Consider the following 144,179-nt stretch of genomic DNA (forward strand, 5'->3'; position numbering starts at 1 on the left):
TCGGTTGAGAAATCCTTACAAAATATGAAGCCATTGTAACATTATTTGTCATTCTTATATCATGAAGCTCATTTCTCAAACTCATGACTTGGCTAATATTATTGACAGTATATACTTCATTTAGGGCTTCATAAATCTTATTTGAGGTGTTAAGCTTTGAGATATATGGAATAAGACGATCCTTGATGAAGTCCATAATAATGCTCATGGCGGTGATGTCATATTCCTTGTACTTCTTCTTTCATGTTTCATTTGTAGGTTCAATCACCTTGCCTTGCACAATTTCCAAAAGATCTTCCTTTACGAGAATTAGGTCAACTCTTGTCTTCCAAGCCCTAAAGTTTGTATCCCCTTCTAACTTGTTCTTTGATTCCATAGTAGAAGCCATGGATGTAACTTGATTATAAATCTGGTATTTCTTCAACTTGGTCTCAAAGTAGGGTTTCTTGAAGATTGATATTTGTGCTCTTTCCTTTACCAAAGCTCTAATACCATGTTAATTTTTACCAGTACAATAGATCCAAGTACTTATTTCTGAAAACTGATAATTACTTATGATGATGTAGATGATTATTTTTTCTTTCAAAATATCATTAAGAAATTATACATTCATAAATTCAACCATAGAAATACTAGAGCAATAGATATCACAATGCACAAAGAGACAAGAAGATATTACCTTGGGAAAACCCAGCAAACATTTTCCTTAGAGAATCAATGCAACAAGAGATACATCAAAGTCAATTAACCAACAAGATGACCATCGACCAAGGACCAAGTCAACACTCCATAATTATGTTCATAGAATCTCTGCAACAAGGTCTCCAAGACGGCCAAAAATGTCCTCCAACTTTGCCTCAAAATGCGTAATATGCCACAGAAAACAAGGTCTCAAGAGGGTCAAAACGTGTCCTCTATCTCAGTCTCAAATTCAGATGATGCCATAGAATTTTGTACCTCATAACTTCGTACTAAGCCACAAATAATTCGCAATATGCCATAGAAATTTATGCCTTATAAATTCGTCCTAAACTGAACCCCCTTTGATTTCTAGAGTGAGCAAGTATCTGCCTTTTGATATTTGTCCTTGTGCTCCTTGTCTTCTTCACGCAAAACAAAGATATATGAGGTGATTCAAAGTGTGTCCTTGGAGGTAGACGAGTAGGCTTATTTATAGTTTTCTAACCATGCAAAAGGGTGTCTCTCATGGGCAGGTCGACTTGTCCCTTGGAGACCGACTTGGTCACTTTTGGAGGAAAATACAAAAATTCAAATTTTCATTTTTCCCACTTTGATAAGGTCATGAAGAACAAGCCTCATTACATTTCTTTTGAATATAAAAATAAATAAATTTTATTTTTCTCACAAGCATGAAGAGCATGCTTCATAATATTCTTTCTTTTATAAATATAATTTATATCTTCATCATTACAAGTACAAAATAATACTATGAAGACCAACCATAGCTACAAAATTCAATACCAGGGAACAAAGGTGAGATAGATTTATGGGAATAAATTAATCTCAACAAGCCAACCTTGTCTACCTTTCCTAATCTTCAGCCTCTAATAAACTGGTGTGTAGACAAAGGTATCTCTCATTTGGATCAAATTCCCTCTTAGGAGCAAAACAGATTAGCCTGGAAGGCCTAGAAACCTCTGCCTCTCCCAGTCATAATATCTAATATTTAGAGTTTACTTATAGAAAATTTAAAAGGTGTTTCCCCAACTCTAAACACCTAGAAGGATGGTTTCAAATGGAACCTATCAGGGAAAGGCTACATAGTTAAAATTGGATACAAAGTGTTTCAAGAAGAGAAATTCCAACAACCTATTTGGCCATACTGGAAAATCATGTGGAAATCTGAAAGCCTACCTAAGATCAAATTCTTCACTTGGACACTTATTAGGGGGGAGATCTTAATAACAAAATACTTAAGGAAGCAAAATATTTAGGGACCTTCTAGATGCCCCCTCTACATGAATTCAGAAGAGACAATCCAACATTTGTTCCTCTTATGTCCCTTTTTCTCAAGCATGTTGGAAATCCTTGCTCCATCCCCTCTTAACCAAACTTAATTTTAACCTAACTCTCATTGAATTATTTTCTCAATGGAACAAAAATTACCCCTACCCCCTCAAAAAGAAAAATATGATCAGGCGCTTTTGGCTTAGTCTCCCAACATCTCTTTACTAGAAAATATGGCTAACAAGGAACAAGAGTACATTTGAATAAAAAAAGCCAAAGAGAAGGAAGATCGTGTACAAAGTTTGGGGCTTAACAACTAAAGTTATTTTATCAAAAGGGAATAACAAGCTAGATCCTAAAATTTTGCAAGAAGCAGAGTCAGAATGGTTGCATTTTTTGCTCACAAAAATTGATCAAAATGTCCACAACCCTCTAAAGGAACTTTCCTACTTTGCAAAATTGGAAAATAAGGATGAAAGAACAAGACTTACTGGCTTGGATAAAAGAACAAAGCATATCTTGTCTAATTTATGAAGCTTCCAAAAATAACCCAAGGAAGGTTGGACCTCGGGGGTCAACATCACTCTTAGAGGAGAAGAAGGAACCACTTTTGAATGGGACCAGAGAAATGAATCCAACAACCAAGCAAAAGCTTATGCCCTTATTTTGGGTGTTACAATCCTCTAAGAGCTATAGATAGAACTTTCCATAATTGTGGGTGATTCAGCTCTACTCATAAGCCAGTTAGTTAAAGGCTCAAGCCCCAACAATACAAAGATAATGCAAATCCTAACTTTCATTCGAAATCATCTAACACACCTGGAAGGGGTCTCCTTTTATCATATCTTAAGGGGAAACAACAAGGAAGTTGATGTAAAATCAAATGGAGCTTTCCAAAGACCCCAAGGCGAAGCAAGGATCAACACTGAAACATGGAACATCCTTATTCCATGAATGTGGAAGGAAACTTAAGCATTCCTTTGGAAACTTAAGTTCCAAGTCTGTAGTCACCCCCAATTTTGGCAATAGCAAAGATCACGCTCATGAAAGGATGCATTGGAATTCAAAATCCCCCCTCTTAAAAGATTCCCAACCTCTTAAAGGACTATCTGCTTTGTCCAAATCCTCTACAATATCCATCTCTTTGTCTGGCATCAATCTACAAAAGGATATTATTCTCTCACGATCCCCGCATCATAAGCACAAACAAGCTTGCCTATATTACAAATCCCACCTTCCTTGTTCGTCTTCCCTCACTTATCTTTTGCCTTGGCATCTTCCCCCTATTCCCCTCAACTCCCTTCTACTTGTATCCTTCCTATAGTGTATCCCTCAATATGTTTTGAATCTCCCTGCAAATGCTCTGAAAGCCTCCACACAAAACTCACTTTCTCTAGCATCAACGGAACTAACAGCGTGAACGAGTCATCAACTCTAAGATCAGAAGTATGCAAGCAGAGATACCATCACTGAGGGTGGCACTTAACTGAGAAAATTAGCATTGCAAACATCTTGAAAAGGCACTCACCTCTCTACAGGAAATCATCACCATTCAACATTGTCGAATCTCCTCCATGGAATAAAGAATCTCTTTGTTGGAACAAAAATCTTCAGAAGCATCTTATTCAAACAATTGAGACCAATATCGAGACATGGGAGAAGACAAGTCCATAAACCATTCCAAGCAGGGATGAACAAACAGAAGCTAAGAAGATGCATCATCAATACTTAAAACATTTTTTGTATCTAAATATAAAGTGCAAATATGTATTCCTCCAATCTCAATTCGTACATTACTATAAAAGCAGTACAGTAGAAATAGGTGATAATTCACTAGTCAATAGCATAATCAAAGTGGAAACACTCTCTTGGGGACCTCTTCCCTCTTTTTCATCTACATACTTAGGCATCCATGTCAAGATCTTCTTTTTTTCTTCAAAATTAATACAATATAATTGTTCTTGTTAAAAAAACTATTTTAAAAGCATTTCAAAACAAATAAAAAAATCACATAAGTATATAAGACGGGTTTACATATTTCAACAATATAAATCCATCTATAGAATTTCCCGTAGATTCACAAGCTCATGCAATTTACTAAAGCACAAGACAACAATCTACTTCTACTTTAAACTTGCGAAATCCAATAGATCGATGAAAAAAATATGAACAAGAAGAAGACAAATCAATGGCACATAACACAATAAGTTTTCCTGGGGAAAGCCACAGCTGAAAACCCCACCTATTTGTATTGCATTAAATCATAAATATTACTGAAGATACAAAGCGTGTTCTCACAAGAACAATTCCGCACAAGTATGCTCAACTCTTTGCCTCACAAGCCTGCTCTTAGCCAACACTTAGCCAATTTACACTACATTCCAAGCCCCTATTTTCTTGCGCAATTCCTAGCATGAATAGCCCGTATTTAAAGGGAATTCAAGCTTCCAAAACTGCACAATCCTAAATTGGGTACCTTTCCTAATTACATGCATGATATTTACAACTCAGTAAATCAATCCCTGCACTCTAGTCTCAAGTGGGTCTTTCTCTAAACTGACATGCATGAGTTTCTGATGAGAGAATATTCAGTTAACTGGAGTAACACTTGTGGATGCACCAATGCACCAACTGACTATTAATCCTCTATTATTTCCACAAATAGTTAGAACTAATTTAACTGGCCATAACTCTGTAAACTAAGTTATTCTAATTACAACTCAAATAAACTCATCCTGGACCCCTAAAATTTAGGGAGAACATATACATGACTACGTAAAGACGTCCAACTCGAAATTCCTAAGATAATTAAGTTAATTAACTATTTACAAGTTGTTGTGAGAATAGAATTCGATTTTAATTCTCAATTTAATTCAAGGACAAATTAAACTAGAATTTTTTGTTGCCATTTCTCAACACTCTGTCTCAACAAGAAATGGATTATCAGTTACCCTGATCCTGTCTATGTGAAACTCGAATTTACATATTGACAATACCTTTGTCAAAATGTCAGCATCTTGCTCCTACATGGGAATGTATTCCAACAACATAATCCGCCTCAATACACAATCTCTAAGATGATGATATCAGATATCAATATGCTTGGACTGATCATGAAAAAGTGGATTTTCAAAGAGTTTGATACAACTCTGATTATCGCAGTAAATCACAGTTGGATCCATCTGCTGGCCAAATAAACCAACCAGGATCTTCCTCATCCAAATGGCCTCACATGTTGCCTGACTCACAACCATGTACTCTACCTCTATCGAACTGAGTACAACTGATCTTTGTTTCCTATTCTACCAAGAAATTGTTGTTGACCCAATACTGAAGATCCCTCCCGATGTGCTCTTCCTGTTGGATGGACTCCCTTCCCAATCTGCATCGGTGGAGCCTTTAAGCTTCACTCCATCTATTCATCTGTACCATAATCCATACTAAGAAGTTCCCCTGAGGTATCTCAACACATGCTTTGCCACCTTACAATACATCTTGGTAGGCCTAACCATCACTTGACTAAGCTGGTTAATTGCATAGCACATATCTGTTCATGGATTAACCAAGTACATGAGTGAACCTATAAGTTTCCTGTAAACAATAACTTCCACTACTTCCCCTGAAGTAGCATCCTCCTTCCTCCAGTTACCTGCTAGAGGAGTCTCCATAGGCTTACATCTCTCCATGCGGAACCTCCTGAGTATCTCGTTGGCATACTTTCCTTGAGACACAAACTACTCCCCATCACCTTGCCATACTTCCATGCTTAGAGAGTAATGCATGAGCCCCAAGTCCTTCATCTCAAACTCTCTTGCAAGGTCCTCCTTGCAAGACTTGATCAGTTGATCATCAACATAAAGTACAATGATCAACAATTTACCTTCCACCACTATGTGGTACAGGTTCACATCCGCTTCACTCTTCATGAATCCCAACCTGGTGAAGTAGATGTATGTCCTGATGTACCAAGCATGGGGTGCTTGCTTCAGGCCATACAATGCTCTATTGAGCTAGCACACATGTGACTCACGGTCAAAGGTCTCAAAACCTTTAGGTTGTTGTATGTACACCTCTTCCTCAATCATGCCATTAAGGAAGGTTGCCTTTACATCCATCTGATGTATCTTCCAACCCATCTGTGTTAATAGTGCCAATATAGATCTGATTGATGAGTACCTTGCAACAGGAGCAAAGGTCTCGTCATAGTCAATCCCCTCTACCTGTGAAAAGCTGTGGGCCACAAATCTGGCCTTATGCTTCTCCACACTACCATCTGCATCTTTCTTTACCTTGTAAAGCCATCGGGAGCTCACCATTGACTTGTCCTTTGGTCTCAGGACCACATCCCAAACACTATTACGAACTATGGATTTATACTCCTCCACCATGGAATCAACCCAAATTGACTACTGCACTGCTTCCTCAAAGGAAGATGGTTCTGTAACAACACATCCGCTCATAAGAGCCATGTATCAGGTGTACCTCTCATGTGAACTCCTTTATCTGCACTGTGATGTCAGTGCTACCACATTCTCTCTAGCTTCCAACAACAATTTGTCAGCCTCTCTGGTGCGCTTTCTCCCATATTTGGTAGACTCTACCTGAGTGGATGTCTCCACTCCCGAATCCTCTGCATGTGGATGCTCCACATCAATCTGAGGCTCCTCAACCTTAGGAATGAAAAGTTCCTCAACCGCATGTATCTCAAACTCCCACTCAAGGAAAATTCGCATGGCCTTCTGCTCATTGAATCTAACATCCCTGCAAACCACTGTCATCCTACTGGTTGGCAAGTACACCCAATAGTTGTGAGGTGTATCAATGTACCCCACAAATATCCCCACTTCTAATGTTGGATCAAGCTTCTTCTGTGCATCTTTGGTCACATGGAAATATACCGATGACCCAAAAATCCTGAAGTGACCAACATCTAGCCTCTTACAGGAATAAGCCTCCTCTAGTGTCATCATCCCAAGTATCTGATGCGAGATACAGTTCTAAACATAAACCAATGTGTTCCATGCCTCAACCCACAAGTGTAGTGGGAGGCCCTGATCATGCAACATCACCCTCGTTTCCCCTACAATACTTATGTTCTTCCTCTCAGCCACACCATTCTACTGTGGGTTATGGAGTGTCGTCAACTCCTATTTAATCCCTACTGCTGCACAAAAGTTCTTAAACTCATTTGAGACATACTCACCACCATTATCACTCCTCAAAGCTTTAACCTTCTTTCCCAACTCTTTCTCAACCAATGCTTTAAATTCACAAAACTTTGTGAAAGTTTGATCCTTCTTCTGCATGAAAAATATCCAACATTTACGAGAAAATTCATCAACAAATATAACATAGTACTTGTGTTTGGTCGTGGATGTTGTCGAGAATGGTCCTCACACATTTGAATGGACTCTCTCTAGAATAGCCTCTACTTGACTATCTATGTCGTGAAAGGAAGCCTTGGTGTATTTTCCCAAAGTACACCCCTTGCATGTATCAACTTTCTCAAGTGTACCTTTGGGAAGCCCAGTAGAGATCTGCTGCATGATCTTCAAATCCCCATGATGCAAGTGCCCCAATCGCTTATGCCATAACTCCCCAACGTCTCAGCTCTGCACCATCTCTGCTTTTGTGCTCAAAGCAGCACAATCCTCTACCTCCAACTTATAGATATTCTTCAACTGAATCCCTATCTTCTTTACTTGACCCATGGCTATGTGTCAAAGGAACGCCTTTCCTTTTGATAAAATCACATCATAGCCTCTATCCTCAAGCATGGCAATGGATACTAAGTTCTTCTTCAACCCGGGCACATACATAACATCCTTCAAGGTGAGAGGAGCCCCATGCTCCTTCTGAAAAGTAACTGTGTCCAATTCAGTAGCACTATACCTCCCGTCGTCACCCATCTCCATATGCATCTAGAGATATTTCTCCTCCAAGTCACTAAATAACTCCTTGTCGTCAGTCATGTGGAATGAAGCTCCACTGTCTAAGTAATATACACTTCCCATCATTGACGATAACATGCATGTAATGAGGGAAAAGTCCAATTAGAATTGAGAGACCAAAGCCTCACCTGCCACTCCTCCTGAGGACTTCTTCTTGGACTTTTTGAGTGGACAATTTGTAGAAAAACGACCCATCTCATGACAATGAAAGCACTTAACTTTCATCATGTCTTTCTTCTTACCTCCATGGCAAGAAACTAATTTGGAATGGGAAGCTTTCTGTTTCCTTTCCCTGTGTTCCTCCTAATCTCCTCCTGCATCAAATTCGACCATAGTCATTCCCAATCTGGTAGCTTAAACTGACCATTGACATAGTCCTCATAACTATGCCAACTCTTTTCGAGTCCAAGAAGAGCAAGACTAGCCATATCATACTCAGCAACCGTGATTCCAACACTTCCAAGTTCATCGCAACATTGAGTGAACTTGGTCAAGTATTTGGAAGAGTCTCACATTTCTCCATTTTGATTTTTCACAGTTTGTCCTTCAGTGCCAATTTCCTTTGGTCACTGTTGTTCTGATACAGGTCTGTAAATTCTTTCCACATAGCATACAGAGTTTCCTTCCCATGGAGACTTGAGACAATCTGGTCTTGAACTCCCTCAAGGATTATCCACCTCGCCTTTGCCACACACTTCTTCCATTTAGTCAGATTATGTGCATCCGATGTTGTTGGCTTAGGAATGTCTTGATCAATGAATTCCTTAAAGCCATTATCCTCCAGCACAACTTCCATTCTGTCCCTCCAGGCTATATAACTCGAGATGCCTTCCAAGGCATACTCGATCCACAAACTGTAGAATGCCATTTGAAGTATGTATTGCAAATTTGAATTTCACCTGTAACCCAAAACTCAAAGCTTCGAAATCTCCTCTAGTATGTTGAATTTAGCTCTAATACCATGTAGAATTTCCTGTAGATTCACAAGCTCATGCAATTTACTAAAGGAGAGGACAAGAATATACTTATACTTTCAACCAATGGAAGCCAATAGATCGATGAAATCAATATGAACAAGAAGAAGACAAATAAATGGCACATAACACAATAAGTTTTCTTGGGGAAATCCATAGCTGAAAACCCTTCCTATCTGTATTGCATTAAATCAAAAATATGAGTGAAGATACAAAGCTTGTTCTCACAAGAACAAATCCGCACAAGTATGCTCAACTCTTTGCATCACAAGCCCACTCTTAGCAAACACTTAGCCAATTTCCACTACTTGCCAAGCCCCTATTTCCTTGCGCAATTCCTAGGATGAATAGATTGTATTTAAAGGGAATTCATGCTTCCAAAACCATGCAATCCTAAGTTAGGTCATTTTCCTAATTGCATGCATGATATTTACAACTCAGTAAATCATACAACTGATAGTATATTTTCCCTGCACACTAGTCTCAACTGGGTCTTTCTCTGCACTGACATGCATGAGTTTCTCATGAGGGAATCTTCAGTTAACTGGAGTAACACTTGTGGATGCACTAGTGCACCAACTAACTACTAATCCTCTATTAGTTCCACAAACAGTTAGAACTAATTTAACTGACCATAACTCAATAAATAGAGTTATTCTAATTACAACTCAAATAAACTCATCCTGGACCCCTAAAATTTAGGGAGAACATATACATGACTACAAAAAGATTTCCAACTCGAAATTCCTAAGCTAATTAAGTTAATTAAACTTAATTAACTATTTACAAGTTGCTATGAGAATATAATTTGATTTTAATTTTCAGTTTAATTCAAGGACAAATTAAACCGAAATTTCTTGTTGCCATTTCTCAACACCATCTTAATCACCAATCTAGCAGGTGTCGAAAGGGATCAAATTTGTTGAGATACTAACCTCCTTTAGAGTGCAAAACCTAAAGAAAATTTTTCACCTCAAGAGATTTGATCCCTCTCAACTCTTGATAGATCCATGGTTAAGACAAGTCTATACTTGCTCTCTCTCTCTCTCTCTCTCTCTCTCTCTCTCTCATGGATCTAGAAAGCACTGAGAAGGATCAAATCCCTTGAGATGCTATCATCTTTTAGAGTGAAAAACTTGCATAAATGTTTGCACCTCAACCGATTTGATCCCTCTGAACCCTTGATAGATCCATGGTTAAGACAAATAGACACCATGTGTAATTTTTCATTGTTTAAATTGCATTTTTGAATATATAAATGGATTCAACCCATCTCCTTGGGAACTTGGATTGTATAGACTACATAGTTTAAACTTATAATTCCAACAAAACATGTAAATATTACTTAACCCTGCATATTGAAATATTTCATTTATAACACGCATTGCATTTTTTCATTATTAATACTATTTTCTAAATGGCACATATTAATTTTATATTAAGAATTAAATGAATTACACATCTCCCTCTTATTACTCTTATTATGAAGTAATTGATTATTTTTACTTTCAATTACTTCCTCTTTGAGCATTGATTTTTTTTTTAAGTTATGCACTTTGCATTACGTCAAATGAGGATTACATAGACCAAAAATTTTCTGCTATTGGTCTGCCCGAAGGGAAACCAGACTAGTAACATAATTTTAGAGTCTTAAGGTTGCTAAGGCCTTGTCTAACTAGAGCATCTTATAAACAAAAACTTAAAAAAATAGGTTGGTTATGTTAGACCTTGGCATACATCGACATGAGAAGACAAAAAAGACCTCTACTGCAAGCAAAAAACCAGTGAGTGATAAAAACTAATGGGCAAAATCTCCAAGCATCTACATTGGCTGGTCACTACCCTCATTCGATGGTAAGGAGATGTTGGTTGATCTCTTGGCTAGAACGGTTAGCTTGCAGTCTATACTGTCAATTTATCCTCCAACTTTGCAAATCTAATAGATTCTTCTGCTTAGTCCTCATGTACCTCCCTATGTGGCATGTAATATTCAAATGATGTTTAACTTTGTGTCGACTTCATACCATAATTGATGAAGTGATGGGAGCGCAGAGTCGCAACCCCCTTTCATGTGAGTTGGCATCGTATCAAGGCAAGGGGAAACTCCTGCTCCTAGGCACCCTCCTTAGGGGGAGCACTGGAATATTTTATTGTGGTTAATATTAATACGATTTTTTTTAACTTTCTCTTTATGTGTACATATATATGTAGAGCCTCTACTTTACACCTACTTGTCTACCATTTCCCTCAGTTTTTCCTCAGCTTTTCTTCACTTTTGCCTCATTTTCACTGTAAAACCACCCAGATCATTACATTAGGTGTCATTAAGCATGATCAAGTGAGTTTTGCTAATGGGTGACTGTTTTGTTTAGATTTTGACATACTTGCAGGAATTCCGCAGCTGTCTGGCAATCCCGCAGCCATCTGATGATCCCGCAGCCTTTTTGTTAAACTCAAGGTTCCACGTGTCAGTTTGCCAAATGAGCCACATGGGCACTTAGGTATCAACGTGCTCGAGGTTCCTGTGCCATTTGTTCAACCATTCACGTCATCTGTACCTCCGGTCAAAACTGGTCAAGTTACGGTCAAATAAAGGCAGCTTAACGGTGATTGTAAGCTGTTAGGTCACGTCAGCTCAAACGGTGACTTGTCCGCGTTTTGCAGGTGGTAGGGGACATGATCCAACACTGGATTCATTGCCCATGACGACAGAACCTCCAGCTCATCCACGCAGCCTTATGATGTGTCAATGAACCTTAAATACGCATTACAGTTAGTTGTTTTTCAGTTATTAGCTGTACGTGTTAGGCCATCCTTCAGATGCCTATATATACTTGCGTCTGCGTACGCTTATTTTACTTTTTAGCTGCTGTACTTTCTGAACTTGTGATAATTTTAAGAGCATTTGTAAACTCTGTTTTTATAGTGCTGTTCTAGCACTCTGTTTTGTACATTTCTGAAAATGGAGCAATAGAAACAGTGCTGTTTTGAAGCTTTCAGTTCCTTAAGTCTTCTTGTGGCTGAATGAATGGAGGGCCCCTGTTCATGTTAGCCTCTGTAAAGTATTTTATGTTCAGCATTTCTTTATTTTCTCATTCAGCATTTCTTTAAACATGTATAGTTTGATTTATTTGATTTCTTTTCTTTCAAGCTGATCAGTATTATTTCCTTGCAGGTTTTTAGCCCGGGATTTGTTTTTATGTTTGTGTATTTGCTTTACAAACTAATGGTATTTGAAGTTGACAGGTTCAAGTTGCTGCCTTTGTTTTTATAGCTGATTTTTAGTCTTATTTCTCAAAGTTCTGCTAACACATGAATGATCTTTTATCATAAATTGTTATCTTTTAAGGATCAGAATACCACTAACTTGCAGTTGGCTTTGAGTGCTTTTTAGACTAATCTTTCACTACTTTCTAATCATACTTTGCATGGTACATATGGCAGAAGTAGAGAGTTAGAAAGAGCAAAACGTTATCACTAGTCTTTAAAGTAGATTTTTCTCATTTTTAATCACTTTTCTAATTCAACTTGAGCTACTTCCTAATCGTGCTTTACACAGCACTATGTGTTTGAAGCAGGGAGTTAGGGAGAGATAATCATTATCTTTGGTTTTAAAAGTGACTTTCTTTTCTTTTATTTGCAGCAGCATGAATGGTGTCTAGTGCCATTGGAAGTGGTTCTTTGCTTTCAAGTTATTTCAAGTTATTTATTTCTTTCAAGCATTTCCTTTCAAGCAAGTAGTTAGAGATCACTAATCACACACTCTCACTCATTTAGGATTCACTCCACACACACTATCACTCATCTGTTTATAAATCACCACTCCATCTTAGGAAGATAAATTAACCACAAACAACACCTCCAACGATAAAAAAAAACTCTAAGAGGTTGCTTAAGTACATATAGTACACCTTCACTTCATCAGCTTACGAGCCCCGGGTTGACAATTAATACTAGCAATTTAGATAACACTAAACTGACTAAACAATATATGAAGTTGATAATGAAATAACTTAGTTAGCATAGATATTCAAATAGTTTGTCTTCTATAGAAATATTTTAAAGAGTATAAGAATTATACATCTTCCTCACAAACAAAAGTGATAATATTACTTTTATTTTTATTTTTTTACTTTTAATTACTTCATCTCTCTCTAAAATTGATATAGAATTATGTTACTTCACATGGACATGGAAATATTTTATTTATGGTTGAGAGCAAGAGTGAATATTTTTACCACATCCCTTTCATATATGCGAGCAAATTGACAATGGGGTTATTAATGTTTTTAATTAAAACTAACCAAACATGTATCTTCATTTTTGTTTTTTATTATAGCCAAAATTATTTTTGTATTTAGAGAATATTTTATTTTTATTTTAAAAGGGACACGTACCAACTCTGTTTTGAGGACGGAAGGAATTACACATCTTTGTTGTAGAATGTGCCTCTCGGTGCATAAACTAACTGAGCAAGCACAGTGAGAGTGGGATTATTATTGTTTTATAATGCTCTTAATTAAAACTAACCATATATGTATATTAGTTTCTCTTCTCTCCTCTTTTTCTAATAGGCACCATCATTTTTTTCTTAAAGAATGTCTTATTTTTATTTTAAAAGGGACACATGTCAACTCTAGATTGAGCACGAAAATAATTACACATGTAGAATGTGCCTCTCAGCGCAATGAAACAAGATGTATAATATGTTTTTCTTGGGGTTTTGATGATGAAGAAGATAAAGATGTTCATTGATATCAAATTTTGTTTATATAAAAACAATTGTCTCGTTTATTTTATATTTGAAAATAAAATAATCCTAAATTATTATAATTTTGATGAATTAAAAGATTGGGAAGGTCTGTATTATAATAAATATTTTGAAATTATGATTTAATGTGGGCATATGTAGGACATTTAAAGAGAAAATATATTTCATCTTCAACCCACATAGTGTCCCAAAGACAACAAATTCTTTCAACCCATGACATTTTAGGAATTGTTGAAAGACTTGTTTATTATGGAGCTCATGAGAATATGTTCTATTTTTTTTTCTTTCTACTGTGGTGAATCGATAATTCATTGGAGTAATCTTGGCAGGGCCCAAGATTAAACCTAACGGTTGTTACTATAACATCAAGAGTATATCCAACAACCTGTAAGCCAGATATACCAAGAATTTTATGATTTAGCAACAACTGAGACTCCACGAGGGTGCGGGAGCCAACTCCTTGAGCCTTATCACAACAGGCCAAAGATGCCCCCCCCCCTTGGGATTTGAAACTGGGTGGAGGGGATAACATCCCATTCTAAAACAAAGAGATACTTTTGATCTTTTAAGTTAAGTTTATATCTCTCTCTCTCACACACACACACATACATATATACTGTAGCAAGTGATAAACTTTGATTTAAAATATTACACAACAATTTCTCAAATTTAGACGTAATGATATTTTCGGTATTATCATTATTATTTTGCATAGTGTTATCTTCCTTGATTCCCTATGATTTAGACAAGACTTAGAATCTTTATGTCAACCCCGCTTGAGTTGCCTATAGTTTTGACTAAAGTTTGAAGCAATCTTAAGAAGTACTTTATTACTCTTGTTGTTTATCTTGTTCTTGTACAATAAGTATCTAATCATAGCTATGATGTCAATGAGGTAAATACTCACTTGTATGAGGAAAACATGATAGGATGTATTGCTTTTATTCTCGAAATTATAAGTTATAAAATAATTTTGGATTGGCTTGTGATTCTTAATCATTCTTTAGAAATAACTCGACCCCAAATTCCAAAACCACGTAAGGTAAGAAGAGTGTCAAGAGCCTCAAATAAGAGTTTCCTAAAAGTTTCCAAGTTCATAATAATCTCTCCATCCCCCATTTATCCTTTTCTCAATGTCGTGGTCTTAGCTAAATTTGTAATAAAGATTGCTTCTAAAATATTTGTATTAAGTCATTTCCTCCAAGTTGTTATTGTTTTACATGAAATTACTATAAGGTGATTTCTTAGGATTTAATTCTCATAATGTGCATTTGTTTGTATTAACATAACTAAGCATTCCACCCCTATCCAAGACAAGAGTAAAGTATCTATCATAACTCACCATCCTAGTAAAAATGTGATTTAATTTAACTTTTAATTTTTTTATTTGATAATAAGAGATATAAGAATTGAACTTAAATAGAGAAAATGAGGCTCTCTCTTACATTACCTACATTAAGTCAATTGATTTTTATTTTTATTTTTTTCAGAGAGAAAAAGCAACATTGTATTATATTGAGACAATATAAAATCTTCAAAAGATACAAAAGGGTTGCTCATGGAGCAGCCACGATAGAAGCAACGAGGACAGATACAATATCATAGGTCCATAAAGAGATAGATACAACATCACAATCCACACCATGACATATTGAACTGAAAAACTTTACAGGACAGACAAAAGGCATGTCCAAAGCATCAGCAAAGGTTTAAGCCAAAAACCATTCAGGAGAAACACAAAGAAACAACAAAATTTAATAACTAGGGATAAAGAAATCCTAGACAAAACAGGAATTCTCATCCATCTTTACTTCCATAGACCATGACCCTGAGTCTAAGAGCAAACCATCCTTGGATAGGCAATCAGCTTGGAGATTTTGTTAAATTACACACACACACACACACATATATATATATATTTATATAAACGAAATAGATAGTGATTTGTATTAAAAAAATTGGATTGCAAGGCCAAAACCTTTCCATATTCCAATCTTCTTTGAGGGTTTGATATTGAGCACAAAAGCTCAGTCGAAACCCTCAAACGAATTCCCCATGACACAAATACTTTAGTCCCTTTCCAACTAAATATTTCCAAAAAACACCCAAAATACAAACACATTTACATTCCATTTTTTTAATTTGATCTAGTTTGACTTCTTGTTTTTCTTGGAGAAAAACTTTTTCCTTTCTTCCCAACTTGAATACAACCCATATTTTCTGCAAATTATGATATATCCTTCTTCGGCAACCACGGTATTTTCCTTGAAATCTTCCTCATCCGCTCGATCTGCCCAAGAAACTTCCTTGTCAACGAGATTCCTTGTGTTTTCTGGAGATAATCCGTTTTCCACTAGGGTTTGTCGCTTTTCTACTGACGCTGCATTCAGGGGATCTTTACTAGCAACCAGAGGATCCACATTGGCAAGCATGTTTTCTTGCTTAATTTCTATTATCACGACTGTGGTTTCTTTGACTAAATCTGCTTCCTTCTTGTCTTTTAATTCTTTCTTGCCCTGAAGCTCTTCTTCTTTGAATATTGTATAATGGTCACCTTGTGCACCTTCCCACCATTTGGGCCTTCAAGGTTTTTCCCGATCTTTGCTATTCTGAGGATGCTTGGGGCAATTTTTAATTACATGCCCTGTTTCATAGCATGCTCTACATCGAAATGAGATATTCTCATAGTCAAGATTTTGGACCCAAACATAATTTGGAGCCATCAAATTAATCTCTGCAGGAAAACCCTTGCTGAAGTCCATCTCCACACAAATCCGAGCATAAGTAGTCTTGAAAAAAAATCTGGTTTTAGAGCAACTTTGATAGAATTTTCCCAGTGTGTTCCTAATGGAGGAAAGCGATCTTTGATTCCATAAATGCAAGGGAAGATTCGACAATCTTACCCAAACTGGGGTTGAAGAAATTGATGTTGTTATTAGATCAAAAGTGGGAGACCAGGGCTACATGCAGAGGCCAACGCTCCCCCAAAACCACGACCCAACTTCACAGATAGCCTTCTTGTCTTCAATATTTTCAAAAACCACAGTGAAGAAACCTCATGCCATAGGGTAAATATTTAGCTCGTCCATCAAAAGGGGCTTTCATGTCTCAGAGATCCATTTATTCAAATTGGCTAACCGCGGCTAGAACCCATTAAACCTGCAAACCAAACCATTCTTCGAAAAATATTTTTCACAGTCCAAAGCTTCCTCATCCACAAGAACATTAAGGGAAGAAATTTATTGCACCATCAGAAGTCCAAATCCAAACTTCAACATAGAACTGTATGAAACCGAAGAAGAGCTAGCTTGATCAACAACCATACCTGCAAAAGAAAAAGATTTATTTGCCAAATCACACGAATTCACCATTGAACGATCTGTAGAAGAGATCTACAAAAAATCCATGCAAACAGAGCAAAGATTGAGCAGTTGGGGTGAAACCTTAGTCACTGCAAGAGATTCCAAAGCTCCTTCCATCAAAGTGATTTTGAATATCAGAGGAAGAAAAATCTACAACAACAACAACAACAACTACTACTACTACTACTATATAAAAATATAATTTAATAATAATATAAAAAGTATTCTTCATTAAAAAAACAACAACAACAACTAATTTGAAAAAAATTTATATTTGAATATTTAGTTTTTTTTTATAATCATAATTGTAATTTAGTTATAAAAAAATTGTAATTTTTCATTATTAAAATTATATTTTTGAATATATAAATAAATTCAATATTTTAAAAAATCACTATAATATTTAAATTTTATAATCTTAATATATAATATTTATAATTCTAACTATTTTCTAAATTTTTATAAAACTAATAATAAAACAATATATCAGATTATACGTTTTCACTAATCAAATATAAATTCGTTAAGAAACATTTTTGAGAAATATATATGGCATATAATACTTTACTAAAAAGGTATTCCAAATAAAAATAATAATAAAACAATATATCAGATTATACGTTTTTACTAATCAAATATAAATTCCAAATAAAAATAATAATAAAACAATATATCAGATTAGACGTTTTCACTAATCAAATATAAATTCGTTAAGTAACATTTTTGAGAAATATATGGGGCATATAATACTTTACTAAAAAGGTATTCCATGTCAAAGATAACAGAAGTGAATTGAAAAGCAAAGCCAGAGAAACTTTTCTTTGGATAAGGTTTGAAAATTTTACGCTACTTGCGAGTCCATTCCACATGATGGTGATAAGATGAATTTGGATATATCTTTATGAAAATTAAGAAAATATATAACTCTAGAAAATATATAAAAGTTAGATTTATTTATTTATATTTATATAAATATAAATGGTAGTATATATATATTATATTATTTAATAATCAAAATAAAAATAAAATATTAAGATAATTTTTTGAATAAATTGTTCGGAGGATTTTTAATTTTGTTTTCTGCTTATTATTACAATCACAAAATTGAAAATGAATAATTGTGGATATCTACACTTTCTCAAAAATGAAATAATTAAAGAATATTAGTATATTTAATATTTGAATATTATATTATAGATTTATAACTTTAAATTATTGAATAATTAAATATGTTTAAATTTTTCAAAATAATTTAATGTTTATTGAATTGAGGCTTGTGATCTATATTAAGTTTATGAGAAAAAGTTTTTCAGCGTAAATCACATGAAAATACATTTGTCGATGGGTTTCCAACCAACTGGTGTGATTCATCGTGAGGACAAGTTGTAGAGTCAGATCATGGCTACATATTAAATAGGGATAGCAGATCTTCCAACGGCTAGGTTTGACTAAAGAAACGGCTATATTAGGTCAGACTGGACAAACGGCTACAATTGACCAAGAAACGGCTAGATTTGACTATTCAAATTGTTTAATTATATTAATATGTTAAAATTAATATTATTATAATATTTATCATGTGTTATTTTAAGTTAAAAGTTATAAATAATATTATATTATTATTATAATAACGTTATAATATTAATCTTCTTATTAATGGCTTGTGTAACTAATTAAAAAAATTTAATAGTAAAGTTTATCAAATGGGGATAAGTGTTAATAGATCTAAGGATATTAATAATAATTAGAATAATATTAAATCTTGTTATTTTAGTTGTACTAGATTATTCAGATTAGACATGAAAAGGGGAAATATTTTATAATAATATCAATCGTGTATAATTAGTAACAATATGGAATTAATATTAAAAATAATATTAGTTATTATTGTACTTTTGTTATGATAAAAGTATTATTCTTATTATTGATGGTTAGGGTAACTAATTAATATCAATTTATTAGTAAAGTTATCCAATCGGAACATATATTAATAGATCTAGGGATGTTAGTACATGTAAGGATCAATTATATTTATTAAAGGTTTGTGTAAATATATTAAAAAATCTGACATCTTGTTATTTAAGATAGTCATGAAAAGGACTATTGGTTAAAAAAATAAACCAAGGGAGATTTCCCAAGAGGATTAAACAATTACGGCTAAATAAAGCAGGATAAGGGATAACAAGGGGAAACAAAGAAATCTAAAATAAGTCAAAATTAGAGGGAGGGGAAGAAGGGGAAGACATGACTAGGAAGAGAGGGCAGGGATCCAGAAACTACTGATCTTCCAGCCATCATCTCTATTGAGATTGCTTGGCCTTCTTTCAATCTCAATTGCTTCCCTAAATTTTCGGTGATGGAACTGCGCAACCTTAGCAATAACCTTGGCCTCCTCAATACAAACATGATGCTTCATCTTCTCTGCATGCTCCGCTAGTGCGGAAGACTTGGTTCTCCCATGTTTTAGGTCAGTTGCGTGCTCATTAATCCTTTGATTAATAGAGCGTCCCGTCTCACCAATATAGGGGTTCCCTCTCCCACCAAGTGTTTAGGAAGAAAACGCATACGGAGCAATATCTTCATGCGAGTTCCCATCATTTCCCGGCTCAAAAGTTGGGCGTTCTTAACACCATCGCTACTCGTGCCCTAAGGATTTCTGATGATAAGAGCTTCGATAAAGAGAAATCCAATCTCCTTAATGTCTTTGTTGAGAATGGTTATAGTAGACACCTTGGTTAGAAGGATATCCTTAAAGCCTCCAAAAATTCGGTAATTAAAAAAGAACCTAAAGAACGAGTCCCAGGTGTCCATCTACCTTTTGTCCAAGGAACCATTGATAAGATTGCTCGAATTCTTAAGAAGCATAATGTTCCCTCAACCTTTAGACCCCTCAACACCATTCATAAATCCCTCCGATCGGTGAAGGATCCTATCAACCCTAAGGACATGAAGGGTTTCTATATTATTCCTCGTTCCTGTGGGACCCCTTATATTGGTGAGGCAGGACGCTCTATTAATCAAAGGATTAATGAGCACGCAGCTGACCTAAAACATGGGAGAACCAAGTCTTCCGCACTAGCGGAGCATGTGGAGAATACCAAACATCATGTTTGTATTGAGGAGGCCAAGTTTATTGCTAAGGTTGCACAGTTCCATCACCGAAAATTTAAGGAAGCAATTGAGATTGAAAGAAAGCCAAGCAATCTCAATAGAGATAACGGCTGGAAGATCAGTGGTTGTTGGATCCCTTCCCTCTCTTCCTAGTCGTGTCTTCCCCTTCTTCCCCTCCCTCTATTTTTGACTTATTCTAGATTTCTATGTTTCCCCTTGTTATCCCTTATCCTGCTTTATTTAGCCGTAATTCTTTAATCCTCTTGGGAAATCTCCCTTGGTTTATTTTATTTAACTAATCGTCCTTTTCATGACTATCTTAAATAACAAGATGTCAGATTTTCTAATATATTTACACAAACCTTTAATAAATATAATTAATCCTTACATGTACTAACATCCCTAGATCTATTAATATATATTCCCATTGGATAACTTTACTAACAAATGGATATTAATTAGTTACCCTAACCATCAATAATAAGAATAATACTTTTATCATAACAAAAGTACAATAATAACTAATATTATTTTTAATATTAATTCCATATTGTTACTAATTATACACGATTGATATTATTTTAAAATATTTCCCCTTTTCATGTCTAATCTAAATAATCTAGTACAAATAATATAACAAGATTTAATATTATTTTAATTATTATTAATATCTCTAGATCTATTAACACTTATCCCCATTTGATAAACTTTACTATTAAAAATTTTTAATTAGTTACACAAGCCATTAATAAGAAGATTAATATTGTAACGTTATTATAATAATAATATAATATTATTTATACGATATTAATTCCCTTTTATTACTAATAGTTATTATTTGGTAAATATTCCCTAGATGTAGTCTCATTAACTTTTTACTTAAAATAACACATGATAAATATTATAATAATATTAGTTTTAACATATTAATATAGTTAAACAATTTGAATAGCCGTTTCTTGGTCAATTATAGCCGTTTGTCCAGTCTGACCTAATATAGTCGTTTCTTTAGTGAAACCTAGTCGTTGGAAGATCTGCTATCCCTATTTAATATGTAGCCATGATTTGACTCTACAACTTGTCCTGATGATGAACCACACTGGTTGGTTCGAAACGCGTCGACAAATGTATTTTCATGTGATTTACGCCGAAAAACTTTTTCTCATAAATTTAATGCTTGTGATATATTTATACACACTCGTATATTTAACACAAATTGTTGTCATTCGCAGGTGGTAGCACAATTGACAAAATGCATATTGGCAAGCCTTTATGTATCCAAGTGATCAAAAGTTCAATCCCCCGAACATGTCTCACTAGCCGAACCAAAAAAAAAAAAAAAAAAGAAAAAAAACACAAATTGTTGTCATATATTTAACACAAATTGGTGAAATATATTATAAAAAAATATTTGGAACACTCTCGACAACACTATTTATACATACATATAGTTTACATGATTCAAAATGTCCATGTTTGACCAAAAAAATATATAGTTTTTTTTGTTTTTTGAATTGCAACACTTTGTATTCATTATCAAAAAAGAGATTATGTGACTTTCATTTCCAGATTACCCAAGCATAACATAAAGAGCTAAAAGATCTTGAATGCCCATAGAAAATAAAGACATGTTGTAGAAACATGCTCCTAAGCTCATCAACATACAATAACACAAACCTTCCACAGGTCATTTGCCAACCAGCTTCACCAGTGAGACATATCCCAAATGAAAACAGAACACGAGGATTACACTGACCAAGTGTTACACAGTAATTTGTCACTGTCTTCATCCTAGTCTTCCTACTGTGTCATGTGTCCAAGTCATACATGCTCATATTAGACAAATGCTCTCTGATGTTGCCAAATGACCCACTTTTCCAAAGGTTTCTGCCTCATCGCGTCTGTTGGCCAAATAAACGCGCTGAAGGGCGCTGCTATACAGCCCAGAAGCACTGCCATCGCGGAAGTATACCTGATTCCCGCGATGGTCCCATTTTATGTGCCAGCGCGACTGACACTTGTAATATTCAGCGATGACCTGACTAGCTACGTTATCCAATAGCGATGTCAGTGCGGAAGATCAGTTATGTGCCCGCGATGATCCAGATTGGGCGAATTTGTTCCAACAGTCGGCCTTCCAGATGACTCCAAACCTGGTTGTTGGCATAGTTTATGTTGCCCTCCTTTCTCTGGCGTGGTTGTTCCGTCATTTGTGCTACCTTCCTTGGAGATAAGCTCACTCTTCCACCTTTCATGGAGACTCCTTCTCCTATTTAAACTCTCGCCATTGCTATGTGCTGCTAGTTCTTAGTTTTGGGGAATGGTTGCTAATAGTGTTGTTAGTATTTGTGAGTTTGCTAGATAGCTGATGTGAGTGTGACAAGTGTGGGATTGTTGATAGCTTAAGGAAGGTTGTGAAGTGCCTTTAATCTTGTGTAAAACTTGTGAGTGAGAGAGACTTGTATGTTGGGAGATCCATCTTCAAATAGTGAATGCTTGAGGAACATGCTAGCTGGATCCCTCTGAGAAGGCTTGTGACGTCAAGACTTTGGTTGTAAGCTTACTCTTATTTCATTATTAATGCAATCAATGATGTTTTCCTATGTCTTGTATCCAATGTACTTGATAGCTCATGACTTCTTCACTTTGTGAGTAAATAGATCATTGTTGTTCTGGTTACGTGCTTTGTTGTATTTCCTTTGCGTTGTTTCAGGTTGATTACTCATTAGGAGAAGGAAGCGGAAGCTGGAGCAGCGCAACGGAACTCCATCGACCACCGGTTGAGGTAGGCCTCCAACTATGACTGTTTAAGGAAAGCTATTGTTGATCTGTCCTTGTTTGTGACTAGACCCACTCTAGGGCTAAAGGGGTTGCCTCTGTCTGCAGAGGGAACACTTTCCTGCATCCCCAATGGAGTCGCCAATTTGTGATGCAGAAAAGTGTTCCCTCTGCGGACAGAGGCAACTCCTCTAGCCCTAGAGCGGGTCTAATCACAAACAAGGACAGATCAACAATAGCTTTCCTTAAACAGTCATAGTTGGAGGCCTACCTCAACCGGTGGTCGATGGAGTTCCGTTGCGCTGCTCCAGCTTCCGCTTCCTTCTCCTAATGAGTAATCGACCTGAAACAATGCAAAGGAAATACAACAAAGCACGTAACTGGAACAACAATGATCTATTTACTCACAAAGTCAAGAAGTCATGAGCTATCAAGTACATTGCATACAAGACATAGGAAAACATCATTGATTGCATTAATAATGAAATAAGAGTAAACTTACAACCAAAGTCTTGACGTCACAAGCCTTCTCAGAGGGATCCAACCAGCATGTTCCTCAAGCATTCACTCTTTGAAGATGGATCTCCCAACATACAAGTCTCTCTCACTCACAAGTTTTACACAAGATTAAAGGCACTTCACAACCTTCCTTAAGCTATCAACAATCCCACACTTGTCACACTCACACCAGCTATCTAGCAAACTCACAAATACTAACAGCACTATCAGCAACCATTCCCCAAAACTAAGAACTAGCAGCACATAGCAATGGTGAGAGTTTAAATAGGAGAAGGAGTCTCCATGTAAGGTGGAAGAGCGAGCTTATCTCCAAGGAAGGTAGCACAAATGACGGAACAACCATGCCAGAGAAAGGAGGGCGACATAAACTATGCCAACAACCAGGTCTGGAGTCATCTGGAAGGCCGACTGTTGGAACAAATTCGCCCAATCTGGATCATCGCACATAATTGATCTTTTGCGCTGACAGCGCTATTGGATAACGTAGCTAGTCAGGTCATCGCTGAATATTATAAGCGTCAGTCGCGCTGGCACATAAAATGGGACCATCGCGGGAATCAGGTGTACTTTCGCGATGGCAGCGCTTCTGGGCTCTATAGCAGCGCCCTTCAGCGCGTTTATTTGGCCAACAGACGCAATGAGGCAGAAACCTTTGGAAAAGTGGGTCATTTGGCAACATCAAAGAGCATTTGTCTAATATGAGCATGTATGACTTGGACACATGACACAGTAGGAAGACTGGGATGAAGACAGTGACAAATTACTGTGTAACAGATGCCCCCTAAAGTATGAAGCCCGAGAGAGTGGGAGGGGTGAAATGCTTTACGAAACTGGCTGAGTTGTAACACCATCTGGAAGAACCTGCACGCAAGTACAACTGATATCTCTTATGATGAATTACATGTAGTCTAGGCATGGGCGCAACCATCCAAAATACATACGAAATAGGTCTGTGGTATGGACACAACGATCCAGCTAATGAGACCATGATGGTGATAAAGGAATGGTCGCAGCCATCCATGAAGACTCAGGTATGGTCGCAGCCATCCATCAATGAGTCATGTAATCATAAACCAATCCACGCAACCCGAACATGTGTAATCTGAGTTCGGGGTCTTGAACCCATCCGATCATAGTACAAATTCTAGCATGCGAATAGATGTGCTGAGGTCGAGCATGATAGAAAGTCGCTTGATTACCGGTCAATGATGAAAACCATTAACAAGCGCGAGAGAAACCACCAATAATGCCAATGGCTCTCAAGGTACTGTCTAGCACAATCCACGAAGTGTGAAAAAGGAGCTGAAGTCGAACACTCGTGGAATCACCCAATCGACGACCAATGATGAAAGTCAACCGTCAAGTGCGAAGAACTTGCCATTGAGGCATGCAAGCTCTAAGGTACCAAAAGGGATCTCTAGATCAATCTCCTGGATAATGAGTTGATGTCGACAGGAGACGACCCGTCGCAGGAGGTCCATAATGTTTCCCCCATCAACAACACGAGATAAGGAACAAGCGGTAGATGGCGAAACAGAGTATCAGAGGAGAAGGCAAGGGTGTAAACTGCAGAAGGATTATACTCTTGAACATGTCAGCGACACAACTCCAGAGGGGGGTGGTAGCATTCAGGCACCAAGGGATCAGAGGCTCGAAGGAGACGGCATGAATCAGATGGAATAAGGCTAGAATGACAACCCCAACCCACGGAAGGCCAAATGACGATGTATGGATGTCCCAACCCAACAAGAAGCAAAAGTGTTGATGTTCAAGAGTGACTAGCTGTCGTAGACAATCAATGATAAACCTGTTTTTGAATCCAACCTAGTAATAGTTTAACGAGCCCTAGGAAGGAGAAGCTCGAGTCCCGTCATGGTGACGAGTCCAATGTCGTCAAGGTTTAACGAGTCCGACATAGGTAAAACTCGGACTCTTTTTCATGTTTAGAGAGTTTGAAAAAGACACGGAAAAGAAAACTCCGGGGGGGTCCTTTTTTGTAGATTTGTGTCTCTCGAGCCTGAAAAAGTATAAAACAATACTCGAAAGAACCGCCCGACCATTACGATCGAGGAGTACTTTTCGTAACTAGTGAATTCGACCCGAAAAAAGTAGAAAAGCGGTCAGAAGCACGTCGTTTCGTAACCGATAACGAGCTTGAAATGACAAAGGCCCGGTAATTTTTTTGTGTTTAAATGGTCGGAAAAGAGCTTAAAGGCAACCGCCTCTTACTTTTTTTAACGAGTCAAGAGGAAAAACTCGGCAATCTTTTCGTCTTTAAACGATCGGAAAAGAGCTGAAAGTAGACCTCCATTTTATTTTCTTTAATGAGTCAAAAAGGGAAAAATACTCGACAATATTTTCATCTTTTACGAGTCAGAAAAGAGCTTAAAGGAGACTCGTCCTAGAGGAACTAGTGGTATAAAAGGTAGCAATTGGTTTCGGTAATGGTGGAACTGCTCAAAACATGTAATGGTCAAGAGGCTGGCTAATAAAACCACTCATCGCTATGGTTCCTCAGGAAAGGATATACAATGTGAAAGCATATGATTGGCCAAAGAGATGGTGGTAATGGAATGAAACAACCAAGGTTCATCTAGCAGAATTTAGCAGATAATGGCAATCACGAGATGTAAATCGGGTATGGGTTCATTTTTATGCAAGCTTGAACCATGGAGAACTCTGCTTGGATTCGGTTTCATGTTTACACAAGCTTGAAACAAAAAACTATGCTTGTTATAAGTTCGCATGCCCCCAGGCATAATGATGCAAATCGAGGTATGTGCCCCCCAAGCTTCATTGCATTCAACGAGGTGGATGGAATGAAGGTTCACTTTCGAGATCTTGGAAAGACTCGACTTGGATTTTACGAGATCTTAAGCAAAGACTCGATTTGGAAAGGGAGTGGTTTCATTTTTTAATGAGGTTGACACAGTAAAAGAACTATCCTCATAACCCTTGTTTCATTTTTGAACGAGGTTGACACAGGAACAAACTATCCTCGTGCACCTTGTTTCATTTTTTTAACGAGGTCGACACAAGAAAAGAACTATCCTCGTACCCCTGTTCATGGGCCACACGAGAACATGGCTCCCAAGAGGTCTTCGCGGGATGGAAGAGACGCACTCTTGGAGGAATACATGTCATGATGCACCAATGACAAATCGAGTTCCAATGCCCCCAGTACATGATGTACGAGACCAAATGCATGATCAGCAGCATATGCGGAGATGGAACGGGTAGCCACACCAAGTCACTCATATCTAAGAACGTGAGAAATAAAATCTAAATATCATCCAACCTAAAATTTGAATAGCAGACCTGGATTCTTCAATTCTTCACTAAAGCTTCAATAGGACTATATATGTTCCCATAATAGGAGTTATACATAATACCAACCATGCCCTTACACTTTAAAACCAACAATAAATAACCATAACATGCCAAGAACTGACATAACTTCGCAGGCCATAGTATGCCCCTATTTAGCACAAAGTTCAATGCTAAGAGAATCCTGACACGCAGAAGGCGATTGGAACAACGCAAGCACCAAAAGGAAACAACATAGCCATAATATTTCTTAAGACAATATATGCCCAAAGCCAAATATAGAAACACCATCCTAGGATACATAACACAAAGGAGCCCACCACATATACAAAACCAATTACAGGAGTGACACTATTGAACTTAGTGTATGTGGACCATAAAACAACCTAGAGATGGATAACAAACATAATGTCGTCTAGCATAAAAGCACTAAAGTAGAAAAACATTGAATTGGAGTCACAAGTAATTGGCAGACACTACGTTGAGATCGATGGTCACATCATAACAAGACAGAACCCCGAGAGGCCAACTATAAAAACTCAAGCCCATCCAAGGGTTCACAGGAAGAATAATAAAACCAACTACATTATTGTGATATCCGAAAATTGGAGAAAGAGACAAAACAACTTTCTCCATAATAATTAAGATTGTCAATGAATAACATAATCTACTGCACTGTACTTTTGAGCCAAAATATGATGAGAACCGCCATGAAGAGACCATACCTGGAGAACGTTTGCCAAAAATTATGACAAAAAGACATGAAACCCACCATCTCTAGTCATGATCAGAGGATATTGTAGTAGGCCCCTGAGCATTTTCATCCGGAGGATCTGTGAGATCACTAGAGGCATAATCGGTCACTAGAAAACTTTCCACAGAAGCCAAATGAGAATCCACATTATCCAAGCAGAACCTTTGGTTTCAAAGCATGTGTTTAATGTCCTCCAATGAGGAGAATACATTGTAATTCTCCACTTTCTTATCTTTGAAAATCAAATGCAACAGGGTAGCCATTTATTGGTGTAAAGCCAAAGAATTCATAAAGTGAAGTCGCTTTTCCTGAATCTACCAGGATCAGGAACCCATTTCATATCCTCCCCCACCAACTTAGAATCAAAGTGATAAGGTTGATCCCCTACCTCTTTACATTCCAAAAATAAGGTTTCCTTCCTCACCTCTAGAGGAAGGTAATCTTATTGTAGCAACAAAGAAGGTAGAAATAGAGACATAAGCAAAAGGATGAACTCTTTTGTACCCTACGTTGCCTCCACCACCCTTCTTACTAATCATTTTCTGTCTAGGAGGCATGAGCATAGCTACAAGGGAACAATGGGGACAAACACTGAAAGAACCTCTCCCTGAGAAGCAGGAAAAGGGACGAGACATAGAGCCTTGAACTTCTGACCTAAAGACTACCAAATCGTCTCCCAATTGCAACTTTACAGGAGAAAATTCTAGCAAATTCTCAAGCTTACCACAACCCAAAGACATAACACACCAAATTCCACAAAACCATAACAAGCAATGAAAAATCATTTTACACAAACGTAGGACGGAGAAACAACTACAATGCCCAGAGCACATAATGCCACCAACAAAGACCAAACTCAAGATAACTCAACAGAATTGCAAATGAGCAAACTTACTAGGACTCAGAGTTATAGAATCAAACCACTTTTGAGATGGAGGAAAAAAAAACCCCATTACTAACCAATTAGCAACACACACCTCTATTGATTGAGAAATCACCCTCCAAAACACTTGTAAACACAAAAAAATAAGAGGCGTACCAAAATAATGACCCAATAGCAGCAATAGAAAATTTAAGTCCATGACGAATGTTATCGAACTCACCAAAACAATAAGAGTGAAAAGGGTGCACTCTAGAAGAGAGAATAGCCATATATCGCCTTCTTAGAAGAAATAAACAATATGAAGCACCTGCAAATTGAACTAGGCTAAGGAGGTTGAGGAGTCACCCTCGCCTCTGCTCCAACTAACCTCGTACCTCTGCCACCCCATTACCATGAATGTGAATTTAAAACAAAGAGACCACCTGTAGACTAGCATGTGCCCTTCAATTTGCCTCTGCCACACCTTGATGAGGAAGAGACATTTAGGAGGATGGCACACCCTCTGACGAGACTCTGACTTCTAAGATAACACCCCCAATGGGGTAAAACAATATATAGAGTTAACTAATGTCTTTTCGCAAAAATTTCTAGATATCTCTATTAAAATAAATCCTATAGAAAACACATAATGTATTAACTATTTAAAAAAACATTTATTAAATAAAGGTATGATGACTTGCCACTTCACACAACCTAGTATTGTTGCATGTTGGTTCTTAATCTATGATTTCCATGTCTTCTATCATTTGTATGATTGTGTTCTTGTCCTTGTTTCCTTGTATTTTTCTTGCTTTGACATATTTTGATTGGAAGGTCATCAAATGTGTATTTATGTTCAAATTTTCTACCAGGTTTTTGAGAAGATTATACTTACTTTTGAGGATGGTAAATTGCTACTTGACTTGTCACAAATTATTCCATTTGTACCATATAGTGTTGTTTATATTCATTGAATTTGGTGACGATGAAAGGAATAAAGGTTCTATATATTTATACCATGTTTTCATGAGACTTTAAATTTCTTCTTAGCTCAAGAAAATGATAATGATATTGGGGTGTAAATGAGCCAATGAAATAAAGTCAACAATCCATTAGCCTTCAAACTTAAATCGAAAATAAATGTAAGAATATTAACTAGGCTCCAAGTGAAGTTATTTATGTCAGTAGGTAGGTGGGCCTTTGAAATGAAACTTGTTGCCGCAAAATCTGGGAGGCCTTGGAGAGGGGTACCCTACAAGGCTATTATTAGGCCAAGAGGCAACAATGGGGTAGTGTCCCATTGTCACCACAAGCAAAACCCCCTGGTCTTTACAAATTTTCACCGATGAGAGGAGTCCTAGTATGTGAGAAGGTCACCTAATGTATATCCTAAGGTTAGGGTACAAGGTGACTCAATGAGACCTTCTACAAGAAAGGCACAATTTAGGTTTGGGGCCCATATTGGAGACAATTCACTTTTTATATAGAGGACTAGGGTTAAGAGCACAAGACCCAAGGCTTGATTGATTAGTTGAGTGTTGGGGTGGCCAAAGGTCAAGGCTAAGAGAAAGGATTTCCAATAGTGATTTTAAACTAGACAAAGGGTCGTGAAACCCTCAAACAAGCCCCTAAGTTGAAGCAAGACTAGACTAGGGTTTTGCCTTAGGGAAAACAACTAGAGCAAAGAAATTTATGGACAAGATTGATGAAGATGTCCACCAAAAGAAGATATTTATGGAAAATACCATCCTCTTGATGTTTAAGCTCTCAAATCCCACAAATCCACCTTGCCTAGGGATTCACACCAAGCCCTAGTTAGCAAGCTTGGCCTCAAAGGGGCTGAATTAGGGCATAATTGCAAACCATAGATTTCAACATATTCCATACATTAGACATATAGAATATAAATATTCAACAATGAGTTGACTTCCAAGATATAATGCAAAATATTCCATCCATTGATCCAAGACATTAACTCCAAAGACAAACGATTTGCTCCAAATGTCAGAATGCATTCATAGAAACCAATTGCTCCACAAGAGAAGAAGGTTAAATTGCTCAAAAGGGCTAAAATTCCAAGTGTGTGATGATGAATTGTACAAATGATCTCTCCTCTATTTATTCGAGGAGTCATAATTTTAGCCTAATTCCCCTAAAAATCATAAACTAATGTGCTACAACAAGTTAGGTCACAATCCAACCTAATAGTCAATGATAAAAGCTAACAATTCTCCCACACGTGTGAGTCGTATGAGAGAGAATGTTGATTTCATCCATGCATAGGCCCTTTGAGGGCTAACATTGAGGGTTAAGGGTGCATATGATGTGTAGAGGCCCTTTAAAATCATCTCCTAGGGGTTGGTGCTTTGGAGAATTTGGTATCTACGGATAAATACTAATTCCCTAGATAAGTAGCCATATCTAGAACAACAGTTTAAAGTATTTTAGTCTTTTCCTATAAGCAATAGATAAGATGAGAAGATGAGAACCTACTTGTAGTTCCACTTTCTTCTCGTCTCCTTTGTATCGATCCTGTCGCTCCTTCCCGTACTTAATACGCTTGAGAAGTACCTGTAAACACAAACAAAAAACAAAGAATCGATCAAAGCAAAAGTTCTATTGAATATAATTGAATGGAATTAGATACATTTCACACATATAAGCATTATAAGACAATACAAACATATGGGAGAAAGGTTCAAATACTTTATTGAATAGAAGAAAGAATTACAACCATTGTGTCTGATTCAAATTCATTCCTCCAGCTTGGATCCCATCCACATCACATCAAAAGCATGACAAACTTGTAGCATAACAATACTTGTCTCAAAGTCAATTCTCATAGCAACATTATCTCCTTACAATTCAACATAATCTAGCCCCTTATCACTTAGTTGAGTGGTCCATTTATTAGGAGATGAAGGAGGTTTTGTCATAAATGGTGGCATTGAATGGCCTTCCATACTTAGAATTAGTTCCATGGAGGAAGGGATGACAAGATAAGATGCATATTAACTCATTCCTCATCCATTTTCGAGCTCATAGGAGTTGATAAGTGAGGGAACCTTCTAGATGACTCCAAAAGATAAGACTATTCCCCAAACCCTATGTGAATTTCGTTCAAACTCGCCAAGTGCACATGAAAGGAAGCCTAAGTGCTCTGTAGAGCACCTTGGCATGGACTTAACTGCTATGTAGTGCACCCTTACATGGGCCTACCTGCGTTGGTCCCTCTAAAGGCCATTTCTGGATGTCTTCAAGTCATGAAACTGTCTGGGAAGGAGGCATTCAAAGGGGTGACTTGTTTAGGGCATGTAGCAACTGAATTTAGGGTTTGATGAGCCCTAAAACACTGATTTTGATGATGGGATTGATGTGCCCAAATGGATCTGTAACAGCTGCCCCCTAAAGCATGAAGTTGGAAAAATTCCAATGTTGAATGAAATGCTTTACGATGTGATGAGGAGGTATCGAAGTGGAAGGTGACCTGCATCAATTACAATACATATATCATGAATTTTGAATTTTACATGAATCACTGAGAGAAGGCATACCCATGCTCAGCTTATAAACTTTCATTACATGTACATAAACAATCATCTACAGATATAGACCCACGATCGGAATGACTATCAATGTAAAGCCATTGTACATATGATTTAGTACTCCTGAAATCGCAACCTGGATGGATGAAACTAGATCTGGGGTCTTCTATCTCATTCAATCATTCGCTCAAGTACAAGTCTAACCATGAAAATATGTGATCTGAATTTGAACATGGGAAGACACCATCTGATTACCAACCAATGATGTAAGTTGTTAACAGATGCGAGAGAAATCACCAATAATGATAATGATCCTCAAGGTACTACAGTACATTATGCATGGTGTGAATGGATGATTTGATGTCAAACACCATACAAAGTATTTTGGTCGAAGGCCATTGATGTCAACCTATCGTCAGAAGTGAGAAACTTGCCATTGATGCATGCAAGCCTCAAGGTATTGAAAGGGTGTTTCTAAGTCAACTTCTTGGATAATGTGCTGATGTCGACAAGAAGTGACTCGTCGCAGGAGGGCCTTAATTTATCCCACATTAACGACACGAAACGAGTGTAGTGATTTTAGAGATGGAATTTGACTGACGACACAACGTTTAGGAATGGTGGTCATGAAAATAAAGGTTTATGGTATTGCAAAGGATGAATTTTGACTGAATGACTTCTCTTGAACATGTCAGCGACATTGAAATGAATTGGTAGCATTAGCCCAAAACAAAGTGATGGATGGTATGATAGACTAATGGTATGATAACCATCAAGCTGATAATCCAACCCAAATAGTCACGATGATGGAGTGAAAGTGTCATGTTCAAGAGCGACCTGCTACCATAAAGTGGTTTTTCCCTTTTTCCATTTTCCCCAGTCATTGCTGACTAGTACCTCTTTATTTTTATCAAGCTTCAGGAGGATAACATATGCTTGTTGTATAATTCCACCCTTCGAGTGAATCCATCGCTATGTGATGTTTTAACGAGTCTAGCGAAGGTGAAACTCGGTCTTGTCTAGATGGACAAGTTTGTCGTTATTTGATGTTTTAACGAGTTTAACGACAAATATAACTTGGTCCTTTTCATGTTTAGAGAGTCTGAAAAGGGACAAAAAGAGAACTCCACAAGTTATTTTTCATAGATTTGTCTCTTAAGCCCGAAAAAGCGTAAAACAATACGAGAGAGAACTTATTGACCATGTTCGATCAACGTATTCCTTTTTCGTAAATAATCTATCTCAGCCCGAAAAAAGGGTTAAACATATACTGAGTAGATGTCATTTCCAATCCGTTAATGAGCTGAAAAGGACAAGCACTCGACAATCTTTTCATATTTCGAGAGTTTGAAAAGAGCTTAAAGAGGGGCCACTTTAAGGAACGAGTGGTGTCTAGGATAACAACTGGTTCCAGTGATGTTGGATCTTCTCAAAACATGTTGATTTATGTGAAGAGGATGGCTAATAAGACCACTCATTGCAACTGTTCCTCAAAAAGGGTAAAACAACCAAGTGAAAGCGTATGATCGGCCACGTAGATAGTGACAATGGAAGGAGAAAACCAAGGCTCATCTGACGGAAGAGGTTGATAGAATGAAAATCACGAGGGTTAAAATGGAGATGGGTTCATTTTTACACAAGCTTGAACCATAAGGAACTATGCTTGGATTCAGTTTCATGTTTACACAAGCTTGAAACGAAAAACTATGCTTGGATTCAGTTTCATTTTTACACAAGCTTAAAATGAAGAACTATGCTTGAATTCAGTTTCATTTTTACACAAGCTTGAAATGAAGAACTATGCTTGAGATTGGTTTACATGCCCCCAACATGATGAAAGGGAGAGTCTCCTGTAATCAGATGGGAGTCGCTGCAGTGAAGCAGGACGATTATCCAACACCTGTTTGGCTTCGTCTAGATAGGGACAAAGGTGAATAGGGTGATTCCCTTCACATAACCTACATTGGAACTTAACTTTATCACTAGGTGCATAAAATTTTGGAGTTGCCAATTTGTTTTGGAGAATTTGGTATCTACAGATAAATACTAATTCCCTAGATAAGTAGCCATATCTAGAACAACAATTTAATGTATTTTAATCTTTTCCTATAAGCAATAGATAATATGAGAAGATGAGAACCTACTTGTAGTTCAACTTTCTTCTCGTCTCCTTTGTATCGATCCTATCGCTCCTTCCCATACTTAATACGCTTGAGAAGTACCTGTAAACACAAACATAAAACAAAGAATCGATCAAAGCAAAATATCTATTGAATATAAGTGAATGGAATTAGATACATTTCACACATATAAGCATTATAAGACAATAGAAACATATGGGAGAAAGGTTCAAATACTTTATTGAATAGAAGAAGGAATTACAACCATTGTGTCTGATTCAAAGTCATTCCTCCAGCTTGGATCCCATCCACATCACATCAAAAGCATGACAAACTTGTAGCATAACAATACTTGTCTTAAAGTCAATTCTCATAGCAACATTATCTCCTTACAATTCAACATAATCCAGCCCCTGATCACTTAGATGAGTGGTCCATTTATAGGGAGATGAAGGAGGTTTTGCATAAATGGAGGCATTGAATGGCCTTCCATACTTAGAATTAGTTCGATGGAGGAAGGGATGAGAGGATAGGATGCATCTTAACTCATTCCTCATCCATTTTCGAGCTCATAGGAGTTGATAAGTGAGGGAACCTTCTATATGACTCCAAAAGATAAGAATATTCCCCAAACCCTATGTGAATTTCTCTCAAACTCGCCCAACGCACATGAAAGGAAGCTTAAGTGCTCTGTAGAGCACCCTGGCATGGACTTAACTGCTGTGCAGTGCACCCTTACATGGGCCTACCTGCGCTGGTCCCTCTAGAGACCATTTTTGGATGTCTTCAAGTCATGAAACTGTCCGGGAAGGAGGCATTCAAAGGGGTGACTTGTTTAGGGCATGTAGCAACTGAAATTAGGGTTTGATGAGCCTTAAAACACTGATCTAGATGATGGGATTGATGTGCCCAAATGGATCTGTAACAGTTGGCCCCTAGGTCTCTATCAATTTCCCTCTATGGATCCCAATTTTGGTTTTGGGGCAAAAAAGTGGTTTCATGGGTCTCCAGGTGATCAAAATGTTTGTCTTTGCTCCAACATTGAGGGATTTCAAGGCAATGCTAGCCCTCCCATGTCTTAGGTATGAGACCATCCTCCTTTGGGCCTTGTATTTAGCTGCCAACCCTCGTGAAATGTTAAGTTGGCTGGGGGCATGCCTAGTTTAGGTACATCATCCCATAAAAGTCATCAATGTAGGGCAAAGTGCTGGAATTTTGTGGGTCTTGTAGGTGGCCATGGCTAAGCGTAATCCTATGCTACAACTTGAAACCCATGACTTTAAACGCTTCATCTGTCGGTGCCCCAATTATGTTTCCCAAGTGATGATGAAACCACCTGACAATTACACACAATATCCAACTAGCATCTACATCATGAGGTACATTTTATCGTTTTTGCATCTAAGTGAACCAAGCTTGCAAGAAATGGGCAATTTGACACTTCAAACCAGGCTTCCCTTCCAAATTAAGGTTTTGAACTCGTTATAGTGATACATCCCTAGGTAGGAGTGACTAATAAACCACCCTATTAGGTGTTTCCAACCCCTAAGGGGAAATCACATGTCCTTGGTCCTCCCTTCAATTGATAGGTGTCATGTGAATAATGGTGGAACGAAGCGGAGAATACTTCATGGCAAGTGCTATGGTCAAGGGACCATCGATGATGGGTCTTCTCATCCTGAGATGCAAAGAGGGAGCAATCGTGGATGCATGAGTTACCAACTTAGCCTTTGTTTTTCCACCTCTCTTGTGTGCCTTTTTTTTTTTTTTTTTTACTACTCGTAGCTCAAGGGTTAGAGCTTGCTTTGGATGATGTATAATAGTGATTACCCCCTTAAGGGTGAAGTAATTCATTGCCCACCAGGTGTTGGGACATGCAAGGGTTCCTTCTCATAATATGATGGGCAACATGTGCTCAAGAACCAGGTGATGGTTGTAATGAGTGAGGTAGAGCTCATGTTAGGCTTTTGCCCACATGCTAATGTGTATGTCTCAATCATCTTTTGCATTTTGATCTTCTTTTGGTTTTACTTGTGGCCATTATTTGCTTTTTCTTTTTCTTTTAGTTGCATCAACCTCCCAAGGCGAAGTTCTGGGCCCTACCCAAGCATGAGGAAGCATGGTTCCAATCTCAAAGAACCAATGGTCAATTAAACCCGAAGGAGGGAGGTGGAATATGAGGCTCGTAATGTAAGATGGAAAGTGGTAAGTATGGAATAAGGAGAGATGGGACTATGATTGAGATCGTGGTTTCCCAAGTAGTTCCCCTCCTATACCCATTGGGCCATTAGGGGAGGTCTCACTGGACTAGGATGAAAGGTTAAGCTCCCATTTAAGGTGAGGGAACAAAATGACAGTCAAAACCCCTCTAAACCCATGCTAAATGCCCAAAATACAAACAAGCATAAGCACTCGATTTCAAAATGAATAAAGTGCCTTTTGATTGGAAGCCCACATTCCAACATGTGATCTTGCCAAATGGGTGAGGAAACATACCACTTATGCAAGTGGTAGAGATATGAATGGCACATTGCCATCGACTATTAGTGACTGTCAAGGGTTGTTGGTTGCCGACTAAAAGAGATGGTAGGAGAAAAATTTCTCTTATGGGGTCACCCACTTTTGGTGGGTAGCAAAACTTATAGAAGAGGTAAGGAGAAATTCAACACCACTTCCCATAATCTAAGGGGACAAACATTTCCCTTAAAACTAAATTAAATAGTGATAGGATAAACACAACATGACTTAAGGTCATACAAAGAGTGGAGTTGAACCAATTTTTTTCCTTTGAGTCGAGTTTAAAGTTGAGAGGAGATTGAACAAATATAAAACCAGAGCTAGGATGTAAGAGCCAAAGTTTTAAACCTGAAATTTTAACTCTCAAAAATTCAATTTTGAGAATAAGGCAACCATAGCTAGAAAAAAAAAACGGATACAAACTACCAGGATTCTAGCTTTGAAAAGTCTCAACTGAATAAAAACCATAGGGAGAAAGACAAACCAATGATCAACTTGAGGAGACACATGCAAAGGAACTTGCCATCCTCCCACCTGGATAAAAACTGACTGATCAATTATCCTACATATCTTGGAGAAGATTAAATCCATCGCTTTAATAACTCCCATACATGCAACCTTAAACATGTGTGAAGGGATGTTGAGTCTCATCATGTTTATAGCTCTATCTTAGTGGATGAGCCTACATAAGGGACCCATATTATGTTACACTCAAGGTACTTGTCATTAAATTAACATGGGAGGATTATGGAATGATTTGGGTTGTTTGGTTCCCAATTACCCAAAGTGCCTTTCATTTTAATTTTATTGCCATATTAGCCATTGAATTAGCTTGTCTATTGTAGCTCTAAAGAACACGAAAGTAAGTGATTTCTTGGAGTTTGAGGCCTCATAATGTGCTCTTGTTAGGATTGAAGCAAGTTTGTGATTAGTTGGGCCTTTCTTAGTCATAGGCCTAACAATCATATTGAAATCTTCGAGGGTGATTAGGCGATGAATGTACTTTTCCATTACCAACCTTAGACCTTATAGGAATGAATAGGTTTTTCTTAGTCATTACAAAGCATTTCCAAACCCAAGCATAACACACTTCCAATTTTCCTCTAGGATTAATGAAGACAAATCATTTTTTTAGGCAAGAGGTTAAATCTCAATCTAGAGCAGTATTTAGTTTCATGTAAGTGATTAAAGTTAAATATTGATAAATAATGACAATCGGAAGGGTTGATCTTAGGCCTCGCCGAAATTACTCCAATGAGTTATCAATTCACCATGGTTAAAAAAAATATTTATAAAAAGTATACGACCCCACTAAAGGTAGTTTTAGTGATGTTTGTAAGGGATAGTGGCTTTGACTTTAGATTTATTGTTGATACTATTTATGTTGAAACCACATTTTGGTCTTGGATTAAGATTTAAAAGTACTTTTGATTAGCTAAGAGTTTGTCTTCCTCATATGTAAGGAAGTAAATTACAACTCAAGATCCAAAAACATATAGCATGAAGTAAATTAACAATTCAAGATCCAAAAACATCTAGCATGAATAAAAATGTCTCCTTACAAATTCATAATATCATTTGAAATAACAAGATTTATCTAAATAAATTGTAATCTATTTCTACATATGAGAACTTTTCCAAAAATATTTTTTAATAAAATTTGCTTAAAATTAAACATGAATTTGTTAAAATCATAAATTTGATCTAACAAAACATATTTCACCAAATTTTAAACAAAAACTTCGAAACATAAAATAATTGAACAATACCTTTAAATAATAAAAATAAATCAAATTAAAAATAAAAATCAATAATCATTATTTTCACTTCATCTCAACCTAATAACCCATAATCACTCTCATTACTATTCACTAAAATTATAATAAATTTTAATTTCACTCTCTTGAAAAAAAATATAACAAAATAAAATATATAAATAAAAATTTAAAAATTAATTAAAATAACCTTTCGTCAATCTCCCAATGCAAGTGATCCAACAAATCTCAACGTTATAGCCCTTTGAGCGTTGCTTTCATAATTAATTTGTTGGACTCTTCAAACATTCATGCGTTGATTTCTTCCCGTAGAGTTGACCAATGGGAAAGTGAACACATCACTACAATTTATGTATTCGCCTTTTCGGATCAATCCCGTGGAAGTATACGACCATTAAAACTTGTGGTGGAAGTAAGCACTAGGGAACTTATATGGTCAAATGTGGAGTAAAATTTGTGGAGAAAGAAAGCAGTAATGAATTTATCTGGTCAAAAGTTGAGTAAATTGGACAAAGAAGCCGGGGCTGCAAGCAGTAAATGATTTTATCTGGTCAAATGTTGAGTAAATTGGACAAAGGAAGCTGAGGCTGCCCTCTGCCCTACGATGACAATGGCAAGAATCAAATGGAGTGTAAACGAAGAAACTCTCCAAACTTTGGACTCTACTTTCAAATGATTAACACATGGTGGAAGTATGGCACCAAAGGAAGTAAATTTGCAAAACTGTACTTTATTTTCATTCCAATCTAAATATTCACCACCAATGTTGCCTTATTCGGTTAATTATGTTCGCTTTTGGTAATTCATATCCATCCCCTCCCTGTTCATGATGCAGGGTTTCATCCCATAGGCTGAAACCCTGTGACAATTTTGTGATGTGAAACATCATAGAGCAGAGCAGAGCAGGAGGAGCACGTGAAGGTACAGATATGACAGTATAGGCTTATGAACTGCTGCAGGTAACAGTGTTGTAATCGATTATCATTTTCCCTCCTTTGCATTTATTCTAAGGGATCATTCTCGATGGGGTTTAGGCCTTTTGGGAATCGTGTGTAGGGTAATTTGAGGTCATGGTAAAGGGTAGTTGTCTGCTGTTGCAGAGGATAAGAGGAGCAGACCGACTTAGAAAAGAATAGAGTAGGTCTTAGCATCCCTTTTCCATAATCCTTGCCTGTTATAGTAAAAATGCGATGCTGTTGTTATCTATCAGGTAGTTTTCTGTCATTCTGAATGCTCATATATTGTTTTTGAGCGCTCATATAGTGTTTTCCGAATGCTCATGCGTTGATTTGAGCACCCATATATCGTTTCTGAACGCCCTTGTATTATTTTTGAGCACCCATATAGCGTTTGTGAATACCCATTTATTCTTTTTGAGCACACATGTATTGTTTCTGAATACCCATGTAGCCTTTGTGAGTACATGTTATGAAGAATTGATAATACCTTGTTTCAGAGGAAGCCCATTTGCCCTATTATTGCAATGGGTAAGTTTTCTGGAGCTTTGGGATGTAAGGCCATCCGAAAATCTCTTTCTGAGCCTGTAAAACCATGGGAATTCCATTATCTGGAGTCTGGAAATCTCATGTGAGCGTTAAGCATTTTTTGGGGCTGTTAAGCAAAGGGTTTCGAGGCTATCTGTTACCATGGCACAGCTTTCTGCAGCTGAAATTAAGCAGTATGAACACAGCCCTGTGCACTTTGCAGTGGCCAACAGGGACTATGCAGCCCTTCGTCAGATTTTTGCTTCACTGCCCCGCCTTCCCAAGGCTGGCGAAGTTAATACCGAAGAAGAATCAATTTTAGCAGAGGAGCGTGCAGACATCTTGTCGGCATCCATAGACCGCAGAGATGTGCCAGGCCGAGAGACTCCTCTTCATCTGGCAGTTAAACTGAAAGATGCAACGTCTGTTGATATGCTTATGGCTGCTGGTGCAGATTGGAGTCTGCAGAATGAACAAGGATGGAGCGCTTTGCAGGAGGCCATCTGCGCCAGAGAGGACGCACTTGCTCTGATTATTACTAGACATTATCAGCCTTTGGCCTGGGCAAAGTGGTGCCGTCGCTTGCCTCGGATAGTTGCTGCAATGCGAAGAATGAGGGATTTCTACATGGAGGTTACTTTTCAATTTGAGAGTTCCGTGATCCCATTCATTGGACGCATTGCTCCTTCTGACACTTACAAAATTTGGAAGCGAGGCTCTAATTTGCGCGCCGACATGACTCTTGCTGGTTTTGACGGCTTCAGGATACAACGGTCCGATCAGAGCTTTTTATTTTTGGGGGAAGGCAGCGAGGATGGGAAATTAGCGGCTGGTTCGTTGATTATGCTTAACCATAAAGAGAAGGAAATAACCAATGCACTTGAAGGTGCAGGTGCCCTGCCATCCGACGCAGAAGTTGCTCATGAGGTAGCTCAAATGTCTCAGACTAGCCTTTATCGACCTGGCATTGATGTTACTCAGGCTGAGCTTGTGCCACAGTTGACTTGGAGGCGGCAGGAGAAGACCGAGACAGTAGGTCCTTGGAAAGCTAAGATCTTCGATATGCTTCATGTGGTGGTCAGTATAAGGTCAAGGAAATTTCCAGGGGCTATGAGTGATGAAGAGCTCTTTGCAGCTGAAAGTGATATGTTTGAAGCAGATCAAGGAGAATATGAGGATATCCTAACTGAAGAGGAGAAGAGGCAGTTGGAAAATGTACTTGATGCAGCACAAGGTGGTACAAATGATGATGATTCTGCATGTCTTGGACGAAATAGCAGCTTCAGGCATGAGAATGATTATGCATCTGCATTAGATTATAAGAAGAGTGAGACTGCTGTACTGTTAGACTCAGGTAAAGAAGATAAAAGAGGTTGGCTCAGTTGGGGCAAAAAGGCAGGAAAGAGTGACGGAATTAAAAGGACAAGATCTTTGAAATATACTATTAGCATTGAGGATGGAGATGCTGAAGGCTGCAGTGGTTCTGTTCTTGATGATTCTAATTCCCCAATGAACAAGTTGCCAAATCAAAATTCCACTGGTAGTGATAAATCAGTTGAGCACAGAACGGCCAGTTTTCAAACTGACACGTCTATGAAGAAGGGAAAAGAGAAAGCCAGTAAAAAGGGTAAGAAAGAGGAAGATAAAACCAAGAAGCCGAGCACAAGCAGTGATTCTCAACATGAAGGAGAATACAAGAAAGGGGTGAAGCCAGTGCTGTGGCTGACACCTGACTTTCCTCTCAAAACTGAAGAATTCCTGCCTTTGCTTGACATCTTGGCAAACAAGGTTAAAGCTGTTCGTCGATTGAGGGACCTGTTCACAACAAAACTGCCTCCTGGAACTTTTCCTGTCAAGGTAGACCACACAAACCCTTTTTTGAGTTCTTGTGTTGAATGCTACATGGACAAACGTTAGATGACTGCAGAGGAAAAAGCAAACATATTTTAGGTCTGGTTGACCTCTTGTTCCAAGAAGCCACAGTTCCCTTTCATCCTTTTCTTTGAAGTTGAAAAGAGCATTTTTCTTATTTAATGTTGATTAGATAGTTGCCAAGTTATCTGTGATAAACTTTGTACAATTTAATTTCCAAAACAAGTATTTAAAGTTTAGGATGAATATTTACCTTTATACTTAAATTGAATGCCATCTGTACCTTTGTGTGCCCTTTAATTGTTTCAAAATAGAACTTTCTTAGGTTAGAAGAAGCTTGCCTTTACTACATCTAGTAACAAAATGAAAATAACTTAGAAACCGTGTTGGAAATCGTTATCATCATTACAGCTAAGCTTACCAAAGTTGATCCTAACTTATCTATTCTCTGTCAATATACATTATGAATGAAACATAGCACACACTTTCAAGGATATGCTCTGCAATTCTCTAGCATCTTTGTTGGCATGCACATCAGTTGTTAATTCCATCAAACTCACCACTCCTTTCAAGTTTGTGGAAATGTGATTGTTGTGTATATATGTTTGTAGTATAGTTGTCGGGTTGGAACAAACTTAATTTGCGGCAAAGCACAAATCTCAATGTGCTCATTGCTCCGTAAAAATACTCTGCAACCTAAGTCACATATTTTGGGTTCAGTAATGAGCAAGTTTGGTTTGAATTCAAATTTTTTGATGAGGTTCGTCTATATATTAGAAATGAAATGAAATATACCATGAAGTACTAAGAAATGAACATCAATATACATCAACAATGTTATTATGGACTTGGAAACTGTGACGATAGATTACGAGCTTAAGCTGTAACACAAGGTTATGAGCTTGATTGTGGACTTGGTCAATGATGATGAGGTTTGATGAGGTTCGCTGAACCTCAATTTTTTTTTGAGGTTCACCAAATTTTGAACCTCAAGGTTGAAGTTTGGTGAACCTTGTGACATAGTCTGCAACATGTTTCCAACGCTTCTATTGACGTACTGTTTGCTCATCAGTTTGTGGTTGATGAGGAAAACTATATACTGTGGCTTCTTGTCCAACTTCCTCAGAAATGTCCACCAAAAATGACTGAGATACTGGGTACACTTGTCAATAACACAGTCTGTAGAGTTGTCCATCCGCAATCCATTTGGTCTTGGCAATTGCATATGCCATCTGGTATTCTGCAGACCCTCTTGAGCACTGTGCCAACTTTCACAAGTGGACATGCTTGTCCACATCCCTACACTTGTTTCCAAAAGCATCTCTTGTCAACCATGCTTAAGGTCTTATCCTGACCAACATGTCCATTAAGTTGTTTATTATGTGAGTCTTGAAGCAAATTCTCTTGGATAGAACCTGCAAGAATATGTAGCTGTTTATCACAAAACAGAAACACATCTAACATCAAAAGATCATATAAAAGAGTTCTCAACAGCACCCACAGGATTATGAGAATACTCAACAATTTGACCAAAGAAATCATCCATCTCATATGCCTCTTTCAAGGAATCAAAACAAATAATATCATTATTCATTGTCAGAAGCATATGATGCCTTTTACGATCAACAACCACTTTGACTTTCCACTCCTACACAGCACTACAAAGGATAAACTCTGCAAATATGATGCCCACTGTTGGCATGCTTATGAGAAATAGTAGCTTGGGAATTTGTATATTTAAGAGCTTGAATATTAATTCATTACCTCAATTTATATCTCCTCCTGTAGTAACCAGTTTATATATGGTGCGATACATGCAGGTCCATGCATACATAGCTATCGTATGGAGGTCTCGTATGTATGCTAATATTCATATTTTATTTATAGTTATAGCCTATAGGTGGGTCATTACATACATCCCTCCTTCCAAAAACTTTGTCCCGAAATTAGGGTTTCTAAAATATATTAGTGATTAATGTGAGCATATAAGTCTTTGTATTTCGGGATTCAATTTGTTTTATATGGGTACTTAAAATTTGTTTTCTTGAATATTTTAAGATTTTACAACTATAATATTCATGTTCTGCCCCTGTCGGGTTCCCAAGCTACTCTAGAATCATCCTATTCTTCCTAATTTCTTCCGCTTCTATCCTATCCGTCCTCTACTAGAGTGTGCCATGGCGTCAACTATACTGACTAACCATTCATAGGCTCTCAAGGTTATTAGTGTCGATTATATCAACCTGATTGCCCAATAGGCATTTGATAGTCATCATCACACGTCCACGTACCACTAGGACTAAGCAGATAACATAGATCATATTTCAGTAACGTAAAAATTTATTTCTATATGTGATCCTTCCAAAATGGTTTTGAGTATTTGATTTCAAGTAAAGTAAATATATACAAAATATAGTTGAAAGTTTTTGAAAATTGACACAAGTTGGGGTATTTGACATATGATTTCTGTATCTTCCCAAGTAGCCGATCTAGGGCTATAGTTGTCCCACTGGACCTTAACTTGGTCTACTAGACGATTCCTGAGCTGTCGAACTCTACGTTCTAGTATATGTAATGGTTCGATTGAAATGGTTCCCTTGTTTGGTACCTGCAGTTACTTCCATTGAAGGTTATGAGATTTGTCGGCTATGTAATGCCTTAATACAGATACATGAAATACATTATGAACTTTATGCAAGTGAGGTGGTAGTGCAAGACGATAGGTTACAGGTCCAACTTTTTCCATGACTTTAAATGGTCCGATAAATCGGGTTGACAACTTTGTCCCTTTTCCAAATTGGATAGTGCTTTTATTTGGTTTGATGCGGATGAAAACCTGATCCCCTACTTCATATTTCCTATCAGTTCTGTGAGTATCAGCATAACTCTTTTGTCTATCCTGTGCTTCTTTTAACTGTTATCTAATTTGTATTCCTTGTTCCTCCATCTCTTGGATTAATTCTAGCCCTATTATCACTCGATTTTCTAACCTGTCCCAACTTAACGGTGTTCTGCAAGGTCTGCCGTATAATGCTTCAAATGGAGGCATTCCGATTGAACTGTGGTAGCTGTTATTGTATGCAAATTCGACTAAGGATAAGTACTTTTCCTAGTGCGATTGCTGATCCATAACGTACATTCTTAACATATCTTCTAGTACTTGATTTACTCTTTCTGTTTGCCTATCAGTCTCAGGATGATAAGCTGTACTTAAATTTAGTTGAGTTCCTAAGGCTAATTGCATACAAGTCCAGAATCTTGAAGTGAATCGTGAGTCTCTATTTGATATGATCTTCTTAGGTACTCCATGATATCTGATAATTTTATTTATGAATACTCGAGCTACGTCAGCAACTTCGTAAGTATCTCTTACGGGAATGAAATGGATGCTTTTTGTTAATTTATCCACCACAACCAGAATGACATTGTGCTTTTGTGGAGTGAGAGGTAGTTTGACAATAAAATCCATAGAAATTATCTCCCATTTGGTCATAAGAATGTCGTGAGGTTGCAGGAGACCTGCTAGGTGACAATGATCAATTTTCACTTGTTGACATTCAAGACATTTTGCAACGAATTGAATGATATCGCGTTTCATGTCTGTCTAGAAGAAGAGTTTCTTGGTATTCAAGACATTTTGCAACGAATTGAATGATATCGCGTTTCATGTCTGTCCAGAAGAAGAGTTTCTTGGTATCAGTATACATTTTCTTTACCCCGGGATGTGCACAATACACTGCTCTGTGGGCTTCCTTAAGGATGGTGTCTCAGAAAACCCCATTATCAGGAATATACATTCTTCCATGAAATCGCAAAGATTCCATCATCTTCTAGTTCATACCCCTCAAATTTAGGTTCTTTTGACTTTTTACTTTCAAGACTAGATCTTACCTTTAAATACCAACCATCTCTTATGAGATGTATGATATATCCTTAAACTAAAAGAAAATGTTAATTTTAATTTACAAATTAAAATTAATAAAATAATAATATAAATTAATTAAAATTATAAATTAAATAAATCAAATTAATTTATTAAAATAATAATAAACTTTAATCAAATCAAATCTATGTATCCAAATAAAATCAACAAAATCAAATGAGATTTGATTTTATAAAAGTTACACGTAACAAAACAATGACATGGAGATGGGAGGAAGGTCGTGGACGAGGAGTTAAAAGGAGGAAGGAAATCTTGAGGAAGGGGGGGAGAACCATTTTTAACACAGAGGTACATACATGAGAACAATTTTTAACACGGAGGTACAACCATGAAGGAGTCTTGAGTCTTGATTGTACTTGAGTTTTTGGGCACTGGGGATCAGATTGCTTCAATTGGATAGCATTCTGAGACTGAGTACCTAGGTTGTACCTAGTTTGGCAGGGAGATTTTGGCCATTTTGGTAACGTAGCCGGACAAGAATTGCAGCAGAGCAGGCAGATTTGCAACAGAGCAGACAGGTTGGTATTCATTAGATTAATTATTCAAATTTCATATTCTGGTATTTTGAAATTAGGGCTCTTACAATACTGCCTTCAATATTTCAAGATCTCTACAATGGCATAAAGTTCTTGGTTATAAGTGCATAGGTTGTTCTAGAAGTGGCTTGATGGATGCCTGAAGGCAAGAAAATGGCGCCAAATTTTTGGGGAGAAGCGGTTGTCTTTGCAACTCACATAATCAACCAGATTCCCACTCGTGTAGTTGGAGGCACGATTCCATACAAGATATGGGATGGCTCAAAACCCTTGTTTTCACATTTTAGGATTTTTGGGTCAGGTGCATGCCCATATTCTCAAGCCAAAGTGAAACAAATTGCAACCCAAAAGTCGTTGTTGTGTTTTGGGTGGTTACAATGAAATTTCAAAGGCATATCTTCTATATGATCCCTTTACTCATCAAGTGATAGAGAGAAGGGATGTGGTATTTTCCCATTGAGTGTGTTGAGAGGTGCTCTACAGCCTAGTATGGTGATGTTGTTAGATGAGATGTTGTAGTGAAGCGTTAGATCAAAAAATACCAATAATAAAACATGATGTTGAGTCAGTTGAAAAGAGTAATAAAAATAATAAGTTGATTCAATTCAATTGGTTGGATTGTAATTTTTTCTTAATAAAATTACAAACAATTTCTTTGGGAAAATATTCATAAAATGCATATCACATTAAAGTAAATTTAACTAATGATGTTTCATATCCATAACCATGATATTTTAAATCTTCACTTTTAAATTTAATTAATAAACATATAATTAGAAATAATAATATTTCTTTATATAGAGATGTGAAATATATATAGAATATAATTAGTAGATATAATGCGTTGCCCCAATTTTTATTTTCCGCATTAGAGGCAATTTTGGAAAGAGGGAACATTTCTGGTTTTGGGAGACAGGAGGAAAAGGGAAAATTGCAGCGCTAGTGGAATGTGGGGGCCACAAGAAAGATAAATTCGACCCAAGGAGGGAACTCGCACTCTTGGAGGACAGAGGAAAAAAAGGAAGTGCAAATTAGGAGAGAGAGAGAGTGGGGATCACAAAGGGAGAAGAGGCCGACAAATTATAAATAGAGCTTGAGGACCTCAATTTTGGCATCTTGGATCATTTTACCATTCAAACTTAGTTCTCTTGAGCTGTTTAGCCAAGACAACCATGCTGTTTAGCGCAAGGAATTTCCAAGCGAAAATTCCAACTCTTCCTTCGATAAACTTCGAGTGTCACCCTAGGAGAGAATTTGGGGAGTTGATTCCGAATCATTGAGGAGCTATTTTACAAGTTTCTTTCAACTGGTGCTTGCTACTCCAAGGGCGCAGAAGAATTTCGTGGGGGCTGAGAGAAGCTAGCAATTAGTGGAGTATTGGCTGGAGAATTTGCAGAGAATTATCCTAAGGGAAAATGAGTTTTTCCTTGGTGAATTGTAGGGGTGAGAGTGTTGCATTTTAGAGGGTCGATTTTGTCTATTCTAGGGATTGCGCAGGGGTTTACTGATAGCTTCTGTGCACTTGCAGGGATTCAAAATTTGGGGAACATTCGAGTTGGGATTTACTTGGTGATTGAGGGGAGAAATTTGCAGGAGTTAGGGGGGGGATTTCTTGAAGGGAAATTTGGGCCTAATTCAACAGTGTCTGAACCATGGGGCATTTTTTTGCAATTCACACTTGTTAGGGGTCACCGGGGGTTAGTGGATTCAACCCAAACACTTTCTGGGTTTTTTTGGGTTTGGTGAGAGGATGCTAGGATTAATTTTATAGAACTTTCTGAGCATTTATGAGGGCATAATTCCTAGTTCCATTCAACAGCCAACAATAGAAAATTATTGGAGGAGGGTGTAGTTTACCCCAGGACCATTTCCATCACTTGGGTCCGTGAGATATTTCTGGGTTTGGTTGAGTGGGTGGAGTAGTGCCTGTGGCTAATTTCTCAGAATTTTTGGAGCAGTTTGGAGGGATAAATCAATAGTTCCTTTCCAGCGGTAGCAACAATTTTTCTAGGTCGATGCAGATTTGGTAGTAAAGCCATTTCCAGCATTTGGGTGCCATCATATTCACTTGGGATCTTGCCTTGCTTGTTCTAGCAAGCCCATGTTCTATCTTTCTTATCATTTGATGTACTCAGTTCTCTACGTTAATAAAAAGGCTTAGTTATTCGCCCAATTTCTGGTGTTTTATCGACTGGTGCATCTGTGGTAATATTTATTTATCCTAGTTCATGTGTGTGTTATTAGCTGTAAATATCCATTTGGAACATTACATATAAGTTAAGATCCATTTTACCATTTAAATTAAAATAATGATGATTCATATTTGTAAACATGAAATTTTAGAAAATCATATATAAATTTAATTAATAAACAAATAAAACTTAATACTTGCAATAGACCTTTTTCTTCGCTATATATATCTATATATAATCAATGCTATGCATATCACATCAAAAAATTAAATTACAAAAAATTATAGAACATGTTAAAGAAAAATGCCAAGCGCATATGTATGTAATTATATATATTATCAGGGTTTTAATAAAATTAAAATAAGAATATTTTTATATATAGAGATGTGAAAATTTATATAAATATAAATAGTATTATTAAGAAGAAACATTAATCCATCTTAATTTTAGATCTGCCAAACACCAGAGGAATCAAATCTCGCAAGGTGCAAACCTTTCTTCGAATTTTACACTCAAAAAGAGATTTGCATCTTGGGAGATTTGATACCTTTAGGCGCTTGGTAAATTTGGAGTTAAGATGGATCAATGTCTAGTATGGTTACATTGCCATTTGAATGATGATGGGAAAAAGTTTGCAACTATTGTGGGAAGGTAATTAAAGGTGGGGGGATCCATAGGATTACGTAACACTTAGCTCATTTGAGTGGCCAAGTAGTGTTAATTTTCCACTGTTTTATGCTATTACAATCACTTAAGCACAATCTTTTCTTCAATTAGCAATCAATTTCAATCTTCCAGTAACAAATAACAATTTTAGATAGAACAATGAATGCAAATACAATAGAAGACAACGAAGAGCAATAACAAGAGACACCAAATTTGGTCAAAGACCAGGGAAAAACACCACAAGGGGGGAAACCCTTTCAATCTCTTCTTCTTATTAGATTGTCATAAAATGTTCAGTAGGGATACAATGATCAATTTATCAACCAAGAGTCAAAGTCAATCCTTTGACTATTCAACAAAGTCAACCAACCAATATCCAAATGATGAGCCAATAGTCAAATCTGTCCCAAGTCAAATATGGTCAAAATCAATGGCAACAAATGATGCCCTAACTAGTCATAAGTCAATGGTCAAACAACCCTTCAAAAGTCTCAGTCAAACTGCAAGTCAATGTGGCTTTCCAAGCTAGTCAAAGATCAGTGAAAACAACTCCAAACAACTTGGTCAAAGCTGGTCAACGGAGAAAGAAATATTGCTGCCCAAATCTGCGGTCAAAGTTTGCCGTCAACAGAAGTCAAATTGCCAAGAAATCCTCAATTTGTGTGCCAAAGAATGTGGTCTCCTCAAACAGATCCAAAACTTGTCAAACCAAGTCAAAGTGACAAGTCAAAGATGGTCAACGAGCTGGTCAAACTGTCCCAAACAGAGGTCAGTGTAGAATTTCAGATTTGCCTCCAAACTCTTCGCACATGTGAGAAGAAGACTTGCAATTTTCAGATGTACAAACCAATCACAAGAGGGGAGAGGGAAAAAAGAATGCGTTGGACGAGACCCAATTTGTCTTTAAAGCCAACCTGAGCTTTTGTGCACATGTAGGTTTTGACATTAAAAATGCATTTTTCCTTGACCAAATTAAATTCTTCTAAGGGCAAAGAGGGTCTCCTCCAGATGAGGAAGACTGTCCAAAGGAGGGAATTTGTCCTTGCACTGCCAAATTAACAAGTAGAACCTTGTGAGAAAGTCTCTGATGACCTAAAAAAGCATATGATATGTTTGATTGAAGCCTTCCTAGTAGAAAAGAGCAAGAACAAGAAAGTTAAGAAGGACATAGGAAAAAGTAAAAATGATGATGCACCTTTCATGGACCTTGATCTTGAAGTACATATCCCTGGTTTTGCAAAATCCTTTAGTTTCCCTGTTAGACTTGGAGATGAGCATGTGTCTGCTTTTGGCCCTAGTTCATCCAATTTGAAGAGGGAACGTGCAGGGAATCTTGACTCTTTCTTTGTAGCTCGCACCACCCCTAGTTCTCATGTTAAAATTGGAAACTAGGGACAAACTCCATGTGGGTCATCTTATTTATGGCAATGGATATTTTTCTTGGATCCCTCTCATTGAGAGGTGTAGGATTGATTTAAAGATCATTCGATTCCGATAAGTATTCATGGAGTTATGAATTTATTTGTGTTATAAGACAATTCGTCAAGGTCGGCCAGCAACCAAATAAACCCCACATGTTCTCAACGTTTTAGTATAAAAGGAGATGACTTGAGAGTCATTTTACACACACACTTCTATCTTGATTTCTCTCCACTTGTCTTGGATTTTAGTGGAAGAGAAATCTAGGAGTGAAAGCCCTAGACGTTGGAGAAAAAGAGGCTGCCCTAGACGCAGATGGAAGGCAGCCCTAGATGCAGATGGAAGGCTGCCCTAATGCAGACCTAAAGGCAACCCCAAATGATGGTCTAATACAACCCTAAATGATGGTCTAATCCAGCCCTAAATGCTGGTCTAATTCAGCCCCAACCGTAGTCAAACAAGAGAGTCTTAGCTGCCATATAAAGGGTCAAAGGAACAGTGAAGAGGCTGCCCTAGACAACGTGAAGGAGCTGTAGGGACAGCGTGGCCCTAACCGTAGTTAAACAAGCCAAAAGGAATAACATAGGTGTGGAGGGTTATTCCCTTTGGAGAACCATAGTCTTTAGAAGGCTGTCTTGCTGAATTGTATGGAGAATATGGGCTGTGGGGTGATGCCCTAACTTGTGATGCAGTATAGTAGTTCAACATGGTGAAACAACAGATGTTAAGATGCATGGGACAACAAGCATAGTGCTGCTAACATGTATGGGATAGCAACAAGGTATGTTAAGATGCATGGGACAACAAGCATAGTGTTGCTAAGATGTATGGGACAACAACAAGGTATGTTAAGATGCATGGGACTACAAGCATAGTGTTGCTAAGATGTATGGGACAACAACAAGGTATGTTAAGATGCCCGGGACAACAAGCATAGTGCTGCTAAGATGTATGGGACAACAACAAGTTATGTTAAGATGCATGGAACAACAAGCATAATGCTGCTAAGACACATGGACAACAACAAGGTATGCTTAGACATATGGGACAGTTGCTTGGTATGGCAAGGCTAAGTGGGACAACAACTGTGACATGGCAAAAGGCCCATGTTATAGCAGCAAGCATGGTACAACAACTAGCATGGACAGCATGGCTATCATGGACAACATCAATAGCAGCAACAAGCATGGTATTGCAAGCACATGAGACACTCTGTGTAGACAACAATGCAACATTAGGTGCAACAGTTTATGAGGTCCCATTGTGATGGTGGATGCAGCATGGTGCAACACGGTGAGGTGTAGCATGATGACGAGATGCAACACGATGATAGGTGAAGGAGTCACCTTAGAGAATTAGTTGAAGCAACATGTCTTCAACTAATCTCATGTATCATCTTCTTAGAGGATTATCTATGCTCTTATCTAGATAAGTCAAAGTGCTGACTTCTGCCGTAAATGTACTATCTCTCTCTCTCTCTGGTGAACTATTGAAGAACATATAAGAAGAATTGATCAAGGGTTTCCCCACATTGGGGTTTGTCCCTGGCTAGTGCCACATCTTGTGTCCTCTTGTCTTGGCTTGTCTTCTGCGATTTATGTTAATGTTCTATCTGCAGTTTACTTTAACGCTGATGTGATTGCTAATCTGGGAAAGATATTGAGCTAACTGTGAAAATTGAAATAAATTACTCTAAGCATAGAACATACCTAAAATTAACATGGTATCAAAGTTGAGGTGAAGATAGTGCCCAAGCAAGAGTGAAAGAGTAATCACTAAAGACAGATGGGAAAGGACAAAAGGATCAGTGGATTCCTCATCCCTCTTAAAATTCACCGAGGGTGAAGTCGAAGCAGAGAATATTATTAGAATGACGCAATGGAAGTTTCTGATTGCCTACCTAAAGACCACTTCATTGCGAAGTCCAGATCTAAGGGTGGAAGGAAAGGCAACTGCCTTGGTTGCAATAAGTTTGGCCATTATGCGAAGGAGTGTTTGAATGGCAGAGACACATCTCTTGATGAAGATAACAAGCATTCCAGGGACATCTTCAATGATCAGAGGAATGACAGGTAATGCAGGTCATCGAGGAAATGGCCGACTCTTCAAAGAAAGCAAGGAACCCCAGGTATGAAGAATCAAATGTTGTTTATGATAAGATAAAGAAGCGTTATCTTGTATTGGCCCTCTCCTTCAGATTCTTTGGGAATCTGGCTTACTGATTGTAGTGCTTCGAGGCACTTCATTGGATAGAAGGGTGCACTCTCTAATTTGGTAGAGATGGAAACAATCGCGGGATTATACTTGGAGCCGATGCCACCTATCCCGGAAAGGGTGTAGGGAATGTTACCCCTCAATTGAATGAGGATAACTCGATTCATTTACAAAATCTCTTTTATGTACCTGATCGCAAGAAGAACCTGGTGTCCATTTTGGAAATGGAAGTCAAAGGTTACAGGGTGGCACTCATCGATGGAAAGGTACGTGTTTGAAAATAGAATTTTCAAAGATATTTTTGAGTTCAGGGTTGTATCAAGTTGCAGGAAGTCCACTAGGGACCATGTCCATTGACACATAGCACCGAAGGTCTGTGAGTCAGATGGTGATAGGGATGTCTGAATTCAAAAAGAGCATGAAAGTACATGTCTGAGATGTACCAAAGGAAAATCTTACAAGGGGACCATTCCCCTCATGTAGCAGGTCCACAGGTTTGGAACAACCCGAGGGGTTTGAGATTCATGATTGGGAATCTCACGTATGCAGGTGGAAGAAAGCCCTCTATGGCTTGAAGCAAAATTCCCTGGCCGTAGTATGAGAGGATTAATAGCTGTCTAATGAAGCTGAGATTCATGAGGAGTGAAGCAGATCCAAACCATTGCTCGAAGGTTGTGGATGATAGATCTCTCATACTAGCACCTACTAAGGACGATCTACTGACAACTGCAGACCCTCTCATTTGCAAAAGTAAGAGGGAGTTGGATTTCGGATGTGGAATGATAAACTGCAAGCCCGTGACTACCTCGAGGATCTTAACTTTTAGAAGTTATATGGTAGTGATGCCGGACCAGATTTGGGAAATGCCTCTGAGTTTCATAAACTCATTCGCGTTGATGTTCTTGGTGAACTCCTGTTCGGATATATGTTTTTTAGTTAGCATAATGAGTTCATATATGGTTGAGCCTCACGAGATTGGTGCCAAGAATCTTCTAAGATATCTTCGGGGCACAATCTCTCATAGATTGAGATACACTGCCGGAAATATGAAGCTGCATGATTATTCGAATACTGATTGGGCAGGCAGTGTGGAGGATCTCAAGAGCACTTTTCAGTGCTAATTCTCTTTGGGTTTTGATCGATATCTTGGATGAGCAGGAAGCAGAAGACGATTGCTTTGAGCACAGTTGAGACTAAATACTAGCTACGAGTATGACCTCGTGTGAAGCTGCCTGGTTGCGAGAGCTCTTTAGTTAGCTATTTGTACACATGATGGATACCACCGTGATCTTCTGTGTCAATTAGGGGGGGATTCGATTGTTGAGGAATCCCATATTCTATGATTGCTCCAGTATATAGACATTAGATACTACCTTATTTGGGATATGGTATGTTGATGAGCGAGGAGGCTCTATCGCATTGAGACTGATGTACAGGTCGCAGACATTTTGTCAAAGCCCCGGGGAAAGGTCAAATTTGTGACTTTCCCGAACGACTTGGAGTCGTTGAGAGACCTTCTTATGAGGGTCCTGCATGTTGCATGCATTGAGCTCTGGGAGCTCCGGGGGGCTTGGGGTACTACTGGAGCAACACGCGACCATAGGGCGACTCACCCTCCCCTAATGGTGCGCTGTGTACAGGGTGAATGGCTCAGCCTTCCCCTGTGATACCCCGAGGCGACTTAGGGACAAGATGAATGGTTCTCCTGTCGAGGCATCCTACCCATGTAGTCTGGGACTCATGGGAAGTACCTCTCATCTGGCCAATGAGTAGGGAAATGGGGTTAGGGACCATAGTAGCACTATCGATGGATGCATTGTTGTATCTATCGTACTCCCTATACTAGGATGACCTCCATTGATCTGGGATCAATATGAGTGGTTTGAGACACTCTCTTGTGATATTGTTCTGGGATCAATAAAACTGACTTCGGGTCAATAGAGAATGGTATGAGACATTCTCGATCAATTCTTCTTCTTCATGGTTTAGCAAACCCGAGCTCAGCAGAGTAGAGCAGTGCAGAGCTCAACGGAGCAGAGCAGAGTAGTGCAGGGCACTGATGGCAGAGATAATACAGTCAGACATATGGATTAACAGATGGAGTTCTCCCTAGTTGAGAGGGAGTGTTAAAATTGGGAACTAAGGCCAAACTCCATGTGGGTCATCTTATTTATGGCAGCTGATATTCTTCTTGGATCCCTCTCATCGAGAGATGTAGGATTGATCTAAAGAGCATCTGATTCCAATAAGTATTCATGGAGTTATGAATTTATTTGTGTTATAAGACAATTCGTCAAGGTCGGCCAACAACCAAATAAACCCCACATGTGCTCAACGTTTTAGTATAAAAGGAGATGACTTGAGAGTCATTTTACACACACTTCTCTCCACTTGTCTTGGGTTTTAGTGGAAGAGAAATCTAGGAGTGGAAGCCCTAGATGTTGGAGAAAAAGATGCAGCCTTAGACGTAGATGGAAGGTAGCCCTAGATGTAGACTAAAGGTTGCCCTAACGCAGACCTAAAGGCACCCCTAAACGATGGTCTAATCCAACCCTAAACGCTGGTCTAATTCAGCCCCAACCGCAGTCAAACAAGAGAGTCTTAGCCGCCGTATAAAGGGTCAAAGGAACAACGAAGAGGCTGCCCTAGATAGCGTGAAGGAGTTGTAGGGACAGCGTGGCCCTAACCGTAGTTAAACAAGCCAAAAGGAATAACATAGGTGTGGAGGGTTATTCCCTTTGGAGAAACACAGTCTTTAGAAGGCTATCTTGCTGAATTGTATGGAGAATAAGGGCTGTAGGGTGATGCCCTAACCTGTGACGCAGTACAATAGTGCAACATGGTGAAACAACAGATGTTAAGATGCATGGGACAACAAGCATAGTGCTGCTAAGATGTATGGGACAACAATAAGGTATGTTAAGATGCATGGGACAACAAGCATAGTGTTGCTAAGATGCATGGGACAACAAGCATAGTGCTGCTAAGATGTATGGGACAACAACAAGGTATGTTAAGATGCATGGGACAACAAGCATAGTGTTGCTAAGATGTATGGGACAGCAACAAGGTATGTTAAGATGCATGGAACAACAAGCATAATGCTGCTAAGACACATGGACAACAACAAGGTATGCTTAGACATATGGGACAACTGCTAGGTATGGCAAGGCTAAGTGGGACACCAACTGTGACATGGCAGAAGGCCCATGGTACAACAACAAGCATGGTACAATAGCTAGCATGGACAACATGGATAGCAGCAACAAGCATGGTACTGCAAGCACATGAGACATGCTGTATGGACAACAGTGTAGCATTAGGTGCAACAGTCATGAGGTCCAGCATTGTGATGATGGATGCAGCATGGTGTAACATGGTGAGGTGTAGCATAATGACGAGATGCAGCACGATGATAAGTGAAGGAGTCACCTTGGAGAATCAGTTGAAGCAACATGTCTTCAACTGATCTCATGTATCATCTTCTTAGAGATGATCTATGCTCTTATCTAGATAAGTCAAAGTGTTGACTTCCGTTGTAAATGTACTATCTCTCTCTCTCTCTACTGAACTATTGAAGAACATATAAGAAGAATTGATCAAGGGTTCCCCACATTTGGGTTTGTTCCTGGCTAGCGCCACATCTTGTGCCCTCTTGTCTTGGCTTGTCTTCTGCGATTTATGTTTATGTTCTATTTGCAGTTTACTTTAATGCTGATGTGATTGCTAATCTGGAAAAGATATTGAGCTAACTGTGAAAATTGAAATAAATTGCTCTAAGCATAGAACATACCTAAAATTAACATCTCAACCCACCATTGATGCCAAATGGAAGAAGATAGAGAGGGAGGCTGCTTGGGAATGTATTGCTAGATGGTGGCATGATGCAAACATACCTTTCAATGCTGCTTATTCTCCATATTATCAGCCTATGATTGATGCTATAGTTTTATGTGGTTTGGGCTTCAAAGGCCCTAGTTTTCATGAAATTAAGGGGTCACTTTTATAAAATGAGGTCCAAATAATAGAAAAGTACCTTACATAGTTCAAGCACTTATGGACCAAAATAGGGTGTGCAATTATGTCTGATGGATGGGCTGATAGAAGATCTTGTACAATTTTAAATTTCTTAATTGCTTGCCTAGAAGGCAACATGTTTTTGAAATTTGTGGATGCATTTGATCAAGTGAAAGATGCATCGTTACTATTTCGTCTTTTGGATGAAGTGTTCATGGAAGTAGGGGTTGATAATGTTGTACAAGTGATCATTGATAATGCTTCCAACTATGTTGTAGCTGGAAGGATGTTGGAGGAAAAACACCCCACCAGTTGGTGGACTCCATGTGTAGCCCATTGTTTGGACCTCATGCTTGAGGACATTAATAAAATTGAGTGGGTAAAGAAGTGTGTGGAAGAAGCGAAATCCATCACTAGATACATCTACAATCACCAATGAGTCTTGAACCTTATGAGGAAACACACTAAGGGTAGAGAGCCTGTTTGGTTATCCATTGCACTATTTGCAACAAACTTTCTTTCATTGCAATCCCTTGTTCAACAAAAAGACAACCTGAGGAAGACGTTTGCTTGTGATGAATGGAATGCATCTCAGTGGAGCAAAAATGATGAAGAGAAAGAAGTGGTTGACAAAGTTTTTGAAAAATATTTTTGGAGTAAGGAAGAAGATATATTGCTATTTAGTGAGCCTCTTGTGAGAGTGTGGCGGTTGGTGGATGGTGATAAAACCACCATGGGTTTTGTTTATGAGGCCATGGATCATGCCAAGGAGGCAATACAAGCAACATAGGGGGATAAAAGACAAAAGTATCTTTCTCTATGGAGAATTATCGATGAAAGATGGAACAAACAACTCGTTGGACCTTTACATGCAGTTAGCTATTACCTAAACCCAAGGTATGGAATCTTAATTTTTCAAAGTTTATCAATTTTGTTATTCATCAGAATTTAGAAAAGATTTGCCAAACATTCAATATCAATCGATGAATGTTTTTGTCTGAACATTGAAGGTACCATTACAGTGAATATTTTGAAGCATATGGGGAGGTAAAAGAGGGATTGCACAAATGCATAGGGTGCATGATTGAAAATCCCAAGATTTAGGACTAGATACATAGCGAAAATCTTCAATTTCAATGAGAGTATTAGTACCTTTGGCATGTCTATGGCTATAAGAAGTTAATCAAAGCATCCACCAGGTAAGAAATGTGAAAGTTTTGAAAATACCTTACTTCATTAAAAGGCTTTAGTCCAAGTTTCAAACTTACAAAGTCATTTGCTATTACTTATTTTCCTTCAACTCTTATTGCAACCTATTGGTGGCAATGGTTTGGTTGTCAATGCTCTGATTTGCAAAGATTTGCAATTCAGATATTGAGCCAAACTTTTAGTGCTTCAGGGTGTGAATGGAATTGGAATAGTGCTTCGGTGTGTGAATGGAATTAGAATGTTTTTGAGCGTATACACACCAAGAAGAGGAAATATTTGGAGCAAAAATGGTTGAATGACATGGTTTATGTTTAGTACAATATTAGGTTGAGGTGAAACCAATTGTTGTACAAGACACCTAAATCAAGCAACATAACTTTGGATGAATTTGATCCATCATCGTAGTGGGTTGTGGATATCCAGGAACCAACATTTGACAATGAAGATCTTTCTTGGATGGACTTGGACCCACCACCATCTTCAGGGCCAGGGGCATCAAGTCTGAATTCCACTATAGATTATCAGTCTACTAATTCTAATGATGAAAATGAGGAGGAAGACGAGAAGGATGATTCTAATTAGTACTAGTAGTATTGTAGTTTAGTACTATGCTTATTTTTGGACTCTAGAGGCCATTTAAAGCTTGTTTCTTGATGTATTTTTTTGAAAAGATGTATTGCACTAAGTGCTATTTTGGTATTATGCACTCTTACTTGCTCTATATAGATGAGAACTTTTTTATATTTGTATATAAATGATTTGACTTTATATTGACGCACATGAATATATATGTTTTTCTTTAAACTTTGAATATTTTATGTATTTTTGGTCGATCAAATTTTTGGTTTTATTTTTTTACCGGTTCCAGTTCGGTTATGGCTAGTTCCCATTTTGAGGGGTCTACTAGTTCGATGACCGGTCCGGTTCCAATAACATTGATGTTCGCAAGACTTGCAAATGTTATTGCAAGTGTTTTTCATGCTTTTTTTCTGACTCGGTGGAAGTAAATCAGAATGTTGCCAAGGAAAACAAATACATATTTGTCCAAGTAATGCATAAAAATACCATTTATAAGATACATAACCGTTGCATTTGTCAAGCTAAGTGGAACCACTATAAATTCATAGTGTCCTTATCATTGTTCCAAATGTTGCTTTATAAACATCTTGTTTCTTGATCCTTGATTCTAACTTGATCTCAAGTCAATTAGACTTTTGCTCTCCTTAGCTAATCGAATAAACCATTTATTTTGGATAAAGGTTAACTTTATTCTATTGCTTGTAATGATTGCATAGCTCAAGAATCCCATTTTTCTTCTTTGCAAATAATGCTAGTGCTCCCCACAAAGAGACACTTTGGCATATATATCCCCTATTGAACAACTCCTTTAGTTGCATTTGCAATTCTATCACTTCTAGATTACTCCTTTTGCAAGGAGTCTTGGACATAGGTGCAACTCCTAACTCAAGGTCAATAGAGAAGTCAGTGTCCCTCTTTGGAAGTAGTCGTGGTACCTCCTTTATGTTGAATTTTGTAACTATGGTTGGTCTTCATAATGTATATTTGGCCACTTGATGTATTTATATTGATTAATGTAAAGCATATTTAAATGCTAGAGTCAAAAGAAAATTTATTTTGAGTCAAAGTCCCATTGCGATTTTTAAAAGAAGAAAATATGAATTTTGAAATTGAAAATTTTGGTTGCAAGTTTGTCAAGTCGGCCTAGGCAAAAGACACACCCCTTCGGCTAAGGCAGATCACTATATAAAGGCAGTTTGACCTCATTTTTCCACCACCAATTCGCACTCTCTCAAGAAGACAAGTTCTGGGCATCCTAGCGAAGATCAAGAAGGTCAAATTAGCTCTCTTTCTCTCTCTCTCAAGCTCGCATGTGTGGATAGATTCTCTCTCTTCTGGTTCGCAGATTTCCTGGGTAGTTTCTGTCCCAGAAACCCGAGTTTCTGAAACAGTGACAAAAAGCCGAGTTTCTGAAGCCAACATAGAAGGCCAAATATTTTTGGGCAGACAATAATTCTGGGGCAGATCAGTATAGGGAATCGCTGGATCAGATTGTTGAAAATTGTAGCCATGGTCGGCATTCCCATCAACGAAATTCTAAAGGAAGAAAAGAAAATTAAATTGCAAATTTATTACAAGTCAGACTCGTAATAATTTTAGGTCGGCGGGCCCCTTTGAGGCACCCATTCGACCCCCCTTGGAAGTCTATATAGAGGAGAGACCTCCTCCACCATTTGTACCTCATCAATTTGCCTTATGCATCTCTGATCCAACGAATTTCAAGAGGAAATAGGGAGGCCCAAATTCTGAGGAAGGGTTATGGGATTTGGTTTGGCATTCTCTTGTTATTGGATCTTGGGTTTGGCTATTCTATTGATGCTGCTTCTGATGTATTGATGTACTATGAACTCTCTCTCTCTTTCTCATAAGGAATAATTTTCTAGATTTTACCCTTGTGGGTTTTGCCCTGGCCTCACCCAAATTTTGTGTTGAAGCTTCTGTTCTCTGCGATAAAGGTTAATATGGTTGAAGGTCAACATTTGAAGCATAGTATTTTTAATACCAAAAGGTTTATTCTTGCAAGGATCTCTCATGCGAAGGAAAGAGGGTGACTTTCATTGATTTAAGGCTAGATGCTTTAAAATTCTAAGGCTAAGGATATGCACACTTCTGAGGCTAGGTCATAATGTTTGTAATTATGGATATGTGAATTATTACACTTTGATTGAAGTCAAGTCTATGAACAAGACTGTAACCAAGCTCTCTCTGTGGGGCAAATCCGAATTACAATAGCATTGATTGGAGATTGATGTCAAGATGACCTGTGCGAGTAGTGTTGGGCCTAAGATCTGATAATTTCTGTGATTAGGCCACAACGATTTCTTTGTGCAAGGAAAGGGTCGAGAGTCGAGACCCTTGTTTAGGGCTCGAAGAACAGGCTGAGTACAGGTCAAATCTCCTAATTGAACAACGCAGAGATTGTAGGTCTGTGGAGGGTGTTATCACATGGTTTTGATATCTATGTGACTGAGGTTCGGAGCTGGCCACAGGCCTAAGGTAGCCGCAGGTCTGAACTGCAGTTTATCGAAGATCACAGTTAAAGTGTTGAAGTCAATCCATTAAGTTGGATCCTATGCAAATAAGGTATGACCCTATTTGTTATGTGGCTCCCATCCATGCGAAGCATGAAGTTCCATGGCTAGACTTAACTCTTGTAGTAATGATGTTTCATGCAAGTTACCTTAACTCTGTGATGAATCTAAATTCTTGTGATATTCTGAAAGTCTGTCCAAATGATATTGTTCAAAGGCTTCTATGTTGAAAAATCCAATATCGTCTCCCAAAAAGGCATGATCCATACCTGAGTTTGCATGAAGTTGGAGGATTATCCTGGTTCTAAAATCTATCCTACACATAAAATAAGGACGCCCTTCATTTCCAATAAGGCTGACCTGATTGATCATGCGATTTTTTGCGTGCTATATGGCATCTCTTTGATCTGGTTCGAGCGATCTGATAATCCAAACTATTCCTTGACTGAAATTCTGTGAGATACGTCTATGTATGCTACTGTTAAGAAATAATCTTATGTTACAGAACCTTGTTTACGTCTCTGTGGAGGCCTTTATGGAGAGCCAAGTATATGTTCCTGTGGAGACCCGAGTCCATATAATGAAATTCAAATCTATTACTATAATTCGAGTTGGAGATTCTGGTACTTCTTGTGCAAATGTATGTCTACGGTATAAAGAGGATCTGAGGTCATTGTTGGTACTGGGCCGAGACCTAGTGATCGTGTCTTTGAAAACTAGAAGAATGATCTCGCGCACAAGGTTAGATATACCACTATAAAAGATCTTGCGTCTTCTAAAAGGTACTATTGAAGCTACAGTGTGTCATATCTCTTGGTATGAAGAGAACCAAAACTGTTTTATGAGAAGAATCTAATGTGAAGTCTTGGTCTACTATTCAGGTGTTTTATATCCATGATTGAAACTATATTTCATAAATGCTAATGATATTAACTCTGTTTAGAAGAAGGATGATACTCATTGAAGACGACCTAATTGACCTATCCCCTTTAGATCAAATGAAAAAAAAGTCATTTGATTGGTCATTGCGCTTAAATAATTGAACAGTTCTGGAAGCCTCTTCAAAGGTTCTTTGATCCCTGTGAAAGAAGGAGCCTCAGTCCTTCCTATTTCACAGGGATCAAAGAACCTTTGTAGAGGCTTCCAGACCTGTTCATCATTATCTGTGACATGATGAACAAAGGCCGACCCTTTAATTATGAGGATTCCCGATGTCAAGATTCTGTTGTTGGGGAAGGATTGGTCCATAGTTCTGAGAATTGTTAAGGTATGAATTAATCCTTGATATGAAATGCTCCTTTATGTTATTGTGTTATGAAAGAAGCTAGCGTTTTGAGCTGTAAAAGAATAATGAATGACTTTTCTGAAAGAAGAACATCATTGTGAAAGAACCTTGACTACAATAGAGAGAAGGGCCAAAATCCTTGTGTTATCTCTCTGAAAGAACAAAAAGCCAACTATAAGTTTGAGATCAGAAATCTTTACATAACCAGAAGGTAAGACATTAAAAGAATGATCTCAGAATCATTAAGAAATGATCAAAGTTGCAAGTCTGGTATATCTTAAAATGAGAAGCCTTCACTATCATTTGTTGCCACGTAATGTGCCATATTCCCTTAGATTAAAGGTCATTGATGCCATCTATTGCCGATAAAGTCTTGGATTGTTTTGAAAACCCTAGCAAGGGTTTGACCCTAGGGTTTGAGGACAAAACCCTAGGACTGATGTAGACATTGAGATCATATATGAGGAAGATCTAGGACAAAACCCTAGGATTGTTGTATATAAAATGAATGTCTAGGGTTTATACACTCTAATCTTGAAGAATTATCAAGACAAAAGGGATTGATTGCTTCTGCTTGAAAGAAGAAACCCTAGCTTCTAGAAGATTTGACATCTTGATGATGAGTATGATTTATGGGCTGAATTCAAGAAGGCTGAAGATTAAGAGGGAGCTATTATGTTGTCAAAGATAAGTATCTTGAATTTCTTTTATTTTTTTATATATCATCACTGATAATGTGAATTTCTGATGTCCTTGATGATGTGGACTTATGATTCATTGATGATATGAACATTTTAGTGATGATGTGGACTTTTTGATGATGACATTGACTCATTGATGTCATGGACTTCTTAATGAGGACATCTATTCTCCTTAATGATGTGGACTTGGGCTCCTTAATGAGTTGAACGAGATTGACTGAACCCATGAAGACTAAAGTCAAGAGGGAGCTAACACACTCTCAAGAGATAAGTACTTTTTAATTATTTCTATTATTGTTTCATTATGAGTTCCTTGTCTTTGTATATTTTTCTTGGTGGTATTTGTTCTTCCATGGCCTCCTTGTGAGGATCGCAAGTGCTTATTGAACGCTGCCAGGGCTGTGGTAGCAGATGAAGAAGGATGGAAGAACAAAGATTGGAAGACTCGTGATTGGATGAGTTTTTGGACTCAGAGGGAGCAGATAAGATTAGCCATTGTTTTAAATTCATGAAGAAATGAAGTCTGTCGTGACTTCCAAGATAAAGATGATGAGAAGTTTGAAGAGCGATGCTGATCTGAATTTGCTAGAGATGAGCATGTTATGTGCTCATGACATGTTTCTGATGAAAGCTGAGGGTCTCTATGCTTAGTGTACGAGGGAGCTGATTGTTCGTGAGATTGAAAGTGTGGCATGATCTTGATCTTGTCATGATGGACTGTGAGTCCATGAACATGATGAAAATTTGCAGAAGATGCTGGACCAGATAAATTCAGGGTGCTGTATTGAATGACATGGATGGTCCTGTTGCATGTAGCACATTTGAAGCTGGAAATGTAGCTGATTTGTGAAGTTAGTTGTTGATCTATTTGATCTTCTATTGATGGGATGGTCACTGATATTTGCTTTTGTGAGAAGCCACTTGTTATTTGTTGGATTGTTTGCTCCTGTGAGAAGCTCAAACTTACGCTGAATAGTTGGATATTGTTGTCTCTTCTGAGCGCTGTGGTAGCCGAGATAACATGGATGTTTCTGCTGCATAACTGATTTGTGAAACAGTTGAAGCTGCTTGTTGGTACTGGAACCAATCATGATACAAATGGAAATTTTTGTTACCAAGAGAAAGAGCATGTCAGGGTGCTACTTTAGCTTGGGATTTGCCTTGATTTCCTGGATGAGTAGGAAGCAGGGATTTGTTGCTCTCAGTACAGTCGAGTTAGAGCATATTGCAACTTGAGTTGCTAGCTGTGAGGCGGTATGGGTGCGAAAGCTCTTTACAAAGCCGTTTGATCATGTGCCAGATACAACTGTGATATATTGTGACTATCTAAGTAGGATTAGACTTTTATATAATATATATGGTACAAAGAGGAGCAGTGAGGCTCCAACACATCTCGACACATGAGCAGGTTGCAGACATCCTCACCAAACCGTTGTTGAAAGCAAAGGTCATATTCTTCAGAGAGTAGCTTGGCGTGTAGGAGAATGTATCCTTCCTTGAGAGGGAACACTGCTGATCGAGAACACTAAGCATATGCTCTCCCCTAGTCTTTCGACTAGCCATGGACTTGGTGAGGGAGGATTGAGCAATGAGGCTCCTGGGTGTGAGGGTACTCCTTAAAGCCATGGAATTGGCTGAGTACATGCCCTAGTATGCATCCTACCCGCAAGTCACCTTTGTGTCTTTATTGACCAAAGGGCCATGGACTTGGTTAAGCTTGTTGGGATTGCCACCCATCTGGCTAGTGGGTGAGGAGACTTAGGTGTGTGTGATCTTTACCAAAGTTGGACGCGACTGCCATGGACTTGGTTAAGGTAAATTGATCTCCCCTAAGTATTGGATGCAGGTGTTCTACCACTTGATTATTGAGGATCAAGTTGGGTGAGGGTCAGTCAGTGGACATAGGGTGTGTGATCTTTACCAAGGTCATTTATGACTACCATGGACTTGGTTGTGGTAAATCAATCTCTCCTATTGTCATTGTGGATCATTCTTCCGAGATGAGATGAGATGATGATGCAACAATCAACCTTCCTTCTGTTGAGACATGTGCATCTAAGACGAGATGTATGATATACTCCCTTAGGTCATGGAGTTTGATCCAGAGACCAATACGGTGTGTGTGATCTTTACCAAGGTCAAATATGACTTCCATGGACTTGGTTGTGGTAAATTGATCTCCCCTATCATCCGTTGTGGATCAAGACATCATTGTTCAACCAAGATGATATCTATGGAGCAGCCGGAAGAATATCTCCCTAGCTGAGAGGGAGTGTTGAAATCAGGTTGCGATGCTATTTGCTTTCCTTAGGATGGAAGAAAATGGAAATATCTCCTTGGCTAAGAGGGAGTGTTGAAAATTGTAGCCATGGTCGACATTCCCATCATTGAAATTTTAAAAGAAGAAAAGAAAATTAAATTGCAAATTTAAATTTATTATTTCCCTCCAAAAAATTTACAAGTTGGCCTCAATAATTTTAGGTCGGTTGGCCCCTTTGAGGCATCCATTTGACCCCCCTTGGAAGTCTATATAAAGGAGAGACCACCTTTAGCATTTGAACATTATCAATTTGCCTTATGCATCTTTGATCCAACGAATTTTAGGAGGAAATAAGGAGGTCGAAATTTTGAGGAAGGGTTATGGGATTTACTTTGGCATTCTCTTGTTCCTGGGTCTTGGGTTTATACTACTTTTGATGTATTGATGCACTATGAACTCTCTCTCTCGCTCATAAGGAGGAATTTTTTGGGTTTTCCCATTGTGGGTTTTGCCCTGGCCTCATGCCTAATTTTTGTGTCTCTCGTCTCATGGTTTCATGGTTTATTTTATTGCTTTTTCATGGTTTAATGGATGACTAACTGCCTAATGTTAAATGAAAACTAATAATGATTATTTGAAGTTGTAAACCACTCAAGAAAATTAGTACTAGCAACGCTTTAGTTAAAATCAACACAAATTGGGAGACTTGACTTGGACGGGCTGACCATAGGTCTAGGTGTGTCTCTTGTTAAACAAAATAACTTTTCTATTGAAAAGGTTGATGGGTTTTTCCCCTTGGTGGGTTTTCCCAGGGTAAATCTTATCTTCTCTTTGTGCATTGTGATCTCTACCATTCTATTGTTCTTGTATGGTTGAATTTCTGAATTATAATTGTTGAATGATATATTGGAATAATTTAAAAGAAGATCAACATCAAAATTAATTATCAATATTTCAAAAATATTGTGCTAGTCTATATTGCACTTAGAAAATCAACATGGTATTAGAGCTTTGGTGAAGGAAGGAACATTGAGATCACCTTTGAAGAAACCCTACTTTTAGATCATTATTGTTGAAGTCCTTGTTGATTTGCATCCATGGCTTCTTCTATGAAATTTGAGAACAAGTTGGAAGGAGCCTCAAACTTCAGAGCTTGGAAACTTAGAATTGATCTTATTCTTGCAAAGAAAAAAGTCTTGGATATTGTAACAAGGAAAGTTGTAGAACCAACAGATGCTGCAGGAAAGGAGAAGTTTAAGGAGGATGACATTACTGCCATGAGTCTTATTGTGGACTCCATTAGAGATCATCTAATTCCCTACATTGCAAAGCTTGATACTTCCAAGATGTATGATGCCCTAACTAATCTATTCACTATCAAGAATGTTGGTCAAGCCATGAGCTTGAAGAATGAGCTTTGTGATGTAACGATGACGAACGATGACACCATAGCTTCATATTTCGGAAGGATCTCTCAAATAAAAGATCAAATTTAAGAAATTAGAGAAAGTATTCCTAAGAATGAACTTGTGACTACAACACTCAATGGTCTACCTAGGTCATGGGATGCATTTGCAACAGGGATAAGTAGCAGGAAGGAAACTTCCTCATTTGAAGAATTGTTGGCCTCTTGTACTCAAGAAGAATTAAGGCTTATATCAAGAGATAAAAAGGAAGAAGCTTCTCAAGCACTTGCATCTCTCTTCAAGAAAAGTAGAGGAAAGAAGAAGGGTGACTTTCAAAACAAGAAGTCAAGAAGAAGATCAACTTTGCCCCAAAGGTAGAAGGATATGTCTAGAATTCAATGCTACGGTTGCTAGAAATTTGGACATTTTGAAAATGATTGTCTCGAATTGGCTAACAACAAAAAGAGAAAGGGAAAACAACATGCTTCTGCAGCTAATGTTGAAGATGAACGTCCAAAGAAGCCCAAAGGTGACAAATATTTCTTTTACTTTTCTACTCTAACAGGTTCTATTGCCGATGATGATGATATGTGGCTGGTAGATAGTGGTGCATCAAGACCTATGACCAGAGATTGTGGAAATCTTTCTAGTGTAATGGAAAAGAGGTTGTCCTAAAGGGTGGAGCTTGGAGACTGTTGCTGCACAAACTAGCAGGCCTAGTTTGTAGGCTAAAACTAGAGGGCACTGTTGCACACATTTTGTTAAAGTTCCAAGGAAGTGGAAGTGCCAAATTTTTTCAACAAGATCAAGTCATCTATCCATTGTCTACATGTCATTGTAAACCCATTCTGCAAGTTTTGTAATGTAAATGATCTTAGTAAAGACCTCGAGTATATGTAACAACCTAGGTAAGCCTATAATTTTGATGACGAATTTCATCCTAGGAGGTTTTTTAACCTCGCTGATTACCTATGTTTCTAGACATGGCTAATCAGAAGAGTTTTTTCCCTCCAGCTTAAACCCCAAAGCTAGGGTGAAATTTATTGTTGAAATCTTAGGTGAGTCCTAGTGTTTTTAGTCGAGTCTGATGTAAAAGTGATTTGGGAATAATTTAAGCTAGTTGGCTTAATTATTTTATTACAAATCACTTGGTCTACTAGATCATATTGTGTCAAAGACGGGTTATGTGTCTTGAGGGTCTAAGCCAAATGTGTATTCCCCCCTTTGAGGATTGTAAATGTAAAATCTTATGTATTAGAGAGTGGAAAATTAATTAAATCCCCTCATGTAAATTAATTATTTTTTTTGGCAAAATAAAATTAGATGCTAAGCCAGAAAATTAATTAATTAGAGTCAAAATTAAATTGCTTTGGGAAAAATAATTATCCAAGTAGAAAAATTCGTGGGTCTTAAAGAAATCAATTTTTAAAGGTCTTCCACCAAGGGAATATTGTATATTTCAAGAAAATTTGGACCTTTGGACCTTGGTGGTTAAGTCAAAGTCAAATTTTTGAGGAAATTAGCTCAAAATAATTAATTTTGAGCTAATAAAAATGGAATTAAAAGATAAATTCGAAAATTCCTCAAAAATAAAAAATCAAGGGCCAAGATTAAAAGATCTTGAAGTGTTTATCAACGACCAAGATTATTTTGACAAGGATCAAAGAAACTAACCGTTATTTTTCCACTTGGAGGATAAATCTATAAATTAGAGTCATTTGAGTCTCTAGCATCTTGATCTCTGGCTAGAAAATTGCTGCTGAAGCATCTTTGTAACTATTGTCCCACTGGGAACTATTTTTTCTATCATAATAAAGACTTTGGGGTGCAATTCAAGGTGTTCTTGCTTATTGATTTGTGGTATGTGCTGACTACGGGCATCTCTATGTTGTGCTAAATATTGGTAAGATTTGTTTTTTCATTAGATGGAGATAAAATCAGACTATTGATAGTTTTGGGCTAATCTTAGGTGGTTTTATTCCCCACATGATCTAACAAATTATTTTTGAGATAAATACATAGTGCTTGCAGGTACTTCAGTCTTTGGCCTCCAAGTTCATAAACTTGGGTAGGAATCGCTGTTGCTTGGATCCCAAATATTTATATGGTGGATTAAATCTTCACTAAGGCTATAGTGTACAATTGGGTTTTCTAAAGTATTTTTAGCTATTCACCAAAAGAAAAAACTCCATAAAAAATATTTTTTTCTCAAAATTCAAAAATTTCAAAACCCTTGTATATTTGTAGATCTTGTAAATAATTTTATAAATCTAATTTGTAAATTATTGTTTTTAACTTGGGTTTTTGGGGTTTTAAGTATTCAAATTGTTGGGTCTTTTTTCGATTTCTAGGGTCTCCCTCAATTTACGATGATGGAAATGACTAACCCTAGCAACAACTTGGGCCTCCTCAATGCAGATGTGATGCTTAGATTTATCTACAAGCTCCGCCAAAGCAGAGTAGCGGGTCCTGCCATGCTTGATGTCAGCGACATGCTCACAAATCCTTCGATTAATTGAGCGACCAGTCTCACCAATGTATACACCCTTCATATTCTTGGTGTCCACTGGGTATTTTACAGATCTAAGGGAGCTCTGGATGGTATTTAAAGGCCTAAAGGTTGAAGCCACCTTATGCTTCCTTAGGATCTTCTTAGCCTTAGGACCTTTTTCAGCTCTGAGGAAAGCCTTAGTACATTGGTGTCTACTATACCCATTATTAAAGAAAACACTTAGGAGATGTGCTTTCTCTTCATTGAGATGGTTGTCATCAGAAACTCTTAAAGCTCTAGTTGCTAAGGTGTTGAGAACACCAAGCTTTTGAGTTGGGAATGATGAGAATTAGTATGAATATATTGTTCCGTATGAGTTTTCTTACGAAATACCTGATGAGAAAAAGAGCCATCATCATTCCTTGAGAGGAGGACGTCAAGGAAGGGAAGACTACCATTACTTTCAAATTCCATGGTGAACTTTATGGAACTAGATTGATTGTTAAGATGGAGGAAAAACAGTTCCAACTCTTCCTTACCATGGGACCAGATGACACAAGTGTCATCCACAAACCTCTTCCACATCTTAGGCAGAAGACGAGAAGAAGTTAAGGCCTTTGATTCAAAATCCTCCATGAATAGATTAGCTACCATAGGGGAGAGGGGGGAACCCATGGCGACACCGCAAGTTTGCTCATAGAATTCCCCATCGAATGAAAAGAAAGTAGAAGTAAGACAAATACCAACTAAATTAGCCGTATCAGGATCTGTAATGTGCTTGGTGACTTCGATGGCCTCGTTGATAGGGATATTAGTGTAGAGGGAGACCACATCGAAGCTCACAAGCTTGTCATCCAGATCAAGCTTGAAACTCTTTAACTCATTGACAAACGATGCAGAGTCCTTGACGAAGGATTCTGTATGGCCAACAAGGGGCTTAAGCTTCTGAGCTAAATATTTAGCAAGAAGATAAGTTGGCTATCGTGTTGACATTGTGTCTCAGAGGAGCCCCTTTTTTATGAATCTTTGGCAGGCCATAGATTCTAGGGGTAAGAGGGCAACTTTCTATAAGCTTATGACTGAACGAGCTGACCGAGCTACTGGCCTTTATAGCAAGAGCCACACTTTTGGAAATCTTCTTTAGGGGATCCTTGTTGAGTTTCCTGTAGCTCCCGCTATTATGGAGGTGGTCCAACATCTTCCTACGGTAATCATCCTTATCAAGAATAACCACAACACCACCTTTGTCGGCTTTGAGAACAACAATATTCTTATTATTGTTTAACGATTTGAGAGCATCAAACTCAGGTTTGCTGATGTTGTTCTTGGGTGGCTTTGCCTTTCTAAGGACAACCGCACAATCTTGACGAATGATATCTTTAGTGACGTCTGGTAAGTCTCTAATACCATATTCAATGTCACAGATGATATCGTCGACTGGGATATTTCTAGGAGCAAGAGAAAAATTTAAACCTTTCTCCAAAAGACTAAAGACAGGGGGATCAAAAGAAAAGCTAGAGAGATTGACAACTCTATTACTAGAAGAGGAAAGAAAATTGGAACAAACATTATTATCCAAACCTAGAGCCTTATTACCAATCCTAATATTATTACTATTATCAAAATTGAAAACAAAGTCACTAACCTCATTAATATTATTATTATTATTAAGGCCAGTGATGTTATTATTATACAAATTATTATTATTATTATTATTATTCAGTTGAATATTATAAAAATTGTTATTAATAGAACCACTTCCACTATTTTTGAAACCAACAGAAACCAAAGAAGAATTAACGGACAACGAACTTGATGTAAAATTTTTTGTTTTCCCACCCCGGTTTTCAGTTTCTCCTTATTTCTCCCATGTAGTTAAATGCCCATTCCCATAACCATACATTTAACAGACTGAAAAAAAATAAATATTGCTGAAAACACAAATTCTGGAAATTTTTCAAAATGCTGGAAATTGCAGAATTAAAAATCAGCAATCAAAAACAGCGATTAAAACACATTAAAACACTGATATTTTTGGTCAACTTGACCCTGGAAAAACCCCCTACAACTCTTGGGGAAAACCAGTTTGAGAGCTCTTCTTTATTTCTGGAAAATGCCTTTTTACAGAGAGAAATTTTTTTTTTCAGCAAAAATCAGCAAAACAGAAATTTTTCCAGCAAGCAAACTTATCTGTTTTTCAGCTAACAGACAATCTGGAAAATGGCTGAACGTGCTGTACGGACCGTACAGACTGTACGGATGTACGGACCGTACGGACGACCGTACGGACTGTACGGACGGCCGTACGGACTTGTACGGACAGTCCTCGAAAATCGTGCAGAAAATCGCCTCCTCGATATTCGTGCTGAAAATCAATTTTTCCACTGTTTTGCTCACAAAAACTGCCTTTTTCTGCTTGTTCTTTGAGCTATACGGATTTGCTGAAGTGCTGCCTTGGTATGTGTGCCAAACTGCTGCCTCTTTCTCCTCCTTGTCCAGAAATCTCCTTTGCTCTCTTGCTCTCCTTCTCCCAATCTGCTCATGAAAGAATGAATGATCTTTTCCTCCTTTTCCTCCCTTAACCCAACCCTAAATGACTTTTGGGTGATCCCTAAATCCAATGGCTGAAATAGATTTAGATCAATGGCTGAGATTAAATGCTCATTTAAATCTCACTTTCTATTTTTTAATTCACCCCACTTTAATAAAGACCCACTTAGTCATTTATTTCCAAAGTCACTTTTCCTTTCTAATTTTTCATTGAAGTCACTTTAAAATTAGACTTAGTAACTTTATCACTTAAAGTCACTTTCAAATTAGATTTAACTTTATAAAAAAATTATAAAGTTACTTTAGGAGAAAAATTAAATTCTTTTGGACACTTTTCCCTAGGCCAAAGATCAAAGCCTTAGGGAACCACCTGTCCTCCGGTACCAAATTTCAACACTCCCTCTTACCGAGGAAGGTGTTCCTCACCACACCCATCTTGTCTCTGAAGTAGACATGCTTGCCCCGTGGTAAGGCTTTGGTAAGAATATCTGCAACCTGCTCATCAGTGGAAATATACTCAAGCTTCACAGCTCCCTTCTGAACATAGTCTCTGATGAAATGATATCTGATCCCGATATGCTTTGACCTGTCATGAAATACTGGATTCTCCGTGAGTTTAATGCAACTCTGATTATCACAGTAAATCACTGAAGGTCTCAACGGCTGACCAAATAAGCCAAACAACATCTTGCGAAGCCAGATGGCCTCACAACTAGCTAGACTGGCTGCCATATACTCTGCTTCCGCTGAACTCAGTGCTACTGACTGCTGCTTTCGGCTGAACCATGACACTACTGCTGAACCCAACCCAAAACAACACCCTGAAGTGCTCTTCCTATCAGAAGCACAACCTGCCCAATCAGAATCAGTGTATCCTGCCAATCTCACTCCATCTCCCTGCCTGTAGTCCAGACCATAATCCACTGTCCCCTGCAAGTACCGCAAAATGTGTTTTGCAGCCACCCAGTGAACCTTCCTAGGCTCACACATAAACTGACTCATCGTGTTGACTGCAAAACAGATGTCTGGTCTAGTGTTGACCAAATACATCAAGGAACCAATCAGCTGCCTGTACAATGTGGGATCCACCAACTCGGAATCCGAAGCATGAAGCTTCTTCCAGTTGGTGATCATCGGTGTCGACATGGGTCTACAATCCTCCATGTGGAATCTGCTAAGGATGTCCACAATATACTTCCCCTGCCCCAGGAAGAAATGCCCCTCCTCCTGCCACACCTCCAAACCCAAAAAGTAATGCATCAAGCCGATGTCCTTCATCTCAAACTCCGCCGCAAGATCTCTCTTGCAGTGCTCTATGAGTCTTTCTGCACTTGTAATGATCAAGTCATCCACATACAGCACCAGAGTGAGAGGCTCCTCACCAATCACAATAAAGTAAAGGTTCGGATCTGCCTCACTCTTTGTGAAACCCATCCCCTGCAAGTATGCATCTATCCTGGAGTACCAAGCTCTGGGAGCTTGCTTCAGGCCATAAAGGGCCTTCTTCAATCTGCACACATGAGACTCCTTCCCATGCACCTCAAAGCCCTGTGGCTGCTCAATGTACACCTCTTCCTGTATGAAGCCATTGAGAAATGTGGTCTTCACATCCATCTGGTGGATCTTCCAACCCATCTCTGCTGCTATCGATATAATGGAGCGGATCGAAGTATATCGAGCCACGGGAGCGAAGGTCTCCTCATAATCAACTCCCTCTACCTGGGAGAACCCTCTAGCCACAAACCTCGCTTTGAATTTCTCAATGCTGCCATCTGCAGCATGCTTTACCTTGTTAAGATAGTCTTCGGCAAAATCACATAATCAATCTTTTGTCGACGCGTTTCGAACCAACCAGTGTGGTTCATCGTCAGGACAAGTTGAAGGACTGATCTGGCTAAGCCTGATTAAATAGAGTGTGCAGAGATCCCAACGGTTATATTGTAACGGCTAATTTTGACTTAGCCGTTACAAGTTCTGGTTTTGGCGGGTTGCCTTATTAATCTGGAGTGCTTGAGGTTTTAGTTTGTTAGTATTAACCTTATTCCAAGGGGTATTTTAAATTAGATTAGATTGTTTCATTGATTTTTACTTTTAACTGATTTCCTTATATTGAATTAATAAAGGCCTTCCTTTTCTAAACCTTATAAGTGATAAGATTAATAACTAATAACATAATTAATTATAATAAGAATTTTAGTAAATTATTATTGATAAATTATTGAATATAATTAATGATAAGAGGTAATCCAATTTTACCTAATGACACTTAAGGTTAAATGATAAACAAAAAGTTATTAGAATAATATATGATATACCAATAATATTAGGTTAATGAATATACTATTATTAATAAACATGTATGTTAATTTTGGCATTTACCTTAGGTAAACTACATTCTAGGAATATTAATTTAACTAAAATACTATTTATTGTTTTTTAATATTATTAGAACTATAAATTATTAAGAAAATATAGATTAGTGGTTAGTACTTATTAATTTAATTTCGAATGGGCCTTTACAATTAAAAAAATTTTAAAATTAAAATGATTTTTTGGTTTAAACTTTTACCTATTATAACTTGATTCTAAAAACAATAGTAATTTATTACCATTTATTTAGAGTTAAATAATTTGGGAATATTAATATAATTTATTAATGACCATTATAGGTAGTTACCATTGAATTTACCATAATTTATTAACTATTATATCTTTACCATTGGATCCTTAGGTATAAACAATTTTTAAATACGCAATTACCATTGTAACTAAATTCTAAAGATTAATAGTATTTTAATACTATTTATTTGGAATTAATTAATTTAAGAATAATAATAAATATAGATTTTTAATAAATATAATGACCATTATATTTATTATATTCAATTAACTAATAATAGTAGGTTTCGGTTAATAATAAAATTATTAGTTTGGCTAAGTCAAAATTAGCCGTTACAATATAACCGTTGGGATCTCTGCACACTCTATTTAATCAGGCTTAGCCAGATCAGTCCTTCAACTTGTCCTGACGATGAACCACACTGGTTGGTTCGAAACGCGTCGACAAAAGATTGATTATGTGATTTTGCCGAAGACTATCTTAACAATGTTATGGATCACAGAAGTCTAAATTCCTTAATGCTTTACCTTGTAAAGCCATCTGGAAGTAACCACGGATTTGCCCTCAGGCCTCGACACCACCTCCCAAACATCATTCTTCATGATAGAAGAATACTCCTCCTGCATGGCCTCTCTCCAGACCTGCTGGCTAGCTGCCTCCTCATAGCTAGAAGGTTCAGAGTCAAGGATGCTGGTAACCATCGCCATATAGCTACAAAACCTCTCAGGTGGTCTACTCTCTCTGACCGGCCTCTTCGGCTCAGCAACAGATGTGGCATCTCTCAAGGTGTCCTGAAGCCACTTGGGCTTCCTCTTCCCTGAGCATGCTTCTCCCATAGGAGAATGAAACTCCTCCTCCTCATCACCATCAGTAGCCTGAACTCCTGACTGTCTGTCTGCTGTCCTCCTGCCTGCACCTGAACCTGTAGAAGCTGAGGTACCGTGTGAACTGTCCATCAGTGGACTCCCTAGTGAACTGCTCTGTGAACTGCTCGGAGCACCACCCCTCTGGCTCGGCGAGCCACTGCTCACTGATGGACCTGACATCCTCATAGATGTACCTCCGGATCCTCCTGATCCCTGCCCACTGGATCCCTGCGACTGACTCAACTGCTGCTGAGGGTCTGGCTGATCCAGATACTCTAACTCCCGTGACCTCCTAAAGGCCCTGTCCTCCTCGAACTTCACATCCCGTCTGACAACAACTCTCCTCTGTGCAGGAATGTAAATCCGAAAGGCCTTTGAGGTCTCATTGTAGCCCACAAAGATACCCTTCTCTGCAGTGGGCTCTAGTTTGGTCCTCTTCTCCTTGGGTATATAGGAGTATGTAATGCATCCAAAGATATGAAGATGACCAAGATCAGGCTTCTTCCCAGAGAAAGCCTCCTCCGGAGTCATGTGCCCCAAGGCACGATGCGGACTCCTGTTCTGCAAGTAAAAAGCTGTGTTGCAGGCCTCTGCCCACAAGAACAATGGCAACCACTGATCATGTAACATGGCTTTGGCAGCCCCTATGATGGATCTGTTCTTCCTCTCCGCAACCCCGTTCTGCTGGGGGTTGTAAGGAACAGTGAACTCCCTCCTAATGCCTGCCTCCGCACAATAGTCAACAAACTCTCCAAGGGTGTACTCTCCTCCATTGTCCGACCTCAGGGACTTGATCTTTCGACCTGTCTGAGTCTCCACAAGAGCTCTGAACTCCTGAAACCGCTTGAAGACCTCACTCTTGGTCTTCAAGAAATAAATCCAGGTCCTCCTGGAGTGATCATCAATGAATAAGACATAGTACTCATATCCACTCAAGGAAACATGAGACATCCGACCGCTCACATCGGAATGAATCAAATCAAGTATCCCCGTCGCTCTGCTGTCACTGCTGGGAAAAGGGGATTTGGCAAACTTGCCCATTGCACAACCTCTGCAAGTATCAAAGTGATCAGTACTGAAATCTGGCAAACCTGTGGTGATCTCCCGCAATGTCCTCAAGGCTCCATGATACATGTGTCCCATCCTGCGGTGCCAAATCTCACACAGCTCAGAACTGCTAGCTCTGCTGTCGGTACTACTGCTCAATGCCAAAAGGGGCTGGAATGCAAACTTGTACACCTTTGCATGGCGTACACCTATCACTCTAGCTGAATCAGCTGGAGTGCCCCTGGGATACATCAACACCTGTCCTCCCCTGAACAGTACCTCATATCCTCTGTCCTCCAAAGCTGAGACGGATATGAGGTTCTTCTTCATCCCTGGCACATAAAGAACATCTGACACTTTCAAGGGAGGTCTGGACTCCCTCTGAAATGTCAGTGTACCCACCTTGACTGCTCTAACAACTCTGTCATCACCGAGTACTACCTCAATATCATTGCCACTCTCTGAAAGCTTTGAGAAGTACTCTCGGACTCCTGTCATGTGACGTGAAGCCCCACTGTCCACATACCAGATACCTGTAGATGCTCCGCTAATCGAGGGAAAAGCATGCTCCCTCTGAACCTGTGTGGCAGGTGATCCTGCACTAGAGGACTCACATGTAGTGAACGCAAACTCCCGGTCAAAACGACCTGCAAAGTCCTCAATCTCCGCTGAAGCTGCCACATCCTGGTTCTTCCCCTTCTTCTTCTTCTTCTCCGGACACACAACTGCATAGTGTCCCATCTTCTGACAATTCCAACACTTCACTTTGGAATAGTCCTTCTGTGAGTTACCCTGTTTACCTTTACCTTTGCCTTTGCCTCCACCACCGCTTGTGGAAGCCTGCTTCTTCCCTTTGCCTTTCTTGCCTCCTGCCACCAGTGCTACGTCCTCATCCTGCTCAACTGGCTTGGCTGCCCCAAGCTGTCCTTTCCTGATCTCTGTCTGAATACAATCATCCCAAAACCTCTCCCATGTGGGAAGGGTCTCACGTGCACAAACCCAATCAGCAAAGTTCAACCATGAACGGGGGAGGCCATTCACTACAATACGCACCAACTCAGTGGATGGAATGGCCTCTCCAATTGCTGCCAACTCATCTCTCACATTGGTAATCTTTGTGAGATATCCAGCTGCACTATCATTCCCCATCTTAATGTTCTTCAGCTTCTCCTTCAGGACCATCTTCCGGTTCTCATTGGTACTTTGGTAGAGATTGGACAATGCTGTCCACATCTCATGGGCATTGCTCTTTCCTCTCACATGAGGAATGCAATGGTCTTTGATTCCGTCTAGAATCAGCCTCTTACCCTTCTTGTTCTTTCTATTATAAGCTGCCAACTGAGTAGCATCAGTAGGCACAACAACAGGGTGCTGTGCTGTATGCACCATGATATCCCAGACTTCTGCCTCCTCAAAGATACTCTGCATTCTCTCCTTCCAAACGCTGTAATTTGTATGCCCATCCAACCTATCCTCCACCCTCAATCCCAATGACATCTTGCTGTCCTAAAACTGAAAAATAACACTGCTGTGGTAAAGATAAAACTGCTGTTTATGAAAAATCAGCTTGCTGGAATTTTCTTAGTGAAAAATCAGCAGCTGTATTTTTTTTCTTTTGCTGTCCCAAACTGCCCTTCAGCACTCAAGCTCTGATACCATGTAAAATTTTCTGTTTTCCCACCCCGGTTTTCAGTTTCTCCTTATTTCTCCCATGTAGTTAAATGCCCATTCCCATAACCATACATTTAACAGACTGAAAAAAAATAAATATTGCTGAAAACATAAATTCTGGAAATTTTTCAGAATGCTGGAAATTGCAGAATTAAAAATCAGCAATCAAAACCAGCCATTAAAGCACATTAAAACACTGATATTTTTCGTCAACTTGACTCTGGAAAAACCCCCTACAACTCTTGGGGAAAACCAGTTTGAGAGCTCTTCTTTATTTCTGGAAAAAGCCTTTTTACAGAGAGAAATTTTTTTTTCAGCAAAAATCAGCAAAACAGAAATTTTTCCAGCAAGCAAACTTATCTGTTTTTCAGCTAACAGACAATCTGGAAAATGGCTGAACGTGTTGTACGGACCGTACGGATGTACGTACCGTACAGACTGTACGGACGACCGTACGGACAGTCCTCGAAAATTGTGCAGAAAATCGCCGCCTCGATATTCGTGCTGAAAATCAATTTTTCCACTGTTTTGCTCACAAAACTGCCTTTTTCTGCTTGTTCTTTGAGCTGTACGGATTTGCTGAAGTGCTGCCTTGGTATGTGTGCCAAACTGCTGCCTCTTTCTCCTTTTTGTCCAGAAATCTCCTTTGCTCTCTTGCTCTCCTTCTCCCAATCTGCTCATGAAAGAATGAATGATCTTTTCCTCCTTTTCCTCCCTTAACCCAACCCTAAATGACTTTTGGGTGATCCCTAAATCCAATGGTTGAAATAGATTTAGATCAATGGCTGAGATTAAATGCTCATTTAAATCTCACTTTCTATTTTTTAATTCACCCCACTTTAATAAAGACCCACTTAGTCATTTATTTCCAAAGTCACTTTTCCTTTCTAATTTTTCATTGACTTTATAAAAGTCACTTTAAAATTAGACTTAGTAACTTTATCACTTAAAGTCACTTTCAAATTAGATTTAACTTTATAAAAAATTTATAAAGTTACTTTAGGAGAAAAATTAAATTCTTTTGGACACTTTTCCCTAGGCCAAAGATCAAAGCCTTAGGGAACCACTTGTCCTCCGGTACCAAATTTCAACACCTGAGGGATTCCGACCTGGTAAATTTGTAGAGTTATTATAGCCGAAGCATAAGAACGTTCCAGCTTCACCCTCGATGGTAGAAGGGTGAGAAACATAGTCAACCCATGATCTGAGAGCAGAGATTTGATTAGAAGCTAAGTCACAGGACACGTCCCCTAGGGTGCCGTGTCCCGTATTTTTCGTATTGGACACGAAAACGTCCAAAATACGTGTCTAATACGTTTTTTAACGTATTCTAAAAATACAGTACGTATTCTCCGTTTTCTTCACGTGTCCTAGTTTTGGAATACGCGTATTTGGAGAAGCGAATACGATGCCCTAACGTATTTCGCGTATTGAATACGTATTTAAAAAAAACGCGGTTTAGGTTAAGTTATCGTTTGTTAAATTGTTATCGGTTTCCGGCCTATTACGTTTGTTTGGAGTGTTCTGTGCGAGCTGCGGGAGTTTTTAACTTTTGTCGTGTGGAGCGAGCTGCGCAGTGCGGGAGTGTTACCAGAATCAGGTTCAAATCAGGTAAGTCCCTTCCGCACTGTTTCCTTTCTCGCCTTGTGCCACCATCTCCACTAACATAAACAACTTCTTGATTGGTATCTGCACAAGAGATTACTTTAGTTTTTAAGTTACCTGCAATATCTTCTTGTCCTAACCTGTCCACTTCAAAAGACTCTGACTTATGAAATTTGTCTACAATCTCTGCAACGACAAGGTGCATCAGAAAAAAACCAGCAAATAATATCGCAATGATAAGCATGATAAAGACACCATTCCATCCCCTTGCTGAAATGTAACCAGTCAACAGTGGCCCCAAAGCTGCTCCAACAGACCCAGTGCCATCAATTATTGCAGTGACAGTTGCTAAAGCCCGTGAGTTTCCATTCAATGAGCTATGGGTACCTAAATCAGCTGAAACTGCTGTTGTAATTAAAGAGTATGGCCCATTCACAAACAAGCCAGCAACCATCATTAATGGAATGTTGACATATATTGAAATGTCCCCATACAAATTTTAACACAATCAATCACAAAGGAAGCTTTTAACAACACTAACTAGTATAATAAAGAAACCCGTTTTCAGATAGTAATGCAAATACAATGCACCAATTGGGTTTGAATTTGAAACTTCATCACCACTATTGATAAAGAATCTCTTCCTGTGCATTACAAACCTCATCAATAGCTTCCACTGCTGCATCAAGGTCATCTTTTGCAAACATAGATAGCCGTTGTAAAACCTGCAAAGATTCATCCCAGAAAATATAGAGAATGTAACCTTACCGTAATGTTTGATATTGATGCCGTCAACAAGCTTCACCCTTGCTTCAGATTGCTGCTCCTTAATCTCTTCATTAACCTTGCTTTGAAGATGCCTCAACTCACTGTCTTGACAGCCCTATTCAAAGGTCATACTTGAATTTAAATTCAGATCTGAGACCAGACCTTGTCCAAATGAATTAACCCTTTAGTATGCTCCGATTTAGCCTCAGAGACAGCCTCAAATAAATACAAAATGTGCCCTCATGAAACCTTAAAACATTTTCTCAGAAAGGATGAAATTGTTCGCTGAATGATCTGGAATTAGACCTTCAATTTAAGGAGATTAACGTGCTTACAAACTTGGCTTTACTATGAAATGACGTGGTCCTTAAAGACCCTTAATGCTGCTTTGAATGTGCTGGGAAACACTTCAGGGACAAGCTCTTCAAAGATGGAATTGTGCGAAGAACAACAGACCTTAAACAAACCTAGGATTAGGCCTTAAACAGGTCAATGAACTTCCTCAGGAATTCTGTCAGATCACAGAAAGTATGCTTCAAATCTGCCTCAAAACAAAAATTGAATTTTGCCTCTGATATGCCCTAGGAATCAGCTTGGACTCTGCCTAAGAATGTCCACAAAACAACTCGGAATCAGCCTCAGAATAGCTCAAACAGTCCCAAAAATAACTTCAAGAAAAAAGGCCAAATAGTCATCCTCTTACCTGTGTAGAGTGTCAAATTCATAATGAATAAACAGACAGATTGACAATTTGAATTTACAGACAGTCAGAAAGTTGAAACAGCAAGACTTTAATTGTTTTTTTTTGTAGGTGAAGGTGTGTGGAATTTATAACAGTTCTCACTGTCACATTAATGGCTCAATCATCCAAGGCAGCCGGCAGAGGTCAAAAGAAGGGCAGTGCTTTTCGTGGTCCCCGCCCTCCAACTCCAAGTGTTTCACCTTCTGTTGGTCATAGTGCCCCAAGTGCTTCAAGTGAAGCTGTAGGTGTTTGTCAGCCAACATTAAAATATGATGCTGCTGCAGCAAGACAACAAGCACAGCTAAAAAAATACCCTCTCTGGAAGTATGTAACCAAGAAGCAAGTGCCAAAGACTGGTCTGGGAGGGAATGTGCAATGGTCTTGTAATTTCTGCAAGCTTGAATATAAGAGCACTTACAATCGAGTTAGGGGCCATTTGTTGGACCTGCCTTGTGGAATTGCATCATGCAAAAGTTGTCAGGAAGAAAGAATGGATTTGATAAGGGAGGATGCAGCTGGCTCTGTGAATGTGGTGGCAGCAAGCAGGAAAGCTAGTAAAAATGAAGATCCTCTTCCATTCTTGAGGAATTCTAATATTAGTAGATTTGGGAGAAAAGAAATTCAGCCAACAAAAAAGAGGGCAGCCCCAACTTATAGTGGTCCAATGGACAAGATTTTTCAGCGTGAGCAGCGAGATGAGGTTGATCTTACATTGGCATTCTTTTTCTATCTCAACTTCATTTCTTTTAATGTTGCACGGTCTCCTATGTTTATTGAGGCTTGTCGAGCTCTAGTTGATAGGGCTCCAATTGGGTATGTGCCTCCAAGTTCAGAAAAACTTAGAACCACATTATTGGTGAAGGCAAGGAAGGAGGTGGATAAAATTCTACAACCTATTAAATCATCATGGATCTCATCTGGTGTCAGTATTGTCTCTGATGGATGGACAGATACAGCACGCCATCCTCTCATCAATTTCATGGTATATTCTCAAAATGGACCGGTTTTCTTGAAAGCAGTTGATGCTCTTGGACAATACAAAGATGCACAATATATGGGTGAGCTGTTTATTAAAGTTATTGAAGAAGTAGGCATTGAAAGTTGTGTGCAAATTATCACAGATAATGCACCTGTTTGCAAAGCAGCTGGCTTGATTGTGGAAACTAAATATCCACAAATATTTTGGACACCATGCATTGTTCACTCCTTGAATTTGGCACTCAAATCTATTGCTTCAGATGTGACATGGATTGGCAATCTTATTGAGGATGCACGCCATATCCGAAATTTTGTGCAAAACCATACCAATGCCCTCACAATATATAAAGAGTACACACATCTATCCTTGTTGAAGATTGCAGATACTCGGTTTGCTTCCTCGTTCATCATGCTTAAGAGGTTGAAGGAGGTGAAGGCTGCTCTTGGGGCCATGGTTATTTCAGATCTTTGGTCTTTTTGGAGAAAGACGGATCAAACAGCTTCAAAAAAGGTAAAGGACATAGTGTTAGATGATGGTTGGTGGGAAAGGGTGGATCTTACCATAAAGATCATGAACCCTATCATTTCTTTCTTGCGGTTTGCAGACACGGACCAGCCCATATTAGGAGAGGTTTATGAGGGTTGGGATTCCATGATTGAGTCTGTGAAGACTATTGTTATGGAGAATGAGTGCCCTGCATATGAGACATCAGCAGAGAGCTTATGGTCCACCATACAGGATATTCTTATCTCTAGGTGGGATAAGAATTGCACACCTTTGCATTGCTTAGCTCACTCTTTGAATCCCAAGTACTACAGTCAAGAGTGGCTCCATGGTGGGACCTCACACAGATACCCTCCTCACATGGATGGAGAGATTTCACAGGGGAGGAAGATAGCATTCAGAAGGATGTTTCAGGATAACACATCTTTTCTTGAGGTGGAGGAAGGCTTTGTAGAGTTCTCCACTGGCACCAGGAGATTTGGGGCGTATGATATACTTGGAGATAGGGGGGTCAAAAGTGCCTATGCATGGTGGGCAACTCATGGGGCAGCATGCCCTATTCTACAACAGTTAGCCTTGAGGGTCCTCTCTCAAATTACTTCATCTTCTTGTTGTGAGAGGAATTGGAGCACTTACGGGAATCTATATAGTTTGAAAAAGAGCAGGCTTGAGCAATCCAGGGCGGAGACAATGGTGTATGTGCACACCAACCTTCGTCTTATTTACAGGCAGAGAGAGGAGTGGTTGAAGGGAAAAACAAAGATGTGGGATGTGTTTCCTGATGATATGGGCTTGGACGACAGTATTGAGTTGGCATTAGCCAACATGGATCTTAATGACCCAGTGCTAGAGCCAGTGACTTTTGATGATGAGACACAGCATCTTGAGGGGTCATCCTCCACAATAGCAGATCCTGGATTGGGCATAGAGGAGGAGGATGGAGTACAGTCAGATGGCAGTGGCAGTGATGGTGACTATGACATAGAGGACATGGACTATTGATAGAGTGATGAGTCATGACTCATGGACCAGTACCGAGCTATGATATTCCTACTTATTTTGTATCTAGTATCTAGTATCTACTCTTTTGTATTTTCCATTGGCATTCTCTCAGGAGTCAGTATCTACTGTAGTCTATGATCTATCTATGTACATTGCAAGCACTGAACAGTGATACATTTTGATTTTGATGACTTAATGGAAAATCTGCATTTTATGGTTTTAATATCTATTCTTATGTGCTTGTAAGTTGTAAATTTTGATTCTATTTATTTTTTTAAAGTGAACTATGAACTTTGAGAAGTAATTATATTTTAATTTGATTAGATAAGCTGCAACCTGCAATTTAATATGGATAAAAAACTATATTTCGGTATATATATATATATATATTTTTTTTTTTTTTTTTATTTATTTATTAAATATATATAAAACGTGTCCCCCGTGTCCTGTTTCCAGGTCGCTGCGTTTCGTATTGAATACCACGTATTTACGTGTCCTCCGTGTCTCGTGTCCTCGTGTCATGTGACTTAGATTAGAAGTAATTCTGCTCCTGCAAAGACCACGAAAGCAACTAGACTCATTAGGCTGGGAGATCGATTTCTCCGAGAGCTTATTGAACTTCTTGGACAATTGTACTTTCCAAATTTCTTCCAGGCGAATAGATTTCAGTGCCGAACACGCCTCGATCCTTGACCATAGGGGAGCAAGATCTCATTCGAAAGTTCCAAATGCAGAGACAACAAATCATGAGAAATAAAATCCAGAAACTTTCTCACCTTACCAATCTCCAAACGAACCAATGCCATGCTAGCATTAAGAAAAATACGAAGGTTTAAGTTTAAACAGAGAATAAGGCTAGCGATGACACGTAGTAAAAACTTAAGGAAGATCGACAGGAAAGAGAAAAGGACACTTAAAGAAATATTATGCAGAAAGACACATAATATATAAGAAAGAAAAAATTCTTCATATTATCAAACTAGTTTCCTCCAAAAGGACTCATCAGTGATACAAAGAAAACTCTTTACAAAGTGTCCTTAAATAGGAAAAGGACAGGAGCAATGCTCATGAAACGGTAAAAAGGAACTGTTAGTTTAAAACATAAACGGTTAAAAAATCCCGAAAATAAGGCGGGAAAGATCTAACCGAAAATAGCAACTGGACCAATTGGCCGCAAAAAAGGCCCGAAAAGAGCATGAAAATCTGGGCGTGGACTGTTGATGAATAATCAATCTCAAAATGCTAAAATATGCTAAAAATAGCAAAAAATATGCTAAAAATAGCAAAAACAACTCAAAAAATTCCTCCCTCAATCATCGGGGGTCTAAATTGTGGAATTCTTCTGTCGCGCCGAGATCCAATAAAGAAACTGCTTTTGAAAATAATTAATTCCGAGGATCTGAACTGCTCATGATGAAGGTTTCAAGCTTGCGTGTATTTCTCCAACAAATCAAAGGTTTAGGAATATGCTACAACAAAGGGTAACGCTGGAAATCTCCATAAAGTTTAGGGTTTAGGGTCCCCCCAAGGTTTAAAGATTGAGTGGCTTTGCAGAAGTCCAACTTTAACACCAAGGGGGCCCTTTTGAGCCTGTATATTGAAGAGGCCCCCGCGCATATACCTGATGCAGTAGAGCTTCCCTCTGATCCCAATGAACCTTTGAAAAGCAGGCCTGAAGAAAATCAAGTGGATATCCTCTGGACCGAAGCCGAATATAGAATAACCTCTTGAGCTCTGAAAAACCAGACTCACTGCTTTCTCTAAGAAGATGTATTTTTAATTCATTCACCACAAATGCCACTTTTTGCTGTCGAGGATGCCAAGAGGTAAATGGAATGTACTGCTAAGCATTCAAAGGCTTTTGATAGCATTTTGTAGAAAGATTTCCAGAGGTTTGAAAATATGGACCTTTTAAAAGCACGACATCCAATAAATTGACACTTGTAGAAGAAATAGAAGATGTGATATGAATATTATTAGGAAAAATTCACTGATAACATTCTAAATATGCAAGCAATTTGTCTTTGGAGCCAGACCAGACCGTAAGACCATCATCTATGAAGTGCTTGAAGAATTTGATTTCTGGAGCAGGCATTCTTCTGTTGACTTATTGCTCAAGGTGGTAGAGAAAAAAACAGGCATATACTACAACAAAGTTGCTGCCTATAGCAGTCCCTTGAATCTACTGATAGAAGGAGCTATTGAATTTGGAAAAATGCCATCGAAGAACCAACTCGGCTGCACTAACCAAAAAATCAATATCTTCCGGAGTAAAAAAGGTTGCAGTGCTTTGAGAGAGCATATCACGTAATGCAAGCAACCCTTCTTGAGTAGGAATACTCAGATATAGAGATTCTACATCAAACGTTACCAAAAAAGAATCAACTGGAAAGCGTTCTGTTTCAATAGCTTGTAGAAGAGAAAGAGAATTAGGAAGATGATTAGGTTGTGCAAGTAGAGTGCTCAAAAGTTTATGATGAAGGAACTTGGAGAGAGGTTTCAACATGAAACCATTATAGGAGAAAATAGGTCGTCCACCAAGTCGATTTTTCTGTACTTTCCAAGTGAAATACAAAGTATAAGCTCTGGCATGCTGGATGCCAATTTGCAGAATATACTGCCATTGGTTGACTGATAACAAGTTCCTGAATCTGGCCTGAAGATGACGAAGAGATACTCAAAGATCACCCCACGGTATTGCTGCAATTGCTTGATAAACATTTCGATCAGATAATTGCCTGTGAGATAAACATTTCGATCACAACTTCCCGATACCATCTATCTCACATTCCCCTCCACTCATTCCAAACCCTTTCACAGTTTTCCCATCTGGTTCCACATTTGTCCATTGGGTCCACAAGGTGTTAGCCTCCTTCTCATGTCAACACTTTGGGTTAGGCCTGGAATGATGCCCCGGAGGTTGATGCAACTAAAAAGAAAGATAAAAGCATAATATGGGCACATACAATAGGAAATGTACCACAAAATGCAAAAGATGGTCGGGACAATAAAATTTAGCATGTGGGCAAAAGTCGAACATGAGCTCTACCCCCTATCATTGATGGCCATCACCCTGGTTCCTAGGGCCCCTATGAGTGCCTCTTGCATCATTGAGGAAACCATGAATGTCCCAACCCTTGGTGGGTGATGAACTGCCCAACCTTAAGGGCGGGTAATCGCTTCTACATCTTACATATCATGCTCTTATCCCCTTGAGCCCCGAGCAATAAAAATAAAGAAAATCAATAAAAGGCAAAAGGAATATAAAGAAGGCTGGAAAAACAAAGGCTGGGGTAACTCATGTACCACTATTGCTTCCTCCTACATTCATTGACCCAAGGTATGGGCTTCCCTTATCGTAGCTGCCCTTGTACCATGGCATGTGGCTTGGAGCCTCCCCTATCACTCGCACTCTGTTCCATCACTACTTCACATGACACTTGCCATTTGATGGGTGTGCCATAGACCTGCGATTCCTTTAGAGGTTGAAACCACCTAATACGATCCTTTATTAACCCCTTTTGCTAAGAAAGGAAACATTTGGGCATGTCTAAAGCCCCATTTGAAAGGGCATGCCACTATGAAGTGTCCACTTTTTTGGTTCCCCTGACTAGGAAGCTTATTTACTCAATTGCATCAATGAATTATTGTATTAGAAGGTGAGGAGACACATTGGATCTTATACAGTATTGCAGGTGGGTTTTCATCTTGGACTTGGTCTCCCTATACGGGATCCAAGCCCTCTAGAGGGGTTATAATGGCACTTGTAGGGTGAGCATTGAGAGCTATGGGCCTCCAACCATGCCGAGCATTGATTGCCACACCATGGGCTTCATCAGCACGACCACATTGCTTGTTCGTGCCCACTTATACAAAGATGATGATGCACTTGGATCACGGTGCCCAACCGGCTACACATTGAACTTGACACATGGAAACTGATCCAAGGCCCAGAGGAGGTTTTGTCTTTCCCGAGGAGACATGGGAGGGCATTTGTTATCTTCTAGCCCTCATTGATGGAGCATTGACTTGATCTTGAGCCGGTTGGAGACCCATGAGACCCATTTGGAGCCCACATAGCCCGAATTGGGGTTTAGAGATGTTTTGTAGCATTTGGAGGGCATCCCCTTCTTATTCACCATTTTTGTGGCTCTCACTCTCATCATCAACACATGAGGGCTCAACGCTGCCCTTCTAGTCCTCCACGTCACGCTAGGGTGGTTCTAAGAATGCTAATTAGACTTATTTTATGAGCTATCATGGTTGGCTAGCATGGGTGGGTTAGTAGACAGTTTAGGCATTGGAGGGGCTTCTTCTTTAAATTTTGAACTCTTGGATCATGTATAAATAGAGGAGCCCTAGCCTCACTTTCATCATCACACTTTAGATTTTCAATCTCTCATTAGAGAATTTCGGACCTGTAATTTGAGGACGAATTTTGATGTTTGTTTATTTCACTATCATTCTTGGAGCTTCTCTTTGGCATTTTTGTGGATGGATATATTCTTCATTGTCTTGTAAGTGCCTTTTAATGCTATATTTATGATTTGGTGAATGTCTAATGCATGGAATATTTTCTAATGGTTATTAATGTGCCCTAGTTAATGAAAAATTGTTTAAAGCATTGAAACTATTGGAAATTTTGCATGTGTTACTCATGAGATAATGAATGAATGAATGTTCCTAGAGGATAATTGCATTTGCATCCTTGAATCTCCATAACAAGTGTCATCGAAGTATAAAAATCTAGAAGTCATTTTGTTGCTGCTTCCATCAAGGGTAGCGAAATTCCTTTTAGGTCTCCTTGAAGTGCGAATTTCCATTTCTTGGTTTATCCTTAACTCCAATTCTCCCAATAGGCAAGCAATAGGCAAGCATTGGTGTTAAGTCCTTGGTGATCACATTTCATTGGAAAAATCTTACTTCTCTCACCTCCTTTTACCTCATTTTGTTCGTCCCTTCAAGGATAGGGAGGTCTCTTTAGAGCTTGATGCGAATTTCAATAGGAGAGCGTGTTTTGATTCTTTTGAATTTTGTCCAGACATGACTCTTCCTTAGTGTCTCCTCTGGGCATCCATAAGTTTTGAACGAATTCCGACGGTGGAATCTCGATATAATTGATGCCCTAGCCATCACACCAAGTGGGAACCTTAGAAGCTATCTTTCAACTCAAGGATTCTTTGAAGGTTTATGCTTTAGTACTTGTTGAAGTATATCTTTCGCAACCTTTTCTCTTGTCTACCTAGACCTTGGATGAACTCTTATCTCATCAAATATCTCAACCCTAGGTCTCGTGTAGTCCTCCTTTCAAGGGTTTTTCTTGGAAAGTCTTCTTAGCATCTCCCAAAGCTCGCATTTTCATTGAACCTTTCCACTGAATGAGCCACCTTCCCTCACTTCAAACCTATCCTAGACACATCTGTCACAAGTAAAGGATATTGGGACTCCTCCCCTCGGTGAAAATTCGAGAAGAGAAGAGGACATAGGCTGTGGTGACAATGGGCCTTTGTCCAAGGGTGTTGTTGTGCCCTCTAGCGTTGTTGTGCCCTCTAGCTTTTGCCTGGCCTGTTAGTTTGTGCAACAACATTTTTGGCGCCATTGTTGGGGAGGAAGCAGGTATGCCTTCCCCCTAAAGCATCGAGGAATTGATTCGTTGACGACATTATAAGTATTCCTCCGGTGATTCCATTCATTGCCAAAACCCCTAGTTTGACTGGAAGAGAAGAATTAGAAGACAACGTTCCTCTTAGAACCTTCCCGTTCGAGTACATGGTTTGTGCACTCTACTGAGAGATCATTTCCCAGTTGGAGCCAGATATTACCCACCACCTGTGGATGACCCTTGCAGGAGAATTTTTCTCTCCTAAATTTGTCTTCAACTGACAACCAACAGCCCCTTGCAACCACTTGATAGCTCGACATGCTACTATTCTCCACTACTTGAGCCAACCATTGTGCACCCTCGCTCATCTTCATGATTGTATGTTTGAAGGTGGGCCTTCCAACCCCGAAGGTATGGTTTTTCATTATGTAATTGGAATTTGGGTGTTTATGCTTGCTTTTTTGGGGCACACTTGGGCATGGACTAGTGGGGGGATTCAACGGAAAGAAAGGGCTTTGACTGTACTCTTGTTCCCTTACCTCAAATTGGGGGTTAATCTTGTATCCTAGTCTTGTGGGATCTCTTTTATTGGCTACTAGCTTTAGGAGTGGCACTACATGGGAAACATCGATTTTGGTTGCATGGTCCCGCTTCCCTATGCCATCTATCTCATTCCCCTCTGCTCATTCCAAGGCCTTTTCACATTTTCCCATTGGGTCCACAAGGTGTTAGCCTCCCACTCCCTTGTCCACACCTTGGGTCGGGCCTGGAATGATGCCCCAGAGGTTGATGTAGCAAAAAATAAAGATAAAAGCATAATATGGCCACATATAACAGGAAATGTACCACAAAATGCAAACATGAGCTTTGCCCCCTATCATTGATGGCCATCACCATGGTTCCTAAGGCCCCTATGAGTGCCCCTTGCATCATTGAGGAACCCATGAATGTCCCGACCACTGGTGGGTGATGAATTGCCCAACCTTAAGGGGGCGTAATCACTGCTACATCTTACACATCATGCTCTTATCCCCTTGAGCCTCGAGCAGTAAAAATGAAGAAAATCAATAAAAGGCAAAAGGCATATAAAGAAGGGTGGAAAAACAAAGGTTGGGGTAACTCATGTACCACGATTGCTCCCTCCTACATTCATACACCCAAGGTATGGGCTTCCCTTATCATAGTTGCCCTTGTACCATGGCATGTTGCTTGGAGCCTCCCCTATCGCCCCCACTCCATTCCATCACTACTTCACATGACACCTGCCATTTGATGGGTGTACCATGGACCTGTCATTCCCTTAGAGGTTGAAACCACCTAATAGGATCCTTTATTAACCCCTCTTGCCAAGCAAGGAAACATTTGGGCATGTCTAAAGCCCCATTTGGAAGGGCATGCCACTATGAAGTGTCCACTTTTGCCCCTGATTAGGAAGCTTATTTACTCAATTGCACTAATGAATTATTGTACTGGAAGGTGAGGAGACTCATTGGATCTTATATAGGATTGTAGGTGGGTTTTCATCTTGGACTTCGCCCCCTTATACGGGATTCAAGCCCTCTAGAGGGTCATATTGGCACATGTAGGGTGAGCGTTGAGATTTATGGGCCTCCAGCCATGCAGATCTTTGATTGCCACACCGTGGGCTTCTTTAGCACCACCACATTACTTGTTCGTTCCCAATTATACATAGATGATGATGCACTTGGACCACATTGCCCAATTGGCTACACATTGCACCCGACACTTGGCAGTTGATCCAGGGCCCAGAGGAGGTTTTGCCTTTCCTGGGTAGACATGGGAGGGCATGTGTCATCTTCTAGCCCTCATTGATGGAGCATCGACTTGATCTTGAGTGAGTTGGAGACCCATGAGACACATTTGGAGCCCAAAAATCCCAACTTGGGGTTTAGAGATGTTTTGTAACATTTGGAGGGCATCCCCCTCTTATTTGCCATTTTTGAGGCCCTCACTCTCATCATCAGCACATGAGGCCTCAACGTTGCCCTTTTAGTGTTGAAATATGTAACTAGGTTCGGTCTCCATAATGTTTATTGTAATCATGGTTTTATCATTTATGTATTTGATGAAAAGAGAAAAATAAATTTATTATTGTCATTCTTGATGCATGGGTTTTATGCTTAATATAGATTTATTTATAGGTCAAGCACCCATTGAGTGCTTCTAGGATTGTCATAGAATTATGAAGTCAAAAGAGTTATTGTCATACATGTAAGACCCCTTTGGGCATCTTGTATTATGTAAAAGAAATTTATTCGAGTCACAAAAGACCCTCCAAGACCTTGTCAACGAGCTACAGCGAGTCAACCTACATGAAAGATCAAATCGGTCTCATGGAGGCAATCTCATGGAGGCAATTCGTACCCCTGGAAAGCCTATATATATAAGAAGGAGCTCAACCTCATTTGGGTAGAAGACACAAGTTCGATCTCCTCAAGAAATAAGCTAGAAAAAAGACGAAAATCAAGGATAAGAAGAAGAAGAGCAAGATCGAAGTTTTGGACCTCTTTCTCTCTTGTGTTAGGGTTTCTATAGTTACTGGGCAAGTCGAGATTTCAGAAGTTTATGGGCAAGTCGAGATTGCAGAAGTTTATGGGCAAGTCAAAATTGCAGAATTTGCTGGAGGTCGAAGTTGCTGGGGTCAAAGTTGTTAGGGTTGAAGTTGTTGCTGGAAGGTCAAAGTTTGTTGCTGTAAGTTGTGTAAGGAAAGCTCATCAAGAAGGAAGGTTGACTTGGTTTTGGAGGGGTCTTTGTCAAGGGTCTTAGGTCTTGGAATTCGTCATTTGAAGATTCTATAAGAAGAGAAGAATTCTTGTGGGTTTTCCTCTCAAGATGAGAGGTTTTGGCCCTAGCTGACAACCTACATTTTGTGTCTCCTTGTCTCATTGATCTTTATTGTTTGGTAGTTGTTTGATGATAGAGAACACTAATAATAATAAAGTAAAAGAAGCTAATCAAGTTAAGTAAAAATTATTAAATTATATATTAAGTTAATAATGGTCAATTAGAAGGTAGAATTAGGTATTAATTAAGTCATGTTGACTTTAAATTAGATTTATGCTTTTGTCTTGTTTTGCTTTTTTGATCTATCCCACATTCATAAAGTGGATTATTTCAAGGCTATTGTAACCTATATAAGAAAGCTTTCACTTTCTTATTAATTGAACTGAATACAAAGAACTCTCTCATTCTGAGTTATTTCTTGGTTTTCCATATGCTCATGTTTTCGTTATATGGTATCGGAGCAAGGTTTCTGAGCCACGGAACTGTGAGGGCATGAAGATCCAAGGGATTACTGCCGACAGTGAAGGATCGAGGGATTGCAATCATAGCACAGTGGAGAGCCAAAAGTTTTTTGGGTCAATAGTTCATTTCAGCCACCAATTTTTATTTTTATTTTGTGCCGTACAACATGTAAATTCTGCAATTGAGCCTGTAATTTCGAAATCACAGGCTGCAATTTTGGAAATTGATAGTCAACTTTTCCAAATTGGACTGTAATTTTCGAAATTGGACCACTATTTGTCCAAATTGAGTGGTAATTCATCATAATTGATTGAAATTTGGCTGTAATTTCTACAATTTCTCTCAAATTTTGCCAAATCAGATTGTTTAGGAGCAAATTGGATCTATTTGTACCTAATTTATTGCTCAGATCTACAGATATGGTGTTTTTAAGTCGTTGATTTCTTGATTATTAGCAGCTCCGAGGAGAAATTAATCAGTTTGACAGATCTACCAAGTTTGCTTCCAGGGTTGGCTTCTTTGACCAATATTATGTTGGAAAACAGTGAGAAGTTCTATGGGAAGAACTACAACACTTGGAAACAACGAATGTTGGCAATTTTTGAGTATTGTTGCTTGGATGATGTTATTCTCGGCAAAACTACCCAACCGACAGCTGTGGGTAAAGATTAGGACAAGTTTGATGCCCAAGACAGAGAGGCCATGATGCTAATCAAATTGTCTCAGTCTGTTACTGATGAAATGCTTCCTGAAGTACAAACAGGAAATACTTAGGGCTTGTAAGATATGCAATGATGAGGCATTCAATGTCATATAGCAGCCCAAGAAAAGATATTAAAATGATATTCAACGATAAAGGAGCAAGAACTTCCAATAGGGGCTAGGTTTAGGCTAGTAGAAGTAATTCTATGGCTGTTAGGTATGCATAAACAGTGGTAAAGAGAGTGACATCAGCCCTATTTAGGTGGTATAGACCATGCGATATGCTATATTTTTCCTTTAGATAATTTATAGATGTAATGCCTAAATTTTGAACCTCAAACATCCACTCAAACTACACTTGTATGCATAAATCTGCTCCAGAAACCCTAGCGGCTGCTCTAGCCGTCTAGGAGAGAATAAGGAGATGAATTTTAGTTTTATTTATGGATGTTCAACACACTCTAGAATCTAGATCATTGCCTTATCCTGCTAGGGTTTAATGGAGTCATTAGGGCTAAAATTCAAGGGAAGGATATTGGAGTAAGGGGTGATGCCTAGGGCATCCACTTCTAAAACCCTAGCAATTGCTCTTTTGAGGGGAGAAATTAAATATAGGGTCTGCAGATTAAGAGTTTCGCTATAGGCCTCAGAGAGAACAATTTTACATGCAATGATGAAACATTTAGTCATGGCATAATAGAAACCCTACTTTAAACATTAAGCATGCAAACTATTAATAATAAGACAATAAACTTACAAAATCCTCCACAAAAGGCACTTCTTTCAATCCCAGAACAATGTCTCCAATGTCCATACAAAAAATCACATCCACAAGAAGGTTGCATCCATAAAGATCACATCTTGCCCCCAAAAAAGATTAGCTCACATTCTCTTGGAGAGGAAAAGAATGTAATGTGTGACGATGAACAAATGAAATAAGGGGAGACTATTTATATGAGACCTATCCCAATTATTTTTGTAATAATACAACTAAAGAATTCCTATTGACAAGTTTACAAGTGTTCCATAAGTTAGAGGTTACAAGCTGTGAGAATTTCTAACACGAAATTCTACTGTAGTAACTGATTTATTTTTCCTACTTATTTTCGACAATAAGTTATTTACAAAACCCTTTAGTAAACATCAAAGTAAATTCTACTGCAGTTGTCACATAATAGCATAGAGAAAAGAATAGTGAAATACAAGCACAAGAATCAATCACATCAACACAGTTATTTTTGGACAATAGTCCTCGGAAAAACCCAATGTGGGAAAACTGGTGCAGCAGAGGAGGGTTTATTTATTATTCTTCAGCAACAATCTCTTTACAAGGAATGATTTGCAAAACATAGAGAAACCTCTGAGAAAACACCCGAGATAATTTTCGTCCATCCTTTGGAGAAATTCTGAGACCCAAGAGACCCTCCAGCCTCCACTACGTCACATCTACGCCATCTTTGCGTGAGGACCGCGTCCCTTGCTGCGTTGCCTCTCTGAGCTATCCCTCTGTGCTGTCCCTCTGATGCACTACGTCCCCTCCTCCTCAGTCTCCGACTGATGTTGATACCCCCCTCTTCTTTCACCCTGGAACTCTCCCTCTGAAATCGAACTCTTACTCCTTGAGAATTGATTTCCTTCGGGTTACTGAGTATTTGCCCGATGTGTCTCCAAATGACTCTCAAGTCTTCATTTATACTTTTCTTGTTGAGATATCAACGACCGTGATCTAATCTCTAATCAACGGCTAGATTAAATTAGACTTGATTCTCGTCTCTTAGAAGCTTTTCACCCATATTTTCATTAATATCCATTAATATTTTAATTTTCCTAAGTTTAGACTTAGGTACCCCATTAAAAATATTAATTATTTTAATAAAATACAATCCGGGTGGAATTTCATCAAACAATTTCTGGGTCTTGGAGATCTCATGCATTCTAGCCCCTCCACAAAATTTCGGAGCTAGATCACAGCTGATGCTACCCAAAAGTCAACACTCTCTCTTAGCAAGAAATGTGTTCCAACAATATTTCTCAGCAGAAGTATCACACTGATCCACGACATCAGTCCTCTGCGCTGTTGATGCTTGGCATGTTGCCCCTCATCCACTGCGCTACTGCAACCTGTACTGCTGCCCATGACACTGCCACTATCACTTCTGCATTTGTACTGCAACTCCCTCTTAAGAATTGCACTATCTGTTTCTGCTACTGAAACGGATTCTCAATCATCCCCATCTTCTCCTTGAAATAAAAAAACTTTGTTCTTCCTAGGGCCTTGTTGAGAATGTCTACCCCCTGTTCTCCTATCAGAGTGTACTATAACTGTACTACGCCTCGCTGGACACAGTCTCTGATAAAGTGACACCTTATGTCAATGTGTTTCGACCGATCATGAAAAATTGGATTCTCAGAGAGCTTGATGCAACTCTGATTATCACACAAAATGTTGGTCGCTTCCATCCTTCTTCTAAATAGATTCATCAGTAACTTTCTAAGCCATATGGCTTCACACGATGCTGTGCTAGCTGCGACATATTCAGCTTCAGCTAAGCTCAGAGCTACAAACTTCTGTTTCCTACTACACCAGGGGGTCATGCCTGATCCAATGTTGAAACAGTACCCAGTGGTACTTTTCCGATCTACTGAACTTCTAGCTCAATCTGCGTTCGTGAATCCACTTAGCCTGATATCATTGCCTCGGGTGTACATTAATCCATGCTCGACCGTTTCTCGTATATATCTGAGAGCATGCTTGGCTGTTGGGTGTTGACAGTGTAACAAATTGTCTGGCCTGGGATTGACCAAATACATTAGGGATCCTATGAGTTGTCTGTACAAGGTGGGATCTACTTCTTTATCTTCAAATGCATCAATCTTCTTCTAGTTGGTAATCATTGGAGTAGCCATGGGTCTACAGTCTTGCATTCTGAACCTTTTTAAAATTTCTGTAGCATATCTCCTTTGTCCAAGGAAAATTTCACCCTTCTGCTGCCAAACTTCCAACCCCAGAAAATAATGCATTCATCCCAAATCCTTCATGTCAAATTCAGTAGCTAGGTTTTCCTTGCAATCTTTGATGAGCCTAGATGAACCTGTCAAGAAAATGTCATCCACATATAACACTAGAATTAGAGGCTCATTCTCTACAACCAGATAGTAGAGGTTGGGATTTGCGTCACTCTTGACGAACCCCATCTTCTGCAAGTAATCATCAATTCAATAGTACCATGCTTTAGGCACTTGTTTAAGCCCATACAAGGCTTTCTTCAACCTACATGCATGAGTTTTCTTCTCATGTGTCTCAAAACCCTTTGGTTGTTCAATGTATACTTCTTCTTCTATCACCTCGTTCAAGAACGTAACCTTGACGTCCATTTGATGAATCTCCCACCCCATTTTTGCGGCAAGGGATATCATGGATCTAATAGAAGTATAGCTGGCTACTGGGGCGAAGGTTTCTTCATAGTCTATCCCTTCCTTCTGAGCACACCCCTTAGCCACGAACCTGGCTTTGTATTTTTCCACACTACAATATGCAACTTATTTGACCTTGTAGATCCATCTCGAACCTACAACTGATCTATCCTGAGGCCTAGGTACCACTTCCCAGACATCATTGATCATTATGGAACTGTATTCCTCCACCATAGCATCTACCCATACTTGATAGTATGATACTGAACGACCTCCTGAAAACTAGAGGGTTTTCCAACCCGAGCCACCAAAGCTTGGTATCTATCTGGTTGTCTACGCTCCCTTTTCTCGTCCCTAGGAGCTCCATTGAAATCCTCTGCATCCCGTAGTATCTGTTGAAGTTCCCGACCCGTTCTTCCACTAGTTGTAGGTAGAGTTTTGCTCCTCCTCCTGAGATTCCACCTGCTCTGATGCCTCTAGATTCTTGTCCCTTGGAGAAATATTGGTGCTGGTTTCTGCTGGTCGAAGTGGTTGGACCAATGGATCATCCTTTGACTGCTCTTCAGAAGACATTTCTCGGGATTTCCTAAAAGCTCTGTCCTCCATGAACTTTACATCCTTTCGTACTACGATCTTTCTGTTTCCCAGAAGGTAGATTCTATATGCCTTAGCATTCTCACTATATCTCACAAGATATCCTTTTTTCTGCAGTTTGATCCAATTTCTTCCTCTTTTATTCGGGTATATGGTAGTATGCCAAACTCCCATCATTTCTGGAATGACTCACTTTAGGCTTCTTGCCGGTGAAGACACTCTCCGTTGTAATCTTACCTAATGCCCTGTTAGGAGTCCTATTCTGAACATATGCTGCTGTGCTGCATGCTCCTGCCCATAGAAATTTGGGCATATCCTGATCATACAACATTGCCCTTGCTGCTTCAACAATAGTTCTGTTCTTCCTCTCTGCTACTCCATTCTGTTCCGAATTATATGGAGCTGTCCATTCCCTTCTGATGCCTTCCCTTGCACAAAAATCAGTGAAGTCCTTATCAATGTATTCTCCACCATTGTCTGAGCGCAACACTTTTATCCTCTTCCCTGTCAGATTCTCAACTAGAGATTTAAGCTCTTTGAATTGATCAAAGACCTCATCCTTGGTTTTTAGAAAGTAGACCTAAGTCTTCCTGGAATTGTCATCAATGAAGGTGACGAAGTATTCGACACCACAAGAGCTTTTGTGGACATGGGTCCACAGAGATCTGAGTGTATCAACCCCAAAACACTGTTTTCCCTACTGTGTTACTTCTGGAATACGCTGCTTTGGTGTACTTGCCCAGTCAGCAACCTCTACATACATCGTCTCGTTTGGTACTTAATTATGGAACTCCTATGATGGTTCTTTTGAGAATTCTTAGAGCCCCATGGTGTAAGTGCCCCATCCTTCTGTGCCATAGTTCATTCAAATCTTTTTAACCACGATTGCCTATCAGTGCCATTGGAGATTCTAGCTGTAACTTATACAGTCTGTTACTTTTGACTCCAATTTGGGCCTTCTTCTTCCAACTCGGATGTTTGACATATACTTTCTTCCCAATGAAGTAAACATCATAGCCCTTGTTTTGTAACTGAGATACAGAGAGTAAGTTCATCGCCAATCCAGGCACATGTCGCACATTGGTAGCTCGAAGCCAATCCCCTACGTATGTTTGAAAAACTACAGTACCTCTTCCTACGGGGGTACATTTTGACTTATTTCCCACGGTGATTTGGAAGTTCATCTGTTCTTCTTGATAGCTCGGGAAACATTCTCGTATTCTTGTCATGTGCGCAGAAGCTCCATTATCAATATACCAAATGTCAGAAGAAGCAGAACTTGCCAAGTAAGCGACTTCTTCTTCCAGTCTGGAAGTTAACATAGAATTGTCTTGATCCATTATATTTTTCGTGCTTTCCTGTTTCCTAGGAGAACTGCGTGAGTCCTTTTGAGTTGCTGCTCCAACATCGTGTTCGTGACTCATTGCAGATTCTCTAACCCTGTTTGCCCGATCTCTGCTTTGATACCATGTGAAAATTTCTAACACGAAATTCTACTGCAGTAACTAATTTATTTCTCCTACTTATTTTCCACAATAAGGTATTTACAAAACCCTTCAGTAAACATCAAAGTAAATTTTATTGCAATTGTCACATAATAGCATAGATAAAAGAATAGTGAAATACAAGCACACGAATCAATCGCATCAACACAATTATTTTTGGACAATAGTCCTCGAAAAAACTCAATGTGGGAAAACCGGTGCAGCAGATGGGGGTTTATTTATTATTCTTTAGCAACAATCTCTTTATAAGGAATGATTTGCAGAACATAGAGAAACCTCTGAGAAATCACTTAAGATAATTTTCCTCCACCCTTTGGAGAAATTCTGACACCCAAGAGACCCTCCAGCCTCCACTACATCACCTCTGCGTCATCTTTGCATGAGGACTGCGTGCGGATTGCGTCCCTTGCTGCACTGTCCCTTTGATGCACTGCGTCCCCTCCTCCTCAATCTCCGATTGATGCTGATACCCCCCTCTTCCTTCACCTTGCAACTCTCCCTCTGAAATCGAACTCTTACTCCTTGAGAATCTATTTCCCTCGGGTTATTGAGTATTTGCTCGGTGTGTCTCCAAATGACTCTCAAGCCTTCATTTATATTTTTCCTGTTGAGATATCAACGACCGTGATCTAATCTCTAATCAACGGCTAAGATTAAATTAGACTTGATGCTCATCTCTTAGAAGCTTCTCACCCATATTTTCATTAATACCCATTAATATTTTAATTTTCCTAAGTTTAGACTTAGGAACCCCATTAAAAATATTAATTATTTTAATAAAATACAATCCGGGTGGAATTTCACCAAACAATTTCTGGGTCTTGGAGATCTCATGTGTTCTAGCCCCTCCACAAAATCTGGGAGCTAGAACACATTTGATGCTACCCAAAAATCAACACAAGCCAACCTCATAGCTCAATAACATAACAAAAATGGCATAAATGCCTACATGTATGGGACAAAATCTTCCTAACCATGACATCATCTTCCAAATGAGCTCTAAATGCCAGAAAGAGGTGCCATGTAGGCCTTGAGTCTACCATACTAAGATGTATCTCCCAATCATGGGCATGCCTCCAAAGTGTTTCTTTACTAAGACATCATCTCATTGGTGCAGAACGTCATCCTGCAAAGGGGAAGAGGGGTGGTGTGGCACTCTCGAACTCAAGTATTGGGGCTCCAAAGTGATGTGAAAGACCTCCCTTGTCATCATAAAAATGACCATTATCATCCTGGCTCTAGAACAAGTGATGCCCATCAAACAATGTCAAGGCCAGCCTGAGGGCATCGTGGGTCCATTGGGCACATCATCAATATCTCTAACACAAAGCTTCATGGGCTCGATGCAGCATCTGGGGGTCCATTGGAGTGTCAAGCATCATGTGGGGTCATCAAGTAGCCCAATGCTCTGCTCTGAACAGGCAACACTGCATCAACAAGGTCATGCTCTCTCTTTGCAATGAGTAAAATGACCTCTGCTGTGTTGCTGAGAAAGTAGGGCAATCATATCAAGAGGCCTTTGCTGCTGTGATGAAAACCACCTGACAAAACCCTCTCAAGATCAAGTGAACATCAAACAATCATTAGGTACAATAACCATGGATGCGTCATAGTGGACCATACTTAATGCCGGGGGCACAATAATACTTTATGCAAAGATCACCTTCACCCCAAAACTAATTCATTGTTTTGCTTGAGTATTTCTATATTTGTTGTTATTTTGAACTAAAGTTAAGCATGGTTTATATAATGTGCCTTTTTTTGGCCCTCTATCACTGAGTGTACTTGTTTCTTATTGTAGCCAATTTCTTCCAAGTTTAGCAATGATATTTTCTTCTTTAAACAATTACAATATCTAAGCACAAAAAATATTTATCTGGCAGGTCACAATGGGTCTAAATAGTGGGAAAGCATTTCATCTGAAGTGCTCTCATCTATAATGTTATCATTAGCATGACAATTGCTGCTCAAATTTTTAACATCTCCTTGGGCCTGAATTTGCAGGTAGCAATTCCAGTTGTTCCTACAATTAGAGTTGTTGTAACATTCAGCAAATTTGAGGAACTGCAATCTTCAGAAGAATTTGCAACACCGGTTTCAAGTCCTGAATTTTTCCAAGATGCCAAAGGGAAAGATGTTGATGCTCCAAAATCCTCGAGCTCTTGGATGTCTTGGCTTAGGGGTTCTCAAAGTGAGCCAGTGAATGAAGCTATGTGCCTGGAGGATTGCTTGGATGGTGATTTGGAACCTTTTCACATACCGAGTGACTATACTTGGGTTGGCATGAATGAAAAGAAGCGGCGAATGAAGATGAAAAAGTCTAAGAACCGGAAAGATAAGAAGCCAGATTCAGTGAGTAGAGAAAGGAGTGATGACAAGGATTAGAGGTTCCAAATATGTTATCCTTCTGATTTTATGGAGTTGGGCATTGTGATCTTGACATCATTACATGGGATGGAAATGGTAATCCACATTTTCTCATACCATTGGCTCTTGACCCAGTTACCTTTTTGTGAAGGAAATGATTTTTTGCAAGATAACAGGGAAAAAGGTGGAAAGGGAACAGTATACAAGTTTGTTTTGTTCCCTATTATTCAGATGTTCTCTATCTTGTATGTTGTAATTGCTGTTCTGCTTTATAGTTCAACAATTAGCTCATATCTGCTTATATTTGTATTCTTCAATCTTATTGTTTGGATACGAGTGCTATTTGTCATTATGCAAAATCTATTGAAATATATGATCATGCTATTACACTAACTTCATTCAGGGGCATATTACAGAAACCAAATCTATTTTACAGCATGTTTAAAAATCAATCACATCCTTAAAGGGGTTGCAAACGGAGCAATGATATCTCATGGCTTAACAGGATGGAAAAGAAAAGTGCATTAAGCATGACAAGATATTCTCATACCATTGGCTCATGAGTCTTGACTTAATTTCCATCTCGTGAAGGAAATGATTTTTTGCATGATAGCAGTGGAAAAAAGATGGAAAGGGAAAAGTATTCCCTCTTGTCTACATTTGTAATTGCTGCCCTGTTCTACAGTCCAACAATTTGCTCATATTCTTGCATTTGTTTCTTTTAATTGTGTTGTTTGGATACAAGTGCAATTTGTCAGCATGTGAAATCTACCGAAATAGAGGATCATGCTATTGCACTATCTTCATTCAGGAACGTATTACAGGAACCTAATCTATTTTACAGCATGTCTTTAAATCAATCACATCCTTTTCAAGGGGTTTTAAAAGGAGTGATGATGGCTAATGGCTTACAGTATGGGGAAAAAAGGTGCATTAAGCATGGCAAGGTGTTGATCTCATCCAGAGCTGCTATTAGAGAATTTGAATTACACTGAATTTATTGTTATAATGTTTGGAATTGTGTTTTGTACTTCTCGCAGAGTTTGACATACTATTTGCATGTTTTGAATTTGAATTTGTGGAGAGCCAGAACAGTGATCATCATAAAGAGGAAAAGTCTACTAGAAAACAAATCTAATATGGCATAGTTACCTAATCTTGGCTGAAGCATTGAACAAGACAATCCTAGGGGATAAACCATCTGTCATGTTCCCAAATTCAACGAAATGTTTTACCGTATTTTATTTCAATTAGCAGAAAGTTGGGTTACTGAAGTTTATGAAACCCAATTTAAGTATAGGAATTAACTTTAATGGGTGGGCATGTAGTTCTACATTTGTAGTTCTATAGAATAATGCTTTTATCTAATGTTGAGTCTTCTATATTACATCTGTGAAATTCCACGGACCTTCTCAAAGTGGTTCTTTCTGATACATGCTTCTTATAATTATGAATATAAAGTTCAACCAGAGCTGTACATGTGCATTTTAAAAAGTGCGCTGCAAATGTGGCTTGCACGACCACTAAGCTCAAAAACAGGGCAGGTTAGAAACCAAAACTGCTAGTTAACCTAAGATCAGTCCTTTTTGCATAAGCATAGCATAATACTCCATAGAATGTCCACAATACATCATAAACAAATGACCTGACGCCTGAGAGTAAACACAACATAAATCACGAGGTTGTTAAAGGGAGAAGCTCAACAGTGTGTGGTGGATCATCAGGGTCATTCTGGGTTGGCTTCCAACAAGTAACAACAGGATCCAGGACACTGGTGATTGGTTCCAAGCCATAAATTGCTAGCTCTGGTGGTCACTTCCCATTCAAAACGGGAAGTGCTGGTGTATCGAACTACTTGTATTACTGAACCTGTCCCAGGGGGCACAAGTATGCTTCTGTACCCTTCTTACCCTTACAGCTATTCTGGCCCAGTGATGATGCTGACCCTCTGAATGCTGGAGCTGCCTTGATCAGGTCGAATGAGCAGGAGAGGCTTTAAATAGCTCCCTGCTCATGGTACATGGGGCAACCTCCCTAAATTTAGAGAAAGATAAACATACATTCTTTAGTATATACAGCAGACACTCCCACGTCTTCGTTGAAAGGTCTCAATATAAGTGATGGTGGATGATAGGTTGGTAGTTACACTCGTTCTTTTGCCCCAAGATTCTGACCTTGACTTCGTTGAAATGTTTAGTATAAATGACGATGGATAATTGCGTAGAAATGGGTTTTTAACCCAAATTTTTTAACCGTTGATATTGTAGAGTTCCATACTTCAACATTGCAAATATGAAAAAGACTAAGAGCTGAATGAAAATAACCATGGCTAATCGAACTTCTCTCCCTATGGGGTGTAAGTCCTTGAGTTGATGCAATAGCATCCTCCCTTGATGTGGTATTAGTTGATTTTTGTGTAGCTTGGGAGGTACTCCAAGCCCTAAGGTTCAGAATTTGGAGAGAAAAGCGTCACAAGGGCAGCTTGTGGGCTTGGAACCCAAGTATGGGGTTTAGGCACTCAATCGAGATTTTGGACAAAACATTGATGACTTTACGACATGTGATGGATGAGGATGATAGTGCTTGGAAAGACGGATCCAACGCGATGAAAATCGTCTGAATCTGAGTTGTCGTTAGAGAGATATTGATTTTTGAAGTTGACAAATTAATTTGGTTGTCAAGTAGGTCAACTTGATGTAAACACAGTCCAAAAGAAGTGTCACTTCAAATGAGACGTTGAGCCCCTATTTATGCGTATAAAAGGAGGACAAAGGCTCATTGGTTAGGCATCCAAGAGTGCAACGTCTTCTCAAGAAGGAGCTCTGAAATTTGGATGAGATAGGAAGCCTAGCCGCAGCAAGAAAGGAGTCTTGGACAACGTGGAAGTAAAGGGTCCGAAGTCTGCTACAGGAGGCCAAGGAGCTGAGGTGAGTAACACTAATGTGAGGATAATTTATTGTTGTTTCAAGGGCCGAGGTTGCAGGTAGCTAGGCTGAGTTCCTAAGGAGCAAAACACTTCCGTTTGTAAGGTGTTTGGGCATTGTTTGGAGGGGGCCGGTGCTACAGGAGGATTGTTGTGCTAGGCCGCAGGCCTTAGCACATAGTCAAGGGCTGTGTAAGGGCTGTCAAGGGTAGACTAGGCCCTAAAAAAGGCAGCGTGGTAAAGGAGGTGCCTTCTTAAGGTATGTCGCAACCCTGAAAGGGCTTGTTTGCTGACTGTTAGGTGGAGTTAGGGCTGCAACACATGCCCTAACCAGAACTGTCATAACAATGAAGTCAAACATCATTACAACAATGTTTTTGGAGGGATGTTGGGTCAAGATGTGACTAGTATTTGGAACAGTTAAAGGCAACTTGTGGAAGTCAAGGAGGGGCAGATTTGGTGATTAGATGCCCTACACTAGTGACAAATTCCACATTGATTGAGAAACAGACTTGCAGCAGAAGATTGTTGTGCATTGGGTCAAAGTGTTGACCATTGCTTGGGTCAGTTTGTGGGATGCTTGTAGGAGGCCTTAGGAGTTGTTTGGAGGAGTCCACGTGGATAATTGGGAGGCCTACTAAGCAGCCAAGGTGACAACAGGGACATCAGATTGGAAGGAAATAGGACAACAACAAGGTGTGTTGCATATGGACCCATGTATGATGGATTGATGGTGTCCTAGGTGAGGACAAATTGATATGCCTAGATTTTTGCAATAGCTCCTCTATTGCCGAAGCAAAGGGGTGATTGGAGAAGTCTGTGGGCAGACGTGTAAGGGTCTCTCAAGTGTGGGGATGCCCTAACTAGGTGCAGATGCTACATCGTGGACTTGGTCTCTCGTGGACTGTTGGAGGGCAACGTGAGAGAAGACTAAGTGTGGACAAGATTGGTTTTTTATGGGCTGCTGGAGGACATTGTGATAGTGTCAAAGTTGGAGCTTGGTGAGCAACACCTTGATGGACAAAGGTAGTTGTGAGAGAGGTAATTATTGAACTCAAGGGTTGATGAACCAGAGGAGCAGTTGTGGAGCCCGAGATTTGTGTGTGGAGAAGGACTTCTACAGCAGATGATGGGCAATCCTCCTAGCCTGTGTTCATTGTGGGAGATGGTCATCTTGCAGTGATAGGTGGCAGCCCTCCGAGCTTTATTGTTATATACCTAGGGGGGATAATATGGGATACCAAGGGAGGTACCCAAGGTAATAATGCAATAATGGGATGGGCCATAGTAATAAATAATGTGGTTAACCCATATCATGTAAGGGACCACAAGTAATTAGTAATAATGTAATGGGCCCATAGTATTAGTTTGATGGTATGAGATAACCATGGTAATGACCCATGGTATTGTATGTATGAGGCCTATATAGAGGCTAGAGACTCCATGTCAAGGAATATTGTGAAGGATTATTGTATGAACAAGCATATGGCTTGTGGAGTGTTCTCCTTCCTTAAGGAGTGAATGTATGGTGTTGCCCTACCTTAAGCGTTTTGATAAAGAAAGAGAAGCATTCTATCTATATTCAGATCTTGTTATTTTTGGTGATTATTTGTTGTTATTGGGTATATTGGTATTACTTTCATATATTTTCAGATTAGATCTATAACAAGTGGTATTAGAGCTCTTTCTTGGGCAAAAGTGGAGAATTTTTTTTTGTTTGTTTGTAGCAGGATTTCGGGGGCGGCGAGTTTGCAGATCAGATCTGTATGTTTTGGTGCAAGATCTGCAAAATCTAATTGCAGATCTGGATTCTATGTGAAAAAATACTCTATTTCAAAAAAAAAATCGGTCGAATCGGAGTCCGGATGAAGGAGATATCGCAGATCTAAAAATCAGGGGGTTGCAGACAAATTTTCAAGGCAGCGAGTTTGCGGCACAGATCTGGACGTCCTGGTGCAAGATCTACAAAATCTGATTGTAGATCTGAATTCTTTGTGAAAAAATACCCGATTTAAAAAAAAAAATCAGTTGAATCGAAGTCTGGATGAGGGAGATATCGCTGATTTAAAATCAGCTCTTTTTTTTTTGTTTTTTTTATCAGAATTTTTGGGTGACTACGGGAGAGTTGCAGCGCAGATCTGAAATTCTAGTGCCTGAATCATGATTTCTATCACATGGGCAGATGCATAATGGTTGTTTTATTTCCAAAAACAGGTCATAATAGAGATTCTGAGCAATATTGACGGAATTGTGGCCATTTCAAAATTTCGGCAATTTTTTTTTGTGATAGCGGGCCTAGATCAGAGTTCAAGGGATTTGTATAAATTTGATGGCTCTCATCCAGCCAAATGGCTAGCACGAATGGAGAAATTTTTTAGATTGCATTACATCATGGATGATGAGACTCAGCTGAGTGTGGAAAAAATGTACTTAGACAATGAAAGAAGGCAATGGTGGCAAGGGCATCAACGTTGCTATCGAAGGCCCTTGACTTGGGACACATTCACAAAAGCTTTATAGACCACTTTGACCGTAAAGCTAATCTTGTAGATAAGCTCACACAGACAGACACACAGCCTAGCAAAGATTTTATTTTTACAAGAAAGAAGGAAACCAAGGAACCTAAAAGGTTATTTTCTGTTGGTATCTCATTATTGCAGGTTCATGGATTGATTCAGAAGGAGAAAGTCATTGTGTCTATAAATTCGAGTTGCAAGCAAAATCTCATAAATGTCCACTTGGCAAAAAAATTGCAAATTCCAGCAAAACACATTGAAAACACACAAGTGGATGATGAGGATGTTCAAGTGTACAAGGATTTGAAGATTTCTATGGATAAGTATGTGTTGCATGGTGATTTTTATACTGCAGAGATGAATAACATGGATGTTGTTTTGGGATACCCTTGGATGGAATCAGTGGGTACTATCAATATTAATGTACATGAGAAATTCCTGAAGCTCTGGTATAAAAAGAAGAAAATTACATTATAGGATATTTCCATTAATAAACAGGTAGAATCCAAGGAGGCTGAAGCAGAAGATGTTCTAGGTGCTGATACATCAGAGGAGGGCTTAGTGGTTGAAGTAATATTAGAAGATAAGACACCACAACAGGCACCACAACATGCACCAGATAACAATCAGGCTCCAGTAAAGGGTGAATTAAAGAAAAAGACACCGTGGGTTAAAACTTCAACATATCATCACCCACATCACCCTGCAAGACAACCATCAAGATGGCAACCAATTAGCCACAAGGACAACAACCCCCGCAGGACAGATCGAGAGGAGCGAAGATCCACCTGCTACACATCAACACAGAGGAGCTACCACGGTCAACTTCCATCTCAAGCGAGCGAGGCATCAACGAGATCGAAGGTTCACCTTTATCTTGGATGGCTAGATGCACGTGCATGGTACCAGTGGACTACTTTTTTGAGTAGATCTTATTATTTGTGTTCTTCCCATGTGTCGGGGACGAAACATGCTAAGGGGGGTGGAATGTTATATACCTAGGGGGGATAATATGAGATACCCAAGGTAATAATGTAATAATGGGATAGGCCATAGTAATAAATAAGGTGGTTAACCCATATCATGTAAGGGACCACAAGTAGTTAGTAATAATGTAATGGGCCCATATTATTAGTTCGATGGTATGAGAGAACCATGGTAATGACCCATGGTATTGTATGTATGAGGCTTATATAGAGACTAGAGACTCCATGTCAAGGAATATTGTGAAGGATTATTGTATGAACAAGCATATGGCTAGTGGAGTGTTCTCCTTTCTTAAGGAGTGAATGTATGGTGTTGCCCTACCTTAAGGGTTTTGATAACGAAAGAGAAACATTCTATCTATATTCAGATCTTGTTATTTTTGGTGATTATTTACAGTTATTGGGTATATTGGTATTAATTTCATATATTTTCAGATTAGATCTATAACACCTATGTTGGTCTTCATCAGGTGCAGTGCAGGGAGAGCATAGTGGGTTGATGTCCCTGAGTAGCTGAGGAGCAACAGTGGGTAGATCGAGAGTTGTTTACAAATGGAGCTGTGAACAACTCGACAAGAGTCTTGATGTGTTATGGCCTTGATGGACAAAGGCACAACTAGAGAGCAGATTGGATAACCGAGATTCAGTGGCCAGATGGATTTGGAGCATTGGTAGAGTCAAGAGCTGCAGATCAGGAGCCACATGACCGGGCAGGTACATGGTACGACCAAGGTAGTTGTGAGGAGGTCTACATCAACTAGATGGTCAGAGTATCTTGTTGAGGGGTTGTCGACGGACTGACACCAAGCCCCAATTTTGTATCTTGCACTAAGGGACATTATCCTTGGTATAATAGCCCTAGACTGTTGTATTATATGTTGTTAATATAACGAAGTTGGTTGAAAAATTAGAAAGTTGTCTATATTTTGTGCATGTGTGATTTACTGCTATTTTATTTTGCTGTGCAAAGTAGTTTATGGTTGGTTTGGTAGCGTCGGTGATTTTAAGACTCTAACATAGACCCAAGGTTGTGGAAATTCAACAATATCATGGTTTCAATGTCATGTCTTTTAAGCCTCTTTGTGGTGCAATGTTTAATGTGATGTCCATAATTGCAAGAATGGCGTATCTTTACTAGATTGACATGTCTTCTCTTGCCCCAATTTACAACAATTGTAGCAATATAGTCTTGGCATTCATCAAATAACTTCTTTAGCAATGAAAATAGTTTGGCAGAGCCATCTTTGCCATCCTCTGGTTAAACCTTTGGACTCGTTCCTTCAAATATCATTTCTCTTCTTGAAGGTTAACATCAATGGTTCTTGAGTATTCAATCCATTCTATTTTTGCTTTACCCATGTTGATTCTACGGTCTCTTCAAAGCTCTTCAAAGTTATGGCAACTACATCATGGTCAAGGGTTCAACCACTGTGATACCAATATGATCTGTAATCAAGGGTTTTATAGCCCACTCACTTCACCAACATAGATACGATGCATAAATGGAATCTGTCTCTATTCTCAATGCTATATAGATAATTTTGTCTTCATAAATGATACTAGACCTTTGTTCTTGATGAATTCTTGAGTACAACATTAAACTCTCTTTTGATGACTACTAGGCTTCTATTATGCCAACCAATAGCCCATGGTTTTCTAGGCGAAACCTACACATACCAAACTACTCATCATAATAGCTATCACGACTATAAAAATCAGACTGTAAATATCAATGTTGAAAACATCAACATTGGGATAAAATCAGCAAGGGTCCAGAAAACCAAAAAATAGTAAAAATTGAGACAATATTGGTAAAAAATCGGCAAAATTAAGATACCACCAAAATATCGATAAAAATCAGCAAACACCAGCTAGGCCAAAAAATTGCAATTTCATGATGAAATTAGGATGTTTGTAACATTGGTAAATACTGCCACTGAGAAGTGTCTCTGGTGCAACTCCTTTGCATGTTGCTACTCCATTGAACTAGATTTCTGAATGTTCTAGAAGCTATGACACCAAGATGTTTCAATGTGTGGGTTCAATCCTAATTTTATTGCTTTGTTTATGTGAGGGCTTACCTTGTTGCTTGCTTGCTTATAGTGTACAAGTCTACTCTATCTTCGGGGCCACTTTGAAGGCTTCATTGCTTCGAGTATTATGGAAGGACAAGGTTCCATCGCTTCCATTTTTGGAACCCCCACAAGTTGTATGAAAGTCGTTTGCTCAGGGTCTCTATTTGGTCACTGATGTTTAAAATACAACACTTTCCATCTTTCCATATGGCCCTGCACCCAAAGAGATTGCAATCAATATGAAGGATTACAAATTTACCCAACAAATAACTGATGAATTATATGCATGTGGCCAGGTTGTTTGCTTGCAAAATCTAATAGCAATTTGAGAAGGGAATTACAAATTCTCTTTAATAACTTGACGAGAGCCAACTTGACTTTACCTTGAAACTTGGCTCGACCCTAGTTGACCTCTCAGTTAGGAATACTTGAGCCATTCACTTCCACATAGTTAGGATTGCTTAACAAATGCATTTCCACATAGTTAGGATTGCTTAACAAATTCATTTCCACATAGCTTGGAATACTTGGAATGTTTTCCCTGAACAGTAATGGGAGGCAAGTTGATTTGCTTCCTTTCTTGGCTGATTGATTGTTAACGATATAATTGCTTTCCCTCAAACTTATCCAATGAGAGTTGATTATCCTTCAACCAATGACTTCCTTTGATTCATTAGACTTCGAAAGATGAGTAATTATCCGTTTATTGGAATCAACATCTTTAGCATTGAACTGATTTCTCTCATAGGTGTAATTATGTCTCTTTTGGTTTGTTGAAGTGCTCGCTTTGCGAACAACCTCAATTAACATGGTCATTCTCAATCACCAAGTCACTATGTCAATTAACATGGTTTTTCTCAATCAAGTAGTCACTATCTCTCTATTGAGTTAGTCGACTTCACTTTGTTGGAAGACAAGATTCAAAGCCTAATCTTACTTGAAGTATGATTGTTTCTAAGACAAATTCTCCTTTTTGTACCAATTGATTTCCTATCAACACAACTCAACTTCATTAATGGGGTTTAGCCAATTTCTTGTAATGCTTTCGAATCACCTTCAAGGTCTAATATTTTCTGTTGTATTATCCTTGACGGTCCTGAGTATTGAGAAACAACGTTGTTTCCCTTAGGGTCCCAACTTTAATATGTCAACTTAGGGTTCGTGCAAACTTAAAAGGGATGTGCACTATATATGCAATCTTTTTTTCTCCTTTTTGATGCACAATATTCTATGAAATTTTGGTTGTTTGATCAGGTAAAGAAAGTGGCAATGTCAACTAGTGGTTACTTCATTAGGTTTACCTAGGAAAGAGACAAAAAAATATCTAAGCGTAGAAATGAAAGTTGCAGAAAATCAAGGAAAATAGAACTACATGAATGAAAGTATTGGAAAGTAAAACTGCAAGAATTCAGACTATATTATTGGCATTCAAGAAACTAATCTATGTTGCAAATAAAACCATGCTAAACTAATGTGGAAAACAAAGTAAAACAATCCACTCAACAAACTAAAACAAGACAATCTTGCAGGAAACCTTATAGTTGTAACAACATTCTCAATTCCCCATTCACTTATGCCAACTAGCTAACTAAGATCATTCACAATAACCAAGATGAAATCATGAAGAACCAAGCAAAATTAATACTCTCAGGTATGTTCTATAGAAGATCTTTTATTTCTACAAGAAGTCATGTAATTTTACAAAAAAACCTATAGATGATCTAAATCCAACAAATAAGTGAAGGAAAGGTGCAGTCATACATGTGAGACTAATAATAGCTTATGGAAACCAAGATGAATACTCAACAATTCAAAAATGCTAGCTACAACTATCTATAAGAACATGGGATTATGTAAATATCATTACAGTGCAGTAAACATAAATTATGACATCTTGAAGAAACATGAAAAAACTAAGGTAAATAATATACAACAAGGGTTCTAGAGTGCATGTGGGCGGGCCCTCCCTAAAGTACTCATGATCCTCAAACAAAATCAGCTCACAACACTTGCAAAAGGTCTTGTTCTTTCATTAACAGGAAAATGTCATTACAGGAAATGAAAATATGGTAATTGAAAATCTGCATAGTAGCAATATCTGAAAATCTGCACAGTAGCAATATCCTTTTCTCTAAAACTCAATCGTCACTACTAGCTCAAGCCCTCCTCTTTCTATACAAAATGTGAGGGAGCGACCTCCTATATAGGAGCGTTATGTTTCCCTCCAAAAACACCCAAAATTATGGTGATTTCCCACCTAGGGCTTATTACATAGCCACCCTGCATTTAATTGCTGGTATCCTTGAGTTTCTAGTGATCTTGTAGGTAGGTATTGACAGTTGATGGGACAAGGCCCTTATCTTCATGGTAGGTTGTCGGTGGGCTACTAGAGGAACTTGTTGATCTTCAAAACCTGTCCACATTAGGATGTTAACATTGCCAAAGGTTATAAAAATCATTAGTGTGGAAAAATCTTGTAGGTACACACTTCAACATAAGGAATGACCTGTAAATTAACAAATGCACGATAATCAAGGTGTTAAGTACATGCATTCCTAGGTTTTAGAGGTTATGGACTGGCCTTTAGATGTACAATTCAAGGGCCCATCACACTCCTCTACTTAGATGGTTTTCCATCACTGGGAAAATATACCTTTTTCAGTCTTCTTAATCTTTGAGTTATTGCTCCCTTATCTCCTTAACAACTTGTCTAGCATTCCATGCTACAAATTTAGGTATTTATCTTGGTAGGTAGAATCCAAGTGCACTTTCTATTTCCTTTCATTTTGTTGATGACGCTGGACCCGCTAACATGTCAGGGGATCTACCCGGTAAGAAGTCCCAATTAGACCTTAGACTATTTGGTGTAGGAGTCCCACCAATGGGGTGTACAGTAATGCCTTGACGCGGTTTCGCCCAGAGGCAAGTAAGATGTCCGTGTTGGTAGCAAGGGTGTGACAATTGCAATAAGTCAAGGAAGGTGCATGAGAGGTTCTAACACACTGAGGGTGAGGTGAGTGCGCCTCTTGGAAACCTGTAATAGTAGGCGGCTTGGAAGCGAACACACGAGTGAAGATGCATCACAAGCTGGAAAGCAAGTTAGCAAGCAATCCAAAGTGATGGGTAAACCAATAACACATTTCAGAAAAATTCATACATGCTTATACATAATAGTCCATACATGCATGCGTATGAAAACAAATACATATATCATTTAGAGTAAACAAGATAGCTGGAATACAATACAACATATGCATGAAACATGCTAGCTCTGTTATATTAAGAAGTGTAAGTTCTAGTCATACAATACATCCATGTCCAACCACTAGTTTTGATAGTGGAATGTTACAACCACAATCCCTTGCTCTTCCAAAGAGATATACTAGCTCTATGCAGTGGAGAAGCCAAGGCGCATTACAATACTGTCCAAGCTTTCTCTAAGATACTCCTATTGAAGCTTGGCTGACCAAAAACCTTTACAATGAATTATGAGGGACTATTTATAGCAAAGAGTGGGGTGACCCTTGACATTCCCCTTTGTGATAGTTCATCTACCCTCATGACTCTTCATTTACTTTACGACTGTCTCATCCAACTATCGACACTTGAACTTACACTTGACAAAATGTTACATTACAATGCACATGTACCCATGTGAGACAAAATGGCTTGAGCAGGCCATGCAAGACATCACTATGGCTCGAACAACTATTGGAAGACCAACTCTTCAACATCCTCACGGTGGTCGATAGTAGCGGATTGATTCCAAGATCGGTAGTCTGCGATGATGTCCGTGTGCTCTAAGGTGACATCTTTTTGAAACCTGACTCTTGCCTCCATAGCATCCAGGTACACTGCTTCGGCTCCTCTGTCCAACTCGTCTGATAGCATGCGCATCATTGTCTTCAACGCGATCGGACCAACAACATACTTGTGCATGGTGTCTGCACTGATCAACAAGTTTGGGCTGGTGGCTATGCGCATCAACTCGTCAAAGTATGAGTCAAGCTCTAGTCGGACCTGTGCCTTTGTCTTCGCTTGGGTGAGAGTCCCAATAGATGGGATCGCATGTGCATGCACAACAACATCCATACTCTTGAATACATGTGCATGGGAAGCCTGTAGACTAGTGATGAGCTGCGGAAGCTCTTCGTAGTTCCGGATCTAACTTTGGATGCGTGCCTTCAGCTCGACCACTATGGGCTTCATCATATTAGGCAAGTGAAGTGGGGCTCCCTTGTATCTCATTGTCCATGTTTGCATGTAATCAACAATAGCATGCATGTTCGACAAGATACGTGCTCTTTTAACACATCGCTGCTGCCATCCATTGAGATGGACAACTGTCTTATGAATGGTACCAAACTTGGAATACAATGCTCGCATGATTGTGTCAAGGGACAATACTTCATCCAATATTGCCTTCTTCAATTCTGCTCGGGCGGACGCTGTAACCAATTCTCCTCCTTGCTTGGCCGTGTGCAGCTCCTTATCCATTCGCTTGTTCTTAGCTATAAGAAAGTGAACACTCAAGCTAGTGGCTTCAGCATATGCTCTAGAGGTATTAGCCAATGCTGCTAGATGTTTGCGCACGTCAGAGACGATCACTTGTTCCTCATACTACGCAGGAGATGTATGATCTTCCGAAGTTGACACTCTGTGAGATTGCACAACTCTATGTTGAGACTCGTCGAATGAGATGTTGTGCATCTCTCCTTCCGGTTGATCTCCAAGGATTTCATTGTCTCCTTGGTCGCTTGGGACTTGTTCATCTTCTGGATACAGTGATGCTCGTGGGTCGACCTCTTAGTGATGAGGCATGAGGTCGATGTCTTGCTCTAAATCCTGCTGCTCCAAATCCGTGTCCATTTGTTCAAGTGCTCGCTCTATCCCCTGAGCGAAGACCTGCTCTTGCGATTGTTCACCCTGTTTGCCTAATGCCAACTGTTTTGATGAGTCCACTACCTGTACGAGCGCTGTTTCATCCTTTTGCACAAGTCACGCCTCTTGCTGTACCTCTTCTTGTTGTGCTTCCTTCTCTTGTATGCACAGTTCCCATTCCTTCTGGAGTTGCTCCTTCAACTCATGCAACTCCTCTGTTTTCTCCATTGTCCGTTTCTTTCTCTGCCTTTACTCGTTTCGCTTGTCGTGCTATTGCCTCTTTGCCTCTATAGCCATAACTGCTTTCTCTACAAGTGGATCTGCTCGGAACTTGTAGCTTTTCTCTTCCTCCATGCGATCGACAATCGTCCTCTTTCCCTTGTTGCGCACTGGTATGTTCACCTTTGTAGCTGTTGTTGCTTCTGGTGCTCTCCGGGATGGTGCTTCACGTTGCTTTGCTATCCATTCCACAATGAGGCTGATCGGTTCATTGAGTCTGGAGGAGTTGTAACAATATCTCCATGGGTCCTCCTCCGCCCAATGACATGCCCCGTGGATCTAGTTGAACTGTACTCTTGCGCAATGATCTTTCACAAGACAATGCGGGTCATACAGATTGTAACTTCGGAGGTCGAATGGATACTTCTTCATTTGCTCTGCTTCGACATCCGCATGCTTGAAACTCCATATCTCGTATAACCCGATCCGCAATGGAAGAGCGGGCTGAGGTGCCTTTTTCTTCCTGTGTAGCCTAGCTGTCAATTCTACCAAGATGTGATATGCTACTTTTTGCATGACGAGTATGTCCAAGGTAAGCTTCGGTAGAACATGCAGAGGTTTCTATGCGCTGTACATCCGTATGAAGGTGCCAGATGGTGAGGCATACCAATCAACTATGTTTAACAATGCCTCCATTGCTGCCTTCGACATGCACGGTGGATCCTGTTCGAATATCATCTTGTAAATTGGGGTGACAAAATGATCGGAAAACCGTGTGATAACTCCTCTGAAGCTGCATTTCGGACAACATCTTACAATAAGTGTTCACAGCAGTCTCCGCCAGTGTCCATGCCCACTTCAAGCTCGGAAACTCCTGTCGGGCACAAATTGCATCCAAGATGTAGGCGGACATGTAGATCTCTGCTTGCATACCTTTGGGCGGCTGTCGAGCCCTTGTTACTTGTTCCTTCAGCTGATGAGCCAACATGCCGGACCAGTTGCATACTTTGCCTTCTCTGGCCAGTTGGTCCAGCGCGATCACCTAACTCCGTGGGAAGGTTTCCATGCTTTCTTGGCTGTACAGTCGACATGCAAAGATGATCAAGTATTGATATGCCTTCCGCAGTATCTTTGTCTTGTAGATCTGGTTGGGTGTCATCCTGAATTTAGCCGGCTCCTTTACCCAGTTCTTCAAAATGTCTCTAGAGTTGGCATTGCTGTTGGGTAAGCTGAAGGGTGTCTCCATGATGATCACGGGCTCCGACATCTGATACATCTCATCATAATCCTGTGCCCTGAAGGTAGCAATCTCCGTCCCACTGACACTGCTCAATGTCATCGTCTCAGGATCAGTGTGCGAGACGATCCAATGTATCATGTCCGCGCACGGGAACGCAGGGTATCTGCATGCAATCCAGTACAAGTTGGACTTGTGAATGTTCACATATACTTGGCGGTCTTCGAGGTCTTCCCCAAATGTGCCTGCAAATGCATCATTGACCTCTTGCCATTTCAGCTTGATGTCCTTGTCTACAATCAACTTGGTGTCTTCATAGATCGGTAGACTTGCGGACACTCGCTCAACTGCTACTCCAATTGCACTTCCGTCAGTGTCCTTTGATCCTGCTCTCTTGGAGGCCATTGATCCTGAACTGCTAAGAGGCGGACGAACACTTACAAGATCTGGAGACAAAGCGACATGAACGACGAGAAATCTGTTAGCGAAAACCAAAGCAAACTTGAGGAGCGACATGCAACATGCCTGGGGATTGATTGGCAAGGATTGCACAATTTATTTTGGGAGGCTCGCTGATTCGCTGCCAGAACTACACAAAAGGCAGTTTGGGCTCTCTGGGAGGCTCACTGACTTCTGGAATTGTGCAATGCACAATCCAGGCTGGCTGACTGGCTGCTAGAATTGCGCAATGTGCATTTTCAACTCGCCATGGTTGCAGGCTCAATGATTGCATTGCACAATTTTCTAGGCCAATAGTCACTGTCCCTCAAAATTGCGAAAAGTAAGCATGGAGGACAGTCACTAGGCAGAAATGTGCATTTCCTGAGGGGAAGACAGAGCCTTCCCTCTCAGGATTGTGCAACGCTGTCTTGGTGGAGCAGAGTCCAAGCCAAGGTTGCCCAGAACCACCCACGAGCAACTGAAAGCGAATGTAATAGTGAATGCATGGCGATACTAAGTGTAAGCAGGGGTGATTGATCGTGCATGCAAACAATGAACGAAAGATTTAGAAAATGGAACAACAGTGAAGCTAGTCGCTGAATCAACGACCATTCGTGCACTGTAGAAAATATGATGGTAGGTTAACCCGATAATGCAATATAAATCAAAGCAGAATACTATAACCTACTTCTACTATCAATATGCGGAAGCTTAAAGATTGAGTTGAACAATATAACCAGAAGAAGAAGAATCAATCGCACTATAGACATGAAAATACTTTGGGGAAAGCCTCAGCGAAAAACACCACACTATTGTATTATCATACACGGTGGAAATACACAGGAATTATTCAAAGCCTTAGCTCTCACAGCTAGCCAGCACTCAGTACAATCCTCACAGATGCTCACAGGAAATCTTGGCTTCTCTTCAGCCTTCCTCTTTGCCCTCCAAGCTCCTATTTCCTTGCGCTATTCCTTGTGGATGATTTTCCCTTACCAAGTGGAAAACCAATCCTCCAAAATTGCGCAATCCTCAAGGATGAATCCTTGACTGCATGCATGAGTTTTATCCATGAGAAAACACATGCAACTGAGAGTACACTGTCCTTGAACATTAATCTCAACTGGGTCTTTCTCAGAATAGACATGCATGAGTTTCTGATGAGGGAATCTTCAGTTAACTGGTGTAGCACCAGCTGAGTGCATTAATGCATCAACCGACTGTTAACTCACTATTAGTTCCTCAAACATTTTGGAACTAATTTAACCGGAATTAACTCAGTAAACTGAGTTAACTAATTACAACTCAAATATAACTCAATTTTATCTCCTTAATTTAAGGGATAACTCTTTCATGACTTCATAAAGACTTCTAACTTGAATTTCTCCAACTACTTAATTTAAAATAAGTTAGTTAATTATTTCCAAGTAGCTGTTAAGACTAAATTCGATTTTAATTCACAATTTAATTCAAGGGAAAATTAAATTGGAATATTTTTGTTGTCATATTTCAACACTCCCTCTCAACAAGAAAGGGATTATCTACCACCCCGATCCTGTCTCTGGAACTCGAATTTACACTTTGACAATGCCTTTGTCAAAATGTCAGCATCTTGCTCCTCTGTTGAAATATACTGCAACAACATGATCCTCTCGACCTGTGAAAAGCCATGGGCAACAAATCTTGCCTTATGCTTCTCCACACTACCATTAGCAGCTTGCTTTACCTTGTAAAGCCAACGGTAACTCACAATTGACTTGTTCTTCGGTCTCGGAACCATGTCCCAAACACTGTTACAAACTATGGAGTCATACTCCTTCACCATAGCATAAACCCAAATCTGCTGCTGCACTGCTTCCTGAAAGGAAGATGGCCCGATCTCAACACATTTCCCAACAAGGGCCATGTATGCAGTGTATCTCTCAGGGGACCTCCTCTCTCTGTGCTCAGAAGGTGGTGCTCCCACATTCTCTCTTGCATCGTCCAACAATCTGTCAGCTTCTTTTGTGCGCTTCCGTCCATCTCTGGAAGACTCTGCTTGAGTGGATGTCTCCACTCATGGAACCTCTGCATGCAGCTACTCCGCATTAGTCTGAGGCTCCTCCTCCTTAGGAACCAACAGTTCCTCCACAGCCTGTAGTTGGAGCTTCCTCTCAAGGGAAACTCGCATGGCCTTCTGCTCATCAAACTTGAGATCTCTGCGAACGACTGCCCTTTGACTGGTAGGAAAGTACACCTGATAGTTGTGAGGTGTATCAGTGTACCCCACAAATATCCCCAACTTTGCTGTCGGCTCAAGCTTCTTCCATGCATCCTTTATCACATGGCAATATACCAATGAGCAAAAGATCCTGAAGTGACCCACATCTAGTCTCTTAATGGAGAAAGCTTCCTTTGGTGTCTTCATCCCAAGTATGTGATGCGAGCTTCTATTATGCAAATAGACTGCTGTGTTGCATTCCTCAGCCCACAAATGAAGTGGTAGGCCTTGGTCATGCATCATTTCCTGTGCTGCCCCTACAATAGTTTAGTTCTTCTTCTCGGCCACCCCATTCTGCTGTGGGTTATGAGGTGCCGTCAACTCTCGTTTAATTCCTTCCGCTGCACAGAAGTCCTTAAACTCTTGAGAGACATATTCTCCATCGTTGTCGCTTCTCAAGACCTTGATCTTCTTCCCTGTCTCTTTTTCGACCAAAGCTTTGAACTCACGAAACTTTGTGAAAGTTTGGTCCTTCTGCATGAAATAAATCCAGCATTTACGAGAATAGTCATCAATGAAAATCACATAATACCTTTGCTTGGCTGTGGATGCCGTCGAGAATGGTCCACACAAATCATTATGAACTTGCTCTAAGATAGCCTCTGCTCCACTGTCTCGATCATGAAAGGAAGACTTGGTGTACTTTCCCAAGGTACAACCTTTGCATGTGTCAACTTGCTCAAGTTTACCTTTGGGAAGTCCTGTAGATATCCGCTACATTATCTTAAAAGCCCCATGATGCAAATGGCCCAACCGCCTGTGCCACAACTCACCAATGTCTTGGATTTGCACCAATTCTGCTTTTGTACTCAATGCTGCACAATCATTTACCTCTAGTTTATAAAGATTCTTCACCGGAATCCCTATTTTCTTGGTCTGACCCCTGGCTATGTGTCTTAGGAACGCCTTTCCTTTACTGAAGACAACATCATAGCCTTTGTCCTCCAACATCGTGACCGATACCAAGTTCTTCTTCAATCTAGGCACATACATCACATCTGTCAAGGTGAGAGGAGATCCATGCTCCCTCTAAAAAGCAATCATGCCCACACCTGAAACACTATACCTTCCGTCGTCACCCATCTCTATGTGCATCTTGAGGTATTTCTCCTCCAAGGCACTGAATAATTTTTGATCACCGGTCATGTGGAATGAGGCTCCACTGTCAAGATACCAGACACAACCCATCATCGATGACACCATGCATGCGATGAGGGTCAAGTCCATTTCGAACTGAGAGGCTAATGCCTCACCTTCCGATCCTTCCGATGATCCCTTCTTGGACTTCTTCGATGGGAAATTAGTCGCATAATGTCCCATCTTGTGACAATTAAAGCATCTTACTTTAGACATGTCACCCTTCTTCCCTCCATGAGAAGAATTTGATTTGAAATGGGAAGCCTTCCCCTTCCCTTTTCTTGCCTTACTTGCTAAGGCCAGATTTTCTTCATCATCATCCTTGGATGAAGAACCATCTCATGTGCTCCTCCTGATCTCCTCTTGCATGAGATCCGACCACAGTTGTTCCTAATCCCCGGTAGTTTCTCCCTTCCATTCACAGAGTCCTGGTAACTATTCCAACTCTTTGGAAGGCCAAGGAGAGCGAGGCTCACCATATCATCATCGACAGTAGTTATTCCCACATTTCCAAGCTCATCTCTGCAGGTGGTGAGCTTGTTCAGATATGTGGAAATAGTATCGCCCTTCTCCATCTTGATTCTTCGAAGCTTATCCTTGAGAGCCAATTTCCTCTGGTCGCCACTGTTCTGGTAGAGGTCCTTCAATGTCTTCCACATTGAAAATGGAGTATCCTTCCCATGGAGACTCGAGACAATATGGTCTCGAACTCCCTCAAGGATGATCTGTCTCGCCTTCGCCACACACTTCTTCCACTCAGCCAATGCTTGTGCATTAGTTGAAGCTGGCTTTGGGATTTCTTGATCAATTGATTCCTTCAAGCCATTGTCTTCTAATACAGCCTTCATTCTATCTTTCCATGCTATGTAATTCGAGCTACCTTCCAAGGCATGCTCGAGTCTCAAGCCGTAGAACGCCATTGGCCAACCTTGAAGTATGATATGAATTCAATTTGCACCTGCAACCCCGAAATTCAAACTTCGAATTCTCTTCTCAGTATACTGTTCATAGCTCCGATACCATGTAGAAAATTTCTACAAATCCCACTGATACCATGTAGAAAATCTGATGGTAGGTTAACCCAATAATGCAATATAAATCAAAGTAGAATACTATAACCTACTTCTACTATCAATCTGTGGAAGCTTAAAGATCAAGCTGAACAATATAACCAGAAGAAGAAGAATCAATCGCACAATACACATGAAAATACTTTGGGGAAAGCCTCAGCGAAAAACCCCACACTATTGTATTATCGTACATGGTGGAAATACACAGGAATTATACAAAGCCTTAGCTCTCACAGCTAGCCAGCGCTCAGTACAATCCTCACAGATGCTCACAGGAAATCTTGGCTTCTCTTCAGCCTTCCTCTCGACCCTCCAAGCTCCTTGCGATGTTCCTTGTGGATGATTTTCCTTTACCAAGTGGAAAACCAATCCTCCAAAACTGTGCAATTCTCAAGGATGAATCCTTGACTGCATGCATGGGTTTTATCCATGAGAAAACACATGCAACTGATAGTACACTGTCCTTGAACATTAATCTCAATTGGGCCTTTCTCAGAATAGACATGCATGAGTTTCTGTTGAGGGAATCTTCAGTTAACTGGAGTAGCGCTAGTTGAGTGCATTAATGCATTAACTAACTATTAACTCACTATTAGTACCTCAAATAGTTTGGAACTAATTTAACTGGACTTAACTCAGTAAACTGAGTTAACTAATTACAACTCAAATATAACTCAATCTTATTTCCTTAATTTAAGGGATAAATTTTGCATGGCTTTAGAAATACTTCTAACTTGAATTTCTCCAACTAATTAATTTAAAATAAATAAATTAATTATTTCCAAGTGGCTGTTAAGACTAAATTCGATTTCAATTCACAATTTAATTCAAAGACAAATTAAATTGGAATATTCTTGTTGCCATATTTCAATATTAATTTCATGCATGCGACAACAATGAGATGCTAACGAAAACTGTAATAGTGTTAGTACAAGCTAGTATGCATGTAAATGACAAAAAATGTTCACATAAATTAAGCAAAAAACACTCACACAAGCGACAACACAAAAAGCGACATAAATGTTGCAAAAGACAAGTTAAGACTACTTACCCGTGAATTGCTGAGCTGGATGTGTCGAAGAGTCCTGGATGTGCTGTGGGATGTTAGAGCTCCAAGATTGATGTGAAGAAATGAGCTCTGAAGCGTCGAATAAATAAGTTTGAAGCTCATGATGCGCATGCCACAAATCTATGAAAAAGCGACACTTGAAGGAAATATTCTAAAACAATCTTTGCATGTAACTTTCAGCTACTAAAATAGCTCCCTAAAATCTAGGGATGATTTTTGCATGTAGCTTTTTCTAATCCGGGAAAAAGCAGGGCATGCATGCAATTCAAGTTTTCTTGGTCCCGGGTGGAATCGGTCAACTTGACTGCACATGCAACAGTGTGGTCAGTTGGGAGGAAAAAATGTGCATTTCTGGGAGGGCGCTGTGTTGGCTGGCCAAGAGATTTGAGTAATTTCTGGGCAGAGCAGCTGACTGCTGCCCAGGATTGCGCAATTCCTGGGATGAGCAGCCCTGTTGGGAGGAATTGTGCAATTTTCTCAGTAAGGCTTGACCGACAGATTTGCGCAATTCCGGAGCCCAGCCGGTTGTTAGACATTATTGCGCAATTTCTTGAGGGAAGGTTGGTTGCCTTCCAGAATTGTGCAATTTCTTGAAGGAAGGTTGGTTGCCTTCCAGAATTGCGCAATTTCTTGAGGGAGTTGCTCAGCCTGTAGCTGGACCAAGTCTGGAGAGACAACATGTGAGGGGGATGCAACGGGCTCTGATGGATAGGATGTCATTCTGCAAGAAAATCATTGAAGCTTGTGTACTTGACGAAGCAAGACATGCTGTTGTGAAAGGTTGGTAGGGAGGCTCCAAAACAAAGCTAAGGAAATCTTTTGGAGGGTGGTTGTAGCCGCTACAACACTTGGCAACACACTGGTAGAACTCTAGCTCTCTGAATGGACCTTGTTTGTGAAAAGCAAGTCTAATGCCTCTGGAAGTATTGTTCAGTTCTCAGTTTGTCTTGGTTTCGCACTAGCTTGATTGTAAGATGTAGCATCTTCCAAACTTTTGGTCGATTGACACACGTTCCAAGCCGAGGCAACACAGTTGTTTCGATTGGGGTTGAGGGGTATATTGGTGCACAAACAGTATAGTCGTCAGAGTCTTAGTTTCATCTCTGGTGTTTCTCTGCTGCCAGCAGGCCTGGACAGTACCCTAGCAGAGTCACGTAGGAACACAAGCATTGCTCTACTTCCAACGAGCCTGGTTAGTACCCCGTTAGAGTTACTTGCATCACCTCTCTGTGCATGAAGCCTTTCTCTTCTTGCGCCTTATTCATTTTTCATTTCGAAATTTTTCGCTTTTCATTTTTTTTCATAACTGTGCATAGCACTTATTCATTTTGGAGGCAGAAGAGGGATCTCGACTTATTGAGAGAAGAAGAGGTTGTTCCTTTAGAGAAGTAGTTTATTCTATACCTCTGACGTGCCTGTGAAGGTTTTCCTCCTCACCTTTCTCTACTTGACTGAGCTGACAAGGGTTAACCCAAAAACAACTGACTAGAGTAGGTGACACTAGTTAGTGCACAAGCGTTGTGTTTTCACCAAGGTTGACTTCGAACAGTACGTATTTTCCATTGACGTATCATGGACCAAAAGTAACAAGTTCCTCATATAGAGGCAGGATGACAGATAACCAAGTAGTGATAGCTACCCAAGGCCTCTTGTACTTTACCCAACTTGTTTCAAGAATCATGCATGGTTTCATGAGAAAACGTACGGACAAAACAAGCAAACAAACGACAAAGCAACGTAGAAGAAGAAGCAAATGCAAAGCGAGTAAGCAAACAAGCAGACAAACAAACAAGCAAAGCAAGTAAGCAAACAAACATGCATGCAAACAAACCGAAAGCAAACACTACTCCTACTCTTAAGCTAACGGTGCATGGGCTTGATCACGTGAAGTGATATTTCCAATGCAACCATTGGCGCATTGGTTGACCCATGTTGGTGAAGGCATGGTCTGTGAGCAACCCAATTGTGAAAACTAGCAAACATGAAAGATATAACAATGAAGACAAACACACTTCATGTTTCAAAGTATCCATAGGACATAAGTGAGTGCAAGTACATGACATGTGGTCCGTGGACTTGTGACGGTTCTATGCGACACTGCATGCAACGTTGAAGCATACACATACTATTGACTGTGACATGCAAGCAAACGAAAGAAACAAAGACGACTTGCGCTGTGCATATGTGATGGCAATGTAAGATTCCTCCAATGCATGAGCGATAGGATCGTGCAGTTCGAGTGGAGGAAGCATGATCTATGTGTGAGATTGATCTTCAATGCATACAGATGAGTGATGAGGAGCCTCGGGTGATTGAACAATTTCCTTATCAGAAGTGAAACCAACCTCAAGACAATGAGGGCCTGACATAATCATCAGTTGGGGCTGAAGTGCCTCGACAATATTGGGTGTTTCGACTTCATCGTCAGATAGATCATCATAAACTGGTGGCTTCAAAAAATCAACTGCGATAGAATCATGATCGTGATCGAATATGGGAGTAAATGGATCACGACAACCACGATCAGAAAAATCAATGATTCCATCGGCATCTTCATGATATGATAAATCAAAAACAGGGGTAGATGAGAAGCAAACAAATTCATCCTTTGTGTTTTCGGAAAAGGCAGATGAAAGATTAAGTGGATTTTCAATGAATAACTCATCCTCTTCGTTGTCAGATTATAACCATCTCAAAATCTAATTGTAAAATAGCAAATGTGAAAGATAGGATTTGTTAATTGAACAACTTATTTGGACTGTTTTTACAATCTGTATGTTTTTCTTCTAAAGTATGATTAAAAAATTCTTAAATGCTTTTTGATCATCACTGAAATTGCCTCTTCTCTATTTCATAATTCACTTTAAGGATCTAGTAAATGCAACCAGCTCGCCCTGTGATTATTCTTTTAAAAATTCGATGCAATATCCAACATTATTTGACTCCATAGCCCAATGGAAAGTAAGTAATTTGATCAGATCAACCAACCAAACCAATCAACCAAATTCAAACAGACAACCAAGCATAATCATTACTAGCCTAAGATCAACTTAAAAACCAAGTTAAAACATAAAGAGAGATCCCTCTCTGAAGCTAGCAAGGCTAGATCCCAGCTTCAAAAGTGGTTTGATGTTGTCCAATGTATTTACTCCCTCAACCTCAAAAATACAGAACGATAACATAGTGGCAACCATACTGGGGAAGAATACATTTTAATTCAAAACATTATTATTCCTTGGTTTAAAATCAGTATTTCAATAAGCAATTGTTGTATCATTATGAAATACATGATCTGAGGTTGTTATTTTGTATATATCTATTGTATCATTGATTTTGATTTTGATTTTTGTGTGATGATTTTTCATAGCCCTGGCTCCCAAAAGAATTTACACTAGATCTCACTCTAATCCCAACCCTGCTGAAATTGTAGATGACCCTGAGAAACTGGTGAGAAAGAGAAGCTTTACCGAGAGTCAAGGCAGTGATAGTCCTTTGTTTAGATTCAATTCTCTCCCTGAGAATATTCCTTTGTCAAGGTCTAATTCTTTCCCAAAGAAATTTGAAACTTTACAAGACATAGAGTTTGATTTGCCTTTCTAGCAAAGTTTGTTTGAATCAAAGTCTAAGGCTTTTGCAGATTAAACTGTCATAGACAAAGCCATACTGCAACCATATATATGTCAAACCCAAGTCCTTGAAACATATCCTAATCTTGAATATTTACAGCAATTTGACAAATTACAAGGTCTAGTTTCAGTCTTGGACCAAGTTATTGAAGAAGCTTTTATTCAACAATATGTTGAATTCTCTGCTTTAACTGTTGCTACAACCTCTTTGTCTAGTTAGTATTCTCATTATATACATCTACATCCTCCCAATCCTACTCATTCCATAGTTTCAACTTCCCTACCTGTGACCTCTCAAACTACTATACCTACTATCCTTGTAGTTATCAAAATTTCACCTCCATTCGGCGCATCCTCAAGTCAATCTACCGAGACAGTTATGGTAGGAAGGTATGCACCCTTGGTGTTACCAGGCCATCTAAATGCTATGCCTGCAGATTATCCATCCAAAATTGTGACGTTTGATAATACTGGTGCTAATACTGCCCAACAACATGTGGATAGGATGAATGATGTGTTTGATCTCCAAGAAGTGGATGAAGCTGATGTTAAAATGAGATTGTTTGCCCAAAGCTTAGGAGGTGATGTCAAGAAATTGTTTAGGGGTTTACATGCAGGAAGTATAGCCAACCTTGATTCTTTCCATCAAACCTTTTTATCTAGATGGGAAATCAAGAAGAACCCACTTCAACTCCTAAAGGAATATAAAAGATTGAAAAGAAAATCCAATGAAATTCTGGAAGAATATTGTGAACGATTTAATACTGTTTACAACGCCATTCCACAAGACATCAATCCCTCCCCTAGCCTAGCTCTGATTGATTTTCCAGATGGTTTCAATGTAGATATGGAATATAAACTTAGAGAGAGAGAGACCTGACAACTTTGGAAGGAATGCAAGAAAATATAATTAAAGTTGAAGCTAACATCCTGGCCAAAAAGGCCAAACAAAACTCTGAATGCAGAGTAACCATAAAAGAAGAACCTTCTACTTCTGCTGTTGACCATAAGATTGATAACTTAGTCAGAGTAGTGAATCAAATGATGCAAAAAGTGAACATTAATGGTCAGACTCAAGCAAGGGAAAACCAAAATATCCCTCAAACTAAAAACCAAAACTTTAGAAGGAATGTTCTGTTGGCATTATGACGCAGATTTGGCTCTATGACATAGGTGTTGTCCTTGATGGCAACTCACTTAGATGACAGATCACATTTCAGACTCACAGAATGAAGAAAGAGAGGTATACGCAGGTTTCCCATTGACCAAGCTGCATGTACACGCGGGTTCACAGACCAAAAGGAGTGTATAACGTACACATGCACTTTCACGGAAGGAAAAGGGTGTACATGTTGGAAAACTAAGTTTTGGTCCGTGGCATTTGGTCCATGATATTTTGATCCATGGTATTTGTCCAAGGTATCTTGTCCGAAGTGTTGACCCCAGGTATTTGGTCCAAGGTATTGGTTCTAAGTGGTTTTGGTCCATGGTATTGAGTAAGGCCTAAGACTATAAAAGGAGGAGAAGATCATTAGGCAAAGGGACTCAAGCATTGAATATCTAATGAAGAGCAAGATCTAGTTTACAGGTTATTGGGTTATGGTGCATAGCTAGATCTGAACCAAGGATGAACCTTAGCACTTGATTAAGGATAATATCTAATGATGGGTCAAGATCTTAAGGCTTGAAGTGAAGTATCTTTATGTGATTTGATCATTTATCTGAATAACTAGCGCATGTTGTAGTCTGTAAATATGATGATCTGGGTATAACTGAACTCTGAAATTGTTGTAAAGTTGAAATCATCATTTACAGATCTGTACGCAGGTTCACTTTAGAAAAGGCACGTATACACGCCAGTTTTGCATATCAAAATAGCATATACATCTTAAATTTGATTTGCAGATCTGTACACAGGTTCGTCTTGAGAAAAGTGCGTATGCACACAGGTTTGACACATTGAAGTAACGTATACCTCATAAAATATGCTTTAGCTGCTTCTGTTTGTTGTTGCAGTGTTCTGAGTTCTGGTTACTTTATTCTGGTTATAACATTCTGAAAAATCAAATTGAAGGGTTGTTGAAGTGATTGGTTGATTCAGTTGGTGTAAAGGAGATTGGTTGAATGATGCTATTTATGGATCCAATTTGAAAATTTATGAAACGTGGTCCCTGGAAGAAAAGAGAAGGTTGTAGCCTTTGTAGGCTGACACCTATGTACTAGTAAACATATCAGCTAGTACAAGAGCTAGGGGGTTGTAGCTCCCTTCCAGGAGAAGCTGGAGAACGAGAGAATGTTGTAGCCTTCTGCAGGTAGAAGCCTGCATACTAGTATAATACTGCACCAGTACAAAATTGTAAAAAAAAGTTTCTAATTTAAAAGAAGATAGAGACGATTGTAGCAGGTGGTTTTCACCCACATTGGGTTTCCACCTTATATCTTGTGCTCATATGTGTGACTGTCTGTTCTGTTTTCACTACCTCTGGTTACTGTTTATATGGTTTTGATGCATTGATTAAAGATCAACATATGATGAATTAACTGAATCATAAGTTTGTAGGATATACGCTAGTTGCCTTAAACATAGTTGCGTATACACGCGATTTCCATTAACTGAAGTAGCGTATATGAATCTGATTATGGAAATGAAAAATTATTGACTTGCTAATACTTATTCGCCCCCCCTCTCAGTATTATTTCCAACAATTGGTATCAGAGCAGGTCCTTCAGAAGAAGCTTGATCACTTGAAGGAAGATCCATCATCATGAGTAACCACAAAAGAGAGGGATCCATCAGACCACTAATCTTTGATGGGAGAAACTTCGTTTATTGGAAGGTAAAAACCACAACCTATATTCAATCTCTTGGAACAAATGTCTGAGAAATCGTAGAAGGAGGATATACATTTCCATCACCAATTCCTACAGATATGGCAGGTAAAAAGCAATATGAAACCAATGCCAAGGCTGTCAATGCATTATTGGGGAGTTTGTCACAATCAAAATCTGTCAAAGTTATGCAGCTCAAATCCGCCAAAGATATATGGGACAAGATCATTCTAAGCTATGAAGGAGACACTCGGTAAAATGTGCAAAACTACAAACCCTCAGAATTCAATATGGAACTCTCAAAATGCACAATGATGAAAGTATAGCTAGTTACTTCTTATGTATAGATGAGATTGTTAATTGCATGAAGAATTTAGGTGAAGAGATAAAATAAGTTACTTTAGTTGAAAAGGTTTTAAGATCTTTGTCTACTAAGTTTGAATCAAAAGTATCTGCCATAGAAGAAAAGCAGGATCTTCAAACCATTACTATGACACAACTGCACAAAATCTTAACTGCTTTCGAAATGAGAAAAGGAGGTCCATCAGTCCTGAGAGAAGCCGCATTTAAAGCTTCAGGAAGAGAAGAACTCAAGGAATCAAGACATATTTCAGAAGGAGAGAAAGAAGCAAACTTTGTCAAGAACCTTCAACGGAGTTCCAAAAGATTCAGAGGTAAACTACCTTTCAAATGTTTTGCTTGTGGAAGAGTCGGTCATTATGCTTCCAAATTTCCTCATAAAGATAAGCTTGATAAGGGTAAGGAAACAACTAAATGGAATAGAAAACAAAGTGTAAGTAAGAAGAGCTACTATACGCATGAAGATAGCGATGGTCTATCATTAGTGATGAAGATGAAAATAGTAATGACTATAGACTTTTGATGGCTTTTGAAGATGATGATTTCTTGGATGCTTTAGATGAAGATGAACTTTATGAAGAAATCTCTAAATTCAAAATCTGTTTAGAAAAAAAGAATATGATTATAGATACTTTGACATTCCAACTTGCAGAAAGAGAAAAACACAATGAAAAACTAGAATGTGAAATTGTGGGTCTAAGAAAGGATATTGAGAAAACAAAAGCTCTCAATCTTAGATTTACTAAAGGATCAGAAACATTAAATGAAATTATCAAAGTGCAGTGTTCTCCTCTGATAAAGACAGGTCTTGGATATACTGAAAAAGCATCTCAAGCACAGAGGCCATCAACCTCCACTAAAAGCTATCTTGATGCAGCAAAGAGCAGTGAACAGTTGGACAATAATCAACAAAGGCATAAAGAAGATCACCAGGTAAATCAGACTCAATTTACTTCAAGGATGAATAGAAGCTACAACTGATCTCAGGTAAATCATACTCAATCTGCTTCAGGAATGAATATCAACTACAATCACCAGGTCAGTAGATTCGATAATCGCATGAACTTCTTTAATGGCCAATGTTTTTCATGTCATAACTTTGGAAACAAAGTTGCTCAATGTGTTGCCTATAAGACCATCATGACTAGAGAAGCACGAAATCAAAGGAATGTGATAGGGATTATGAAACGGACCTACAATAACTTTTCTCTTCTTGAAAATGAAATAGAATGCTCTATCTGCAACAACTTCGGTCATGAAGAATCTGAATGCAAGAGTAAATTTCAGCAAATATCTTAGAAGGGGCAAACTTCACTAAGTCCAAAAATATGGAGAAAGAAAGAGCCGCAAACAGAAAGATGTGGCATAGCCTTATATGCAGAAGGACAAGAAAATCAATGGTACATCGACAGTGGATGCTCAAAACACATGACAGGTGACAAAGAAAAACTTCAGTCATATAATGCCTTAGAAAAGGAAAAGAAGGTCTCTTTTGGGAATGACACTCCTGTTGTCATAAAAGGTAAAGGTTCTGTTCTCTTAAAAGAAAAAGTTAAAGTTGGGAATGTTATGTATGTTGATGGTCTAAAGCATAACCCGTTGAGTGTCAGTGAAATGTGTGATCAAGGAAATGAAGTAGTATTTCGATCAAATGGATGTGTTGTTCGTGAGCTTGATACTGGAGAAACTGTGATCAAAGGTATAAGAACTCCAAACAACTTATACATACTCAAGGGAGGACAACAACAATGCTACCTAAGCAAAAACGATGAACCCTGGCTATGGCATAGAAGATTGGGGCATCTAAGCTTCTCTCAAATAAAAAAAGCATGCAAATTCCAGGCTGTTCGTGATCTTCCTGATATCAGCATCCCAGAAAATACAATATGCAAATCATGTCAATTTGGTAAGAAAACCAGAGTGCACTTCCTTGAAAAGGAAGGATCAGCTAGTAAGCTTCTTGAACTTTTTCATACTGATTTATGTGGACCATCAAGGAAAAAGTCACCGCGTGGAGAAGAATACTTTATTTTGTTCATTGATTATTTTTCCAGAATGTGTTGGATAGGGCTTCTAAAGCATAAATATGAAGCATTTGAAAAATTCAAAGCCTTCAAAGCCTTGGTTGAAAATGAATCAGATCGTAAAATCAAATGCCTCAGATCTGGTCGAGGAGGGGAATTTACCTCGGATGAATTCTTTGACTTTTGTGAGGAACATGGAATAAAAAGGAAATTCTCCACTACAAGGACTCCTCAGCAAAATGGAGTGGCAGAAAGAATGAACATAACTGTTCATCAAATGGCTCATGCTATGCTAGATGAGTCTGGAATTCCTGCAACCTTCTGGGGTGAAGCTGCATTCACTGCCGTCACTATTTTCAACCAAGCAAATGTTCGGGTAAACAACACTCAAACTCCACATGAACTTTGGTATGGTAAGAATCCTACTGTAAAATACTTCAAAGTTTTTGGAAGCAAATGTTACATCAAAAGGACTGATGAAAAACTTGGCAAGTTTGAACCCAGAGCAGATGAAGGCATTCTCCTTGGTTACTCTTCCCGAAGTAAAGGATATAAATTTTATAATAAAAGACTTGGGAAAATTATTGAAAGTATTGATGTTGTGGTTGATGAAGCATGCAAAAATCCAAAGCAAGTAAAAACCAAAGACTGTGAAGAAGATGAGGATTATCCTCCCACATCAAATCAGTCTAATTTTGAAGAAGAAACCAATGAACCACCAGAAGAACAGATAACGACAGAAGAAAAGACTCCATCCAGGTATGTTTAGAAAAATCATCCAGAGACTCGAATTTTGGGACAGATAGAGGTAGGTGTGTAGACAAGAAGAACTATTACAGAAGCTTCAAGCTATCTAGCATTGCTTTCCTCCATTGAACCTCAAAATGTAAATGAAGCATGCAAAGATGAATGTTGGGTCAAAACCATGAATGAAGAACTTGAGCAAATTGAAAAGAATAATACTTGGGAATTAGTTCCTAGACTTCATGATAAGAATATCATAGGAACTAAATGGATATTCAAAAACAAGCTGAATGAAAATGGAGAAGTTATTAGAAACAAGGCCAGACTTGTTTGTAAAGGATATGCTCAACAAGAAGGTATAGATTTTGAAGAAACTTTTGCACTTGTTTCTAGACTTGAAGCCATAAGAATGTTCCTTGCTCTTTCTAGTTTTCAGAAATTCAAAGTATACCAAATGGATGTAAAATCTGCCTTTCTTAATGGAGACTTAGAAGAAGAAGTCTATATTGAGAAACCAGACGGATTCATTCTTGGAAATGATGCAAAACTTGTTTGCAGACTTAGAAAGGCTCTCTATGGTCTAAAACAAGCTCCAAGGGCCTGGTATTACTGTCTTGACAAATATCTTCATCAACAAGGTTTTTCAAAAGGATCAGCTGATAGCAATATATATACAAAGATTGACAATAATAAATTGCTAATACTTGTTGTGTATGTTGATGATATCATTTTTGGTAGTAATGAATAAGCCATGAGTCGGAATTTTGCTTCGGTAATGCAACAAGAATTTGAAATGTCCCTGCTTGGTGAGCTTACATATTTTCTTGGTCTAGAAGTTCAACAGAATAAAGATGGTATTTTTCTGTCACAAACCAAATATCTCAAACAGATCTTGAAAAAATACAACATGGAAGATTCTAAACCAGTATGTACCCCAATGGTAACAAGATGCAGTCTCAGCTCAAATGATGAATCAACAGTAGTACATCAACCAACTTACAGATCCATGATTGGCAGTCTGCTTTATCTAACAGGTACCCGACTAGACATCATGCATGCAGTAGGAATAGTTGGAAGATTCCAAGCAAATTCAAAGGAATCGCACCTTCAGGCAGTCGAAATGATTTTCAAATATCTTTAAGGAACACAAATTGGTTTATGGTATCCTAGAGATACAGATCTTACACTTCATGCATATACAGATACAGATTGGGCAGGTAGCGTTGATAACAGAAAAAGCACTAGTGATGGTGCATTCTATATGGGTTCCAGATTAGTGGCTTGGTTTAGCAAGAAACAAAGTTCAATTGCATTATCTATAGCTGAAGCATAATATGTGGCTGCTGCATCTTTTTGCATACAACTCCTTTGGATGATGCAAACATTGCAAGACATTCAGATCACATGTACTCCACCCATCTCCATTCTATGTGATAATACAAGTGCCATAAGTATTTCAAAGAATCTAGTCATGCATTCCAAGACTAAGCACATACCCATCAAATATAATTTTCTACGTGAACAAGTGCTTGAAGAAAAGGTAAAATTGGAGTATGTTCTCTCCAAACAACAGGTTGCTGATAAATTCACCAAACCACTGCCCAGAGAGACATTTGAATATCTCATATAGAAGCTGGGAGTAGTTGATGCATCATCCTGCTATTAAAACTTATCTGTTTCATAGAAAAGTGGTTATACGTGAGTTTCATAAAGCGTAGCTGCGTACATACGCTAGTTTCTGTGGATACAGTCGCGTATATGTTGGTTTGAAGAAAAGCAGTGGGCCGGACTCAGGATGAAAGGAGTTTGATATGGGTCTAACAGTGATCATCTGGTACAGGTTCAGGGGGAGCATATACTTCTAATAATGCATTGTTGGCATTATCTTAGAAGATCTTGGTACAAATTCACAGTTGTTTTTTGATTCAGGTGGAACAGGCTCAGGGGGAGATCATGGTTGTTGGTTGGATGCTAATTAACAGATGGTGTTGATGATAGTTGCTGATGACTATCATGATCTTGTTTCAGATATTTGGTCTTTGTTATATATGTCATGTATATCTTTTAATGTCAAGGTCATGAAACAATCTATTTTGTTACCCCACTATGCATGGGATGGATGATGTAATGTTCTTGTTTTAACATGTATAAACAATTGGTATATCCCCACTTGGTTGGGTGGATGAGCCAAACTTGGTATACCCCCACTTAGTTGGGAGATGGATGTATGTATGAGTCATTGGTGATAGGAAGGTCATTTATGATGTATGTATAGAGTCATGCTCTTCTTTTAGAACATCTTTTTGTAGACCTTGCTTATATTCAGGGGGAGCATGGTCTCGAGCATGAAGCTCATTTAGCACACTTCAACATATCAGAGAATTCAACATGTACTCAGGGGGAGCGTAACCCTTTTCCCTTGATGACAAAGGGGGAGAGTGACTTGGGGTTGCCATCAAGTCCAAAGGGGGAGAATGTTGGCATTTTGACGTAGATTTGGCTCTATGACAGAGGTGTTGTCCTTGATGGCAACTCACTTAGATGATAGATCACAGTTCAGACTCACAGAATGAAAAAAGAGAGGTATACACAGGTTCCCCATTGACCAAGTTGCGTGTGCACGCAGGTTCGCAGAACAAAATGAGCGTATAACGTACACACACACTTTCACGGAAGGAAAGGTGCGTACATGTTGGAAAACTAAGTTTTGGTCCATGGTATTTTGATCCATGGTTTTGGTCCAAGGTATCTTGTCCGTAGTGTTGACCCCAGGTATTTGGTCCAAGGTATTGGTTCTAAGTGGTTTTGGTCCATGGTATTGAGTAAGACCTAAGACTATAAAAGGAGGAGAAGATCATTAGGCAAAGGAACTCAAGCATTGAATATCTAATGAAGAGCAAGATCTAGTTTACAGGTTATTGGGTTATGGTGCATAGCTGGATCTGAACCAAGGATGAACCTTAGCGCTTGATTAAGGATAATATCTATTGATTGGTCAAGATCTTAAGGCTTGAAGTGAAGTATCTTTATGTGATTTGATCATTTATCTGAATAACTAGCGCATGTTGTAGTCTGTAAATATGATGATCTGGGTATAACTGAAGTCTGAAATTGTTGTAAAGTTGAAATCATCATTTACAGATTTGTAAGCAGGTTCACTTTAGAAAAGGCACGTATACACGCCAGTTCTGCATATCAAAACAACGTATACATCTTAAATTTGATTTGCAGATCTGTACACAGGTTCGTCTTGAGAAAAGTGCGTATGCACACAGGTTCGACACATTGAAGTAGCGAATACCTCATAAAATATGCTTTAGCTGCTTTTATTTGTGTTGCAGTGTTCTAGGTTCTGGTTACTGTATTCTGGTTACAACATTCTGAAAGATCAGATTGAAGGGTTTTCGAAGTGATTGGTTAATCCAGTTGGTGTAAAGGAGATTGGTTGAATGATGCTATTGATGGATCCAGTCTAAAAATTTATGAAACGTGGTCCCTGGAAGAAAAGAGAAGGCTGTAGCCTTCTGTAGGCCAGCACCTACGTACAAGTAAACATATCAGCTAGTACAAGAGCTAGCAGGTTGTAGCTCCCTTCCAGGAGAAGCTAGAGAACGAGAGAAGGTTGTAGCCTTTTGCAGGTAGAAACCTGTGTACTGGTATAAGACTGCACCAATACAAAATTGTAAAAAGAAGTTTCTAATTTAAAAGAAGATAGAGACGATTGCAGCAGGTGGTTTTCACCCACATTGGGTTTCCACCTTATATCTTGTGTTCATATATGTGACTGTCTGTTCTATTTTTACTGCACCTCGTTATTGTTTATATTGTTATGATGCATTGATTAAAGATCAACATATAATGAATTCACTGAATCATAAGTTTGCAGGATATACGCTAGTTGCCTTAAACACAGTTGCGTATACACGCGAGTTCCATTAACTGAAGTAGTGTATATGAATCTGATTATGGAAATGAAAAATTATTGACTTTCTAATACTGATTCACCCCCCCCCCCCCCCTTCCCCAGTATTATTTCCAACATGTTCCCCAAATTAAACAAAGAGAACAAAAGGGACCAGACCAGCAGGTTCGACCTCCTTTTTAGGAAAATTACACAGATGATGAGGGGAATATTGTGAAAGATTTGGATGATAATCAAATAAATTTGTTGGGATAAGTGATGATGAAACAATTTTCCTCACTCGAGAGGAGCAAGAGCTTTTTCTTATAGCCCAGACTGAAATGGATTCTGAAGAGTTAGATGAATACAAACAAGGATTTTAAAATGCCATAATGGAAGTCCATAGGCAATATAATCTTATAAGTAAGAAAAATCAAGATACTGCAAATAAAAGGAATCTTGAAAATCCTATTAAAAAGGTATTTGATTTTGATTCCAAGAAAACAACATGAAATCTTCCTAAGAAAACCACTGAAAATCTTGGAAAGAGACCAGTAGAAGCTACCGCGAAAAAGATGATTGATACTCCTTCCAGAACTACTCAAACTGATCCCCTTTCTACCTACCAACCAACAGAACTGGCCACAAAAATAATAGTTGATAAGTTTGATTTTTCAAATCTGCTTAAGAATCAAACACCATTCAGTGCATAAAATGAACTTGCCAAGCTGAAAATTTCTATCCCCTTAACTAAATTAATGAACGAAAATACATACAAGACTCAGGTCATGAAAGCATTAAACATTGCAGAGAAAAATGACGATGTAAATCTGAATGATGATCAACTTGAACTCTTATTTGGGCTAGAAGTTGAAGGCAAACCACAAGAAGGAGGAGTTCCTCCATTTTATGTCAGTTTGAATATTCACGATAAAATTCTCCATAATGTTATGCTAGATTTAGGTGCATCCCATAATTTAATGCCCAAAACAGTCATGGAAAAACTAAGACTTGACATTACTAGACAATACAAAGACTTGTATTCCTTTGATTCTAGCAAAGTTAGATGCCTAGGTCTTATCAAAGACCTATGTGTTACTTTATCCCAAATCCCTGCTAAAAGTCTAGTGATGGATATAGTGGTTGCAGACATTCCCCCTAAGTATGGCATGTTGTTGTCATGCTCATGGGGAGAAAAATTACAAGGAACCCTACAAATGGACATGACTTACGCCATCATACCAGTGTTTGGTCAATAGAGAAGACTATATAGGGAAACTTTAATGAAGTATATGGTCAGTAGTCAAGAGAAACCACATAACTATCCTCTTTATTCTGTTCATTTTGACCTGGACTCTTTCATTCTTTATAATGATGTAGACATTGATGCACATGTTACTAAAGCAGAAAATGACAATGATGAGAAACATGAAAATAAAAAAAATTGTGCAACAAAACACTGAAACCGAACCTTTTTGGAACATGAGCTTCGATGGCTCTTGTAGCAAAGCAGGTTCAGGGGCAGGTGTTTGGGTGTCAAATTCAGGGAACAATCATGTAGAATTTCATTCCTACAAAATCAACTTTCATTGCACCAATAATATAGAAGAATATGAGGCACTTCTCTTAGGATTGCAATTATTGAAAAGGCTAGGTGCTAAAAGAATTTCAGTTCAGGGGAACTATAAATTAATTATAAAACAGATCAAAGGAGAATATGCTGCAAAACATCCTAGGTTGAGGGCCTACATAAATATTTTGCTTGAAATTCTAGGTGTTGTAACATTTTTTGGTTTTGATAAGATAGAATAAATTAGACAAAAAATGAAAATATATTTACAAAATGTTAAGATAGGATGTGAAAAAAAAGAATATTGAATAAAAAATGTTAGGAAAATATTTTGATAAATATGTCCATATCAAAGAAAATGTTAGGGTAGATGCGCTAAAAAATGAAGGCAAAATAAAATGTTAGGTTAGACAGAAAAGAAAAAGAAATCAACTCTGAAAGTGTTGCAAATCTAAATGCCACTACTTTGTTCTAAATTCAGTTTGAAAAATAATAGTTGTGTGCAGTTTGTTTAGATGCCACACTAGGTTATTTTATCCAATTATACAATTGCATCATAATTGGATTTGTTTCAAATTAATTCTCAGGGGTAGAAAATAAATTGGCTCGAAAGTTTAATATGAGCCAATGGAGGGAATAAGGTATAGAGATAGATTGTTCATAAAAAGAAAATATTGGGTTGCTAGTTTAAATGCACCCTGAAAGGATAAGTAAAAATGTTAGGAATAGAAGGGTAGGTAGAAATGTGAAAGTTTGAGATGTTGAAATGGTTATTTCCTAAAAATCAAAACATTAGGAAACATATTGATGACGAGAGTTTGAATAACCAAATTTTTAACCTTATGTTATTTCATTCATATCCTATCACTTCATTCGTTAAATAACTCGGACCCACAACGCTGCATCCGCCTATCATATTGCGATCCCACCATTCATTCCCTACTCACACGTTAAACTCCCTCCACCGCACCTCTCATCCCGCACATTCCTTCGCAATCATACAACCCATACTCCCTTTCGGTCCTCATTCGCCGTCTGAAGTTTATCGCGGGGGGGGGGGGGTGGAGAGCGAAATGGGTAGTCTTTAATACCGCCAACATAAACAACAAGATTACCTTTTAGTCTTTCGGGACTAGAAATCCCAAAACCACAAAACACTCTGTCTTACCCTTGAATGCAGTATCCTTCATTGTCGTTGACCACCGCCCCACATCACCTCCACGTCATGTTTCACTTCATATCTCCTGTCCAATCATCTGTCGCCTATCTGTTTCCCATTCATTTCCGCTCCCGCGCATTTATAACCAAATGTCCATTAATGAACTCGTTGGATAATTAATGAACTTTCAAATGTTCAGAGCCATCCTCCCACTCCATTTTTCTCTTTATAAACACTGTGTCATGCATTTTAAAGGTTACACAGTTAACTTATGCGACCAAGATTATTCTTCAAGCCCGCCTGCTCAACAACTTAGCTATTGTCCGACATTCTAGTAGCCACTTGTCTTGTTCGCAAGCACATCTTCCAGGTCCACTTGTCAGTTACCTGTCTCCAATCTGGTAGCTCCTTTTATCATTTTTTCATTTACAATGCGCAGTTTTGTTTGACAAAATGCCTCCCAAGGGAAAAAAAATCGCAAAGGTTTCAAATCCTCTAATTCACTCATAGATTGATTTCCGCCATACTCCATTAGTTGATGAGGATTCCAAAATCATTGAGACTTCTTCTCAATTTGATTTATTTGAAATTTATTGCTGGTGGGAAGAGCAACTAATTGACCAGAGTGATGAAATTGGGCTGTGGGAATCCCAATTACCCCACTACATTTTTCTACAAATACATAGAGCTCCAGATTTTGTGAGAAAATGCCATGAATACTATGATCCCAGCCAGAGATCAATTATCTCACCTACTGGAGAAATCCTCTGTCCCATTAACGCTGATTCAATTGAGAAAATGTTGCAAGCCCCTGCCACTATACCAAATCATCCTTTTTCCCATGAAAACCTGATAGAAGCTTATAACAAACTGGACTTTACCAAGAGATCCCAGACCCTGGAACTGTTTTTAGCAATTGGTAGTCCTCTACCAAAGAGAAATCCCCCTTATGATTCATCTATGTTTCCTGATAGAACCACGCATATTACTACTATCTTGTCATATTTACTTGGTTATCACTCTGATCAGTCTGTAAATGAAGCCATCCTTGGTTTCTTATCCATGTTTTCCTCTGATTCTAAGCCTACTGTTTTTTATGATTTCAGTCATTTCATAGCTGAAACCATACATGAGCAGTTTGTCAAATTTAACACTGAAGAATTATTCAAGTATGATTCAGTATTTGTGTATCTTTTTATATATTTTCAAGGAGACAAATTCCCATTTCCTTTGCAGAAACTTGATGAATAAGGACAACAACAGTCAGTGATTTTCTGGACTTCAATGGGCATGAAGAAGAAAGAAGAATTCACATACAAGCAATTCATAGAACTATTTATTCATCCAGACCTCAACCTTATGAGAAACACTCCATTACCAAGGATCAGTGAGGAGATTGTCAAAGTACTTTAGTTCATAGATCAAGCTGCAACAGGAGATTAGTATTGCTACCAAAACTACATAGAAATCAGGGTTTTTGGATGTGAGCTTCCACCCTACAAACTGCCAAAGTACCTCCCTATTAGAATCTTTGCGCTGGAGTACTTGAGGCAAAGATTGAATGAAGATGAAGTACATTTTGTAGCTACTAAAAATAAATCAAAATTTAAGCTCAAAGCTCAAGTTGGTCCCTTTATTTGTAATACCAGGGCAGCAGGGGAGGAAGCAGATAAGCTGTTAAAAGAAATGAAATTTGCTCTCAGTTTCTCTTGGTCATATGACCCATTAGGAGTCATCTCCAAACTCAGGGTGGAAAATAAGTTCACATCATATCATCATACAACTAGCCTTGAGATAGAACAGTTCAAGAATCAGTTGGAATGGACAGAGATTACCCTCCAGGAGGCCGAGGAGCAGGCAATCTCTACATCAAATATGCAAACTCCAATTGCACAGGAAAAAATAGCCAAGAGAGGGAGGAAAGAACAATCTTCACCTGTAACAGAGGAAACAAGCCAAGGCCTCAAGGTCTTTCATCGGAAAAAGAAACAAAGGGTCCCTATGAATATTGATTCATATTCTGGTGAATAGTCTATACAATCTCCAACTCAATCTACCACTTCTCATGAACAACGTATAGTCCAAATTGCTGGAGGCATTCCAGAGAATAAAGAGGAATACATCTTCCATGCCTTTAGTGAAATCAAAAGAAAGAATGAAGAATTGAAGTTGAATACTTACACCCAGTTCTGAAAGCATTCTTCCAGCTCTCAAGCCAGGCTTATTTCAGTCTTCGACTCTGAGAAGGGGAAGATGCAAATGGCTTTCTTGCAGGCCCAAGTTCCTCAGCCCAGGACTGCAACACAATACTAGAAAAACACTTCTTTTGAGTTTGATGTCAAGGATGTGCATCCAATTGATCAAATTGAGTTGCACGAACAAACTGGACAGATGATTGCTTCAACCTTGACAAACACTACTATGAGTTTGTCAAAAATTCAGGTTACATTGGGCAACATTCATTCACAACTAAAGTTGGAGAAGGTCTCCTCATTAGCAAAGGATACCAAGATTCAGACTTTGGAAAATCTAGTGCTAAGGATGGGATATGATCCCTCAAACATAAATGATGCAGAGGAGCTCATTAAGAAAAAGAACACTGAGGTTGCAACATTTAAGAAATAGCTAAAATTACAAACATCTGAGGATCTAATGGCCAAATAAATCGAGGAGACAGAGACTCAAAATTCAGATATGATGAAGCTCATTATTTAACAAAATTTGCAAATAAAAAAAATGGAGGAGAATATGGAGAAATTGGTTAAGGAGAAGGAGGAAGCTATCAAGAAAACTTCAATGGATGTAGTCTCTCTTGCAACAGTTCCCATCACCAGAATTTCAACCTGAGCCACTACATCAGCAACATGTACAGCAGAAGGAGCTGAACAACTTACTGAAGCTGCTTAGAACCTGTCTATCCATATAGGAGAAATCAATAAACTAAAGGATGAACTTAAAGAGTTACGACTTATGAAGTCTATGTCAGAAATTTCACATACAACTGAAACAAACAGACTCAAGGGCCAAGTGGAAATGTTGAAGAAAGAACTCACAGATTCCTTTATAGGAAACAAGTTGGGTTTAGCAAAAGAAATTTTATGGGAAGAAATCACAGAAGCAATCAAGGAGATTTGGCCCTCCATTAAGATAATATTCAATCAGAAAGATCTCTTGGAAAAGCTCAGGAAGCAATGGAGTCCATAACTAAGCAGCTAGAGGATATGCCAGAGACTGCCTCTGATATAATCAAATTTCTGAATTCCAAGGATGACTATGAGCTTGAGGAGTTAAGAATAAGTGACAAAACTACAACAATATTAGAGGTAAAGAAGATTATCACTAGGAAAAATCTCACCCTTCAGCTACAAGAAAAGTGTAGCAATGTTAACAACATAGTTCAGAGATTTTTCAACAAGATTGAACCTTTGGTCAACAAAGGTTTACCTTCTATGATGGTTATTAATGATAAATTGATGCCAATTGAGGATTATGTCAAGAAATTAACAGAGGTGGGCACACATGCAGCTTCAGTAGCCAATATCAAAGGATCAACAACACCAACTTTCATAGTAAAAACCCTCAGGGATTCTTTCTTCATCCTGGATGAAATCAAGCATATATTTTTGGTAAAACCCACTTTTACTAAATACATCGAGATGGATGAAATCTACAGGAGGGTAACAAAGATTTCTATCCCAGATAAGAAACGCTAGGAAGAATTAACAGATTTACTTGATTAAGGATAATTGAACAACATTCAGTTTTTGAGGGAAAAGTCAGCCAATTTCAATCACTTTTCAACTTTTTTCAGTAATAGACATCAAACAGCGTAGCAACAAAATAATGCCAGATCATTAGACAATTTTATTTTTGATTGTGTAAATAATCTATTTTTGTAAAAGCAATTCAGGATATTTTTCGTCCTGTTGTTGTATAAATAACTCTCTTCACGAGTTATTAAGGGTTGCACCCTTGAAGAAGCATTTCTAGACATCTGATGTAATTAATATTTCTGGATCATTAATACAAAGCAAAGGATTGTGAATTCTGTTTTACACAGTTTGTGTTTCCTGTAAGTTTTTCCAGTGTCATTCATTGTGTTTTTTCTTCATATACTTGTGTCTTGCAGAGATAACTAGGTAGGAATAATTGTATTTCAATCTATTCCTATAAGCGTTCTGAAGTGATAATCTATAAAGATAATGAATTAATGGACTGTTTGTTTAATTAATTCCCTCAAAATCAATAAATCACCAGCACCTTTTGTAAGCTCGTGTATTTTCTCAAACCTTTAAACTTAGTTTAAAGGTTTTCATACTTATGATTATTTAGCTTTCAATTTGAAAATTGTGGCAATCATATTACTTTTTGTTTCTGCTCATCATCATAAAAGCTTTTTCACTGTGTAGATATTTATAGCAGCCCTATGCTGAGATATTGATATTATTCAAGAGGTTAGGCACATCAGTTCTATATCTGTTTCATCCATTGGTCTCCCAAATTAAAATCAAACCCCCAAAACATTTATCTTACATGCTCTGGCATAATAGTTGACCATTATTATCTCAGAGACACAACATCAAACTAGCGCTGTTGCTGGGGATTCGAATTTCATTAAGTTTTCCTGGGGAAACGATATGTATTCTATTCCTTTAAGGTGATTAAAGGTCTAGAAAGGTTAAAATCATTCACCTGGCGTCTCCACTCTTCCAAACTGGCACCTTTTAAGCACACCAGATCTCGTTTAGAGGATGACTTAGTTGATCCTCTGTCAGATCCTGAAAAAATTCTAAGAAAAGATAGTTCTAAAAGGGGACATCAACCCTCTTCTTCATCCTCTTCAGTCTGAAGATTTAGCATCATTTGATCCTTATAGTAACATTCCACCTAATCCAGATTATTCCCACCTATCACCTAGGGTTGCTGAACTCTTAGATAGGGGAGTTGATTTTAAATCAGCATTCCTTATTTATTCATTTGAATCTCATCCAGAACCCTCAATACCACTAGCATCACCTAGAACTGAGTCTGACTTGGGTGTTAATTTACTAGAATACAAACCAACAGATTTCATATCCCCTACCACCTATTCATTTCCTCCCACTTTCGGACAACCTGAAGCTTCTACTTCTTAACAACCTGAAGAGACCCTCTCTGTGTATTCAAATCCACTCTTTGAAACAAAGGAGGGTGTTCATCCACATGTCCAGAAGATAGTTCTTAAGACTCCTTTGAAATCATTCAGGAGATCCCCTCCTTATTCATCTCCAACTAGTTCTTCACCCCCTCAATCACCTTTTTCAACCCCTTCTTCATATTCTTCTACTTCTTCATCCACACAAATACCTCATACACCACCTATCACTATGGATTTCCAACCTCTTGTACAGGCTAGATATGCAGCTTTAGTCTTACCTCCTAATCTTGATGCACTCCCAGCTGGATACTTGAAATACCTTCCCAGGTATAATGGAGAAACCGGTCCTTCTGCTAAAGACCATCTTCAAGCCTTTTTAGACTTTGCAGATAACATGAATATTGAACAAGAAAATGTTTACATGAGGTTTTTTGTACAATCACTTGAAGGAAATGTAAGAATTTGGTTTAGGCAGTTACCTGCAAATTCCATTAGAAATTGGGAAGAACTTACAAACATATTTAAAAACCAGTGGGGTGTGAAAAAAGATCCTCTTTACTTTCTCACTAAGTTTGATGAACTTAAAAGAAATTTTGGTGAACCTGTATTAGACTTTATCAAAAGATTCAATAAACTTTATCATAAAATTCCCCCTGATTGTAAACACCCTGTAGCAGCAGCAAAGTCTAGATTTTTTAAAGCCTTTAATGATGATTTTGCTGTTGTGCTGAGAGAGAGATCTTCAAGAACTCTTTAAGATATGCAAATAAATGCTATTGAGGTAGAAGCAAACAAGGCTGCTTCAACTTCTTTGAAAGCTAAAGAAGAAAAGGCCCAAAGAAAACTCAAATCGACACTAGAGGCTTTTAGTTCCTCTAAGACTAAAACTAAAGATTCTAAAATAGATGAAATAACTTATCTTCTTAGAAATATATCTAATAGAATTTCCAATATTGAGACTCAACCTAGGACAATTCAACAAACGGTTACCAGACCCCAAAATCAAAATCAAGGTTAGTATAAAAGAAATCCACAATTACAAATTCTTCAGAGACCTAGTAATGATCAGCA

At 38.9% G+C, this 144,179-nt stretch overlaps 1 protein-coding gene across 1 annotated transcript; it reads left to right on the plus strand.

Moving 5' to 3' along the window:
* The first annotated feature begins 38,837 nt into the window (after window positions 1–38,837).
* LOC149257439 (uncharacterized) lies at window positions 38,838–101,342 on the plus strand. The gene is made up of 3 exons (XM_089414298.1): window positions 38,838–39,293; window positions 39,791–41,675; window positions 100,582–101,342. Exons 2-3 carry the CDS (start codon window positions 39,981–39,983, stop codon window positions 100,960–100,962), a joined length of 2,076 nt encoding a protein of 691 aa, XP_089270424.1. The 5' UTR covers window positions 38,838–39,293; window positions 39,791–39,980; the 3' UTR covers window positions 100,963–101,342.
* The last annotated feature ends 42,837 nt before the right edge of the window (window positions 101,343–144,179 follow it).

Source organism: Pinus tabuliformis, chromosome 6, assembly GCF_031772625.1.
Source record: "Pinus tabuliformis cultivar Carrire ecotype Pingquan chromosome 6, CPIR1, whole genome shotgun sequence".
NCBI classification, from domain to species: domain Eukaryota; kingdom Viridiplantae; phylum Streptophyta; class Pinopsida; order Pinales; family Pinaceae; genus Pinus; species Pinus tabuliformis.

Excerpts from the sequence above, each read along its gene's own strand:
- LOC149257439 (XM_089414298.1), top strand. The coding sequence starts at position 39,981 with ATGGCACAGCTTTCTGCAGCTGAAATTAAGCAGTATGAACACAGCCCT. Across the intron at positions 41,676-100,581 it reads CTGGAACTTTTCCTGTCAAG|GTAGCAATTCCAGTTGTTCC; the intron begins GTAGACCACACA and ends CTGAATTTGCAG.